At 43.3% G+C, this 144,179-nt stretch overlaps 1 protein-coding gene across 11 annotated transcripts; it reads right to left on the reverse strand.

The window, feature by feature from the left end:
- Positions 1–16,985: 16,985 nt before the first annotated feature.
- On the reverse strand, positions 16,986–97,937 carry FGFR2 (fibroblast growth factor receptor 2). 11 transcript variants are annotated; one of them, XM_038140350.1, is made up of 18 exons: positions 97,496–97,937; positions 93,051–93,304; positions 77,749–78,015; positions 76,957–77,031; positions 70,035–70,204; positions 63,891–64,014; positions 46,860–47,050; positions 45,875–46,022; positions 41,815–42,017; positions 33,942–34,093; positions 31,205–31,326; positions 30,445–30,555; positions 29,506–29,696; positions 26,463–26,585; positions 25,101–25,171; positions 23,209–23,346; positions 22,329–22,434; positions 16,986–18,758 (listed from the first exon to the last, which is right to left on the reverse strand). In XM_038140350.1, exons 2-18 carry the CDS (start codon positions 93,223–93,225, stop codon positions 18,594–18,596), a joined length of 2,532 nt encoding a protein of 843 aa, XP_037996278.1. In that variant the 5' UTR covers positions 93,226–93,304; positions 97,496–97,937; the 3' UTR covers positions 16,986–18,593. The 11 variants fall into 11 exon arrangements, with proteins under 11 accessions (XP_037996278.1, XP_037996280.1, XP_037996275.1 ...); XM_038140352.1 differs by lacking the exon at positions 45,875–46,022 and adding an exon at positions 44,175–44,319 and having other exon boundaries at positions 41,821–42,017; positions 93,051–93,307; positions 97,496–97,936; XM_038140347.1 differs by having other exon boundaries at positions 93,051–93,307; positions 97,496–97,936.
- Between the last annotated feature and the right edge of the window lie 46,242 nt (positions 97,938–144,179).

Consider the following 144,179-nt stretch of genomic DNA (forward strand, 5'->3'; position numbering starts at 1 on the left):
ATATCAGCCCTAACAGGAAGGGTAAGGGCTCCCCACATTGTTTTTTTCCCCAATATAAAATTTGGACAGTGCTAGGATTGCCACTCTGAAGGATCTGTCTGGTTTAGGCAAGAATACACCAGAATTAACCTCTGGAGAGATTCTATCAAAGCTGTCCCCAAGTCAGTGTTGGCACTGCACATGATGCAGCATTTTCCTAGAGACAACAGCAAATCCAGAAATGACAGATGTAGAGATTTCTAAAATTGCTACAGAAATACTTCTCCCTGGAGCATCATCAAGCCAGTAATACCTCCAGAGTTTTAGGATCCATGAGTTACACCAGGTACAAGAAATGACATAGAAGTCCCAAAAGTAATTTGTTGGCCATTGATTTTTTTAAATATTACATATATTAGCAGGCTCAAGATATGAAAAATTAACAGTCATGTGGTCCAGAGCAACTGTGCTGCCCTGAATTTAAATATAATGTGGAAAAGGGTGGAAGCCTTCAAATGGACTCTCATATTTACATCATGTGTTACCATAATCCAAACCAGTGTAGAAACATCAATCAATTTGGTTTTTTTCTATTTTTTAAGCAGTAGTTCACAAATGCAAACCACTAAAAGGAACAAAGTAAGGGAGAATACAAATGTGGTCAAATAATTTGGTTACATGACTCGTGATTGCACATATTACATTTGATATCTACCTAATTCAGTTAATTAAGCATCAGATAATCCACACAGCCTCTGCTTTGGCCCTTTTACAGGGATAATATTGTCACAAGAATGATTGAGAACAACTGGCATGGTGTAATATGTGGCTCTTTAGAGCCTGCCAATACCCAAAAGTGGGGAAAAGACCCAGAAATACATATTTAAAATTAATGGCATAGGAAATCTAAAATGACATGCATTTAACTGCATCAGAAGGAACAACATTTCTAATAACCTCTGTCTCAAAGGCCTGCTAGGCTGACACAAAACCTGACTTTGAGAAGCAAGGTACCACAGAGTATACAGGAAGGAAAGTACTGGGAGTGGAAGGAAACCACTTTTTCCCAACTACAAAACCTGGTTTGTGTCCAAACATTCATCATGGGCAATCTAGGAAGACTTTCTAGCCACCACGCTCCAGTTCTCCTAGAAAGCCAAAAATCACTGACGTGATAAAAAATGTTGGATCTATCATTCTTAACAGGAAATCCTAAAGAAAATGCACCTCTGTAAAACTCAGCATTTAAACATGGCTGGGTTTTGAGCTTTCTTTGACATAAAAAAACGAAGTTCTTTCTAATTTCATCCTTTTGGGTGACCTCCCATATTCTAAAAATTATTTGGTATTTTTTCCTAAATTATCAACGTTTAGAGGGATCATTTGAGGATTTATTAGAAAAAAAGGTCTTGTAAAGATGAGCTCTAAAGGTCCAAACCCCAGAATTTTATTAAAAAAATATCTCAGATTTTAGCTGTTCTAGCACCTAGCTAAATATTAGAGATGTGAACAACAGACAAGAGGTTTTATATATTCAGATTTAGCAATAGTGAGCTGCAGACTTGATTTTTATTGTCAGAGCAGATAATGATAGTTTTAAGTTCAACACTTCACAATTTAGATCCTCATGATGCCATAATGTAGTGACTCTGCAAATTAAATGGTATCCTTCCAATAAGTACTCCTATTGAAGATATATATCTGAATGAGAATTGAAGTTATTATAAAGCAGTTAAATATTTAAATCTCACGTTCTGGGATTGTTAAGGAGTTGGATTTGCATTAATAAGAATTTCTTTGAGTTGCTGAAAAATCTGGATTTGAAAGAGGATATGGAAGAAAATTCTGCTTGACAAACATAAGCCACACTTGAAACCAGCTCAGAAAAATGTCCAAAATTTATCTTGAAAGCCAATGGAGGGCTGACTGTCATAGAACAAGGCTGAAAACTGTTGGCTAGCTTGCTCAATGCAGCTCATTCCAACTCTTTGTATATTCATGCACCACAAACATCAGTCTTGACTCCTGAATCCCTGCTCTGAGCCTTCCCAGTTCCCCTGGAGGGACAGTCAGAGCCCCACGGACTGCAGGACACACGGACAAGATCCAGTCTGTTCCCTCGATGCCTTAAGGAGCTGGAACAGAGGCTAAAGGGAGTTCAGAGGAATAAAGTGGGTATTTAATGAAGTGCCTTCAAAGGCCACACCCTGGCAGTGCCTAGATGGCTCCAAGATGCAAGCAAAAGAGCTTGGTCACAAGATCTCACATTTTTATAAGTTTTAGTCCATTTGCATATATATATATGCCAAATTAATAGCTTCAAATGCTGAAGTTTCATCCTCCTTGCCTGCCTGCCCTTCTCTTTTCAGTCTTTTATGCTTTGAGCCTGAAGTTTGAAGAGATCGGCCTTGAGTCTCCAGCTAGAACAGGATTGTTTTGTCTTCACCACCCTGTGAAAAGATCCCAGTAACACTTCATATAAAGCTAAAGCTGCACACCAAAACAGAACAGAAAAACTTAAAACCTAAGGTATCACCCTGAGCAGCCTGGTCAGAGCTGGCAGAGGTTTTTGAAGGCACAGCCCATGTGCACATCTCCTGTGCAGAAAAGATTCTTTGTTCAAAGCTTGCTGCCTCTTCTTCCTCTCTCCAATTATCTGCACCCAGCTCTACCTTATGGTGTGTGTGCTCTTTGCACATTTCCTCTGCTTAGAGAAAAAAGAAACCAAACCCTTCCCCCCATCAAAAAAAAAAAAAAAAAACCAACCAACAACCTCCCACACCCAACAAAACCTCCATTTTATGGCCATAAGCCAGGTTTTACACTAAAAATGAGATTTGTAGTAAAACCAGCAGTCAGGTACCTTGATTCCTATTTTCTAGTGTCCTGTGATGTACAGAGCAGCCAAGAGCTGTGCTACATTTGGGGTACAGTATTGTCTATTTCACAGGACAAGGACTGAATGTACCCTCTGTGCCTCGGTACAGGGGGGTCATTTTGCTCGATATTTATTTCAAGTCCCAGTGTAGCACAGAAATGGGGAAAAGCAGAAGCAAGGATTAAACTCTCAGTGTGGAAGGGGAGGTTTGAAGCAGGATCAGCCCAGGAGAGACTTTCAGGAAGCATAAAGGAATGATCAAAGTATGGAACTTCCTCAGGACTTGGTTTGTTAATGTTACCACGGGTTGGTGAACGTGAGGTATGAAAAACAAACAAATCCTTTAGCCATGTGAACAGATTCCAGGAAAAATCACCCAGACTGAGCCTCTGCTCATGGCAGAGACTTCACAGCTCCACATTGCTGCTTCTCCCTCGTGGACAACTCCAGTTTGCATAAGAAAATATTCATCTCTATAACCCCCTCCTTTATCATCATTCCAAAAGTTTTATGGCTTTATGTGAGTATGGTGGCATCCCTTATCAGCAAGAATCAGACTTTTGGACATGGAAAACAGCAAATTTTTAGGCTTTAGAAGCTTAAAGGAAAGTGACTTCGGGGAAAAGCCTCTGGGAATGGGATGAAGGTGGACAGTGGTGGTGGGGTCTGTACCTAAACCTCAGCAGGTTCTCCTGTCTCTTTTCAGGTGCCCTTCCCTGTAAACCAGCAGGAGTCCTCATCTCCAGGCTCAGCTTTCCAAGGAGTGATGAGGACAGGATATTTTAGGCAAATATTTTAGGCAAATATTTACCAGAAACAAGCCAGAGAGCTTATTTCGCCTCAACCGTTTAGAAGATAGAAGGAGAAAGGTCCCAAACACTTCTGAGGTCTCAACAGTTCCTGAAATATCCAGAAAAAAAGAAAAAGAAAAAGAAAGCAAAAAAAAAAGGACCTGAAAATGCAGGTTTCAAAAATAGCTGACATACTTTTCTCTTTGGCTATAGTAAGCACAAACCACAGGAGCAAGTTGAAACCCTGCCTTTTCTTTGCCCAATTATTCAAGTGAGGCAAGAAATTTTCTCCCTCCAAGGTGAATAAACTTCAGCCATAAGTAAAGTCCTGCTTAAATATTGACACAGACCAGTATATTCTCCACTACCCAGTGTTTTGTTAGCAATTAAAGTATTAGATAACAAGGCACATGTACACAGCTGGATGGAGAAACCTCAAATTTCTGAACAGCGTCCCAGTTTCAAGAGTCGGCATGGAGTCCAAATGACCTTTATCTTGCCAGTGTTAACAAATTTAGATTAAGTACACAGATACCAAATTCCTTGCATGATTTATTGACTGTGTAATGCTAATTTTTGCACCCATACCATTTGTACAGGCTCATTTTACTCAGTACTGTATGAAGTACCACGTCAAGCACGTGGCAGTGCTGAAGATGAATAGGGAGGTTGGGTTTTTTTCTTGGGCTGTTTCGCCCTCTAAAATAACCTGTGAACACCCTGATAATTAGAAAAATCACCGAGCACACCTTGCAGGTCAGGTAGGCAGAGGGGTCACAAAGATGCTGCAGAGCACGGGCACTGCTCTGAGCGGGATGGAGCAAGGACCTGCTTGGATGGTGCCTGGAGGCTGGGAGGTCCTTCTGCATTCTCAGGAGAAAGAAAGAGAGATGACACATGGAAACAGCAACTTTCATTCTGTAAATCAGAAAGGAATAAGAAGGCTGACAGTGGAAACACAGATCTGTCCTGCTTTATTTAAAGCAATGCTAAGCACTAAATGACTGGCTTTGAGATGTATGTAAAAGTGAAACTCAGAATATTGCTCTACTTTCCAAGGTTTAAAGCTCTTGTTAGAAGCCTTGTCATGACATCAAATTCCAAAACCAAACATATCTATTTCCAGATGTTCACCAGTAGTACTTCAATTAAATCTGTGCTTGTCTATGTACATCTATGTCCTTCTATTCAATGTTCTGAAATAATTACACTTTCATTTGTAGGTCAAGTCTGGCCATCAGGATGTAGCAACATCAGCCTTCCTCCAAAAAAAAACCAAACCAATTTTAAAGGTTTCTGCTTTCACACCCTCCACACACGATCATCCCAACATCACTGCTCACTGTCACCACTTGCACCAGTACAGCATTTTGCAGTGGTCTGCTGGAAATTGTATTGGTGAAGTCCTCAAAGTTATAAAACTGAGAGCAAAAATGTGGGTGTAACCATTGTCCATACCTGTGACTGCAGAACAGGATTCTCAAAGAGTCTTCGCTGTGATTAGGTGATTTCACACCACTCATTGCAGAGGGAACTCCCTGCCAGGCGATCTGATTCCTCACTAGGGCATGAAATAGCACCTTGCATTTCAGAATAATTCATTCTTGACCCTCTCAGCCCTACAGCATTTGAGACTCCATATCACTGTATAAAAACCCACTCCCGCTCTGTTTCATGGGGTATTACCCTTAAAGAGCAGCAGAGCAGCACTGTAGTTAAAAGTGGAATATTTATCCATACTCACATTGATAAGGAGAGGCAGTGGTAAATAACACTTCTATCCTGGCAAAAATAGGGGTTTTAAGCATGGTGCTTCAGTAGCTGTGTCTTGTAGGCTGGAACATGCTGCACCTCCAACTCTCCTTTCTATGAAAACTCAGAATAATTATTTTTAAAATCAGCCAAACACAGGTCTGTATAAAAAGAAATCATTGAGGTATACAATTCCCTGAATACAGCTGTGAGGTCAGGAGGTCAGACACATGCTGTGTGCCAATAGCAAAAGGTTAGAGTGGATTTTTAAATCCATTATGCTCAAGAGCATGTTCAAAATCGTGAAGAAAAGGTTTGCTTCTTACTTGATATCCTCACAACACATGAAAATCCTGAACATTAAACATGGATTTACATTAGAAGACAGCTTCTTTCTTTATGACAGAATTATTTTGTAATCAAATGCCACAACCAGATACCACAGGAATAACTTAATGATGTAGGAACTCAGAGCTGGCACAAAATAAAGTACAGCTCACAACCTCAGGCTGTGTAAACTGATGCAACTTCCTTGGTTATCCATTTATACCCTTTTATTCATTTACTTTGGTAATTCAGAAACCCAATTTAAGATTTAATATGATCTCAGGAAAGAATCCATAACCCTCAAACATCTGCAGTGATAGTCAACTGATCAATACAATGATGGCATTCACATGAAATTCAGCAGAGCACAATCGAGGGCTTGTGCTGAGCTCACGGATATGTGTGATAAAATATTTTGGTTTAAATCACTCTCGTCTGAAAGCTAAACCTAATCTAGCAACTCAGGATTCTGGCTTCTCCAGAAGGATAAAGGAAAACAGATTTACCAGGCTGCAGTTGGGAATCTCAGCTTTCTGCCTCATGACAGTCAGTTACTCTAGAAACTCATGTTTATCTGTCAGTTTTTGTGCTTATTTAGGAGTTGAATGAACAACCTGATTTCTCATTGAACGTTAGAGACAATCAAGTGTTTGACAGGTTTCACTTCCTTGACTGCAGAGACTACATGAACAGATTACAACCTGGATTTGGATGCTCTCCTTAGGAAAACCACAGCAGGAATATTTTCTTCAGCTGTTCAGAGCTGCTGAACTGCCACTGCCACCAGGTCGTTGTGCCCCATTCCCTTACACCCACACCTACCCTGTGTGAGACAGCCTGGGGACAACCCCTGAGCACAGCCTGCACACAAACATCACCTAAAATGACAGAAACTTTCACCAGTGGCAGCAGAAATCCTGCTGTAGAGCCCCAAGCTCCCTTTTCCACTCCCATACCATCACCTGCGATCTGTTCCTCTTTTGGCATCACATGCTGATTTCAGGATTGCTGTGACCACTCAGTGGGTGAAATGCAACCTTCAGCAAAAGGCAGGAACAAATACATTTTCTATGCTTTTTCTTTTTCCTCCCAGAATTATTCTCCTGCTATGCTTACAAGGCAAAACTGGCAGCATTATTCCCGTCCTCATTGTCACTGTTGGGATCTGACAAGTGCTGCACTCACTTTTTTCTCCTTTCTTTTTGAAGTACCGGGCAAATATCTGCAATACAAAAGTGGCAAATACAAAATTCAATTTCCGCTGATGCAAATTATTTTAAAGGTTGCTTTTATACGTGGTCAGGGATGGCAAGACTGCAATGCTCCTGGTGTGTGAGGTCCAAAGTGGGAAGGAAAAGTGAATTCACTTCAAAACCCAAGCAAACACTCATGGAATATTTTGGCAACTATTCACCAGGTCTATTCTGCATGACATTTTTAATCTGTGTCCATTTCTCATTGCCAAGCCAGTGAGAAAATCCTGCTGTCTGCAGTGCTGTCCAGAAAGGACAACATCTTTGCAATGCAGAATTTGGAAGTGGATTAAACAAACAAAAACCCCTCCAGAATTCGTTGCCAATGTTTAGAAGTGATTTGTTTATATTTGTTTTCTCCTCCTTGGGACATTTTTGGCTTGAGCACTGTCTGCATCAGCATGAAGGTGGCCCCAGACAGGTAACCCAGACCCATCCTGCTGATGTAAAATAAGTTTTGTGTTAAATTCATGAAGCCTATGGCCACTGAAATAATAATGCTGAGAAAGAATAAGCAAAATATGTAAATGGAGCAGACTTTAGCTCTAGCGAGTAATTTACAGTATGATCAGGAGTAATTGAGAGTTAATAGGAGATAATAATTGCCCTTCTGCACTAAAGCAGGCTTGCTCCCTCTCCTCATCCTCATGGTTTTGATTACCTTAGGATAAACAGATTGTTCAGTAGGAGATAAACTAAGGACAACACCTTTGAGTTGGGAGTCTGGTTTATATCCTTAACCAGTGAGTCTGGCAACTTCATTTTGTTATTTATGTCCCCTGATCCCAGTTTGCATGCCAGGATATAAAAAAATCCCACCCAAAAAAACCACATATCAAAAAGCTTGTCAATACTGTGGTGATTGCAGACATGGCTAAATGACTTTGGATGCCTCTTTAAACCCCCAAAAGTCCTCACTGGAGTTCCTTTATTGCTGCTGGCAGAGGAGGGTGCTTCATCCACTGGATCCTTTTAGACTTCTGAGGTTGCTGACATTCTCACTGCATTCTGTGCCAAGTTTGTATTACTATATCTGCAACTCAAAAAGAAAAAAAAAAAAAGGTTTTAGGCATCCAGATATCCTGATGGTCATATGGGCAATTTGGAAGTAAACATACAATGAGAATAATTTCTCAGAAGGCAGCTCCAGTAAGTTTGCATTAATTTAGGGATATTTTGCATGTACCTCTTAGATCCTCAATGTCAAAACTTCATTTTTTATAAATCCATTTTCCATCTTTATCTAAAACAAAATACAAATTGAAGAGCCAAACGAGATTCTGCTGGGCTGAATCAATTCTGATAGAAACAAGAAGCTGCTGGGCTATGTATGGAGATTACTTCTACCCCAAGAAGGCAATTAGTCCAGGCACTTAATTCCACCCTTATCAATTGACTCCTTTGATGGAAGGAATTTTATCTAGTGGAAATTGGACAGAGATCTGGTCTGAAAACTTCCAGCATTTTGCCAATGAATTCCTTGCAGGGACACTACTGTGCATATCCAAGGTCTCCAGCTATTTAAACCTTTTAAGAACTCTTCCAACCAAGTATAAATAAAACACAGCAAACCCTGTCCAGCAAGTTCACAAATCACATGGAAGGACTAACCCCTCATCCATTGAACAACTCACCCAAAATCTTTCTTTACCACATATTCTGCTTTAAGTCTTATTAGTGGATCTGAGAAGAAATCAAATTTCTCTTCTAGAGCAAGTCCTTGCTCAGACATTGCCAGTAATGACAAGGATGTTGTGGTAGTACACGGAGCTCATCAGAACCCGTCATAAAAATGGAGAAAAAGAAAACCAGGAGGTTTTGGTGCTCTATCTGCAAAGCTCAGGGGCAGATGTGGCAGCAGCAGATGACATTGGTCAGAGAAGGCTGAACACGAGTGGGTTCTTTTCATTGCCTGCCAAAGCAGAGCAGCCTTGGAATGTTCCTGTAGGAAGGGGAGGAATTAGAAGTGTCTCTCTGAATCCTGCTGTTCCAGCTGCTTCTCAGACTTTTGACTTCAAACTACAATCCAGCTGCTGGTATTTTCATTCCAATTAAGTTCTGAGTGTTTTTTAAACAAAATATTTTCACAGACCGACTATGAAACGATTTCATCATGATCTGATTTCAAACAACAAATGCTTACTGAACTGCCGAGACCGAGTCTGAGAGATGAAGAAACGTGTTTTTGGAGATTATAAAAATGCTAAAAGGATTTAACTTGGCAAGTAGAGGCCTGAGAGCTCAATTTGACTCAAGGGATGCCAAAGTATTGAGGGCTGTGGTAAACAGTAACGCAGACCTCCTCCATAAGCTGTCCATTAATAAGGGACCCGAGGGACACATTATAAAATTAACAATTGGAAAATTTAAAACAAATCCAAGATCCAGCTGAGAGTGTGCAATGTCCAGGTTATATGGTCAATGCAGTAGCTGTCTTTAGAAGATCATCTCACAGAGAACTTAGAAGTGAGCATTTTTGTTCTAAAATAAAAGTGAGATGCATTTTTTAGGAGGTAAAGTTGGAACCAGTAACACCAGGATGAGAGCTGCTTTCTGCTGAAGCCCGTAGTGCTGATGTGGGTCTGGCACACCTGTCTTGGGGAGCTTTAACAAGAATGGGGTTCCCTTTTGGGGAAAAAAAAAAGCAAATGAGGGAGATTACATTTCCCCCCATCAGCTGCTTCTTTCCCTGGTGCTGCTGCTGCAGGCAGAGAAGCTCTGCGGGGTGGTTCTGTAAGAAGCAGAGAAAGTGTTTAGAGAGAGAAGAAAAACCTTACAGGCAACAATCCTGTCAAGGAGTTGGATTTGGGGTTGCAGGGCGTTTCTCCAAAGCCTGCAGCAGCCCTTGAGGAGAGAGCAAACTGCTCTGGGCATGGAGCACCAGGAGCAGCAGCTGTTGGACTCTGTGGTCCAGAATTGGATCTCAACCAGCAAACCTGGCACAAGGTGAACTCTTACCATCTCACAGGGTCACTGCAGGATTCCAGAGAATCCAACACTTCTCTATCAAATATGGGAAAACATCACTATATCCTATATTCTGCAGCCATTCCATCACCAGGAGAATGCTGCTGGTTTTTTTCAGTGTGCTTGAAGTCAAGCATTGCACCCTCCTCACCTCCCTAAGAACAGCATAAAGTGGGGATTTAGAGATGGAGAAAACTCCTCCACCACTTTACCCTGAAACCAGAAGAAGCTCAATCATGTGGCTCCCAGCAAAAAGCCTGCTTTTAATGGCAGCAAATGGCCTTGGACTTTGCTGAGAGAGATCCTTGTTTCTTTTTTAATGGTGAGTCTGGAGCACTGGCTCCACAGCAGAATCAGAAGAGAAGTAGTTCAGATAAAGATGAGTTCGTAAGGAAAAATAAATATACAAAAATGGGAACTGGCCTTTGTTGACTATCAAACACAGAACTAGGTGCCAGAAACACCAAAAGATTTATGAAGTGACCGAGCATATAGATCAAGTAGAAGGACAAAAACTTATTTAATAAAAAAAAAAAAAGTTTGCTCATTGCTGTGGAAGTCAATTCCCTTTTTTCCCCTATTGTCAGAAAACTGTCAGGATTTTCTCCACTGGGTAAAGAAGGCCATGGGACATTGCAGCTTCCCAAGTGTGTATAGGAATATATTATTTTCTTTTTTGTAAGAATCAACCCACTATGTGAACAGCATAGGAGCACAGGCACCAATACTTGAGTGTCTTTCTCTTTTCATATTGTATGAAAAGCATATAATAATTTACATGTTTCTAGTGGCAACAGATACAACAAAAATATTGACATTTGTCAATGTGTGCAAGCTCAAGGAATACCAAGCATTTCTCCTCAAAAGACATACAATAGATGGAAGAATAAAAATTTACCCTTTTTTCTTTCATTACCTGTATATCACAGCTGCTTTGAAGAAAAATGATTGCTACAAAGAACAAATTAATAAACGAATAAGTGAAATTAAGCTGCTTCTGGTTGATGGTAGTTTCCTGGAAGTCAGCTGGTGGATAAGGCACAGTGGAAATCAAGAACTCCAGAGCTGTTTAAGAAAGGGTTTACAAATCCAGCAGGCAGCTCTGTCATGTTTGCATTGTATCTTTGTTGTTAATTAATGAAGTGGGAATGTTCCCCCCAAAAAGGAGCATGCTGTTCATGTCTGCTGTGCCTCTCAGAGCAAAAGCAGACACTGAGACTGCAGAAACCACACAGATTTAGTGACTTACCACTCTGTCATCTGATGCTCCTTTTACCCCCCTTTAGGACTGAAAGTAAACCCCTGCAAGCTTCTCTTCCCCTTGGCTCTTTTTGTAAAAATCCACTTAGAACCTTTGAGGGTATATTTTGGGAGGCTGAAAACACCCTGGAAAAACCTGGAAGAACAAGCATCTTTCCTTTGTTTCCACTCCAGGCCTCTCGAAGCCCCAGCTCTGCTGACGTCTGAAAAGGATTCTGTGAGCAGGATCTGGAACCTTCAGCCCAGCTGATTGATTGTGTTTAATTGCCTTTTGGTTTCATCACCCCAGAGCCATAAATCTGCTGCGTGTCAAACAGAGGGAGTCGATTAATGGGGCAGTGGCTGTCTAGTCAAGTTACAAAGAAATCTCAATACAAATACTTTTTTTTCTTTTTTTACAAGAAATCTCAATGTCCAATACAAAATAGGGGTGTTTGAGGATGTGTGGTTTTTAAAGTACTGATTTGATGGTACCCTGATGAGGGCAGGGGGTGCTGGGGGCTCCAGCAACACAGACAACAAAGGTGGCACCAGGAAAAGAGAGGGGCTGCTCCCTCTTCCCTCCTCATCTGCCCGCAGTGAGTGAAACAAAGCCAAAGGAAAACCACAGCAGATTTCTCCTCCTTTTTTATTGCAACCCCCAGAACGAAGGGAGCCCAGCACTCACGCTGAGGAGCCAACTGACACAGGCAGAGAAACAGGGGTTACAGGATTCCAGTCTGCATCCAAGGGACATCCTTCATGTCTAGGGCTATGAAAAAGAGGCCAGGCGTGATTTTAAAGCTTGCTGGAACCATCCTGAACCTGTTGTTTCCCAAATATAAAGCCAGATGAGGATCCAGAGTAATTGTCAACAATTGAAGCAAAAAGTCAAATGAGGGGCAAGCAAAGCACTGCCAGACACCAAGGGAAAAAGAAACCCAGTACACCCCACTGCTTTTAACTCACAATAACATTTTTCCTTTTTTACCCTGTCATGATTATGTCTATTATGTGATTACTGATCATTTATATAACACTAGTCTCCTGATTTAAAAACCTGCAAACAGGTTTTTTAATTTCTTTACATTTCATGTACAGAGCTAGTATGCATACATAATTAGAAAGAAATACAATATTTTTAGTAAAAAAATATGACAAAAGGGCTACTTAACTCTAAAGAACAAATCAACAGATTATGTTTCATTGACCAGTTGATAAATAAATATTACAACTCCAGCGACATGACTGAAGTCTTGGATTACATCAGCTGAAGAAGCCCCACCATTTGTTATAACAGCTGTCAGGGAACAAGTCTTGGAAATTGTAAAGGAGAGAGAAAAATACCAATTTGAAAAAATATATAGGCAAAGTTTTACTACTTACAATCGCCAGCAGAAACCCAAATGTTTGGAAGTTTTTCTCAATTCTCTGACCTGAAAAATGCAAATACTTTTTATGAAGAAACTTACTGAAAAGAACTGAAATAGACTCAAGAAAATTGGTAAGAATGGAGTATTCATGAAAGAAAAAGCTTCAGCTTTGTCACTGCAGGCCAGCTTTCATGTTGGTGGAAAACTATTCTCAAAACTATTCTCTGGGTGCCTGCTTTTGGCCCCCAGGATTTGGCACATGACTCTTGAAACTCTGGGACTATGAGTAAGATGATGAAGCCAAATTTCCCCAGCAGTGTCACACCTGCTCTGTCCAGCCCTGGATGCAGCTGCTCCTCTGGACACTCAAAGCCCCATTCCCATGGCAGACCCCTCACTTTCTGAATTTGGTATTCAGCAGGCAATTTGTACATCTCTATGCCAACAAACTTTTGGAATAGAGAGTCCTGCATGCTGCTGAGAAACCCTAAAATAAATCACAGTTGTGCCAGGGAAACACATCTAGAGGAAATATTGCACCTTGGCTACCTTCTCTCAGATGTCTTTAAAGCAGTTTTTGGGAGTATTAATTCTTTTCCTCCCATGAATTGTATTTCCCATTGGTTCCAGTACAACGGGCCATGAATTCCCCCAGACAGCAGGGACACCAGGGCTTCTGCTTGCTGGCCTCTTTCTCCACCCTCTCAATTCAGAGACAATTCAGAGATGCCCCAACAGAAGAGATGAGCTGCTACCCTGCCACAGAGAATTACTAGTCCTCCCTGGAAATAAGGACTTGGAAAAAGCTTTCCCAGTAATTCTCTATTTCAAGGACAACAACCTGGTCCCAGAATCGGGTGCTGGGCAAGGGAAATGGGACCAGGTCCCTCACAAACCATCCCAAAAACCATCCTGGCCCCTGGCCTCACTCACAGCCTCTGGTTTCAAGGGACAAATGCTGGAGAATCAAGAAAAAAACACATCAAAATATTGGTTGATAGTCTGAGCAATATGGAAATCTTTGATCCTTTAAAGTGTATTCTTCAAGGAAACCTCATCGTCAGCCTGAACTGGAAATAAAACATTTGAAAAGCAAAATTATTTGTGGCAATTGGATGTCACTTAGAGCTAGTCTGTTCTGGTTTGACAAAATCTAAATACTCCATTTCCTACTTCGACGTTTTATGCCATTGTCTGCTATTAAATAGCTGCAACATAAAATGGCTTCATTTCCTTCTGACTCCTTATCATGCTGATAAAGTCAAAATACTCCATCTTCTGCAGGGCACTCACACTCTAGAAAGCTTCTGACAAAACACTGCTTTCTACTGCACAGGAATCTAATCTCAGATTTTTGGCTAGCTGTGATAATCACAAACAAGCCAGGGCCTGACATTTAACATCCTTAATAGAGGGGGATCTCTCTTGTTAAATGCATCACTAAATTGAATTTACTGAACAATACATCCCACTGACAGCCTCCCCATGTGCCAGCACAGCTTTCCAGGACTCTGCTGCAGATCTGGGTTACCTTTGGCCAACAGCACAGATTTGCAAAATCACGAAGTTTCAGCTGGAAAGGACCCTGGAGATCATCTTGGCCAACCTTGTGTTGAAAGCAGGGCCTTAGATGAGGTTATCCACGGCCCTGGCAAGCCAAGTTCCTGAATATCTACGGCCAGGAAGATTCCACTGCTTCTCCAGGCAGCTCATCCCAGTGTCCAAGTGGTCCCAAAGTGAAGAAATTGCTTCTAAAATTCAGATAGAAGTACCCTGAAGCAACTGGTACCTCTTCCCCTTGTTCTCCCAGCACTGTCTCCATCTTCTCTCTCCTCTAGGAGCCCTACAGAAAAGCTGCTTAACAGGTAAATCTAATAAAAATGGGATAAAAAAGACTTGCTCCACAGAATCTGTTGCATTTAAGCTGCTTGAAACATTCAGGACTCATGGCAACAAAAGCTCAGGAGTACATTTTCACAGGCAGTCTTTCCAAGAACAAACTGTTGGAGGCACCTTATGCTTCATCACAACAACCTTATTACATTTACTGTGGAAAAATCAATGTATTCTCTAATTATTAGATCCAATTATGCAACTACAGAACTTCCTGATTACGGAATGGACAGATGACCTTTCAAAAACAGGTGTTGGTTGGCTTTTTTTTCCCCTTTCCATTGCCAGGAGAGTTTTTTTAATGAACAGTGATTATTTACTTCTTTTTTTTTTCCTTTTTTTTTTTCTCAAGTATGTTTGGCCGCTTACAAAATGTAAATAAAAACTAAAACATAATAAAGTTCCTAGGACTTGTCTTCTAACAATATTTTGCTTTTCCTAAACAGACAGTCACATAAAATTTCCTGGACTTCAGAAAAATCTCTAAAACTCATCACTGGTATTAAACCTTCTCTTGGTTTAATTTCACTTGGAGATCATTGAACCTTTCACTAAAATGATGCTCTCTAAACCTCAGGGTTCTGTGGTGCTTTTTTCTCAAGGGCCAGACGTGAAAATTGCTACATTGTGCACACAGCCTTGCTCATCTTGCTTCCAGAAATGAAACAATTTATTTGTCTTTAGACAAATTTGAAACTCGTAACACAGCTGAACTCTCACTTTTGTAAAGGCAAAATGAACCAGATATTGGATGGTATAACATCAACAGAAAAAAGAACAAGATGTATTCTTATCTGATACACACAGCCTGTGCTACTTGATATATTATAGCTAAAAATTGCAGTCTTGTCTGATAGATACCACCCCTGCTACTTGCTAAATTACAGTAAAAAAGTGGAAACCCTCAATATCAATATGTTCATGGATTTAAGCTGTAACAAACCTCATTTCTACATTATTTTCCCATATATTGCCCAGAGTTGACTCAAATCAATACCTAAAGGAGGGACAGAAACCAAGGAGATGCTGAAGGGAACTGATTACACGCAGAACACTCCCCTCATTATCCACATAAATGTAAATCCACTTCCTGACAAAACGCACTCTCCATCACTGCTCCCATTAATGGCAACTTTACTTTCAGATGAGATAGCAATCCCAAAGCCTCAAGCCTTCTAATCATGAACCATCCAAGGGCAGGATTTCCCCTTTGAACAAATTTCAGTGCCAGATTTTATTTTCTGGTGTCTGCTTTCCTCTTGCAACTCCACACACAGAGGACATTCTGCTTCTCCCCCCAAAACTGAGGCTTCTGTGCCTTGCCCTAGAGCCAGGCTTTCCACAGAAGGAAATCAGTCAGCAGGCAGAGGAGAAGAAAGTCTTCAGATAGCAGGAAAGAATAAAAACTTAATCCAGGGATTACAGTAGAAAATTAGGAAAATGGCACAACAGACTTCAGATAACATTTGTGGGACTGTAGAATACCTCCAAGGTGCAAATCTAACTCTCTGAGAGCTAAAAAATGAACACAGAGGAGTCAAATCACCTGTTTGAAACAAAATCAGAGCAACAAATAAATTTACATTAACAGCACCTTTCCACATTTCTGCAGATTTTCATCCTGTTATGTTAAAAAGGTACCAAAGCAGAAGAGATGCACTTAAATGCATTTCAATAAAAGTAGAGCAAGATTCAAGATCCCCTGAGAGCTTTTAAAAAAAATCTTAAAACCAGACATGTGTCATTACAACCACTGTGGTTTCTGTCACAGTAGCCACCATTGCTGCTGACTGGAATAGAGGTTGTGGGGAAAGGGAATTTTGGTTTCCAGTGAAGTCAGTGGGAATCTCCCAATCAGATAATTCTTAATTGAAAACCACCAGTTTTTAACAGGAACCTTTTTAGGGAGTTTCTTAGGGCTGGCATGGGTTTTCAGTCAGAGTAGAAAGAGGCAGAAAGGAACCAAGGAACAGTTTGGTGTCTGGAGCACTTCCAGAGCACATGGTGAAGAGCACATCCAACGTCCCTCTCCAGGCTAACCTGCAGCAATGTGACCATAAAGTTCTGCCTCCAGCACAGGCTGTTTTGAGGTGTCTTCCTTCTGCTTCAAAGTTTAAAAAAAAAGGAAAAAAATACAACAGAAAACTTTTAAACTCTTGCCATGATGCGAAACTCTTCCCTTCTTTCCATCTGTTATGATTTTTTTTAAAATCTCCCATGCAAATGGTCCTCCAGCCTCCCCTGAATGAATCAGAAACCTCACTAATTAAAGGATACAGCCTAAATAAAAAGAGACCATACTTTGGGTTTACATTATGAACACTTCAAGCCATTTTCCACCAGAGACTGTACATATGTTTACTCAAACAACCCATGCTATTTATGATTAGACATTTTACAAGACAGAGGCTAAAGCAAAATTCCTGAAAGGATTGCTTTGTATTATAGGATCTATGATAAGGTCTAAAGGAAGCTTTTCTGGATGTGTTCCATCACTTGATGTTCAGGAAACCATTTTGTATGACACAAAGGATTAGGAAAAATAAGCTGCATGACATTTATTTTGTAATTTTAACATTAATATCTGTAGAAACATTTTATTGTCAGTACAAAAGTTAACAGATTTTAATACTTATTTTACCCAATTAAAAATTATTTTAAAAAAACCAAAAAAACCAAAAACAAAACAAACACACCACCACATTAAACAGTGAAATTTGCATTCGTATTCCATGGCCATATCAAAGTGAATGTTCAGAAAGTAAAAATACAAGATTCTGTAAAAAAGATGCAAACAACAGTGATATTCTAGCAGAGGCCAGTGCTACACCTACTGTTATGGAATGGTTCAGAAGGAAATACTGGAGTCAGCATGAATTAATCCCCTAAAAAGATGCTGATATTCCTATGGCAAGCTGTCATTATAAACAACTTCTCTCTTTTTAACTTAAGTTACAATAGAAGGATAAAGGCAAAAGATCCAGGCCAGAAGGTCTGGAACCTATTATCCAACTGAGGCAAGAGAATTGTAGATAATTTGATGCATGTGCAACTCAGGGTAGAAGCTCAGCTCCTTTTAGAGCAGTCTGTTCTGCTGTGGTAATAGACCAACTCATGTCTTTCCTTACTTTAAGAACCTTCTTCAAAATGTCCTTTATTTTCTTTCTTTTTTTTTCTTTTTTTTGGAGTGGAACGACTCTGCTTTTTGGACCTTATAAGAAAAAGACTTTCTTGTTAAAGGATTGGGTTTTGATAAGAATAATCATCTGACACTGCAGTTTTTAAACACAAATAAATCAAAATTTTAATTTCCCCAAATTAGTTATATACTGTAAATATTTCTTTTCTTAAAGATCTGAAAACTAGTAAAGTCTGAGCAATATACCTACTAGTCCTCTGTGCTGCCTGCATAGAAATGCCATTTAAATTACAAAAACACAACAACCCTATAAACGATTAACTGTTTTGTACATTACCAATTAGTTAATAAATTAATGATATACCATTTTCCCTGAAAGCAAAGTATTTTCCACCTTTGGATGGTGAAAATTAAGAAATTCTGTGTAAGAACAGCATTTAGCAAATAGCTGTTAAAAAAGAGACTAATTTGCTAGGTGGATTGGGACATCCATTTTTTAAATCAATACAAAAAATAATTCATTGTAAATATATATATAATATATATTTATACATATTTTTGAATATATTTACATACATCCAGCACCTATATACTGCATTTGTGCTCTGTAAGTGTGTGCCAACATATATTTTCTCCAAATATTACAAAATAAACAAGAAAGGCAGACCCAGAGTTTGCCTCAAGTCCAACTGGTCCATTGTACAAAGTCTGTTGCAGCTCACAGGAGGCCAGAAAATTGATAGCAATGGGTATCTAGACACAGCTCATAAACATTCTCCTTTCTTGGGAAGATCTGAAAGCTGCAAGTGATGAGAATCTTTATGTAGGTTCTGACTGCTTTCCTCCAAATTGTTCCTTTTTCCTTTTTTCTTCTCTCTCTCTCTTTTTTTTTTTTTTTTTCCGTATTTCCTATGTACAAGCAGAAACACGAAGGTCCTGGAGGAAAGCTTTTGCTTTGCATACGGTAGGTAGCTCGATGTTCTTGCCTCTTTGCTCCTCTTTTCATGTTTTCACACTCCCGTTCATGTGCTGGTACTTGGGGAGACAAGGTTCGTAAGGCATCGGGTCGGGAGAGAACACGGAGTCGTCCCCCGAGGAACAGGAGCTCCTCGTGTCAGGGTAGCTGGGTGAATACTGTTCCAGAGGTCCACTGAGGTCCAGATACTCCTGTGGGAAGAGCAATAAAACCCGTTTTTAGTCAGTGAAGAGAGCTGACAATAAAATGTCACCACCGCGCGGATTTTGGAAGGGAGCGGTTTGAAAATGACGCTCGCTTCTGTGGATCAGCTGCGTTCAAAACTGCCTTGTTGCCTAAATACCTCATAAAACAAGGAGCTCGACTAGGGAAAGAAAAAACAAGCCAATAACACGGTATTTTCTGAAGTCCAACATCACCAGCATTAGCTGTGTCAGTGGGAATAAACATGGCAACCACATCAAAAGAGGGCTTTTCACTCGCAATGATAAAAATGAAATTTCATCCTAAATAGAACCATTTTTCTTTAGCACATGGTAGTGATTTGGAAAGGGAAAGACACTTCCAACTTTGTATGCCTTTGGTCACTTTGAATCTCTGTTTTATATTCTGTGATATTAAATTTGTGTTTCAACATGCAGTGGCATACGTGCAAAAAAGATCTGAAGGAAAAACAAAATCAAATTCACACGATTTGGGTTTTTGACACTGCATATTTGTGTCTTGTGCGTCCCAGAGTAGCCATGACCAAAGCAGTCATTAAAAAAGGAAATATCATCTGCTGAATCCAAGTTTTGGGTTAAGGCTCTTTTGCTAGAAACAACAGTTTTGGCAAGAGAATAAAGTTATTTTTCCCCTTGAAATGTTCCTTCTCTTTCAACTTCTAAAGGCAGCTGCATTCATTTAAATGCAATCTCTTCATTTGCTAAACCACAAGTTATGATCGCACTGACGAGTCGAGTCTTCCACCTCAGTCAGTATTTTATGCTGCAGTGCTTAGGTTTGGGGTAATTTACTCCTTTGGCTAACATTCCTTTTTTAAGTCAGAGATTCAGTCATTACCATCTTGGAGTTTAAAACTGGTCACCATTTTAAAAGGAGGGTGTGGTATGTTTTAAAATGCTGGAAAATTTAATAGAGACCAAAAGGAGGGAGTTTGGATCTATTGATTAATGACTGTGTGGCTGCCCAGGCTCTTGAAAAATCCATGAAGGCAATCCTGGTTACATATTTGTGGATTAGTCCTACGTGAACAGAAATAATCAGACATTTTCTAAATAGATAGAAGAAGAAAGGATCCCAGTCTTTGAAGAAACAGGACTTTCCCAGGGGGTATCAGACATGGCTTATCATATCAGAAGCCTTGATGTAACTCAGATATGAATTCAGTATTGAAGATAGAATCCTTATCCAGTGTCAATAGCCAGAGTCACACCAAGGGGCACAAAAACCAACACCAGGCTGGCTTCTGGTGCTGACAAAGCACCGCAGCCATGAGGCTGACTCCTGGTGACTTCTGCTCGTGGGGGTCACAGAAATATGGGAATGAGAGTCTTTTGGGGAAAAAAAAACCCAGCAAGAAAACACATTAATACCCCAACAAACGATGATTCAACATGGAAAAGGGTGAGGCGTTACTATTTAAGCAGAAATCATTACTTGCACAAAAGCAAAAGAAATTATTGGCTGCCCCAGCAAAATGAGTTGTTGGGTAAACCAGACTGAGCCAGGGTTATTCTGGGGGGCAAGGGAGAGTGGGGAGAGGATAAGCAGAAGTGAGCCTGGAGGACCTGCTCTTCAGGAAGACCATGCAGATTGCACAGAATCAGAGATGTCCAAGGCTGTGGAGGGAAATGGGACACGCTGGAGTTCTCAGGAGACACCAAGATGACGACAAGCGCTCAGGAACATGAAACATGCTGCGAATACAAGTGGAATGATTTGCTTTCTATGTCCAGGGTAAATAGGACAAAAGCAATATCTGATGTTGAAAGATTAGAGATTAGGAAAACAAAGCAACAGGCTGTCAAGAGGCAATGCCGAAATACAGCAGTGGAGATGTGTAAGGACAAGTTACATAAACATCTGTCAGGAATGACAAACGTATAGTGGGCCCTGCCATAGGCACATCAGATGGACTGGATGTGTTCCTAAGCTTTTTCCAGACGTTTTTCCTATGATTCTAGTCTAAAGTAATTTACATAACCCTAAAGGCCTTTTCAGGTTAACTTTGAGATCATTCCAGGTCTATGAGCAGTACGGGGTTGGGAAGGTGCGACGGTTAAACACACGCAAGAAAGAAAGCAATATCCTTTCCCAGGCTTGGAATTGCAGCCCAGAACCTCCCTCTTGAATTTGCAAACGCGTATCCAGTCCAAGCCACCCAGCACTCTGCAGTGGCAGCCAGCCCACCTCCAACTGGTCTTGTGAAATCACACGTGAATTAGGCAGGAGAAGATGCAGCAGTACTGGATGAGGTGAAAATGGTAACAGGACACAGGGCTACATACATGGCTCCAGAGAAGGAGCATATTCCTTCCGTATCTCTCAGCCAGTCCTGAAGGTGCCACTTTTTAAAGAAAGCCTTAAAAACAGAACCCGGATAAATTTACAGCTGCCACTGAAGCCAAAGAATCTTTTTCAACCAGATCTACTGGGCAAATGATGATCATAAAAAAACGCCACCTCTTTACTCAGGTTCTCCTGTCATCTCCATTGTGAAAAGGCTCTCCCAAAGCTGCTCCACAATCCATTTTTTATGTCTCTGACAATTCTAAAAAATTAGAACATAATGTTGAGGAGCCACACAGAGTGATTCAAATCCCTTTTTTTTTTTCTACAAAGAAGCAATAACAAATACCAAAATCTTGTTTTGAAATGGTCAAATCCAGTTGTTGCAACTTTCCTCTGTAACTGCTTTGTTCTTTTTTTTGCTCCCATTAAACATTTCATTTCTCAGAAGTAATAGGAGTTTGTAGAATATTTCTGGGACACCAAGTATTGTCTCTCAGAAGAAATTTCCACCAAAAGAATCAACACTTCCATCACTTGTGATTTTCCTCAAAGGTGCGCATGGTTCAGTGATAAGAGGACTGATTCCTGTGTGAATACCCTAATCAGTGTGTTCCTTGCTAAAACTAATAATATCTCAGACCTCTGAAAGAACGCTCTTCAAATAAAGCCCTCCTGCATTCACATAGCCCAACCTGAAGCAGTGCTAGGCAGGACCTTTGGATAATTGGATGGCTGTTTGCACATCCCCCGTGGGTCCTCATTCCCTCCACAGAGAGCTATTGCAGTGAACCTAATTCACTCTCAGACACATCATCTGAAATCTGCCACTGACGATTTCTCCTCTCCTGACCTACATAGCAAGGCTGGGAATCAAACTGAGCCAGCAAATGAGAACCACCATGAACTCCACACCCCTCCCTCACGTGCAATTCCTGCTGAAACACAAACACTGCCCCTCAACCTGCCACGTGCATTCCCTCAACACTAAAAACATCCAGAGATGCAGTGAGAAATAAACAAAAACTCCTCAAAGATGTGTTTCCTTTTAGTTACATAATTCCAGGCATAATGGCAGGAGAGCCAGGATTTCATAGGATACATAGCTTAGCTGCGTGTAACCTCAGAGGACAATGACAAACAGAATAAGGAGTGAACTTGAGCAGGATTTCATAATTGAATAAATTCCATCTGTCCCCTGAACCATCTTTCCTGATCAGCAGCTTGTGGGGGGGAGACAATTTACCTACCTCATTAGTTGTGAGAGTGAGAATCCGATCCAAGTCCTCCACCAACTGTTTGAAAGTGGGTCTGTGAGAAGGCACAGCATGCCAGCAATCTCTCATCATCATATAGCTGGAAGAAACGCACATTTGCTTGGCTTAATTAAAATCACACATCCTCCTCACAAACCTTTCCGTGCACAGTCAGCGCTGCCCTTCACAACGAAAGCAGCGAGCACACACAGCTCTGCTCATGGGCCACTGAAAATCCCCAAACCTGGGCAACATTCCCTGCCCTCAGAGAGGCTCCCTACTCCTCTCTCTCCCTTGCTCAGTGTCTAAATTACCTTTCTGTGGGCCCAATTCTGTGGCCCAGCAACTTCAAAGGTATTAAATTACAATACTTTTTACGTGTCAGGTGTTGCAGTCTTTGCAAAGAAATTTAAATCTATATATTGGAATACCTGAACTCACACTCCCCGCGCCAGCAGGAGATGTTGCTGTGTTAACAGAGGAGTCCCCAGATGTATTTTGTTACATATAAAAGCAGCCTGATGTACCTCACGTTTGATTAGTGCTATGTGCAACATTTATGAATTTCCATGTTAGTAACATTAAAATCAAACAAATATGGGTATAAAAACACTGACAGAGACTGGCTTGTAGATGATTTCTTCTTTCTGCAATAGGATCACAGCAGGGTGTGCAAAAAAGCATCCTCTGCCAAACATTTCCTGAAATCCTTCCCATACCTTTTTTCCTTACAAATCTATACCCACACAAATATCCTGAATTTTAGAGCCAAGCACTTCTGGAAGTGTGTGATTTTTCTGGGGGTAGCACTAAACAGGTGAATTCAGTACAGCTGTGCCCTTCAGCCCTGGCACAGCAAAAGCAGGGTCCTTACAGCTCGTTGGTGCAGTTGGCAGGTTTATCCATCCGGTGCCCTTCTTTAAGCAGCTTAAAAAGTTCCTCCACTGGGATTCCTGGGTAGGGTGACCCTCCTAAGGTGAAGATCTCCCACATTAACACACCAAATGACCAGCTGCAAATCAAAGAGAAAACTGCATTAGTAGATCTGCCTGGCTGCTGGAAATAGGGAATCCCATCCCTCCTAGAGGTGTTTAAACCAGGCTCTGCCCAGGTCTGCCTGTCCAGAACAGGACAAGGATATGGGAAGGGCATCAGATGCATGGACAGCATTTAGGATGGGGACTGACCCCAGCATGTTCCCAAATACCCTCTTTTCCTCTGTCTGGTGTGCTCTGAGCACCCAGGGGCTACTGCCCAGCACTGCATCTTCACAGCCTAATGACTTGCAGAGCCCTCCCAGCTCAGCTGGGGTGCAATTATGTGGCAGGATATTTTGGAAAAAGCAGACTGTTCAAAACAAAAATATTTTGCATCACCCTGCCTTTCTTTTATATTTTTTTTCTCTTTTGTTGCTAACTTCTGCTAGGAAATGAAGGGGGATAATTTTTAAGCCAGTTTTCCTGCCTCATCCTGCCTGGCAGGCAAGCTGGGGCTCTGGGGCAGGCAGCTCTGCCAGGTGAACCCCAGCACAGAGCCTACACTGGCTCCCCAGCTCCTCTGCAGCTCCCCCAGCTCTGCAGCACCGTATTTTAGTAAACTGTTTGCACAAACTCACAATAATATTATCTTTAACCATCTTCAAAGCACCATGGGGCCCAGAGTCTCCAAGTCCCAGCACTGAAATCCTCGTGTTCCCTGGCTGCTGAGGAGCTCAGGCTGACTCTCAGTCCCAAGCCAGTGAAGTGGTTTACTTCACGTTCACTTAAATATTTTGCCAAGATGTTATTTTAAAACACAAGGTTTGATCCACCCTTAACCTGTGTATATAGTTTCCTTTGTAAATGATGTAGAGATTGCAGGAAACGCCTCAGCAAATGATTTTCTTAAGGGGAGAGCAGCTTGGAAACTGCACCCAGGTTAAAGGAGGAGGAGATACTTCTTATTTTCTCCATCCTGCCTTTTTCCTTTTTAACCCTGCACTGACTTGCATAACCTTTTGCTCCTCTGCTGGGAAGCATCCAGCCCTTTACAGTTAATAGCTTTTCTTGGAGAAATAAAAACCAGGATCTTCATCTGTATTGCATAAGAAATAAACGTCCACTTCAAGCGCATAGAACTGTAATAGGAAGCAGAATAAACCCTGAGCAGTTGCATCAGCCAGTGGCTCTGTGCACACATTAAAAGATTTTTGAAGTGTCAGAGTCCAGTGATTTCCTATTACATGTGAAGTACTGCTGGGAAGCAGCACCACTTCTGAAAATCAGAGAAAACTTTTCCAGCATACCCAGCCTACGTTTTATTGCACCGAATCTTAGCACGGATTTTTATAAGAAGTTTTCAGGAACTTTCTTTTTTTTGTGGTTCTTTTCTCTCTCTCTCTCCTTTTATTTTTTTAAACCTGAAGGAAGTCCAGAGCATGTCAAAAGGCAAGCAAATTAGATAGACTCTTTGTAGCTGCACATCCGTAAATAAGTTCAAGGGGGGAAACTTCCGCAGTGACAGAAGGAGGTTAGCATTTTCCACCTTTCATGTGCTTTGAAGCTGGGCAGATTAGTAACAGAGCACTGGTTAGCAGTCTACCATAAAATCCTCACTTTCTAAGGGCAAGTCCTGTTCCATCTATTAATATGTGAAACAGAATGAAAACTCTTAAAGGTAAAGGACAACAGCAAAACACATATGAAACACCCCAAATTTTAACAAACACGAAGCAAAACAAGCCCCCCCTTCCCATCCTCAAAACCCCATTGAAATCAGGCCACTTACACATCACTTTGATGTGTGTAAACTCTGTCGAACAGAGCTTCTGGAGCCATCCACTTTACTGGAAGCCGTCCCTGTAAGTTGGAGGGGAAGAGAAATTAAAATGGCAGCAATTTGCAGGATGATTTCTCTAAGAGCTGTCTGCTAAAGCAAAGCAGCACACAATTTACCTTGAACATTTTCAGTGAGAGAACAGCAAGATGGGCTAAAGTACAGAGACTGTTATAAAAATGGATACAAGCACTGAAGATAAAATTAAAAGCAATTAAGAGTTCCCAAAAATTTCCCAGACTGCTTGCTAGGAGGATGATAGGATAAGCAGATCAAAGTCCAAAAGTATCATTCTGCTATGGCTCTTTAAAGACAAAAAAACCTCACAATTAATAAACTTCTGAAAAACAAGCCTGCCTGCAAAAAAACATTGATTACTAAACCCAACAATTTTGTTTTCCTGTCCCTTTTGCAATGACCCAAAGCTCACAGTCAGAGCTGCCTGTTGCTTTGCACACACAGAGCTGGGAATTGCACTGAGTCTGAAATGAAGAAGGTTCAATCCCCTCCAACACTGCTGTACATGGTGGTTCTGGCTTTTGGAAGTAGGCAGATGTTACCATTAAAGTGCCACTAATCACTTAATGATTTTCATAAATAACCCACTTAACATGATTGTTAATAAGAAGCCATATTTATACAAATAAAATCTGTAGAACTCATTGAGGTCTGTAGAGTTCCCATCAAAACCCAAGTGCAGCTCAGCAGGACCTTAAGAGATCCTCTGAGGAGGTGTAAGGAGTTCAAACGAGATATTAATGCTACACCCCAAATGTTTTATCTTCCTGATTTGGTACAGGCTAAGCAGCAAAACAGTGACAGTGTGGGGAGCAGAAATAAATTTTCTCTAGCCCCACTTGGAAATCACCAGCACAACCTGTCCCTAACATGCTAAGTACAGGCACAGGCAGAAGGCTGAATGTGACATCCCCACAGGTAAACAGGATTTTTATTGTGGTTTTTGCTGGCATTGTTTGTATTTCAGGATCCTAGGCTGGGTGCTAAACCAGCTGGGATCAGCAGGAATATTTCCACTTATTACAACTGACTGGAGTCAGGGACACAATAAAAAAAAAAAAGTTCTTGTATTTTATCATTTCTAATCCTCCAAAATGCAGCCTCTTTGCTTATCTTTTTAACCAACTATCCCTGTAAGAGGAGACAGAAACGCTCATGTCCTTGATCCCTGCTTTTTTGTCTGGGATGAAAAGTGAGTCTGTTGTACAAGAAGCCCATTAACTTTACAACCATAGCTCTGAAATGAATCACTGAAAGAAACACTTGTTTCCAGAGATTAGAAAACCATCCACTTACATTAGTAGTCTTTTTATAATAATCTATATTGTTGATGTCTCTGGCTAAACCAAAGTCTGCTATTTTCATGACATTGTTTTCTGTTACCAAAACATTTCTTGCGGCCAAGTCTCGATGGATGCACTGGGAACAAAAAAGAAGAAAAAAGCTGAAATAAACTGGAATAACCTGCAGCAAAAGTGGAAGGGCTTCAACACCACAACTAAATCTCCTTTATAGATTTTAACCTAAATGACCACAGATGGGAAATCCACATTCACTACAAGCCTGTGAAATATGATTTTCTTAATTATTGCAATCCATCCCCTCAGCTGGTGTTTGCAAGCTCAACAATGGTCCTAAGAAGTGCCTTAGGAAGTCCTGGTCTGCTTAAATCTTACATTTTTCCTAAGGCTGAAAGCTGGGTGGTGACCCAGGTTGTGCCAAGCATTTTGTGATGCACTCTCCTTTACATGTGCCCAAGTACAAGTACAGCAGTTTCATCAGAAATACTGCTAATGTATTCTGTATAATGTATGTGTGTATAATATATATGTATATATATATGTATAATGTACTGTATAATGTGTAATGTGTGGCTTCTCTTAAATTATATTGTCTCACCAGAGATAAAACCTGACAGCCAGTCTGAATCAGTGCAACTGCTTTTAATAGTAAAGATATTAATATAATTGTGAGCAGGATGTATAGGGTGTGTATAATTATTTCAACCACAAGACTATAAAAATGCAATTATGAAAAGGAAAAAAACCCCAAAACAATCAAGGTTTGACTGTTTGTTTATAAGATAGTTTTGATACTGAAATTAAATCTATTACCTCCTGGGAGATGTTTCCTTCATGTCAGCATTATTCTGACACTGAGGGGACTCTGTGACTGCTCTGGGTGTTATTCCTGTGTTCAAGTAGTTTTATTGGGGTTGATACAAGGTGGCACTGAGGCCATGGTAAGAAACACTGCACTTTGAATCCCAGCAGGATATTTTACTCCTTTTCAACTTAAATATATTTTTTCTTTCCTCAGTATTGGATAACTTTTGACATTGTATGTTTTATTTCAGTATGGGCATAGACACACTACAAAAAGCTATATAACAACCAGCATTTTTTCGTGTTCATTTTTTCGTGTTCTTTCTTGCCTCAGCAAACTGCTGAGATCTCTTATCCCACATGGGCAAAATGAAGTTTCTGCTCCTCACTGGTTAGCCATGGGGAACTGCCAGGAAAAACCTGCTCCAGCAGTGCCTTCATGGGCACAGGACCAGCCAGCAGTGCACGATTTCAGCATCCCATCAGTCCTCTAACTCAGCATCAGCAATGCTGTGGTGGCAGGAACAACATGGGCCAAGCTTCCTACTTTTAAAATCATCCATCCAACCTTGGAAATGGGATACTGGGTCTAAGTACAACTGCTTGTAAGGCAAAAACTTCTTGTGAGGCAAAGGGTAGGTGAACAAACATCAGCTTCATCATTTTCTTCACTGAAGTCTCAGTGAGCCCCTTTATTGGACTGAAATAACAACAACAGTGCCCTTCTCACAGTTCATACATGATGGCAATACCATGAGAAGAGCAGCTCTCTTATTATTCCAGCTCAGTAAAGGGATCCCTAAGGGGAGAGGAACAGGTGAAATACAAACAGAAGTGGTGGGATATCTGGAGCACGGGAATGCACAGCTCTACTCTGTGCTGCTCCTGCTCTCCCTCTGCCTTGGGCAATGCCACTCAATCTGTCCAGCTCAGCACAGCACCAACCAAGTGCTTTTGCAAACAACAAAGGCATCAGTGGCTCTTGGGAGTGTCCTACAGCAGCACTTCAGAGCTCCTCAGGAGGACACTTGCTCTCAAGATGGCTGATGAAAAGATTTATGTTTTCCTTTCACATCAGGTCTGTTTTCTTGGGACCTGGCTCACTGCCAGGCAGGAGCTGCAATAATTTCAAAAAGAGATATCCTGAGGTGTGTCACCTAATCAATACCCCTGCTTTACTCCATTAGAAGAGTGGTGCCTTGCTGTCATGCACGTCACCCTGCTGTACTAAGATTTACAGTTTCAAAACAAAAAGAACAAAAGCAAAATTAAACCTGGATTCCCTCTCTTCCCCAACCTCTACAAGTGCAGAAAAAACAGTAACAAATTCATGACTCCACACAACAGGAATGGAAGGCTACACTCAGCCCTGGTCTTTGGTTAAAAACAGCTCCATACTTGGGAGTGGACATGACTGGAAATCTGTATAAATCCCACTAACCACTCCACACCCTGCAGGAAGTACTTATCATTGCTATCTCCTGCTCTGGTTTAGCCTTTGGGTCCAAACATCACCCAGGGTATCCAGGATGGCTCGTCCACTAAGCCACAGTGTGTTTACAGAGTCAGTTATACAGGGCAATTTAAGGTTTTATAACTATGATTTAATCAAAATCCTGGTTAAACAGAAATGTTTGAAGACAGCTTTTAGAAATAAGTGTTTGGGGACATGACAGGATAAATAAATTCTTTTAACCAGCTCACTTTCCTGAAACACCAGTTTACAGTAAAGTGCATAATTCGAGTGACTAATACACTCCGCTTCTATTTGCCTCTTCTGCCCACTATTTTTGCCCTGCTGTCTTGGGTCTTCTCAACTCTGCCTGTTGTTATTCTGTAAGTCCTTTCAGCCACTGAAATCATTTGTTTTACACCACGATGTGAAAGGATTTGGTTGGTTTGACTGGAAACAGAAGGCAAACAGAGCCTGCTGCCTCACGGGTGGGGTGATGTGAGTTGTGTAACCAAGTGACCACCTGTGCTCCTGGATTCAAACTGCAGATACGTGCACAGTATTTACTTTAAATTATCCACTCCAGGCCTCATTTCAGCAATACTGCTGAACCAAGATGAAGAACCTTCAAGTGCATGAATTTTCCCATTGATCTGCAGGGGTGTGGATTCCACAACCTCTTCGAGGCAGCTCCTTCTCCCAGCAAACTCCCGAACGCGAACGAGACGAGCGCAAAATCAAACTGAGAAAAAAAGCTCTGTATTTGCTGAGTTCCACCTACTTTTTGGGAAGCCAGGTACTCCATGCCTCGTGCCAGCTGGTAGGTGCAGGACACCAGGTCCTTGAACGTCATCTGCTCCTCAGGCACCCTGTTGATGTCGAAGGAGTACTCCATGCCGGGCGGGCGGCGCGCTCGCAGGTACTCCCGCAGGTTCCCCTTGGAAGCATATTCCACTATCACATACAAAGGACCTTGGGATGAAAAGAACCGTGGCAAAAGCAGGGTCAGGTACCAGGGTAAAAGGGTTTTGATGTAAAAAAGCTTTTAGTGTGCTATAATAAATTAAGTGAATCCATGAAATGGGAAAATGGTAAGCACCGCTTTAAAAAATAAAAAAAAAATGAAAGGTTTGGATATGGGGAAGTGATTGCCCAAAGCTCCACAGCAGGAGTGGCAGGGCCACAGTTAGTGCCTTTAAGCACCTAACCCTGCCCCAGTGCCTGTTCCTTTCAGACCATGCCATGTACTGAAAAACAAATATTTTCAATCAAAAAATAGCTTGAGATCTCCAACAAAGGGAAAGTGCTTCCTAAATTTTTTTTTTAATTTCCAGAGCATTATGCCATTCTGCATCACTTTATGTAGAGTAATTAGCTTTTCCAGGAGTGAAAGTACTCATTTCAAATTTGTGGGGTGCAAGTTTTCCTAAAGCAGGGCTGACAATTCAGAACAGCAGACTGGTTAAAGGCCCTGCAAAAGGTCATTTGTTCCTTACAGCAAGGGATTAGTGAGTTTTCATATGATACAGGACCCTTTCTCATATTAAGGCTGCAACTATAATGAGAAACAGAAGTTAAAATATTGCTGTTAAGCTAAAGAAATACCTAAAAATCCTATCACGGCATGACTGCTTCCTTAAAACCTCTTGAAAAATTATGATTAATGAGACTTTCACAGACCTGTTGGAAAGTCCTGGTTTACTTTCTTTTCTCTACTCACCATCCTGGGTACAGGCTCCAAGAAGATTGATGATATTTTTATGCTTCCCAATCATCTTCATCATCTCCATCTCTGACACCAGGTCAGACAGGTCTTTTTCTGTGGCATCATCTGTAGAAGACACAGGTTCAGTTCATATATTTTAGTGTGCCAGCCTCAGCTTCAGTAAGGCTCATCAGTTAGTGTAAAATATGTGTGGCTCAAAATGCAAAATATGGGACTTGTTTTCCAGTTTACGCTACACATACATTATGGCCTGCCAAAAAATAGTCTCAGCCTCTTTGGTGGACTGACTAACTCTTCAGTGTTCTTATATAAAGAGGCAGCACAGCAAGATCAGACATTAAAAAGCACAGTAAGACCAGACATAAAAAAAGCTGTCCTTAGCTATCAAACCTCCAATAACACTGCCTTTCCTGCAAACAAACCTTACAATTAAAATCAAAATAAATTGGTACCAACCACCTGGACTGAATGGGCTCAGATCTACACAAGGATAGCCTCTGACATGAAATAAACTGAAAGCAGAGAGACCCACACGATGCTAATACATCTCCTGGCTCCCAAATACTCAGTGCTCAAGATAAACAGGCTGTCAAGGGTGCAGATTTACACCCCAAACTGCTGAAGGCTGAGGTCAGCTATGTGCTCTTTGACCCACCCCGCAACGATGACAGAGTTCAGATGCCACAAAAGAAAATTCTCTGGCTGAGAGCTGCCACACTGCCCGTTCTGATCCCTAATCACCCAATTTTCTTACCTTTCAACATCTTCACTGCCACGGTCACTGCTTCTTTTGGCCTGTCTTTGTCAATCCCCACCGCTTCGGCCATGACCACTTGCCCAAAGCAACCTTCTCCCAAGGGTTTGCCCAGCGTCAGCCTGGAGGTGCAAACAGCAGATTAACACACAGCATCTGCTGGAGGGGTGCAGCCAGTGAAATTCCAGGGCTAAATATAAAAACCTTTCAACTAAAAACCTTTCAACGACTTGCTGCAGCGTGAGGAGTTTATCATATGGAACCAATAAGAGCCTGGGTGCGCGTCGGTTTCCGCGCGCGCCGGGGTGTGTTTTCCTAGGGGTGGTGGAGTGAGCATCTAAGGAAGACACATCAGTCACTAAACCCAGATTTTGAGCTCTTCTCAAGGCTGCACTTGATGGCAAGTGGGGAGATGCAGTGTGGAGGGGCAGAGCTTTGAAAGAGCATCAGAGCGTGGCTGGAATTGGGGAGCAGCCAGCAACAGGCCAGTGTCTCCTGTCACTGTGACACGGCTGGTCATCTTTGTGTCCACACTGACTGCAAGGAGGTGGGAGTCAAGTTTCAGCCACAGAGGGTCCAGCACAGTGGCTCTTTCTTGGCTGCAGGCTCTCTGCAGCCAAAGAGTCTTGGCTGAGGGGACCAGAAGGTGCCTCCTGCCTGCAGAGCCCAGGCTCTGCTCAGAGAGGGGAGGCAGAGACTGGGAAAAACAAACTCAGTTGTAATCACAGCACCAACATCAAACCCTCCTAAAAGGAGCAGTCAGTAAGTGGGCTCTGCAGAATGCGTTTTGTAGAGCATATTCCTGGTTGCAAAACCTGCTTAGATCCTGCAGACAGACATAGAGGCGTTGATCTCAGCTTCATGAGGAAAGAGAGATGAAATAAAAAAGAAACTTGCAAGCCTCTGGGCAAAATCTTTTTGATTCCAGCCTAAGTGCTTAAGGGCTACAAGCCAGGCTCCTTTAGTTGCAGAGAATACCTTGTGACATCCAGCAGCAGTGCTGTGACAGGAATCAGGGAGGATGCTCGGTGAGTGTGATACTGATAATGTTATCCAACATAGGGGCCAGATTCAAGTATTTTTGTAAACAAATTCTTAAGGACTTGACTTTCCATGATCAGCAAGAGGATTTCACAGATGTAGGGATTGATTCTTAAAAGCAGGGACACCTGTCTTCCACCATGAAGTACAGGGAGAGGCTGTCATGCCATCAGCAGCAATGTTAGATGAGGGCTAAGTGATTTGAAACCCTGCTTATCTGCTTGGGCACGGGACAGAAGTGAGGTGGCTCCTCCCGAGGGCAGCCAGCTCATTCTGCCACATGTGGGCTCTGGCTTGGTGAGAATTCCTCAAGCTGTTTTGGGCTGGTTTCTAAAGCAAATGCAAGTTTTAAAAAGGTGCAAAGACTGAAGGGCAGCATATGCTATGCTGAGGTCACCCTGCCTTTTCTCCAGGCCTAAAACTGAATTTAGGGTCTTGGCAGAGAACAAACATTTGCATTGGAAACTGGTTAATTTATGTGCCATTGCCCTGCTAGGACCAAAGTTACAAACCCCTCATTGTGTGCCTGCTGCCCCCCAGCCTAATAAACTGCCTCTAAATAGCCTCCTTTCATTGCAAATCTGCTCCACCTACATTTGTGCTGAGCACTGGGTTTAAATGTTTAGCAACTCTAAAATTTTCCGCATTTAGTGGATCCCCCCAGGGCACGGGCTGACAGGAGCACATATACAGGCCCCCACTGTGGACCAGAATGCTGCAGGTGGCAATTACAGCCTTTTACTCTTGTTTTCAGCTAAACCAATCAAATAATTTCCAGAACAGTTATCAGAAAGCTCAAAATTACAGTTTGTCTACTCAAAAGTTACAGCCCTGAACTTCCAAAGAGAACTGTCCATGATAAAAGGTGTTATTTTCTCAAAGTACCCTAAAGACTTCTTAAAGCTAGCACTAATTCTGATATATAATCCTGTTCATAAAGGTTCTGCCTTTGTTAACTTTATCTCTCTTTGGCATGTCTTTTTTTTTTTTAGCAATATGGTTACAGTTTTAATTACATTATCCAAAAGCTCATTTTGCATGTTAGTCAACAGACTTAAGAGTATGTAGCCATGTGAATCTGAATATATCAAAATTCAGCATGCTCTGCTTGAAACCAAACACTTTTAAGCCATAGAAATTGCACATCCATGCACCCAACATGCAAAATGTTCCCCTAAATTAAAAATAATCATCTCCCTTATACAAACTGAACACCAAATCCTACCAGAGATATAACAAAAAGAAAAGTTTGTCCAATAGTATAATTTAGACTTTCTCTATTCCTTCATATTATATTACCTGTTTTTTTAAATATTAGCCAATTAAGTAGTCAACTAAGAAACATGGGGAAATCACCATTGCCCTTCAACAGTGCTTGCATGTGGATATTTTTCCCAGTCTAGATCACATCAAATTTTCCTAACTTATTTCCTAACAGAGGAGCTACAATTCAGCAGAGCATCTCCAAACCTGCAAGAAATCTGAAAATATAATCGGGGCTGCAGGCAGAAGAAATTTCATTTCTAATTAACCAAACTGATTTCAGACAATTGAATTGAAGCTTGATCTTCAGAGCAGCTTCAGGTAACTCTGAGATTTTTCTTTAAGCCAGAGAAACCCTGGGAGATGTGAGGAGTAACCTGTTTAGGGTTACTCAGACACACAGAAGTGGTGTCAGAGGAAGCAAGCCACGTACTTATCTCTGGGGAACTCCCACTTTGGGTCTTCTGGCAGTTCGTACTCCGAGACCCCTGCCAGCATGGGGGCATCAGCAGTGGAGGAGAGGCGGGTGGTGATCCTCACCAGAGGCGTGTTGGAGTTCATGGAGGAGCTCGAGTCGGCCGACACCTGTGGTTGCGATGCAAGATGCAACAAGGAAAAAAAGAAAGATGGAGATGTAATCTTGGCCCAAAATCTGAAAACCACCAGCACCTGATATTAAGCCAGCTCAGAACCATGGTGTTAGGAAGTGGCTGAATCTACAGTCCTGATTCTAGTGCTCTGTTCTCACATTTAGCCTCTCCTTTAAGCACAATACTGACTCTAATGGCTGCCAATGCTGTCAGTCTGTCCCATAAATCAAAAATGACATAAGTTTCAAATTTATTCCCTCAGAAGGTATTTTTGTTTATCATACTAAGATTTTTTTAGTAAACTGGCAGTATTTACATCACTACCCTCAGCTATCCAAGTGAGCACCTTATACCATGAACAGGTGACCAATAAGTTGTTTTTTTACACTCCTAGTTGTCCATGTCACCACGTCTTTTCCCAAATCAGCACACCCAGGTGGGGCTCCATCTCTTCTCCCAAGGAAAAGCAATAGCACAAGAGTGAATTACCTCCAGGGCAGGTTTGGATTGGATGGTAAGAACAGCTGCTTCAATGGATGGCCTGTCAGGCTGCCCAGAGCAGTAGTGGAGTCACCAACCTCGGAGGGATTTAAAATATGTGTAGACGTGGCACGTGGGACATGGTTTAGTGGTGGTCTTGGCAGGGCTTACATTTGGATTCAACAATCTTAAAGGCCTTTTCCAGCCTATATGATTCTATTACTTTCTATTTTCAAAGTACTCAATACTGAAAGCATCAGAAAGCTATCACAACACTTCAGTTTTCAATTAAATACATTCTTAGCTAAGGACTCTACAGGAAATGTGGGGAAGAGGTCCTAAAAATAACTCAGTTTTGAAACTCTAGAGTGTGATTTCTCATCAGCTCCAATACCTTCCTTAGAGTACCAAAGAAATAACTTATTGATAAATATTTTGAAAAAAGAGGCTGCTGCTCCATCCACGTAATTTGTTTTGGTGTGAATCTTCTGTAAGGCTCTTTCCTCAAGCCTGCGAGCAGCACCCTGACATCTGCTGCCCTCAGAGCTTCAAGTGAATACTGACACAAAATAGAAATATTTGTATTGCCAGTCTTCCCCTTCCCAGTGTGAATCCTCCTCCTCTCTTCACGCCACGATCGCATCTTGGCCAAGCCCAAATCTGGCAGCCAGGCTGGGATGAAGATGTCACAAAGCCATCACTGGCACCCATCCTCACACCTGGCAGCAGGAGGTTCTTCTCTTGGACCCAGCTGGAAGCCTGGAGCACCAGAGTACCCACACCCTCATCACCTGGGTGAGGATCAACTTTGCCAGCAAGTTTACTTATGTAAAATGTCACCGGGCTACAGCTTCACTCCACAAAATTGGATTAAAAAAGGCATCGTTCTAAAACCAGAGGTTAGGAGTGGAAAGAGGTTTCATAAGGAAGAAAATGTTAAGGGTTGCTATCAAAAAATTAATCTTGGTAACCAGATTTGCAGCTGACAGACCTTTCCTGATATCAGAAACAGCTTCTGCACACAAGATGTGGCCGTGGAAAGAGAGAGTGAAATTGCACGACCACAAGGCCACCATTCAGAAAAGAAAGGTGGACTGCTTCTGCCTCATTCATCCACCATCATGAATGTTAATATTTACTTTCAAATATAAGTACCTGGCACATTCCTCTAGGAAAGTAAATCCAGTGACCACTTGGGACACAAACAGAAAAGCAGTATAAAGGCAGACTATGGAGCTGTAAATAAATCAGTGAGTGAATACTGAATGGAGTCCTGAGAGAGAGATGCTGCCATGCCCAGCCTGCAGAGGGGATCTCACCTGCTGGACCAGTCAGCAGGAGAACCAGGGCTGGAATCTGATCTGCTCCTCTGCCCCCAACCCTACTTTCCTGAATTCCATTTTTCTGCTATTCCTGGCCTCCATTTTTTCATCTCTCACCACAAAACCTATCAATACTGTATGACCACTTCCTTTATATTTCCAAAATCTACTTACAATTCTCCAGTTACTCTACCAGGATTTTTATTCAAGTCTTGATTCTTATATTCTTTGTTAATTAACATTCCCTTTTCTTCTGCACTGTCTTTGCCATGACAGCCATTGTTTTCAAGGGACAGAAGTGAAACTACAAAATTTAGATACCTCAGGTATCAGAAACAGTCCAGAATTCTGGGTTCTGGGGTCTTGTTTTTTGGTTTTGTTTTGTTTTGTTTTTTGTTTTTTTTTCCCCATGAATACTATCATTGTACTAGACACTGTCTGGATCTCTTCCAGAGTTTCATTTTTTCACTAGTTTTCACACTCACCATTCAGCAGCCTTAGCCTGGATAAAGCCTATAAATACAAACTTGCAATAAACTGAAATACTCCAGTGATGCATTTTTAGCACAGAGCTTAAATAGCAATAATGTATAGAGAAAAGCAGATGAAAGGCTCTGCCAGTTTCCCTTTTAACACTACCCCACGTGTTTACTTCACAGCAGAACTGCGTGATGGGCCCGAGATACTGGAGGTAACCAAAGTGCATTAACGTGGATAGGAATGATGAGAAATCCAGAGGAGCTACTCCGTGTCTGGGAGGAGACAAATGGACTGCACTCCTAGGGAATATCCTCCTGATTGATTAACTGGAGCAGTACAAGGAGTTACAGCAGCTCAAGGGCTATAAAAATCTGCTCCAGAAAAGATGAAGCCAACCCAGCCTGGCCTGTGGCTGGGGGAGATTTTCTGGTTTGAAATGGCCTCTCACCTTTCCTGCAATAAGAAAGAATTAACCTTTGATCTCCTCCCTTGAGCATTTTTTTCACTGCCTTAGAGCACACTATAAAAGACTGAGGAAAATCCTACCTATTCCAAGGTCAAGAGACATGGTCAGCTTTAATCTACATTTAAGTGGCAGCTTTCTATATGGTTTTTTTCTTTTTTCCAGCTTGCCATGTGCAGCTCTGCTCTCCAACCCCTCACCATGCAGGTTCACCTGATGCAGGTGAATTAAACATCATGGGAGCCCACTCAGGGCTGACACCCTGTTTTAAGTGATGACTCTGCTCTAGGGATGTATTTCATTCCTTAATTAAAGAAAGAAAGGTGAAAGTCAGCTTGAGTAGAGCAGAGCACTGAAAGAACCATTATGGTAGATGTTAACCTCAACAGGAAGGCAGAGCTCCTCCAGAAAATATTCCTTGTGTGCTTCCTTTGTGCTTTTAGCAGGCCAGAAGTGAGAACAGCACCAGCCTCAGACAGACCTTTAGCTCCAAATCTGCACTGGAGAAGGAGAAAAACCCACTGCACCCAAACCTCGCCCATCAATGCATGATTATATCCCTATTTTCACTACATCTTCTTCCCCTGACCAACACACTGTGGTTAATCAGCTCTCAGTCAATGCTCTACAAGCATTTTTAAGCAGCAGAGCATTTAAAACAAACAAATCTTCGCTGGAATCTTTAAATGCCATGTGGCAAAATCAGCTGCAGAGCAGTGTGTAATTGTCTGTAATTGATTCTGAAGGGTGTTTTCCTCCACTGATAATTCATACCATGTCCTGGAGCCTAGATCTGTCAGTTCTGGCACTCATGCTGGGACATTTTAGCAGGCATGCAGTGATTTCCTATAACTGTCAGCCTTTTTGAAGGCTCTGCAGTAAAAGTTAATTTGAAATCATATGCATAATTTGTATATTACAATTAGTAAATAATGCTGCTAGCTGCTGGTGGAAACAGCCCATATGAGTGACCAGATGCAGGAAAATACAAGGTTAAATGCACTACACAAAACTTGAGTAATCCTAATGTTAAGTACTGACATTTAAAACACATGCACCACCCCTCCATGAAAAGCACTCATTTGGAAACACTTATACACAAAATCATATCCAGTAAGTACCACTAGACAAGACAGTGGTTTCCATAAAACAAAATCCAAGCATAAAGGAAAAAAAATAAAATAAATATTTAAGGTAAATTCCATTCAACAGTATCTTACTGACAGCTGTGTAATAATCTTTGTACTTCTTAGTCTATTCCTCTAAAAATTTATGATTTTACTGCTCAATATTACATGAAATAATACATTACTTTCCTTTTTCCTGATCACTTTTCTTTTTTTTTTCTTTTTTTTTTTTTTACATTTAAGCTGCCATCATCATTCTGAATCATTGAACTACCATTTTGAACTATTCTGCTGGGTGAGCTCAAGCCTTGCTTTAAACTGATCAGTCTTTGTTCATCACAAATACACCCATTATATCTCTGTGAAGGATTAGCCTCCACAACAACAACAGGCATAAATTAATGGGAGTGTATTTTAAATACAAAGCATTAAAAAGATCACTGTTTCCTGTTTAAGACACATGCATGTTGAGGGGCTCCAAATCTGACAGATTGACTGTGACAGCCCTGACAAAAAACCTTTAGTGATGACAAACATTTGTACTTGACTTTGAGCAAGTCACAGGAGATGGGATTGTCTTTTTGCCAGCTTCAATTACAATTTACCTGTTAAAACAAAGGTTCTACAAAAATAGATGTACATCCTACTGCAGGCTACTCTTCACTCTTTTTGTTCAGTGGCCCTGTCACTTAAAGCCTGTCCTGCAGATCAGCTTGTGAGGCTCATCCTCACGAATTCTTCATCCCCTCCCTCTCAAACTGGTACCTCCACACAGACCACGGGTAACACTCGAACTGCTTTGATGAAAAGAAGAGCTGCCTGCTGGATTTCCCTGGAAAAACCTGAAAACAGAGTACCAGATCCTGGTGAGGATGAGGATTGTAGGCGATGGGAGCTGATAATTCCTGACTTCATCCTGACCCTTCCTATGAATGCAAAAAGAACTGCATTTTGGCAGGGAAAAAAATGCCTGCATGTGGGGAATGATAAAATCCTGTGGTAGCTCAGGCTAAACAGTGCAGAAGGATCCAAACCAAACCATATGTTACTCAGCAAGACTCTTCTCCTGCTTAGACAAGATGGCATCAGAGCTGTGCAAATGTCTCTCTGTGAACCAGGATTATTTTCCAGCCCAGATCCTCAGGGACCCTGACCCAGCAGCAGAAGAGCTTTGAAATATCAAGAATTTCCCAATCTGTGACAGCCTCATTTCTCTGGAATTCCAACAAATCCCATCACCCAGCCCTGGATCCAGCCCCATTCTCACAGCCTACCTGCCACGAGCATCTCGCTCCCTCCCATCCTCCCACACCCAGCACAAAGGGAAACCTTCTCTGATCCACAGATAAATAAAGGTTTAGTGACAAAACCCCACCAAGTTTAAATACAATCCTCTGAAATACAAATAAACTGGAACAAAGTGAGCTTGGTGGCACAATAAAATGGGGTTGAATGATCCAGAAACACACACCCTTTAAATAAAACATCTGGATTATTTTTCAAATCTTCACTTGTGACAACAGCCCTGAAATCCAAAACCAGATTTAAAAGATGCAGAAACTGAAGAGCTGCTGCAGCCTCAGCACCAAGGAGAAATGAAGGAATATTCACAAGCAAATCTTCAGGGACTGCTTGTCTCATCCTGCCTTTGCAAACTGACCAGTGAAATCATCAAACCAGAAATACAGATTGCAGACAATGCTTACAGTAGTTATATTTTCTTCCATACAGACACAAAGGCAGAGAGACCTTCAATGAGCAACTGCTGCTAACAAAACAGTACCAGGAACAATTGGGAGTAGTGGGATTTTTGCTTAGGGGTTCAAACAGCATTTGCACTTTCAAATATAACTTTAAAAAAAAAAAAAGTATTCCCAGTTTTAAAAGCAAAATGCCATTTCAGCTAAAAGAAAGTAAAAATACTGAAATAAGTTGATAAACCCCAACGTGACAAACATGTTGTAAGACAGTTTCTTTCCCCTGTGAAAACAATAGCTTTGGAGAAAGTCCATATTGCATCATTTAAGGATAAATAGCTAAACTGAGGGCAGTGGTTGGCACTGCTGTCACATGGAATGAAATAACACTCTGCTCCCCGAGGAACCATTTCCAGCTGACACAACTGAGCTCACACCAAACCCTAGGTATTTTTTATACCATCAACTTGTCTCTGAGTCATTAGGCTTTTATATTCAGGCAGAAATCTAATAAATGTCTCCTATCTAAGCAGTTGATATGTATCTCTCTCTCTGGCTAAGCACACAACATCTGAAAGGCCTCCTTTGTCCAGAAAGCTGCACAGATTTCTAGCCAGGGAGAAGTGTGAATATTGAGCTGAGGGCTTCTCATCATTCTTTCTGACACACTCAGAGTGAAAGGTCCCTCTTTGCCCCAGTGATGTTCAAGCAAATGAGTAAAATCAAACTTAAACAAACAAAAACAAAACCACAAAAAAATCCCCAAAAAACACCATAAAGTGGCAAAGAAAGTCAGAAAAAAATAATAATGAACATCTTTTGCTCATAAGACAGACCAAATATCTTTCAGATTGAAAAAAGTTCAGGTGCCCCACCTCAAGATTCGGTAAAATACTGAATTCAGAGGAAGGTGGCTAAAGCATTTCACTCCCTGGTATTTTTAACCAAGGAAATTCAGACACCATGAAACAAGGGTCCAGAAAAACGTAATGCTGTTCAGAATCTCCCACTCCGTGCGCCCATGCATCTCATTTCAAACACTTACCCAGGCCGAAATACCCTTTTTAAGGTACATATTACTCTGACAGTGACAATGTTCTGGACAGGCTGCAAAAACAAATCTGCAGAAATCCTGCACCACTTACTCATGGTGCAGATGGACACAAAGTGAACCCTCACATCCCAATTCCCTGGGCAGAGCCTGGATCCAAACCTCCCAGACAGTTTTTTTGTCTGCTGAGGTGACCCACAGCCTGAGATTCCAACATCCCCCATCCTGCAGGGCTGAAACCGGGGGGTGCAGAGGTCTGGCCTCAAGAAAATCAAAACCTATTAAATTCCAGCTTCTAAAAACCCCCCAAACCCTTCAGGAGAGGACAGTGTGTGGGAATGGAGGCTGTGTTGGCAAGCGGTGGCCTGTGATAAAGCCAAAGTCCTGTTACTTGTTCAACTGGTTTGTTTCTCGTGGCATCATCCTCTCCAGAATTGCTCATTGCCAGCCACAAACAATTGTAAAATGTATTTCATGTGATGCTGTTGTGTGCATTTTAAATCTGGCACTTGCTTTTGTTTCTTGCTCAAAAGCATCATTATCTTAATCAAGCTGTCCAAGATCTGATATAGTCTCTCCCCTATTTTTACTTTATTACAGTCTTTTTTCTATTTTGGGGTGTCTTCTGGATGGCTGGCTATGAAACTCCCTCCCTTCAGTCTTCAAAAGTCTTCCTGAAAAATACCTCTCTGTATCTGGTACCTAGTTACCACAATAATAATCACCTTAGAAACATCATAAATATACAATTAAATAGGATTCTGTTCCAAAGCCCATTAAGGCAGTAACATTTTTTCCATTGACTCCAACAAGCCGTGGGATCAGGCCCCAAAATACTTGAAATACATTTTTTTCCCCATCTCCAGACTGCTAATACAGAACATATTTCAGTTTTTACATCTCTCCCCTCCCTAACAGCCCTACCCTGATTTCCTTGAGACACCCATCACTTTGCTAAGACCTTCCCTCTATCCCACCCGCAACCCGCTACAATTTACTGATTCCCTTCTTCACTTCCCTTTCCTCAGCAGGAGGACGTGCTGGCTTAGTTGTTGGGGTAACAAAAAAAGTTTTTTGAAACTCTTTATCTACTTTCTGTTACCTGTCTGCGCAGGGGGATTCGCTTGGTGAGCTTGTGGACAGCGGGCTGGCTGCTGAAATCCGGCTTCTTGGTGGTGTTCTTCATGCGGCACATGATCACTGTCAGCACCATGCAGGCTATCAGGAACACCCCTATGCAGTAAATTGCTATTTCCAGGTAGTCTGGAGAGGTTGGGTATTCCTTTTCTTTCTCAGGAGCTGGATGGGAAGGTTTCAGGAGGGAACAATCAGGGTTAGCAAATAGGGCAGCATTCACTACAGCACTTGGAGCAAGTAATGGTAAAATATAAAATATAACCAATTCTTGTGTGATATTCAGAGCACTGGATGTTTAGGCCATCTTGTAATCTGAGAGTAATTATTATTTCCAGATTACTGATTTTTCAGTTTGCACTGAGTGTGAGCTTGTGCATCTATGTACACATATACAAACATACACACCTAGGTAGGTGTCTGCCTAGGTAGGTACATTGAAATATCGCATGATCATGGATAATTTTAGAGGGAAGAAAAAACTGTTCAAACTAGGCTCGGGTTCATTTTGTTACTCGAGTCAAAATGCAAAAGCACTGCAATTCTTGTGAACCACACAAAAGCACAGCCAAAGATAAAACTGCGAATTAGCCAGCCTGAACGAAAAGTGTCTAAATTTGAAAATAAATGTTTGGGCTTGAGCCTGCTTGAGTCCGCCTGTTAATTCAAAATTTGCGGTAGGATCTCAAAATACAGAGGGAAGCGGGGGATGAATCAGTTCCCTATCATGTCTATAAACTCAGCTTAGGGGTTTCAAAAGGGTTTCAAGGAGCTGGCTGTCCAGCTGCTCGACCAGCTGTGCCTCATGCTGGGTGCCCAACTCCCCTGAGGTCCTTTGAGGAGCCCAGTGCTGGATTAAAAAGCATAATTGAAGTGAAAAACGGATTGGCAGCAACACGTTAATTAACGAGCCCTCTTCTGCGAGGACTGCGGTCTTTCAAGTAACCTCATCAGTGGTTACTGGCCTATGAGATTAGATTTGGGAGGGAGTGGTTCTCCAGAGCTGTTACTCTGATTGAAACCATTTTGAAGCTATCTTCAAGACAGTTATATGTGCAAACAGTGTCCCTAATCCCTTATCTGGGATTCAACCCCCGGATAAACAGCATTCCACAGCCATCAGCGGTCACTCCGCAAGCAATGCACGTTTCAAGCTGAAATTTTCTCGTGCCTTTCCAGGCTTAGAAAAATACTTTGTTCAAGAAAATTGGTTAAAAAAAGAAAAATGCTGTTCAAGCACTTGCAAAATGCAAACACTGCCAGCAGAAGCAAGCTCTACACAAGCACTGCTCTGCCTGCTTGGTGACACCTCACAGGCTCTGGGCTCAGTTCAGAGTAGTTGGAATTAAGCTGCCTTGTTCAATCTATTTCAATAAAAGGTAAGGAATTATCTGCAGACAGTGGGAACCTTTAACTCCCACACTGAGAGCCTCAGCAATACGCACAGGCAGGTTTTGTACCTCTTACTTAGGATTAACAATTAATAAATGTTAAGCACAAGATGACCCAGCAAACCTCAGGTGGTTCACGTTTTTTTCCAAAGGAACTCCTGAGGCAGCTGCCAACAGTTATAAATGAGAAAATTTGACTAATGTCAAAACCAACTACGGTTACATCTTCTAACAGCTGATAATAATTTTCAGGCAATAAAGCACATTGATGTTTGTTTCTTCTAAGGACAGAAACATCATCAACCCCAGAACAGCAAGACATGCTTTGCAGTAAAAGCAAATGACTACTTGTTTCCTTAGAGCATGCAATGTTTAAAGATGCACGGAGCCGATTCCCAAGATATGGAAGGCACTGCTTCTGTACATGATCCTCTGGCATTGAAATTGGAATTTCCATGAGAGATTTGCATGATAGGTAAAAGTGAATTGAAGTATACTGAACAGCTCGGGTTATTTTAATGAGCCAGTACATAACTACGGCCAGATTAGTTCCAAACTTTGTAACGAACTGAATTTCATCCTCTTGACAAAGTTTACAATTATTTACGGCTGATTTTCAATTGTCTCATTGAAGTGCTAGGGAAATGCAGCTCCTTATCATTTCTGATAATGTCAAAACATTTCAATTAAGTGCAATAGCCACACACTCCACATCCTTTTTTGTTGTTGTTGCTGTTTGGTTTTTGGAGCTGCAAACACATGACAGAACAGTTCACTGGCTTGAGACAACTGTGCTTAAAAAACCAAAATCATTGTAAAAATCCTTTTTTTTTTTTTTTTGAGACAGAAGCCGTGCTAATTCTGCAGCAATCAACAAGGGGAGGGAGGGGAAAAAAAAGAGGAAAAACCACAGAAAGAGAGCAGTGTATACCTGGCAGAACTGTCAACCATGCAGTGTGAAAGGATATCCCAATAGAATTACCCGCCAAGCATGTATACTCCCCAGCATCCTCAAAAGTTACATTCCGTATATAGAGAACCTCAATTTCTTTGTCCGTGGTGTTAACACCGGCAGCCTAAAAAAAAACAAGAGGGAAGCAAGAGAAAAAGCTAGACACTGAGAGAATTTTTGTGGATAGGGAGATGGAGCCACAGGGCTTTGCACTTGGTAAAGGCAGAGGTGGAGAGATGCAAAGCTCCTTCCCCATCCACAATCCCTCATCCAAAAGGCGTTTACCAACAGGTCCCAGCTCACCTCAGAAAGTAATCAACACCCTTCACCAGACCTGAACTCACCACCTAAACATGCATGCAATCAAAAGACATGGAAAAATTCACCCACAAATCTTTTTTTTTTTCCTTCTTCTTTTATGACAAGAGAAAGTTGAAAGAAAAACAAAGAGAAAACGAAGTAGGACAGAATGCGGGATCCTTCACGTGTAGAGACCTGTTTCAGAGGAAAGAATTTGCCATAATAGCATATTCTAAAATGATAAAAAAGGGGTGAATTCTGCTCCAAAAGACAACTTAGTAGCTGTCTTAGATTGTATGATCCTTGCATCACCCACTGCACTGCACCTTTGAGTAGTAACTACTACTCTACATTGTTTAAATCTCAAATCTGGAAATATTTGATGGTTTGCCTAGAAGCACAGTGGAAAGTATCCCAACTCTTGCTCAAAAATCAGGGATCTTGTTCAATTGTGGCTCTCACAGGTGGGAGAGAAAAAGACTTAAAAGGTTTGAGAAGCAGGAGATAGAAATAAAATATATTTTTCTATATCTTAAAGATTGGGGGGGGGAAAAAACCTCTGCACGTTTTGTGGTTTTTACTGGTCATCTTCCAGACTTGTTGCTTGACATTGTGCACCAATCCAAATATCAGTGATTATCCAAATTCATACAAATGGAATAAATCTTAGGTCTGGAACTTCCCAGCCTCCCCAAAATGGGCACATCAGGGTATCACCATCAAAATCTCAGTGATGGAGGTTTAGAGAAATTAATGTTTGCTACTTTTGATCTCTGTTCCATTCAAAAACGTTACTCTGAAATACCCAATCAGGGAATAAATGCCTTTTTATTGGACAATTTGGAGGTAAATTAAGTTGTGGGCTGCAGTCACGGGGTTGCCTGTCTTTATTGTTACTGCTGAGTAAAACCCAGTTAGTAATGAGTGAGTAAGACCTGGAAAAACCCTCCTACCTGCACAGTCACAGTGACTAAACTGACCTGACTTGTGCTCCAGGGGGTTTTTATGTGAACAGGTCATATATATACACACCTATGTGTATATATAAATACACACTGCTAGGCAGTAATTACATTATTCAAGGAGTACCCTCTGTGTGAACTGCAGAGTGTGCAGAATTAGCAACAAAACTGTTCAACACACACACACAGACAGACACAAAGACACCAAAAAGAGAATAAAGATCAGCAAACAGAAACCAAAGAGTGCTTCTGGTGCAAAGAATATTGTGGGAATTTTTCCATGGCTGCTGGTGTAACACCAGCTGCATCACCAAAGGAGGATTACACATATACCACCAAGGCCAGAGAGTATCCTACAAGCTGCCTGCAGTCTCCCAAAGCACCATTTTTCCAGCTTGCTTTAAAAAACATTGTTACCTTGTATGCTTGGCAGAACAGAGAGCCAGGCAGACTGGTTGGCCTCCCCTATATAATTGGAGACCTTACAAATATATTCTCCAGCGTCCGCCTCTGTCACATTGTACAGTGTCAGCACTTCAGCATTGGAACTATTTATCCCCGAGTGCTAGAACAGACCAATAACACAGGAGAACAACGTCACTGCTGCCCAGAATGGACATCAATCTGTCTATGGTCCCACCACCAACACGTCACCAGAATACTCCACATCAGCCTCTAAACATTGAAGGGTTTGGGGTTTTGTTATTGTTGGCTTTTTTTTTTTCCTTTTGGTTGTTGTTGTTTGGTTTTCTCACATCCGCAGCGTCACACGAGGAGTTAGAAAACAGCAGCGTGGGGGAAAAAGGAATCCACCTGGGCAGGTACTGCATGGGACAAGCAGGTACAGAGCTGGCTGTCCTGCCTGACAGAGCTTTGGCAATGCCACTCAGCTTGGAAAGCTTCAGTTTCCCTGGTCAGGCTTGCTCCAAACTGGCAGGAATGACAGTACCAATACACTGCTCCAAACCAGACATCTCTGAAGGCTCAGCATCCTGACAGCTCAGTCCTCCAGCAAGCTTTTGGCAGCAGCTGCCATGTTTCTTTGAAATCAAGAGGCTGAAGAAACACGAAAGAAATGGAGTAGACTGTCCCAGGTATGTTTTGGATGCTTTCTGCCCATACAAAAATGTCAATGATGTTCTTTAGAAGGATTTTCATTTTTTTCTGAAGTCATGCCTGAAACATTCAGATATAAAGGACTTTTCATGGAAGTAAAAAGGAGCAAAACAGTGTCTATAAGCTGCACAGTTAGCATTCAGACAAGCAAACGTTTATCTAACTCATCATTTCACTTCTAACATAAACATCTCCACTTTCAAAAGAAGCTCAGAACTCAAAATCCTTGGATTTACACCACGCTCTAAAGAAGGCATCACCGCTGCCGGCATCTGCGAAGCCTCACCTTTAAAACCTGGAGATAAGGCAGCCCATCTGGCCCGTATTTACTGCCGTTCCTCTCCACGTGCTTGATCCACTGGATGTGGGGCTGGGCATCGCTGTAGACCTTGCAGACAAACTCCACGTCGCCCCCGACCACGGCGGAGGCGTTGGCGGGGAGCCCCGCCTGCAGGATGGGCCTGTGCGGGGAGCGCTCTGCTCCAGCAGGGAAGCACGGAGAGAGAGGGAGAGAGGGAGAGGGAGAGAGAAATAAAGATGCATAAATAAGCAGGGCTGCCAAGAAAACTGTAAGTGAACCCCAGCCAAAAAGCCCTGTAAGCCTGTTGGCTGACTCCTCCGAAATAACACCGCAGCCAAAGCGTGTAACAAAACCTGCAGTTCAAAGGAGATGGCTTGGGCGCTACACTTGTAATTTAAAGAATAGCCGCTTGTGGGGAGGGGGGAAAAAACTCTGCTTAAACACTTTGCTCATTTTCCATGGTTTAACTCAGCCCTAATTAGGTGAAATATCTCCTTTTGGGGTTTTTTAAGCTACCGTAATTAATCTACCTCTGAATTCTAAAATGTCTTGACTCGATTAGAACTCCACATATTAAGAAGAAATATTATTGATTAATTTTGATTAATTAATTGATTCTTTTTGATTCAGAAGAAATCTTATTGGCACACATTAAGAAGAAATATTATTGATTAATTTTGGATAATTATTGATTTAAAACGTATTAAAATAGACCAAAAGGAATTTCTCAAAAGTAGCAGCAGAAGCCTCAGTGTGCAGAATGCACAAATAGGCAGCTCAACTTCCTAAAATGCTCTAATCAGTGCCACCACCACCACTGCTCTCTGCTTCACCCAGACACAGCAGCAGAAACACTGCTTCATTCTTATTCTCACCAAGACACGGGCAAATACAGAGTTCTCTGGAAAACTGAAGTGTATTTAATGTGAGCCAATACAGCTTCTAATCTATGCCCATGCATAAGCATTTCTCACACATTTTCAGTCAACCTCTCATGGGGAGCATCTGAGGGAATTGGGATTCTTTAGCCTGGAGAAAAGAAGGCTCAGGAGGGACCTTCTTGCTCTCTACAACTCCCTGACAGGAGGTTTCAGCCAGGTGGGAGTCAGGCTCTTCTCACGGGTGACAGGTGACAGGCCGAGAGGAAATGGCCTCAGGTTGTGCCAGAGGAGGTTTGGATTGGATAGCAGGGAAAATTCCCTCACAAAAGGGTTGCCCAGCTTTGGAATAGGCTGCCCAGGGAGGGCATCTAAAAGCCATGTGTGTAGATGTGACACCTGGGGACGTGGTTTAGTGGTGGCCTTGGCAGTGCTGGGTTAATGGTTGGACTCAATGATTTCAGAGGGCTTTTCCAACCTAAACAATGCTACGAATCAGAAGTGAAATGCTCACTGGCCATCCCCAGCCTCAGCTCCCCGCTCTCCCCTGCTCCAGGAATTCTTTCAAAGATAAGTTAAAAAAAGCAGACCTAAATATTTATTTTTAGAGGCTATATACTGTAAAAGCTCTGGCATTACAAGCCAAATCAGCTGAATTTCAAACCAAGCGTTCCTTCTTAAACATACTTGTCTCCAATAAATTGTTTCACAAGCAAACATTGTGAGTATAATAGCAAATAATGATGCCATTGAACAATGGGATCTTTTATACAGTCCAATATATTTGGCATGCAGCAAACATCTACTGGGAATTTATTCACTGAGGCTATGCTGGCAGCACACTACAAAGCAGCAGTCTTATTTTACTTGTGGCAAAAGTGCATTTGCATTGCAGTTACTAAATTATTCCATGGCTATGTGTGTCCTTTTCAAAGATCTAGGAATGGTTTCATATTTTTTAATTTGTAAATTGCAGTAGAACATATAAATTATTATTTTACAGTTCTGGAGAGAACTTTTAGTTTCTCACCTTATACTAAATAAGCTCTAATTCCATCTCCCTCATTCCTTCATTTGGGTACAAAACCAGCAAGCAAAAATCTCTCTTTAATAGAAACCTTACACCATCTTCCAAAACTTATTACAGCTGCCTTCGGTATAAAATGAAACCTTAAAGAATGTTATTTAAAATGTTTTTTAGAAGTCAGTAGGCCTCATGTTTCATTTCTCCACATCAGGGATTGATTTCCTCTGTGACCTTATTCTCTGCCCTTTAACAAACCAGAGAATGAGGCCTGAAACATCTTGGAAAAGTTCCTTCTATGCCAGCATCCACACACGAGATGTGTTTAGTTTCTCCTGATAGCCATCAATGATTTTATCTTTTATTGACGACTGTCAAGCATTTCCTCTACCAAAAAAGAGGAGGCAAAGCAAAGGAGTAAAAGCGGAGTTCTCACACTCTTGGCCCCCAACTTCATTTAAAAAAATTAAAGTGTGTGCATATGGATGAGTATATATGTAGGGCCGTTTGTGAAATTTCTTCTCTAAAGGCAAATATGTTAAAAATAAACTTTTGTTGCCCTCCCCCACATGGGTCAGTGTTCACCAACTCCTCCACTTCAGCAGAGGGGAGTAGCTCTGTGCCCACACTGGCAAACAGCACAGGAGGACAAAACCATCACCAGCAGGGCTTCATGGCAAATCTGGGGTCCAAAGAGCCCACAAAATACACTCAGGATTGGGGAAAACAGCTACAAAGAAACTTCCACTAATTGCCAATAACCAAGCTTAATTTTGTCCAGCAACTTTTCCTAGAAATACTAATTTCAGGACAATGTCCAAAATCCTGAAGTTATCCTACTTCTCTGCAAACCCACACACATCTAAGGACCCTGTTAAGCACAGGTACTGTCAAAGCCATATTCATAAATCTCACATCACTATTCAGCAGTTAAAATACAAGCTGTACATTTGTAAGCAGATATCATCACTCAAACAACTAGCTGCACTAATATTAGATGGAAACAGCGTGTTCGTTTTTACTGAACACCAGCAAAGGAGTCAAAGTTGCCTTTAAAAAAGCTTTAAGGCTGCTGAAAGTGATATTATCATTACCTAATAACTACAATCAGTATCATCACTAAAGCATAGTGACCATATACATCTCTAGTTATTGAAACAATATTTTCATACAAAACAAGCTGGCAACAAATCTCATAGCTCTGGAGCCTGATTTCATTATTCCTCTTGCTCATTAATATTGAAGAAACACCTTGAGAAATAAATATATGCTGCCTGAATACTGACATTTCAGTGTTACAATCTCACTGATGACACAATTTGTTATAAAATCAAGTCAGAAACATATGCTATAATACAGAAAATCACCCCCAACATGCTTCATTCTGGTTCCCACCCTAAGAGACAGACATCAACTTGCAGTTTAGATACAAAACCAACATCATCTCCATCTGAGGAATTAGTTATCTACAAAACACAGAGTCAAAATGATGGCTCACATGAGATACATCAGATTCAAGGCCACAAGTACCTGAATTTTACACCACCATAAAAGTGCCCAGGGCTTGAGCATTTCTGCTCACTTATCTGTAGACAAACAGAGTTGCTATCTGAAGGGATGACTGACAACGAGACCTTGCCCAAAAGGCTTAGAGGAAGCTGTCATTTAGCCTGTTAATGTTAAAACTTCAAAATACCTCCCTCCAAGAGATAAAACTAGAAAGCATCCAGGAAAGCTGGATTCCAAGTTCCAAAAGAAAAGCTGGCACAATGGAAGGAGCTCCCCAGGAAGTTCCAAGCACTGCAGGACCCCGAGAGATGGTGGGAGCCTGTCCTGCTACTGGAAACGACTGTTGGAGCCCACACACTTCACAAGGAATCCTGAGAACTGGCTCCTTAAGGAATTTAAGCCCCTGAACAGAGGATTCCTACAAAAGGGACTCATCTCTTCACCATCTTGGCTTTATTTCTTTTTTTTTTTTGCTGGGCAGGGTAAATGAGAGAGAAGAGAAAGTGATGCAACTCTAGGAGGTGAAGATGCTGGGGTGTGGAGGTGGGTGACAGGGGCCAAAGCCCAACTCCCAGAGCCAAGGCAAACCAGCAGACACAAGCCCATCACTGCAGCCCTGGAGCAGGATGGAGCAGCCATGGGAAGGGAGGCTGCTCGCCAAGCACGAGGGATATGCAGGGCAGGAATTGCTGCTGTCAGAGGCCAGTGGAGAGGGATTGTGGCTGAGAGAGTGGCACTGCTGCCACCAGAGAGCCTTGGCAGGGACAGCAGACAATAACCCCGGAAGGGGGGAGCTCCAGGACCTTGGCCAGGCCAAGTCTCCTTAGCAACCTGGCTGTGCCAGGGGCTGAGAAGAGCTCTGGGAATTGTCTCTCCAAGCCTCCTTGTCACCCCAGCACAGATAGTTCAGGACCTTTCAGGGGAGCTAAAAGCCAGAACCAAAGCCCATTGAAGTCAGGGGGAAAACTCACAGGGAATTCAATGGGCTTTGCATAAGGCATCCGATTCATTGAAAAAAAGAAAATGAAAACTACTCTTATTTTCTGCTTTTGAATGTGCTTGTTTCCTCTCCTTGCAAATGTGTGATTCAAGTGTGGGCTAGAAAAATAAAAGCTTAATAGCAAATGCAAGACCAAGCATGAGTTCTGGGGACAATGGAGAGATCCTCAATTAAGCGGGGAAGTGAGGGAGAAAAAGATTACCTAATTTTTAGCTAGACACATTTATCAGAGCCTTCAATCACAGTTTTGAAATGTTACTGACTTCTAAGGACTCATCTTGATGGCTGCCACTGAGCAACTACAGAGGGATCCCTCAAATGATGCCTCTGAGCACCAGTTCTGGATCAATAGCCCTGGGAGAGGTTCTGTGCATTCAGTCATCACTAAATGAGAACTTAAGTACTTCCAGCTGTCACTGAAAACACAGACCTGCCATACCCTCTTCTTGCCCTGGTCAGCACAGCACCCTCAGCTCTAGTTGTTTATTTTGCCTGACTCCAAGCCTGGGAAACATTCAGCAGCAGCCTGAACCCTGTTTGGAGACAACACTATGCACTCCCAGACACCTTCCCTCAGAAGCTGCAACATCTGTTGCTTTGGAAGATGCTAATTATGCTGTAAATTATGGGTCTGAAAAGCATCCTCCAGCATTTCAGGCCAGACTGTAATCACAGCCTCTTGCATTGGCTTTGGCTTCACATTGCAAACTTGCAAGTTTGAGTTGCAGGCCTTAAAAAAATTAACCACAGCCTTTTTATTGCAGGCTTGGACTGAAACATTCCTCCCCTGAGTTTCATCTTCACCAACTAGCAGCACTTTCCCACCATTTCCACTGAAGTGCCACCCATCTCTGGGACATCCAGAGCCCTCTCCAGCAGTGCCACCCATCTCCAGGACACCCAAAGCCCTCTCCAGCAGTGCCACCCATCTCTGAGACACCCAGAGCCCTCTCCAGCAGTGCCACCCATCTCTGGGACACCCAGAGCCCTCTCCAGCAGTGCCACCCATCTCTGGGACACCCAGAGCCCTCTCCAGCAGTGCCACCCATCTCTGGGACACCCAGAGCCCTCTCCTCATGCCCTCATCCAACTATAGCCATGGGATTACCAAAACTGCTCCATCAGGAAGGGCAGTTCTATGGTAACTTTTCAGGTGACTTAACCACTGAAGGTAGGAAGGTGAAACCTCTCAGGTGTAGCTCCAGCTTCACTCAGTGCACCCCATAACACCTCAAAGCTGAAACATGATTTGCTCTCAGAAGTGGCCCTAGTGACCATTTCAGTCACACTCTGAGGGAACAACTCCCTCCATCTGTGCAAGCCTCTCTGTCTCTGTGCTCCTTTTTTGGCATCCCTGTTGAGACTGTACATGTAGGTACTGTTACTGTGGGCTCTGACGCTGGTTTTGGTGATGTGGGTACCTGCTACATGATTGGAGCATTTACTAAAGCCAAAGGGCCAGCCACAGGATACCAGTGCCTGATCAGCATCTATTGGGGCCAAATATCAACCATTAGAAGAAAGATGATAAGATTATTAAACCCTTGCTGTTCAGTGAACGATGAGTTTCAGGTTTCTATCCTGTACCAGCTGACTGCAAAGGAACCAGTTTGCAAGGAGAAACCCAAGGATCACCACCCTTCATGAAAGATCCCATCTACCCTAACTGCAAATCCATTCACAAACACTCAGGCTGGATTAATCACTGTTCTCTGAATCAGAGAGCCTTTCTGAGGGGAGTTCCAGGAGCAGCTCCAGCATGAGGAATTGCAACTTGGGTTTCTCCATAAATCCAGCATTATCCAAGTTCATACACTGAACCCCATTTGGACCCACGCCTGCACTCCACAACCTGAGGTGGAGAGGTGTAGGGGGGGGTCCAACCAAAGAGATGCCAGCCCCCACAGGAATTTCCTCCTCCAAGGTAGCTCTCTGCACATGGGCCAAGCCGAACCTTCGCTTCCTCTCCCCAGCACAAAGCCATTGCTTAGGGGAATCTGTTCTCTCTGAAATCCTGGAAGCAGAACACTCTTAACTCCACCATTTGCTCCATGGCGTGGAGGAGGAAGGCTGAGTGCTGGCTGCTCTTTCAGAAGATCAGAAGGAAGCAAGCAGGTGTGGGCAGAACCCCTCTGCTAATTAACGTCACGCGCCAGGCGTCCGTGGGCCAGGAGCTGAGCAGGCTCCACCAGCTGCACGTCACTTTGGGTTCCTCTCTGCACAAGATGAGGCACTGTGTGTTGTTTACAGCCAGATCAGGAGTGCTGCTCAACTGTCATGTTCCATTTAAACAGACGCACAGACAAACCCCTCCAATCATCACTTCCTGGGTAATTTACACACGCCAAGGTAGAGCCCACAGCAAGTCAGGGATCTCTTTCTAAGCTCTGCAAAATCGCAAGATGCTCGAAGGCTGGAAGGATTAACATCACTGTCATAAAACAGTAAGAGATAAAGACCATCCCTGGCAAGAACTCTTGATAAAGAACAGGAGCCTCTCAGGCAGACCTGCAGAACAGCTTATGGATCAAACCAGCGCTACAGTACTGATGATATCACACCTTACAAATTTTGGCATCTTTTAACCAGTAGGTATTAGCCAACAAATGGTTCATGCTACTCCATGTTCCAGTACAGCAGGAGTCTCCATGTGCAGCATTTCCTACTGGCCCAACGCTACTTGAAGAAATCATTTTGGTGGCCAAAGCTCAAAGGGGCATCGCTGCAGCTGGAGCTCCAGTGAACCTGGATCAGGGACCTGGGGCCAACCTCCATCACCATTATCTTTGTCCTTTAATTTAGGAGCCTCTTTCACAAATTTGAGGCACTTCTTGCTGCTGTTGTGTCTCTCACTCTGGGCCCCGCCACCCAGCTCTGCTCTGGTTTTTGGGCAGTACCAGCAGTCAGCACAGAGAGAGGCAGCAGGGAACCAGACTCCACATATCCCTGCTGTCACTGAATACTTTCACAAGAAGTTAAACATTTGAACATTATTAAAGAATTCCAGTGCTAAAGATTAAAGTTCTGTCACATATTTCAAAGCAGAACCCATAGCAAAGCCCCTGCCACTCCACCCAACCTCCTTGAGACACTCAAGCCCTTCTACTCACCAAAGCCAGCCAAGTAAAAGGCAGTGCCTTTTAAAAATCTTTACAGAAGTTAAACAGGTGTGTTCAAACTCTTCGTCCTTGGCTTCACCACCTTCACCTCTAATTTTAAGTAATGGCACTGTTTTCCAAGCAGGCAAAGCTCCCACTGATGTTACCCATCTGTCTCCTTGGATAGCTCTACAGCTGAGCTTCAGCTCTCTGTCCTATCTGCATTTTAGCTAAAAAAATCCATCTCTGCACACCTTTGCACCTCTTCCTCACAGGGCAGCAAGATGGGGAAGAGACAGCAAACAAGACTGACCTATTTGGTTTGATACAAAGCCCACTGATGTCAATGAAAACAGTACCAAAAAAAGTAAAAATCAGAATCAGAGCTAGTTAAAAGCTGTCCTTTCAAATCACACATATAGCTGAGGGTTAAAAGAGACAGGGACATCCAGCAAGCCTGAGGCTACGTCAGGAAACATGAATGCTCTTGTTTTAAAACATGAAATTATCAACAGGGTTTTAAGACCAGTTTGTCCTTAAAAGCAAAGCCCTATTGTCAGGCTGACAGCGTGGGCTTCATCAGCCCCAAGGAGCAGAAAAAGTCATAGCAGCAAGAGTTGTACAACACTGATCTTGGAGCTCCCTTGCAGTGTCCCTCACACAGTGCATGCATAAGCAAATGCTTCATACATGTCTGAACAAAGGGTGGAGAGGCCTTATTTTAGTGTGAAAAAACTATGGGAAACAGAACAATGAGAGGCTACAATTTTCATTGATATTCTTTTCAGAGTACCCTAAAAGAAAAAGGCTACAAGAGAATATGAAAAACAGCTTGTGACTTCTCACAGACAAGTGGTAAAAATTTATTGTTCTGGCTGTTCCCAGAGACTGCATTAATTTTTACACCCAGAGATATCATCCTTTGTACTGTGCACAGCTCCCAGCACTCAGCTGCTGTATAATAACCAGAGACAATGCTGGGTCCAGCATCACTGGAATGGGCTCTCCAGTAGGCTCTGCCAAAGGTTTACTGCATGCCTGGCAAACAGCATCCCTCCCACAGGGCTGATGTCCTCTCCCAGCTGCAGTGGCTTTAGCTCACCAGTGCACCCAGTGATGCCATAAAGCACACGGGGAGAGTTATTATTTCTGCTGGTATTGTGACCCAACTACAGATTTCTCATCTGCCAAATTTCCTTGTCTGAAAACAGCTCTGCCTTTAAAGTAAAATGGAAAAGATTATGTAAAGCTTTAAAAGCACCCCTTACGTTTCTACACTTCTCCCCCCTTTTCTTACACAGCACACTTGCTCTATTGAGCAATGCAGGTGTGAAATTATTGGAAGCACTGTGGAATTCACCCTTCCCCAGCTCCCTGCCAGACACAGCCAACCAGCAGCTGACTGACCATACCAACTGTGCAGGTCTCAGGGCAGAAAAGAAGCTCCAGCACCCAGAATTTCAGTGCTGGACAGTCCTGGCTCAGCCTCATGACATGTCTGTGTCAGCCCTCACTGAGCCCTTTGGGCTTCCCTTCCCTGGTGGTGAAGTTTGGAGACATCCCTCCATCAGCACCACATTCCCTTCTGCAACACACAATCCACTGTTCTGAAAGCTGGGCCAGATGCTGAAGAAGACTGCTCATGGGAAGACCCCGATTATACATATTTATCATTTTATTTTCAGAAATTTCCAAGTAAATTTCAAAGATGCAAAAGCATTCACAGGCTGGCCATGCTTGGACACAAACTTGGTGCTCCAGAACTACAAAGCTGATTTATTAACTTTCCACAGCTCTTGTCCTGGCTCTGGCTGGGGTAGGTAATTTTCTTCCTAGCACTGGTACAGTGCCCTGTCTGGATTAAGGGTGAGAGCCATGTTGAGAACACACTGATGGTTTGGTGGTTGCTGAGCAGCTCTCACACTCAGTCAAGGACCTGTCAGCTCCTCCCGCTGCCCTGCCAGGGGGGATAACTGGGGGGCACAAGGAGCTGGGGAGGGGACACAGCCAGCAGAGCTGACCCCAGCTGACCAAAGAGATATTCCAGACCAAATACTCAGTGCATAAACTGTGGGGAAAGCTGGCCAGGAGCCACTCAGGAACTGGCTGAGCACCAGTCAGTCAGTGCTGAGCAACTGTTCTTCATTTGCATCACTTGACTTTCTCGAGTTTTATTTCTCTCTTTTCCTTATTTTCTTTTTTATTATTACTATTACATTTAAATTATTAAACTGTTCTTATCTCGACCCACAAGTCCTCAGTTGTGCCCTTCTGATTCTCTCCCCCATCCCACAGCAAGGGTTGTGTGGGGCTTGGTTGCCTGTTGGGGATAATCCACACCATTCCTGCACCCCCATTTTCCTGCCTTTCAGCAAACATGGACAAGTTCCCAGGAAGCAGAGACAGGAGCACCATCAACAGCCTCTGGCTGACTAGCACGTGCCAGAGCTGCTTTCTGAAAAAATGTCTGAAGAGCAGTTGGGGCAGTAAAACCCATTAGCTGGAATATTCACTCAAATGAAGACATAGGTATGCTCACAAACACCCTGGATGCACAAATATCAAAGGAAAGCAACTGCTGCAATGAAATTATGTTGCTTGGTAATGCACATAATCCAGGTGAACAGCAGAAACACTGCTGCAGGTCTAAACACTAAGGAATGCATGAAGATTCACTTATAAGTGCAGAATACACAAAACAACTGATGCTTTGATCACCTTATTGGTGATTAAAACCCCCCTAAAAGTCTATGTAATTTTATACTTTTATAAGCATCTTGTAAAAATGATAAATTACTTTATTCCAACTTTCTGTCCGACCCATTGCCATGTTGGGTTCTTCCCTTTGCTAAAGTTCTGACAGCATCAGTGTTTTACTTTCATGAAAAGTAAAAAAATTCAACGTATTCATGCTACCTTTCAAAGAGCAATCTGAAAAAAAAAAAATAAAATCAGTATCTTACATTTACAGAGCAGTTCAATATTCAAACGTGTTTACCAAACTCTGATTTTTAATGTGCCTTTTTATGTTTAAACGGAACAACAGCTGTGGAAGCTGCACCACAGGAACAGTAGCAATCCAAAGATGACATAATGGCTTAAAACCCTCAAAAGCTGTAAATCACAGCCACCTCTGGATGTCAGGTCACACAGTGGTCTGCAGAGCAGAGAGAGGAGAGGAGACCAACACTAAGGTTCTAAGTGAGGCCTTTTTCTTTATTAGACACGGAACTTTACGTTTTACTGATTTGTCCGTGCTTTTCTACTGCCTGGTTCCTCACCCTCTCACCTTGGTAACAACCCTTTATTTGGTTTTTCTCCTAGATTGTAAACCTTGTGTTTGTCTTTAATATGTCATCATCCAACCTTTATCAGAGTTAATTTACTTGGAGTTTTTTCTGTATTTTTAAGACATAGCATTACCAATTTACTGCCAATTACACTTCCATTTTTTCACTAATAAAGCTGTGAGAAAAGCCTGGATCAGGTCAGAAAGCCCCTCCTATTAGGCACAGATATGGCTTTTGACATATGCCAACTGCACATTAACAAGGCAACGGTCCTGTGTTTGCATCTTCAGACAACTCCTGCAAATTCCTACTTGCACTTCCACAAGTAGGATACAACACAAATTAGAAGGCATGATTAAAAATTATAATAACAGAGCTGAAACAATATCCTGTTCATCACTCATCAAAAGAAGGAGAAATAACTGCCTTGGGGCTGTAATAAGACAGAAAGTGGGACAGGGAGACCAGTCCTCCCCAGCAGACTCTGCAGGAAGCATTCCAAACATGACAAATTCACTGTTCACCCAGCAGATGAAGTAATGACACCAGTATTTGTCCATAAAATGTAATTTAGCCAGACTACTCCAATGAAATCAGAAGCTTTAATGCTATAAAACTACAGGGTTGGAATATTTTTACCTTATTAAGGAAGTGGAGGGGGGAACCCGTAAGCTTTCACTTTGCCTGAGCTGAACCATCACAGTGTGGGCTTTGTTTTCAGGAGCAAACCACACAGCCCCCAGCGCTAAACAATTTGTGTAATTCCTCCTGAGATGCACACACCTTGCCAAAAGCCTGGTGCCAGGTGTAAAGTCCACACTCTGGGCTTATCAGCACATTAAACAAAAGCATCTTCCCTCTCAGCCTAACCAGATACCTGAGGGCAGGCATCAGCCTGGATTCCTTCGTGCTTGCTGTCCCTGCCTCGTCTTGTCCCACGCCGCGAGCGCCGGGGTGAAGACATCAAGCCAAAGCTTGTCCTTGTAAAGAGCCAGTCAACAACTACAAGAACATCTGCCAGAAATGCAAGTTTAGGCTTGGTTGTAATACCTGCCCTTAACTCCTGCCAGACATTAATGATGCAACACCCAAGGCATGTTATTGAGTTGGTGTCAGTTCCTTTTTTCGTATGTAACCTGAATCCTAAAAACAATTCTTTGGAAATTAAGGGGAGAACTGTACTTGAGTCAAAGTAATTCTGAACTTTATTTCAACAAGCCCCAGCAAAAGGCAAACAACAATCCATATGTTTCTATGAATTTGGGAATGACAAAATGGAAACATGTCTTTAAAAAAAAAAATACGTGCTCATGCCATGTTTGCAGCTAGAGACTGGGAGAGCACATGAAAGTCCAAAAATAAAACTTGACTAGAAGGAAAAGCAGAAGTTTTTCCTTCTGTCTAAACGAAGGGAAACATAAACAGTGAAGAACCAATAGCAGATTGTCGATTCCATTTTAGTAAGATTTTTAACGGCGTGCCATAAAAAAACAAGAACAAAATTTATCCTATAGCAAATGGGATATCTCATAATATCCTAAAATATATCCTCTAAAACCACCAAGAGTTCAGAATAAAAGTGTTTTTCTGCACAGCCACCAGTAAAATCACTCATACATGAGATTTCTGAGGCACAAGCTTTAAACTGAGAGTCATTTAAAATGCTTTCTGGGTGAGAAGTTACTCTCACACTGGTTTTATATGAAAATATGAATTACTGTTAAGGGACAGCTGCGTGGTGCTCTGCCACCCCTGGAGCTCACTCCTCAGCAAAGAGAGCCAAAGGCATGGCTATTAGGCAAATTAGGAACTGTTTAAAGTACTGCTAACCTGGCTGAAAAAGAGCTTCTTTTGGAAGAATCATATTTGCGAAAATATATTCATTTTTATAGCAAACAGCAGGGTCATCATATATTCTTTGTAGAGGTATTGTGCTATAGCAGCTGCTTATGAATCCCACTAAATGAGGTAACGTGGCAAACTTCACCTGAAACCAAACCATCTTTTGTCTCCCCGGATGACAACATTAAATAGGGCAGAAATGGCGACCTGGAGCAGGACTGCTCAAAGAGTAACCTTTTTTTTCTTTTGCCATTAAAACCCAAATTCAATTAGCTCCTCCACGCTCAAACAGAACTGCTGCTGCTGAAATTGTACTCCAGCAATAATTGCCATCCAAGAGTGATCTAATTATATACAAGTCTCAGTGGCTGCATTCCCACGTTGCTTCCTACAACCCGGATTCACTACAATACAGCTCATAAGTGAAAACCACATCGTTCTCATTCCTTCTCCCTCAAGATTGCACGACTTTATATACGTGCACTGAGAATGGAGTTAGTCTATTAGTAAGCTTGCCATAAAAACCCAAGTTTCTACCTACTGTTAAATACAAAGGAGGAGAAAAGGCACTTCAGCTGCATGTAAAAAACCAGCTAATGGGCTAAGCTATACAAGGGAAAGAAAGTTCTTTTAATTAAGGTACTGGATTAGGATTCAAAGACCAGCTTTGCTTCTTGGCTCTGTCACCAGCTTCCTGTGTGACCCAGGGCAAGAAATTTCATCACTCCACAGCTCGGGTTTTCATCTCTAAAATGGACAGTGACATTTCCCTCTCCTGGCCTTGCTGTATTTCTGTCGTAAGCAATTCCTGTGTGCTGGCATGTTGCCCTGGACAATAAGTATCCAATATTAATTGAAGCCTCTGTGTACTACTCTAATAAAAAGCTAAAATCTACTCCTCTCCCTTTCACAGCATCCTGGTGGAGTTTTGTATCACCACCATTTGCCACTACTGCAAACACATCCGAGTCCCTGAGCAAAGCCCTGCTTCAATCCCCACTTGGAAATGGAGAAGGAAAGAAAAGGCCATTGACTGGGGTATCCCAAACATTCAAAAATAACTTTGTCCAGCACAGAACATCCTGGCCAACTTGAATGGGCCATTCCCTGCTAACACAGTCACTGTGCACAAGTATCCTGTGCAGCAGAGAGGCTGCCAATGACTTGCTGGGGTTTTTTTCTTCTGTATTTTCTACTCTCACTGTAAAAAAAAAAAAAAAAAATCAGTGCAAGGGTTTTGCCAGGTCTGTAAATTTGAACAAGACCATCTGAGCTGACTCTTAAGAGTTCTTGCAAGTAATTACAAGGTAAAAATGAGACTACTTCACACCTACATTCTGACTGAAAACTTCTCAGCCCTGCTGGCTCCAGGCTTTTAATTGTCAAAAGAGTTCAAGGTTTGGAAAGTTATTGGCATATTCCTAACTAGCATTGTGTCACTATTTGGCACAATTTTTGCTGGGATACCTCCCAACTCTGTGACATAATCAGAGGGTTCTCTACATTACACCATATAGTCAGATGCTCATGTTAGTGTAATATGTTACCATGTTTAATACCATTTGCTATTACTTACACTTAATCAGCTCTGGAACCAGTTAAACCATATAGGAAAAGTAATTTCAGAGGCTTTCAACTGACAGTTTTCTACACAGAACTTGACTTAAAATTACGACCTGAAGTTCGTAAGATGCGATCTACGTAGGCGATTGCCTCTAAACAAACATTCATAACTCTCCACAACCCTGTGGGAACTGAAAATTCATATGAAAACAGAAAAAAGGGCATAAAGTTAACTCTGTAGAACTGTCTCAACTAGGAAAACTGTCAGAGTTTCCCCTTCTGGCCAGCCTTAATTTACTGCTTCAGCAATTTTATGCTCCACAATTACTGCAAGCCCCCAGCCACAGAGGAATGGCTGAGCACTCCAACATCAACCCCCCTTTAGGTTAAAATCCCAATCTCTGGAGAGATTCATACTAAACTCAACCCAAGGTGCACATTCCCGTGCACAGGTTTTCAAGCAGATTCCCAACTATATCCTTGAACTCATCAAACTAAATTTTTAAAAAAGAATGGTGAAATTACTAAGTATGCAGGACTCCAAAACTCAGGTTGTGACTTGAAAAAATAATTTCTGGACTTCTGGTTTCATTTCTTACAGGACACAAGCAGGGTCCTCTGGGTGCCATCAGCTGGATACCCAGCACCCCAAACCTCTCATCACTTTTGAAAACCTCATTATTTACTTTCCTGCTTCTCTATAGGAAAGGACTAGACATTTAAATAAATGACATAATCCTTACTACCATTCCATTCATTCACGCAGGTCACTATAATTTACTGCCAGGAAAAATAAACTTCTGCAAAATATTCCTCAATGCAAGACATTCAAAAGGCTCAAAGCAGGAGAGGAGGTGAGAGGGCTTCTAACAAATATTTGCTCAAGTGACTGCATCATCCATGAACACATTTGCTAGGAAAAAAGAAATGGGTGAAGAAATTTATGGTTAACATGAAACACGCCAGGCTGGGACAGGAAAACTAACAGGGGGTAGAGAAGGGGAATTTTTAACCAGTTTCATTTCAGCAAGGAAAGGTTTTTAGAGCCTGGCAAGTCCCTGCAAGCAGCCTGAGCCCTGGGTGAGGTGGCCAGCAGAGGACCACACCATGCAGAACACAGCTCCCTACAACAACTGACAGCCATCCCCGGCAGCCGTTGCTGCTGCACCCTCCATAAATTTTGTTTAAACAAGTGTTCAAACAAAAATGACTTTGCCAGCTCACCTCAACCATACCCAGAGCTCACCCTGTGACAAAATATTGCCAAGGCCATGAAAATCCTCACTGCTTTCAGTGTTGACTGCCCAAACTCAAGTACAGGTGAGCTGGGTAGTTCACGGGCTCTGAAGACTTAAAAGGACAAGAGCTGGTGGTGGGGCTTTGGTCTGATGGCATCCTCATCACAAAGTGATCTTGCTCCTCCTCTGCTCCACAAAGGCTAGCTCTCCTTGGCATTTTAACAGGGAATGTTTTCCTTTTGTGCCACCCAAGAAGCTGGCACTTTGTTTTCTCTTGGATTTGGGTGTTTCCGCAGATTTAGGTGGTCTCAGACAAAACAAGACACTACTTAAAAGACCATCCAAAACAATGCAAGGGATATATTTTTACTTATGTAAAACCAATCAAGAACTAGGGAAATTAATATTTTGTCACATTTAAGCCCTATAAGCCCTTACAGTGAGATATAACACTTACAGTAAGATATTCCACAAAGAATCTTAGGAGTTGGGCTGCCTGTTACCAGCCAAAAATAGCATACAGTATTCAAAATAATTTTTGCTTTCAGTACTGATTGATCAAAAGTTCTATTCACAGAGGTTGTAATGCTCAGATCACCTCACAAAGGTGGAGAGAGCAAAGCCCATTCAAGACACACTTCAGAAACCATGGCTCAGATCCCTAAAGGTCCTATAAGAAAAGCCACACTGGTTATTTTGGATAGCAATGCCTTCAGAGTCAATAGAATTGCTCACACCCATCCAGGCTAATCAGCAAGACTAGAGGTGAACAGAAATTATTCCTGAGATTTCAAGCTCTAATTTAGCTAACCACTTAAATAAATATCTGTAAGCCTTATTAAAGTCAACAGGATTTAGGTATTAATAAGGTAATATTATTAAGCCTGTGTTTAATAGTCCTGTGTAATCACAGCTTTGCTACTACTTAAAAATTCACACAGCTGTTTAGAATTTGTCCTCAGGTGAAACACTTCTTCTGAATTTTTATCATCTGTGTTTTGGGGACTGCTCAGAGCCCACCCAACAGGCTCCAGTCAGAACTCTGTAAGACTGCTGTGAATGCAAACTGCCTTTCCTGACGCTCCAGATCTGCTCTAGCTGCAAAGTCAATATCTAGCTTTTCATTAAAAAAAAAAAAAAAATCATTTCAGCTATAATAACAGGACTCTAAAGGATTGCTTGACAGTTTTCATAACTGCAGTTATTAAAGTCTGTGTTAGTACAATTGTACAAGTAATAATTAAATTGTAATACTAATGATTAAGGTTGCATCAGCATGTATTATTTGGTCGTCATGGCAAACTTGTGGGTGGATATTGCACATGGATATTACACTTTTTGCCAAGGCAGGGGTAGATTAATCCTACAGGCACGAGTGAGACAGATGAGTATAAAAAGTTATGAAGCAATTGGCTGTGCAGTGAAATCTTATCTTTAGAGTACTGTGAAATCATCTCCAAAATAAACGCGGAACATATCAGCTCAGTTCCAAATGCTTCAGTAGAGAAAGACATGTCTTTTTCACTAAAGACATTAGTGAAAAACAGTGTCCTGCCCGTGAGAGCTTCACTTACCAACCACGTCGAGGTGGTAGGTGTGGTTGATGGAGCCGTACTGGTTCTCCACTATGCACGTGTAGTTCCCCTTGTCCGACGGCACCACGCTCTCCATGATGAGGCTCCAGTGCTGGTTACGGACCTGGGGGATGGAACCAGATAGGTTGGGATCTTCTCAAGCAGGGTTTTACCCTCTCCCCTTCCAAAAGAACTGTTCCCTGAATAATTATCCTTGTGTAATCCACAGCTGGAAGCCTCTTCTGCGCTCGTTTGACAGTTCTGGACGCTGAAATGGTTTGTGCTTGATCCAGGACAGCACGGCTGCAGAGTGAAAGCTTTCACACCCTCTGCTGTAAATCTACCTGGCCCCTGCTCTAAGCACTGCAGATGTCAGTGCACACTCAGTCCTCCCAGGCTGAGCAGGATGGCACCAATTAGCAGCAGTTGTCTCACTGGGCTTTACCTTTCAATCCACTCTAAAGTGAATGCACACCCTCAGGGTATTCCCCATCTGTCTCCAAACAGCCACTGGTAAGAACTACCCATCAACAAGATGGGGATATGATCCCCTAATCATCCAAGTCTTCACCCTTCCTAAAAGCTCAATGACACAGCTCACATTTTAGAGAAACTGAAGGGTGATGTTTGGGATTCCTCCCCCAGACCTCCTGCTGCTCTGGGGTGCCCCAAGAAAGAAATGAATCCTAGAATCATGCTGCCTCGTGAAAAATGCCTGAAAAAAATCCTCATGGAAACAGAGCATAAGGATATACATTTATCTCACAGATCCCTCTCAGACAGAGTTTAGTAAAGGTACTGATTCTGTTCCCATTTGAACTCCAAAGGAGCACTGGCTTTGGTCTCACAGAAAATAGGATCCAGCCCAGAACTGGAAGGATACAGAGCCATCCTGTACACACATATATTTCCTGCATCAGAAGTTGGCTCCCAAAATGACCTTTTGCTGGCTATGGACTAATTCCTTGTTTTAGCATTACATTTTTGACAAAGTACTTAGAAAGCTTAACATTCTCTGTAGCTGCAATGTACAATTCTTCAACTGCAAAGTACATATTTCAGCAAATGGAATACAACACGATCTGCTACAGTCATTTTAATCATTTTAATCAGCCAAATGGAAAGCAGTAATTCAGTGCTGTACACCAGAAAAATTTATGGACCATTCAGTGATGCTTCCAGTAACCATACATTCTTAAAACACCATTACAACTATAGCTATGAAATCCTGCATTGTGCCTGACTATTTTGTAGGTCCTTATCCAGCAGAAAAAGCTGCACAGGGCCACATCCCAGTGCCAAGAGCACTTGCTGGAGGTAAAAATGCCTTCAGTTCAAAGCTTGGAAGAGAAGTTCTCTCTACAGGCAGCTTCTGGCTTTCCTAGTTCCCCCAGCTAGTAATTATCTCAACAGCTGGATATGTCTCTTATTGCTCAGTTGTGGACTAATAATACTAGCTAATGACTGGCCATGTGGGCTCTGAAAAGCAAAGGAAGTGTGGGCAATACTCCAGCAAGAGAATATGCTATGCTAATGTCAGTGAAATGTGTGACACAGCCTCAAAATCTCCAGCCCAAACTTAAGGCTTCTCTCCTCAGCCCCTCGTGTTGATGTCAAACAATTATACTGGGTCCATCAAAATGGTATATTGATTTTTCTCCACACTGTGAAGAGCTAAAGGATAAGTTTATAGATCTAGAAAGAGTTTATCAGTGTTATTTTAACATCTCGTTATTCTGCTAAGCAATTCAAAGTTTGGGTCAGCCCCGGGGGGCTGCTGTCATAAACTGTTGGTAAATAACAAATACAACAGCTACGTATTTTGAGTATTAAATACTTCTTTGTTATTTATTTTGAAGGACATTTGGTCAAAGTGACCTGAACTTTCTGCCATTACAAGCTAAAACACCCTTTTGGAATCAGAGCAAGAGTTTTTAATCAATGTGTCTGTAAAACAGGAAGACCAGATCATATTTCCACAAAAGTTAAAACAAATAAAAATTCTAAACAAGCTGCAGGTAATTAATTTGACAGGAAAACACAAGGAATTGTTTATGTTCAATAAGAAAACATAACTAACTTACAGCCACAAGTGGATATACTGGATGGGAATATTAAAAAGTATTTGTGCAATTTCCCTTCTTGTAACTCCACGGACAGAGATAATATCTTTATAACAAAACAACAGCTTAAGCCACTTTGGTTTAAGCTAAACAACTGCTGCAGAGGTCCAAAGCAGTTATGACAAATTGTCAGACAACTGGATTTATGTCAGGGATCTGGATCCAGCAAGACTGTTGGCTTACTGCTTTGTGGCTACAAGTGCAGCATTGCAAAGCCCAGGAAAACCCCCCTTTGCTGGGGATGAGCAGCCTCTTCTCTCACTGATGATTTCCAAATTCAACGTTTCATTCTCAGATATGCCACAGTCCAGCCACATCCCTTCACCCACACAGCCTGAAACACAGGCTTTGGTAATGTTGCCTTTTTATGTGAAATGCCACATCCCTTAGTCCAGGGTTTTCCTTACTAGTTATGGACACTTCTAGCTAATTACTGACAACTTTATTGGGGGGAAAATCTTCTCCATCAAGGTTTTAACCATTCCTCCAAACAATCTCTCCAAAAGAGTCAATTTTTAAAATGAATTATCAGCATCAAATGCATACAAACTGCATCCTTAAGTTATAGCTTGGAGGTTTGAAACAAACTGGAATCAAAATGCTGAGAAATATTGGTCAGAGAACTGGGAAAGGACAAGGAATTTTTCATATAAACTTTTTGCTTTTGGAGTATTCCATAAAGAACAGTGGACAGTTCTGTTCAGTCTTAAAATGTGTGTCTTCACTGGAGAGATAATATCATGAAAATGTCACTTAGCTAAAAATGGATCAATTTTATACTCATCTGAAAGGAAAGAAGGATTAGAAATGAAAACACAACTCTCCAAAAAAGCAGCACAGTTCAGACTGTGAGAGGTACTGCTCAGACTAAGAGAACAAGCACAGAACACCCCTGGCAAAGGCCATAGGCCTGTGCAGTTGTTCCTGTAATGATAAATTTTCTTACTCTGTATTTACCTGGCTGAATTTAAATGTGTTTAAGACAACTGCAGTGATGAAGCTTATCCAAATGCATAGGTGCAAACACACAAGTGTTAATGCTTAAACAGTTTCAGCTGATAGAAGTGAGTTTGCTTTCTGGGTGGTGTACAGGAAAGAAAAGGCTCCCGTGGTCCCATAGAGGATTTAGATTATCAACTCAAAGTAAACATAAAATGCCTCTAAAGGCACAAACAAGAGTTATCATCACTTCAAAAAATCACAGTAAAAAGGATTTAGATATTCAATAACTGATCCTGTTCTCTTTACTTTAAGGAGGTTGGGTATATCTTGAAAGATCATAAAAGGATCAATTTTGAAATTCACCACCCAGAATTAGTCACAGTACAGGAATTCCGCCCTGGAAGCTATCTTGGCCAGAACATACACCCTCCTGCTAGCCTGCCTGAGTGCAAATTGACTCAAGACATTCCCCAGTCCGAGGGACAAAGTGCTACAGGCCACTATCTGATTTTGATAAAAACAATACACCAAGGGATTTCTCAGCTCTTAGCAGGAAAGAGGGGGCTGAAGGATTACTGGGAAGCTTCATGTTTTCTTTCCCTTCCCTTTGTCCCTTTGGGCTTCAAGGGATGATTGTCTCTTCTGTCAGATATGGCCAGGTTTGGATCCAGCTATTCTATCCCAAATATTGTGAATATCTCCAGCAAAAATGCCTTGCAGAGAGCAACACCCAGATTCAAGTCAAGCTAATGTGCAAGATTTAGCATGAGCTGTTGTGATACCTGGTTTAACACAGACCAACACTGATGGACTCAGTCCTTCCTGAAGACTCCTTCATTAAAAGTTCATTGGCAAAGTGATGTCAATACACAATTCTCTATTTTCTAATATAATTTTTCATGAGCCCACAGTAACTTCATCCTGCCCCTCGAACAGGATGAGGACATAGCTAAAAAAAAAAAAAAAAGCTCTAGAGTCCTCACTCTTTAACATCCATTCACTAGGAACAAGCTTCAGTCTTCAAAGATGATTATTCAAAATGACAGAATGTAGAATATACATGGATTTGGTTGATTTGACAATGGTAAGTAAATCCTACAAGATAATTTAAATTTTAATGTCTTTATGAGCAACAAGAAAGCCTGAAACCCTCAGCTGTGTGCCCTCTTTTTTTCCTTTGGACTAAAGAGATACAAGAAGTTATGATTTAGAATTAGCGGTACAGACTTCACGTATCCAGCTGGCTTTAGGAACAGGCATCTGTGCTTCCTTCCCAGAGTACATACACACCTAGGAAATTACATAGATTTAATACACAGGACCAAAAGCCTAATTTGTGCCACTTAATGGGCACAACTGTAAATGATCTCACCCAGCTCCCTAACACAAGCAGTGCCAGCACAGAGCCCCACACAAGCTGATTTACCCCATCAAAGATCCCCCTCCCAAAGCAGACACCAGGTATCTCCATCCTGCCTCTCTAGACACACATTTTCCTTCATGGTCTTCAAGAGTGATATCTTCATTTCCCCTTCATCAGATGCAAAGTGTTCAAAATAACAGCCTGGTTACTACCAGAACAGTTACTATTATTTTCCAAGACAGGATTAGTTTGGTTGGGGATTTCTTTTTTCCTTAATTGGTACTTTTTTTTTTTGTTTGTTTTTAAAAAAAGCACTGAGAAGGGCAAAAATCACTGAATGGGAGCCAGTTCGTTAACACTCCGCAGCGTTATGAAAGGCAGAAGGTGTTGCCAGGTGTACACTCATAAGCAACAGAAATTTATGGTGTAAGTGAACATAGATGGAAAAGTCTACTTAGATAATTAGTGCTCATGCGGGGAGACTTTCTGGGCTCTGCTCTCTGCTAACACAAATGTTGGAAAAATTGACACTTTCTACAGTAAATCCAGCTAGAGAGGAAAGGAGACTGAGGCTTGTCCTCCTCTGCACTGGAAAACGTATTTTTGCACCGGGCAGGACCTGAATCAAGAGCTCACAAAGCAATGGCTCAACCAAGGCAGCTCCCCAAAAACACTGCAACCATGGGGCCAAGGCAGTGATGCAGAACTGGGGGGCAGTCTCAGGACTCAGAATTAAGCTCTGTCTACCAAAGACAGTTAATTTGTGTCTGCCAACCACTGCAAACTGCTGGGAGCAGCTCAGCACAAGCTCCAGAATTTGGGTTCCAACCCTGACACAAGGGGACTGCCTCAGAAACTTCTCCTCTTGGGGGAGCAGCTGCCAAGGTGTCGGGGACACGAGGAAACCGCTGAGAGAAGACCCAGACAGGAGGTGAAGGGAAGTCAGAAATGGCAATGCTTGAACAGCAAATTGCCACCAAAGTCACGCATTCCCAGTTCCTTGGAGGAGAGGGATCAGATGACCGAATCCTGACTTCTGACCTGACCTAGGCAGATACCAAGAGGTTAAAGGTCTGTGCACTAACACACAGAGCAAGCTGGCCTCCCTAAAACTCTCTCTTAATCAGTAACCACCAACTCAGAATAAGACATCTAATCTGAAGCTATTTAAAATTCAAACAAACCCTTCCAAGTAATTGCTGTTACTTTCCCCTCAAATTCTTCTTCCCATTTCAGTTTCACAGGCCATAAACTCTATAGAAAATAATAACTTTTGACTTCCGAGGCTTCCTTCATTACACTCACCAAAGCGGATGGCCATGTTTTTAACAATGCAGCCAAAAATGAATAGAGCAAAACAGTCTTAATCTGCTTTGCTAAGTCAGTCTTTAGTTTTCCAAATACGTCTCTATAAATAATCCTTAGCTGCACTGCTAGGCTAGAAGCTTGAATTTCAGAAAAAAAATAAATAATTAGTGCTCAGTAACCGCCAAAGAAACCACCCACCCTTCCCCAGAAGAAAACAACCACCTCTTTTTGCTTCCACGTTTGATCCAAAGCCATTAAAAGTTTTTCTGTTGACTTCAGCAAGTTTTTGGTAGGTTTTTGGGTTTTTTTGACGGGGGAGGAGGGCTGGTTTTGGGTTGTTTGGTTTTTGGGTTTTTTTACTGCTTTGGTCAAGAAGAGAAATTACAAAATGCCGTGGTGAGCCCTTACCTTGTACCCGCCAATGCGATGCTCCTGCTTGAACTCCTTCCCGTTCTTCAGCCAGCGCATGGTCGGCGTTGGGTTGCCCATGGCCGGGCAGCGGAACTTGACGGTGTTGGCGGCCGGCACGGCGTGGAGCCTCTTCTCCATTTTGTCCGTGTGTGTCCAGTAAGGCGCCCCTGTTCCAAAGGGACACATCCAGAAACATCAGCACTTGGAAACTGAGCTCCCCCTCCAGCCCCTTCCGCCGGCGCGAAGAGCCGCAGGAACCCGTTTTAAGCGCGGTTTAAAAAGAGCACACAACTGGAGATCAGCTGCTGCAAGTGTCAGCCAGGGTTTTGCAAAAGGCTCGGTCTGCTGCTCTGGGTATTTAATTTGTGACAAAATTCCAATAATTAACCACAGACAACTTTTGTTTTGCATATGTCAAGAAAGACACGGGGACCGGGTTTTCATCAGGCACTTTGGACCTCGAGCTGAGTTGCTGTGATGGTTCAAACTCAGAATTTTTGGCCTTCAGCTGTGAAGCCAAGACAGACCAAGACAGAAGATGCTTGGAACATATTTCTGAAATTTTAACCCAAGGGGAGGAAACCAAATGAGTAAATGTGCATCAGCAAAAAACATTCATCATTTTGGAGAGGTTTCCCACACTAAGGAGCCTCCTGAAGTCCAAAGGGCCAATGACATCCAAAAACACAGCATAAAATGAGAGTGCTTCTCTCTCAATACACGTTTTCTGAGGTGATCATTTTCCCAGACCCCGACATCGCTCTCCTGGCTCTCACTCACTCCTTGCCATGTCCTGGCCCAGCCTGTGCCCACATGAACATCATGAGAAACACATTTATCATGTACCAGTAGAGGAAACACAGCAGAACAAAATTTACAACTGCCCATATGTTTTTACCCTGACAGAAGTAAACTTGGGATACACAGACCCAAAGACAAAGTTATCCCATGCTCTGGATCCTTGCACAGCTTCATCTACATTTCTCAACAACTTCATGGCATTGCTTCAGTCATCTCACCATAACAGTTGGTTTTTTTTAAGTTAAAGATTCAAGATCTATTTAACAGTAGGAAACATTAATTTCTTTTACAATGGAGTTTTCCTGAAGCAAATCAGATTAGCGTGGAATTTTTAGGACTAAAGGGGTCCAGAAAAATAACTCCATTTCTCTCAGCCCTGTTTCATTTCCTTCATTAGCAGGCCAACACTCCACTATAAATAAATTCTTCCGTTCCTCAAATATTTATAGCATTTCTTACAATCAGTGCAAACTCAGAAATCCTGCTACCCCCCTCTCTAAATAAAAATACAGCTGGGCAGAAAATACAGAAATAAATCCTTTAACAAAGTCTCTCTCAGTATAAAGAAAACATTCTAAAAGCAAGTCCTATAATGATGCTATGAACGATAAGTGTTTGGGTTTTTTTTTTTTTGCCCGAAGTGGCAATTAGTGTTAAAATTAATGAAGTAGAAAAGCAAAGCAAATTTATGCATGTAATCAAAATAGAAAATCAAGTAACTATTGAAAATTTAACTGCAACACTAAGAAATTGTTATGCAGACTAAAGTGAATTAGGGATGCAAGGAAAATCACTGTTAACATTATTTGCTAAAAGCAGGATCACATTAAAGCAACAGAAGACTTTAAACAAAGCCAACCAGAGGAATTAACTGCTACACGCAAAGGCCAAATTACATTACAAGTACACCAGGCAAAGGCAGAATTACATGCTGGTACTGAGGGATTAAAAAGCTGTTTTCCCTGGACTGCTCAAAAGTCTTCCACAAGGCAACCACTGCTGGGCCCTACCTGCAGCTCCCACAAAGTCAAAGCAAACTGGGGCAGGTCAAAGACAATCAATCACCCAAACCAGTTGTATCAGCACCCCAGCCAGAGCAGAAGGCTTGCTTTAGCCCCAGGTGGGTACTGCCAACCCAGCAACTCTGCAGCCAGCACGGTCACTTCTCACCACATCCATCACACAACCTCTCTCACACGTACGGAGCACAAAGAGCTCGCAAGCAGCCACTGGCAAGCACAGCCTCTGAGCCACGAGCTCCACAGCTCACCCATGGCAGAGCTGCCCTGCAGCCCAAGGGCTGGAAGGTCCAAGCTCTGGGAAGCTCCCATCAGGCTGCAGACTGGGAGCAGGGCACTGGAGTCAGTCAGGATGCAGCCACCAGCAGCTCCCCAAACAAAGCTGCTTCACACGGCCAGGTTTGTACTGCTATGGTCCAGCCCATCCTCTGGTTTTCTTGAAAATAACTATCCTTTCCATCAACAACCTGCTCCTGGAAATGCTCCAACACAAGAAATGCACAGAGGGAAACCTCTGACAGAGATGGGTAAAGAGGCCAGGCAGATGCAGGCAGGATTGAAGAGAAGCAGCTCTGTTTTGCTCCACAGGAAGGGAAAAGGAACACCCCAGAATGGGAGAAAGGTCTGTTTGGAAAGCTTCTCCTCACACAACCCTCAGCATAACCTGCAATGCTGCTAAATTGCAGGTCAGCTTGGAGAAAAAACATACAGACATCACATATGGAAAGCACCATCTGAAAATGCTTCAAGACATCCTACATTTGGCAGCTCCTCAGCATGTTCAAGGAAAAGAGGAAAAGGCAGCAACATCCACAAACCATCACACTTGCCCTCAAATTGTGCTTTCATTCAGTGATTGACCTGATTAACACACAGCATCCTTCTTTACAGATTAAATCATCACAGCCTAAAACACCTTTTAGTGCTTCTATTTGTCTTGAGAGGAAAAACACCGAGCTTCACTAAAACTGATAATGAACATAGTTAATGAGTAGACACCACCAGGTGCTGACTGCTGTTATGGGCCACGTCCATCACGTCCCATCACTGCCACCAGGACAGGTGAAGTAGGTGGCACCCCTGCTAAAAGTTCACAGTAACCACAGGGCAGACTCCAGCATGAAGCAGCAACGAGCAGCAGGGGAACGGGTGGGAATTCCTGATGGCTGGTAAGAGTTCTCATTAGTGAAGAAAATATCCTGCTGACCCACACTGCACAGACATTACATCTAATCAGCCAAATCTCCTGCATGTGAAATTGAAATTAGGAAGCCCAGGGGACCACTTCACTTCAGGACTCTTCAGTTTTTATTTGGACTTATCTAATACAAAGAAACACAAAAGTAGTCAACTTCAAGCCTGCCTGACAAGCACCTCAAGCAGGCAATAGAGCACCGTAAGTGACCACATCAAACCCCTCCAAGGTTTTCAGTACTATTGTATTTGACCTTTAATTAAAAAACACTTCTAGGCAACATCCAATTTTTGCTTCTCCCCTGAGTGGGTTTCCACTCTACAGGATTTGATGAATTTGAACCTTGTTTCATCCTTTCTGAAACTCTTCAAGGCATGAAAGGAACAGCATGTGGATTACATTTAGATACTTTTTGTTCTTGGTGCCAATTTACCATTGCTTGGCCCAGAATAAATTGTTTAAAGGGCGATAAGGAAAAAAAAGTCATAAAGCCTCCAGTTGCCTGACCAGAATTCAAGGCAGAGCAGCAGCATCTTGAGGGCTACCCAGAGGTCTACAGAATAAATTAGTTGGTGGACTTGATTGCAACCACCACAACAGCTGCTGCCTTGCCAGCATCAGATCAGGATTATAGAAATCCCTCGAAATAGGGCTACCTCTCAAAATCACAATGAGGACAAGGCAGTAAGTGCCAGCAATGTCTTTTCCACTGCTGGCAGAATGATAATCAACACTTAAGCTTGTAAAAGCAAGTCCTTCAAGATGACCCTCCAAGAACCAAGCTAAGGCCCATCTTTAGGATAGCAAAGGGGAAAACTCAAGTTGCCAACAAAGCCATTTTGTGGAGAAAGGGGACTGTTCTGCAGTGGAACCAATCCTGCACCTTCCCCATGAGGACTAATCCCTTCAACAAAAGCTGGAAGTAATAAAAAGCTATTCAGGATGCAGTCTGGAACAAATCTACCACAGCGTTTTTTCAGACAGTTAAAGTATCTGTCAAGCTGAGGGACAGCAAATGCAGAGTGAAATCTGCTCTGCGCGCCTCTTACTGAAAAATACACACAGGGCCAGTGGTCAAATGCACATGGGTACACACCAGTGCCCTCCTCTCCCAAGGAGGAGCCGCCCCTCACATCTACAGTCACCTACAGCCTCCACTGACTTCAAGAGCAATTATCTTTTCTGGGCAGCCTTGAAAATTACACTAGATTTCCTCAACAGCCTCTCCACCTGCATTCGGAAACCTTGGCCTCTGAAATATGTATTTGCAACAGAGGCAAAGAAAATAAAACATCTTAAAAGAATACATAACAGTGTAAATAAAACAGCTCTAAAAGATTTGTTTTTGTTTTAAGTATGCAGGAATGAGAATGCCAAGGTTCAGCTTCCTGTTGAAGGCACTACAGCCATTTCCTGCCTCATCTCATCATAATTAACATGCCAAGACAGCTGGACTTTATCAGAATTGTTTCATCAAAAAGCAACAACCTTTGAAGACTATGGCCTTTTGTTTCCATCAGTAAAGGCATAACCAGGCCAATTTCCATTCCTTATCCTTAATGATCACAGCTATAATTCATATGTAAATTATCAGTTAAATCATTTGAGATCCGCAAAGCTCAAACCATGATTGAGGAAACGCTTAAAAGACTTCTGTAGAAGAGCAGCAGCCAGGGACTATTGTGAGGTCGTGGACTTTGCCAGGCTCAACATCCCACAGGCAGGCAAGGTAAAGGGATTTGGCCATTGTGTACCACTGCCTGCCCCACAGCACACACAGCAGCACCTGGTTCACTCCTCCATCTGCCTTGTAACACAGTGCCTTCAATTAGATGCGGCCTCTTGGATGTGATAGAAAATTTGGAAGAGGAGAAGAAGGCTTACAGGGCACACCACACCAAGTCCCACTCCTGACTTTCACACATAACTTGCTAAATCACAACCCTTTTTCAGCAGCCCTGTACTAATCCAAAGGAGTTACTATGATGCATCTTTTCACTGAACACAGAATGCTTGGAAGGACACGGCGCCGCGACCCTTCAGTCATCATCCTGCATCCAGCTCAGACCCTGGAGGCTATGTTGCTCTGTCAGCAGACAGTGGGCACCTTTTAAAGAGCAATCCAAAGAGTTGCTTGTGGAATGCTCTGCTCAGGCCCAAATCTGTCTTTTGCAGTTTCCTCACTTCCATCTCCACGGCTGCGCTTTCCCCGCCATCCGCGATGTTTGAACGTTCATGCCTGAGAGGCGTCTTTCACTCAGAGCAGGGAAAGTGTGCTGGCCCCTGCTGCAGCACACACCCCTGTCCCAGCAGATGGACACTGTCAAGGGCCTTTCACCAGCTCCCCAATCAAGATTGATTAACAGCAGCTTAAAATGATAGCTCGTTTTACAAGAACGTCATTAGCACCACTGCTGGGCACTGCTCCCTGTGGCTGGAAGAGCAGGAATCCTTCTGAGGCCATTACAGAGCACAGCTGCCTTGAGAGCAGGTCCCTCACTTCTTCCAAAAGCCATTTATGCCCACAATGGATCACCAAAGCCACCACTGCAGATCAGAAGCACAACTGTCACTGAAAATATCACAAGCCCTTTTCTGACCAATACCAGTAAAGCTTTAAGGAACAGCAAACATCAGAAATGTTTCCTAACAGGAATTTCTAACCACGGCTTTATTTCAGGGCAGAGCTAACACTGCCTGGATTGGTGGGTTTTGCCTAGACACCGCTTTTAAAAGCACTGTCCCTTTTCCAAGCTCTCCAATTCTCTTTGCCACTGCATTCCTCTGTCAGGGCAGCCTCCAGCTGCCTGATCTCAGCCCCTTCCCAAGGCACCTGTGCATCAGGCCAGGGTTAATCACACTAACAGATGGCAGAGGCCAAACAGGCAGCTAGGAACTTATATCACTTTAAATAGCATCTAATGTTTCACAGCTTCAGACCGGGGGCAGCCGCACACAAAAGGCACTAACAGGGGCAGCAGAAATCAGGCTCGTGCTTTCTCACCTGAACAAGTGCTCCAGGCTGCAGTGCAGCTGCCAGCTCCTGACCAGGCTGAGCAGCAAATACACTCCCTGCCCACTGTGGGTGCTGCTCACTGACATCTCCCCCAAAAGGATTTCTGTGTTCTCTCTGTTATTGACTTTACCAGGCACCAGCGACAGCAAACTACCAGTCACCGAGGGGGTTTTGCAACACTGCACAGTGCATAAGGAGCCAATACGAATTTTACATCCTTTTTTTTCCTCTTAGAGAGTGCTCTATTTAGAGCTTATTAATAGCTTTACGAATTCTCTAAAGGGGACGAAGTTTAACGCATTCAGATAGGTCTAAGACTCTTTTAGCCCATTTTCATCACACGTAAGTAACATAAAATGTGGGTTTAGCACTGAATCGCCTTCTTTGCAACAAACCTTAAGGTCCTTTGCCTCATTGTCTCCAAATTGATCCTCCCTGGCAAGATTTCTGCTGAGATTAGGGATTGAAGGATTTTCCTCATTACAACTTAATTTTTTTTAAAAAGTTTTCATACTGCCTCTTAACAAAATGAGCTGGATCTTTGTTTCTTCTGCTCAGGTTCAGGAAAAGTTAATCTGTCAGAGTCTAAACCAGACAAAGACCAAACTTTGATTCAGAAAGAAAGGAAACTGCAGAAATGCCAGGAAGAAGAGAAAAAAGAAAGTACAGACCAGAAAAGCATGTTCAAAAGAATATTAGTTTATTTTTATTTTTCTTTTCCAAGTTACGAGCAACATGAAACAGAAAACAGAGGGGGACAAAGATACCACTATTTGACAGTACATGCAGTTAACAATCAAGAAGCTTTGAAGACAGGAGTGCAAAAGATGGGACACAATTTTCCACGTGGATCTTGCTAGTGACTTCTGGCAGTTCGCTGTTACTTACTCATCTGGTTGCTGTCATTCACAAAGTCCTCGGACCCATCATTGTCATCTTCATCATCCCCAGAGGAAAGAGCATCTGCACATTAAAAACAACCAAGTCTTTAAACCAGCCTATTTTTTTTTACAGGAAAACAAATTGATAAGCGACATCTTAGACTGTATATTAAGAAGAACAAGTGCTTATGTTAGTTGTGCAGAAGCTAGAGAAAAAGAAAATCCAGCCACAAAATGTGCTATTTACACGTAAAATTGTAACAGAACTAGCTAATAGTCCTGAAGTGCTACAGAGTTTCCCAAGGGAGTTTGCTAATTGCAATAATCTCTTTCTGCTTAATATTTTAACTTCCGTTACAGCAATGCTGTTGAACAGAACTGAGCATCTCCAGAACGATTTATCTCTAAACTTGAAGGATGTAGAAGACACGTTTTCCTCTTCTGATGCATGGGGCAAAAACCTGTAATCATTCTACTGGCTTTATCATCATCACAGCAACTCTGTCTAATTTAATCCTGTCAGAGTGGCATAAAACAGAGAGCTCTACAGCAGCTGTTCATCTCTGTAGAGCCCGTGGAGCAAAAAGGAGCAGATACAAACTGAGCCCATTTCAGGGTCAGGACAAGGAGAAAAATCCCCAAAAATTTGGGGATACAATTTAAATTTTAGGGATAAAACTTACAGCTATAGAACTCAACTCACTGTGCCCTCATGGACTGTTTCATGTTAGGTCATTATTTGTCTTAACATCACATCTTACAGCTTCTGCATGCAAAAACCTGGGTTTGACTCACTCACCTGTAACATTTACAATGAAGTACAGAGTATCACTGTCTAGGGTCCTAACAGCAGTGCAAGCATAGAGGCCCGAATCTCTGGCTGTGGCATCCTTAATTTGTAAGTACTCCCCAATAATCACTGTCCTATTGTCAGGCCCCAAAGGGAGCCCATCCTTAGTCCAACTGATCATGACGGCGTCTCTCAATTGACAGCGCAACTCAAGCGTCTCTCCTGGAAGTGCTGAGTAAACATCTGGCTGAGAGATTTGGTATTTGGTTGGCGGCTCTGCGAAGGTGGAAGGAAAGGAGGAAAAAATAGAAGAAAGAGAAGGGAAAGGAGAGAATTTCCAACACAGGTCAGTGAAGGCGCTTTTCATCCACGCAAATCAAGTTACGTTAAATTTAAAAAAAAAGTTTCGTCCAGATTAGCCCAGTGTTCTGTGTTGTTAAACTGAACCACATGCAGGTTATTTTCAAGAAGCTCACCACGAGTAAAGTTCAGGCACTTTTGATCAGTGTCTTGGCATGTCCCTTGTCCCCAGTGCCACACCAACACATTACTCCTCTAATCGGTCACAGAGAGCAGGGGACAATGAGGGTTGCAGAACCTGGAGGCTTAAAGGACTTGTGGAAGGAGGAGTTCAAAAGGCAAATTCCATTTTCTATCTTGGCATTTGAGTCCACAATTCAAATGAAGAATTACTTTTCCCCACCTGATTTTATTATAAGTTGCATTTTAATTTTTAAAACCGGAGAAGTGCTGTTTTGAAAGAAAACATTCACTAAACTAATAAACATGAGCCCTTCATTCACTAAACTAATAAACATGAGCCCCTATACACAGTATATATGATGCCTTTTATTTTTCTCCCTGTGCCCATCACAAAGTCGCTACTTTTGCCTCCTATGCTACAAGCACTTCTCTCCATGGCAGTAACTTTTCCCTTTAAATCCTTTTTTGCTTCATTACTTATTTCACAACCTCTCCCAAGTGAATACAGCAGAAACCCAGGAGCACAAGCAAAGCTTTCAAAGTCGAAGTATGCGCAGAAGTTCCAAACGAAATGGCTCATCCCTCAGCTCCCTTTGGTAACTAGAAGAATGTCAAACCACAGTCTTTTTCCAAAAAAACATCCTTGGAAAACTACATCTGCCTATAGTTACTAGAGCTTCATCCCCTCCTTGCAGGGCCAGCTCTCAGCAGGGGGAAAGAACCAGCAGCCCCGGGCACTCCAGACTGTCTCCACAGTGCAGTGGGAAGGCTCAGCACACCTTCGATGAGCTCAGGCTGTCCCACAAAGAGCTTCTGGAACTGGTTTCTCCCTACCACCACACTATCCCTCTCCCAAGGGCCTCGCCAAGGGCTGCAGGAATGGTAAATAAAGGAAAGAAGCACAGAGGCATCTTCTGTTTGCTCATGGGGAGGGTCAGAAAGCACAGACAGCTGCTCCCCGCGCACCCCGGACACGTCCTGCCCTGCACAGGCACCAACTGTGTGCCTAGGAATAAATAAAACACCTCTCTGGCTGCTTGGGACTCTGAGGGAGCACTGAAAGGTGACTCTTTGATGTCCACACTTCCTTCTAAGAATGCCAAAACCCTGAAAGCAGTGTTCTTCCTCCTTGGGTTGTAATTTTTTGTATCCCACTTTCAACAGGGAAGCCTGCAACAAGCACCACGTCCTTGCAGGCCTGGAGATGGGAGTCTGGAAAGGCTGAAGTTCTGTCCGTAGTTGAGTTTTGTGCAGCCCTGCAAGGAGCAGGGAGTAGGACTTCATGGTCCCTATGAGTCTCTTCTAACTCAAAATATGATTCCATGAGCACCAGAAGGGTCCAGCACGGTGGGGAACTCATGCATTTAAGTATCAGGTTCTACTGATGGACTTGGAGGCCCAATTTCTCTCCCACTCCTCCTGTAACTCTGTCATTACAGGAATGTGCCCTATCAAAGCTTCTCCTGCCTTTTTCAAACATGTTTTATCAAAGAATATCACACACACCCCACACCAAGGTGGCACATGAAACCCATCCCAACACGACCAGTTACAGAGACTGTAAAGCTTCTTGGATTTAGATTTTTATAACAAGGTCTCTAAACTTTCTAGCGTGCAGAGTTCCATCTCAAGAGTCTAGGACAGGCTCCAATATAGATTTATACCTATTATAAACTAATTCAGTCTTGCTGATGCAGTCACGAACCCACAGGTCTGCAATGCAGGTGTTTCACTGAGTGCTACATTATGCTCTTAGAAATGGAATTTCCAGAAGGAGCATGGGCTCCTTCCTGCATATATTTCATCCCAGTAATGAGCATGTTTGACTCTGCTTGAGAATTTTTTTTTAATTTGATTTTACTGTCAAATAAAAAAGGTACCTGATGCCAGTTACCTAATTTACTTTGAAGTTAGTAAGACTTCTTTGTAATGCTCTACCTGCAGAAAAATTTCTTTTACAGAGTTTACACTGTGCCAGCAATGTACTGGAGTCTAAAAATGTCTGTTTAAACTTCTTTAAAAGCCACTTTGGGTGATCATACCTAAAACCTCTTATAAGTGCATTAGAGCCTTCTGCTGAACAGTGCCAGGCAACTCACAGGATGAGACCACACACAATTAAAAGGAAATTAAAATGAAAATAATTTTTAACATTACATCCCTGATTTCATCTCTTTTTAAACTACTAACTCCAAATTTGCACTGAGTCTTTCAACACAAATCCAAATCCAAACTTGAGAACAGTAATTTGTTTCAAAATTACGATTTTAAATAATTCTTTTTACAAAAAAAAATCACTCATACACTAAAGAAAAACAAGTTTCAAACAGGGATTAGCATTTGGTATATATTATCCTCCTCCCTTTCTTTCTCTTTAGAGTATCAGGGAAGATGCAGCAAAGTGTTGTCATGATATAATGAAGTCATGTTTGGAAATTGTGAGTTATTTCAGGTAAGCCTTTGTGTTGCCAAACTAGAATGTAGCAGCACTTAAGACTGTCACTTTTTATAATGTTTGCCTATAAACTTTTTTCCAGTGTGGGTTTGAAATGGTGCCCAAAAGCAAACAGAGAACAGGTGGGATTCTGAGGCATGAATCCACCCAACAGCTTCACTGCGAAAATCAACCAGTTCAAACTGTTCAGAAATTCCCAGCAGCACATAAACAACCTATGCTGCAAAGTTAACTCACCCTGGGACACTACACAAGGATTTTTGCACTGCTCTGAAATTTAGGGACAAATTTTGAGCTCATGTCCATGCTGTACCATCAAACCAGTGGCTCCCCTGTGGCTGACAGCAGGATTCTGTCCCTGCTCCACAGGCAAGGCTTGATGACCCTGCTATCACATCCAGCTCCTCCAGTCCTCTTGGAAGCTCTGCCTTGGGACTGGACCCTCAGCCATCACCAGAGGTCTGTGAACCAGCCCTTTGCTGGGTTTGTCAGGTTAGGTATAAAGAAGTTTCTACAATGAGGGCGGCACTGGCACAAGTTGCCCAGAGAGGCGGTGGATGCTCCATGCCTGGAAACACTGAAGGCCAGGCTGGACAGGGCTTTTAGCTCTGGTTGAAGATGTCCCAGCTCACTGCAGGGAGGTTGGACAAGACAGCCTTTAAAGGTCTATTCCAATCCAAACCATTCCTTGATTCTGAGGAGGCACAAGATTCCTTTTTAAGGAAATCCTGCAAATCCTGCAACTGTGGCATTGGTTCCTCCTGCAGAGGTGCACTACCTGACATGAATTACACCTGTCTGTCACCCCTTAGAACACCAAACGAGCAACAAAGGCACATGCAGAATGACTCTGGGTGTTCTTAAACACTGCAGGACAGGGAACACTGCTTCTGCTATTTTCTGCTCCCAGCTACATCCTTATTTGTAACAGCGGTGCACACAATGTATTTAAACTTTATAGGTGGAGCTGTTGAACAATACTGCCATGGAAAACCAAGCTGCTGTTAAATAAACAGCTGTGAACTTTTTCTCTGCCTGCTCATACAGCCTCACTTCACGGTTTATGCCATCCAGCCATCAAGTGGAGTAAAGACTGTTTGTATAAAAGCCATGGCCACAATAGAGGACTGGGGACACTCTGACTGCTCTATTTCAGATTATTAAGATATGCAATTATATTCTAAATCATGTTTCTGTTCCAAATTCGGTCACTGAGAGGTTTATACTTCCTTAGGTTTTAAATTATTATTATTATTATCATTATTATTAGTCTCCATTTAATAAAACGTTAACAAAGAGCTGCTTATCTTAAGTCTCAAGTCATTTAGTTACTTAGTTACAGAGCCAAATAATGAAACGATCAGCTAATAGCTAACCCCAGCAAAGATTCTCACACAACTCTCCAGAACACAAAACCTCAGACCCCATCAAGCCACTTTCACTTCAAAAGGCTTTAGTAAATAACTAAACACTCACCACAGTGTGCCCAGAAGGGTCAACAGACCCGACCTGTCAAGAATCCAAGAGGTTCATTGCAAAATTGAATGTCCCCACAGGGAACACCAGGCTGCCAACCACCACCACCACTGCTGCTTCTCCTACCCCTCCTCATGGCTCTCCTGCCATTGAGGGAAGTCCAGCAAGACCACGCTGGATGAACAACATGGAACGGGGATGTCAAATAGGCCTCGTGACTTTGCAAGTCAAGCCCAAGGCTTTAGGGTCTCAGCAGGAGGCAGCCCAGGCGTCACCAGTCAGGTGTGCAGCCTTCTCTCCCACCTCCCAGGGACAAGACATGGGACTCTCCCTTAATTTAAGCTGGCAGGCCAATATCAAGATGATCTCCATGCCCTCTTCCGACAATGGATGATAAAATCAGCCTGCAAAGGACACAGCCACCAGTTTAAGAATGCAGAGAGTTATTCCTGGCCATGGTGACCATCTCCCATTAGCCAACAGCAAAACAAAGGCTCCTTAGACAAAGGGACACAAAACAGTGTTTGCAATTCATCCATCAGCTGCTCCAAAGCCACTGGATTCCTGCTGTCCCATTTGCACTGTTACTATCAGCCAGCTGCCAGCTCTGCCCAGTTCTGCCTCCGCCAGGCACCATCAGGAAGTCTCTGTTCTGATAAAACACTTTGCTTTCCAAATTGCTACAGTTTCTCCTATAATTTTAAAACACTAACAGTTTATTATTTTTCAAATCCCTTGTCCCTGAACAAGACTCCAAAGAGCATGAATCATTTCCCCCCATCTAATGTATAAAAACATTAGTTGCTCAAATCTGAAGAAAAAGATCAGGGCCTTGTAGAAAAGCTTCAAACACAAAACTTGAAAGAGCTATCCATGATGGTTACAAACATAAATATGTAGCAGATTCTACATCTTGACTTGTTCCTTTAACAGAAACTCCTGGGCTGCTCTATTTGACAGACTTTCACAAAACAAAGGGCCAGATTCTCCAAAATAACTTTTTCCTGGCATGTTCATTAGTATTGTTATCCTTATAGAATAAGGACATAATCATCTGATGGGTAAAGAGATGAAACCAGACCAAAAAAAAATTACGTAAGGAACAGGAACAATCCTCTTGCCCTGGAAATGAACATTTGCAAAATAAAGTTGCCACATCATATGTGGCTGGTGCTCCAGCAAGTGTGGAGCTTCCAGCCACACTGACCAGCTGGAGCTTGGACCATGTCAACTCCTACTGAGTGCTACATATACTAAAACCATCTAAAAAAAAGTGAATCTCCTCCAATTGCAATTACTTGCCAATGTCATCACGGGTAAGGGAAAATATTACACTGCACTATATCTTGTTTTCCTAAGCTTTGAAGGCTTAGAAAAATAAAACATTCTGGTGAGCAACAAAGCGTTTTGCCACTTGCCGGACTCTTTGGACAAGAAAAAAACCTCTGCTAAAACCAAAAATCATCCCCATGTGATTACATCCCATTTGTCTTGGGTCATACTCCTTGGCAGCAGGTAAGAGTCCCCAAGCAGCATTTGGCCGTGGCGACAGCCACCCAGACCCCATCACACCCAGCAGAGGAGGGCAGTGGGACCAAACCTCATGAGGACGTTGGTTGACACAGGGTGAGGGACATGAATAGTTTCATCAGGGCTTTGACGGCTGCCAAGCAGTTGGGTGGATGTGTCTCACTCACCCCGTGGTTAAGGAAAGATTCATATCCAAAGAGAAAGAAATTATACTTGTCTAGGCTTCGTGCAGAGATTAAAAATTCCTACAACTCGTAGCCTGCTTGCTCCTACCTGTCTTTATAGACGTGATTGTTGAGTTATGGCTGCACAACCACGCAACCTGCGTCAAAAACGCCAAGTATCACATGCTCGTGGGCTTGGCCCTGTGCTCTGTGCTGCTGGAAGCCAGGCCAGGGAAGACTCAGAGCATGCCAAGTTCAAAGTAAACAGCAGAGAGACCAGCGAGGCCACCTCCTGCTGCTGGGAACTGCCCTGCCACTTCTTCCTGTTTGTCCCCATTCCGCACAGCCTGCTCCTTGCGGGATGAAGAGTTCTCTATACAGAAGCACCATGGGACTGTCTCCAGATAGGGCAGGAAACAGGAAAGCACCAGGATGGCTTCTGCACGAAGACTTGGCAACCATGGGGGGAAAGAGCACCCCCAAACTTGAGAAGCCACACCAAACCCCCTAAAATTACTGCGCTGCCTTCTGTAATTTCATTGGTTTGACAAGAAACTAAAGGCCATCTTCAGGATGTGAAAGCATGGTTCCAGGCACCAAATGTTGACCATTTCTGTTCAAGTCATAAACTCCACCATCTGCCTAAAGTAACAGAGTGGGAGTCTCTCTGCTAAGTGAACCGAGGAGTACAACAAACCTAACACACATGTAACACAATCTCAAAAATAATTAACTGCTCTTCAAACTCATTACAGAAGAGTCTTCTCATGTAATCTATTATACAATACAAAGGGGAAATGAATCACATTTTGCCAGAACCTCAAATGAAAAGCTGAAAAAAAAATTAATCTTCTCTTTCTAAAAAAGCAGAATTTGAAACTAGGAACATTTTCTTATTGTTTCTTCTTTCAGCAAGAGCAGAACTTCAAATCTCCCTGACTGAACTCTGCACGTAACCAAGTGGCAGAGCAATTAAACCAGCTCCTGTTGTTCAACCCAGCCTTAAAGTCTGCTTGGGAAAGGCTCCATAATAAGATATACAGCCTTGGGAAAGCGTGCGAGCACGTATATTTGGTTGCAAAAGGTTTTTCTTGGGCTTAGTATTTTCTTCCATCTATTCCAATCTGTAGCTCTTTTTCAAGTTCTTTATTTGTATTTCAAGAGCAACATAAAACCTGAACAGAACGTAGCATAGATCCAAACATAAAACCAGAACCTTTTTCTTCCAGGTTTGCCAAAGTCCATGCTCAAGACTATTACTGCTCAATGTGCAAAAGAAATAAATCACAACTGTGAGGTTAAAAATTGCACAATTCAACGTTGCAGTGTTAGTTCTGGATGCAGAGAACACCTATTCAGATTCCCTACAAGCAAGTCAGCAGTTGTTTCTTTTGTACACGGTCCCATTTTTACTTGACTATACAAATCCTCTTAATTTTAGCAGCTCATCTGGAAGTCTCATCTTGCCTGTTCCCCTGAAATTCATCTCTCCCAACTTCTTACAGCGGGATTTGAAAATAGGCACTGGAAACAATATCCCCAAAACATCCTCTCAGCATTTTTGAGAGTCCCATCCACAACATACACGGGTATAAACCACGGGATATTCTCCAAACACTTCAAAGCCTCAAGGCATACCAGGCTCCCTTTCAACCGAGAGCAATATTTAGGCAAGAGGCATCATAGCTTGTTTAATTCCATCCACACAGAGGACAGTCTCCAGTGGGGACAAAGAAAGAGCAGCACAAGCCCTGAAGTGAAAAGCCAGGCTGGCTACCTGCCCTTCCAGGTGGCACACAAGCACTCACACAATGCTTCACCTGAAATTCCAGACACCTCTGTCACTCCTGACGGTACCAGCGGCTCCTGGGCACTTTGCCATACTAATGGAAGAGTGTTCAAACCTTCTGAATTGCCAGAAGAGCTATTATTGAGCTGTGGTTCACTGCAGATTTATTAGAGAGTCTCCATGTTAATCCTGCACGGCTGAATTACCTGTGCTACCCTGCTGAGTAAATAATAGCAGGGAAATCTGGGTACTGTATATATAAATACTGTAGTATCTCAATAGCACTATTTTTCATAAATAAACAATATTTAACAGAACCATGCTCAAGAAGTACTCAAAATTTGAACTGGGTGTATAAAATTATTTTCAAGAACTGTCGGGTGGCATTGAGGATTAGAAGTCATATTACTTTCCTTGAAACAAATTAAATATTGCAACACTGAGCCACTGAGCAGGGCGCCTTCCAAACTTGCAAAGCCAGTCTCCCAGAGCAGGTTCTGCTCCTGCCCAGCAGCAGGTCCTGCCAGCAGCTCACCTCTCCACACAGCCCATGCTAGAGGAAGCGTAACATGAGTTTTTCTAGCCCACAATATATTATTACAGTTTGAAAACTAAGTTGTTGCATGGTGTTCTGATCACTTTCTGTCTGTCCAACTAGAAGGGAACCTCCTACAGCCTTGTCCTGGTGGGTGCAGCCCACCAAGGCATCCCCAGCCACAGCATCCCACTCCAACCCCACTCAGGATCAGCCACAAGTCCCCTGGGAGAAAGCCTGAGGTGTCACAAATCTCTTTTCCTACCTTTTCCTTCCATGTAACAAAACTCTATTCAAAATAGAACAGCTAAGAAAAAAAAAATCAAGTACAACCAAGCTATGATTTTCTTGTCCTCAACCAGCCTCTCATGCTCATTTTTCTCCCTTCCCGTTCTCCAACACATTTCCCTTTCCAGTAAACCCTCACAAATGCAAGCCATTTCCTTGGTACAAAGGAATTTTCCCCTCTTCCCAGTTCTTGTGGCTTTGCTTGACAGGGTCAATGTCCCAAACTGATGAGCCAGTTCTTTTGTGGGGGAGGAAAAGCAATAATTACACACAACCTGCAACGTGTGAGGAGGGGAATGAAAGTAGGTCAGATCTCAACTCCTCAGCTTCACTGGGGTTCACCAAATGCTTTCACTTACAGTCACTTTAAAATTAAAATAATTAAAATAATAATAGCACAGCAAGTGAACAAAGCAGCACTGTAGAATTCAGCTTTCTGTCCCTTTCTTTGATATGGATAATTGCATTTGTGTGGTGACAAGAGGCACAAAAACCTGAACCAGTAAAAATGAAGCCCACAAGACACATCCCAGTATCAGGTGCTCTGATATTCAGAAGTCCAGGAAAAACAAAATCATTAGAAAAGGGTTCTTTGGAAAAAAAACACCAAAGAAACCACCGGTGATAATTAAGAGACGGGAAAGGACAATCTGGAGACATACATAATTGGTTTATGAATTATAATATGGTTTTGAAAGTTTAAAAAAAAAAATCCTCATTAAAAAAAATCCCCTCCTCTTACAGAATCTCTTGTTTTGCAACTGTCCTGGTTGGGAAGCACAGTCCCCAAGGAGCAAATGCCAAGGCAATTCTGCTGACGCTCCCAGCTCCAACTGAAACCCGAAGGGCCAAACTTCCAGAACAGCTCTGGCACTCCAGCGCACGTTTCGTAATTATAACAGGAGCTGTTGGCTGCTGAACTCCTGCAAATCTGGTCCTTATTTAAGATCTGACTCTTACAAAGTCGCTCCAAAGTTGTTCAGTTGCTCCAACTTCTCTTTCAATCAGCTTAAAAGTCAGTTTAGTCCCTGGTACTGCAAGACGGCATCTGTGATTTGGGGAGCATGCTGTGCCAAATCTCCCCCCCAAAAAAACCCACTGCAAACACACCCTGCAATGTGCTGAACCTCAACTCAAAGGTCTCAGTTCCAAATCAGTCCCCAAATTGCTCAGAGGATGGTTTTACACTGGAAGGCTCCGTGCCAAACCAAATACTGCCCTGTTTCCCACTACCAACACAAATCAGTGTCCTCTGCAGAAGATGTTCCCACTTGTCCAGCTTGGATTCATGGTCCCTTCTCAGCCTGAATTTTGCACTTCTTTAACTACACTGAAATAAATTTTCTCCTCTAGTCAAGCCAGGTGTGCTATTACACACAGACAAGATGTAACTTGCTGAAGTGGGTGATGGTTCTTTTAAAAACACAAGATTTAAACTGCTCGGGAGTGCTGCTTCAAAGAAAGCATTTTTCACTCTAAAGCTTCAATTTTGAAGACTCTCAAAATGTTAAACACTTGAAAATCTGACACTTCCAATAAGGAATTTTTCTCTATAAATGACAGAAAAAGACATAGTTCAGTATTTTTCTAGCACTCCCATCTGATCATAAACTAAACACTCATTTTAAGAAAGCACTGATCTCTGAATGTTTTTGTTTAAAGCCATTTGAAGATCATTTCTAGTGAAGCTGGGAAGCTGGATATAGAAATAAGCTCATTAGGAGCTACGCTACGGTTATTATTAAAACACCACAATAGTCCATCGTCTCATGCTTACAGAACCTTGCATAACTGGAGATGTCAGCATTTTCATTGTAAATTCTGCTTTCAGAGGTTTCAAACTTGCCTGTAAAAAAGTTGCTATGGCCTGAAATTTGTTGCTATTTCCCTGCCAAGGAAGAACTATTTTAATATTAGGAAACTATGCATTCATTGGAGTCGGCTGCTGGTTTGGGGTTTATCTATGCAAGTGGTTTTAAAAAAAAGAATAAATAGATAAAAAAACCTCACAACTCAGCATCTTTGAAAATCTTCTGGCTCAAAAAAAACCAAAAGAAACAAACCCTTACTAAAGGAATCAAATTCCCAGAAGTTAATAATTCTTATACTCTTTCAAAAAGCTTCAACTGTATGGCAGATAAGCCTAAAACATGCAATTATTTCTGCTGCTTTGCAAAATAGTAGCCACACTGAGAGACTACCAACTCCCAGTGTCTCATCAACACTGACTGTAAATAACAACCCTACCCATGTCCAATTAGTTTGAAGCTCAAGACCATGCCCCTGCTAAAGGGCTGCAGATTTTAAACACAGAATGGACACATTAAGACTGATTTAATCTGGCTGCTTATACAATTCCCCAGAATCTCAGCTAGCAAATCCTGTACTGGGCCAAATAACTTACTGAACCAGATCCCTGAAAGGGCAGCCAGCCCTCACCCGAAGCTGTGGGGATGTCACATTCCTTCATAATGGGCTTTAATAATTGCCCTTCCATGAAATAAAATTAAAAGGAAAAGAAATTAAAAAGATAAAGCCGACTCTGATTTAACTAATCGGTTTGAATTCTTAATTTAACTCACAGATATCAAAGCCGCTGTTCTTGTTTAAAAAAGAAAAAGCCAAAATAAAACAGCCAAAAGGGAACCCTGGGTGAACCATTTGCTTTGGGTTTTTTTTTTTTCCTACCAAACTAGAAGCAGCATTCTGGTGCTTCTACACCACCTCTGTCCCAGGAAAATGATGGATGCGCAGGGTCCCTCCAGCCCTGTGACCTCTCAGCAGGATGGCACCGACTGGAGAGGACCCATGGGGACACCCCAGGATGGGGAGTGGGACTGGGAACATCCCACCACCACAGCATCCCTCCTCCACACACTGGAGCACCTCACAAAATCCCACATCCTGACCCAGGCAGGTCACAGCAGCTAAAGAAGGATCTCCAAGTGGACAGTGCTGACCACTGTGACCACAGGTGACATTAACCTTTAAGCACTGCCAACATTTCGACAAAAATGAAGGTACGTTGCTCAGATGACTCAACTTTTTTGCAGAAAGGAAGGTGCCGTGCTGAACATACTTATTTTGGGGTGTTGTTTAGTGTCAGCAAGTGGCTATGACTGATTAAATCCCATAGAAAAATTCATTACTCACTTCCACCATAAGCACACATCACCCCTTAAAGGGGATCTCTCCCCTTCCCTGCTGCTCCTGGGAACCTCCCAAATGTAGGACCATTCTGAACTACTGTTTTCCACAGGACACAGAAATAGGCTGTCCCTCGTGGAAAGCTTAAATTAATCCTTTGAAATTTGACCTAAATTAAAAGAATTGAAACGCGTTGTCACCGCACCGGGCGGGAGCTCCAAGTGGGTGCTCCAAGGACGGTGTCAAGGCATTGCATGTGGGTAAGAGACCAAATTAGCTCCCCAGCAGGATGATAACACACAGCCTGGGCAAGAGGAGGTCAAGGGAGAGCTCACTATTTATCAAATATATGTCTAAACTAATTATTCAGTTCACAAAGTAAGCCTTCAGCCCATGTGTGCGGTCAGAGCCCTTGTGAAACGCTGGCTATCATCAAAGGCCTGGGCACACACAGGCTGAGAGAATGGTGCCTTTGTGCACTCTGGGGGAGGCTTGTTTCTAAATATTTAACAGCAGAAAAAGTCTCTCTGCTCCCCTAGGACAAAAAACATGTACGTAAACACTTGATGTGAGATATAATTTGAGAGCTGAGAGGTCCCCACAGAAGTCCTACAGGTCCTGTTTCTGCTCACACAGGTCAACAGCCTCAGGTTTTGCCACCACTGCTTGGGAATAAAGCACCAGAGCTGAGATCCACCACACTCAGGATCCCACAATATCAGCACCAACATTACCACTCACAATGGATCAAGATGCCATTTTCAGTGTAAACACTTTCATACGGACCAGAGTAATGCCCAGTGGCCATGGAGGGATATTTAATACTCAAGACTGACTGAGAAGAGCCAAAAAGCACAGCACCCCCTTAATGCATGACATCTTGCACTTATCCATGCAGCTGATTACCCTGTTAGATAAATACTGCTTGAACTAAAGCACATACTTTCATATTTTTAATACATAGCCAGACACTCTGAAGAAAATTATTGCAAATGCCCCTGAAGTTAGGCAGAGCTGAGAGAAGGTATGTTCTCAGCTACACCCAAAGGAACAAATCTCAATTCCTGTTAATGTTGTGTACAGCTTTTCCAATAGTCTGAGTCACTAAGACAATAAACAATAACAATCCAAGCACCTTGTATTAAAAATAAATAAATAAATGCAGACAATTCAGGGCATGTCCGTGAAGGAAGACTCAGGAGCAGATCAGCAAATGTCACCAAAGGTCATGGCCCTGCCGACCTTCTCAGCTGGCATGAAATGTCATAGCTCTAATGACTGCAGTCAGCACCCCCACTGAAAATTTACATTATTGGAGCACCTGACCCCCAAATTAGCTGTGTCCAAAACATTTGGCATTTACTAAATTAAAAAAAGAAGTCTGCTTAGTCTTTGAAGACATCTTTTGAAGGGTTTTTTTGGTTTGGGCTTGGAGAACTTGTGGGTGGCAGTGATAGAACCCAGAGAGGGTGATTGTGTAAAAACTTGGTTGTGTAAAAACTTGGTTGTGTTTTGGTTTGTTTTTTCTTATCAAAGGGTTTAATGACCTACATAAAGGAGGTTTTATTTCCCAAATCTCGGGTATAAATCCCACACAATTCCCTGTATTCTGAAGCATGAAAGCTCTTATTATGCCATTAACTTAGAAGCGTTTTCTGATTTTTTTTTCTTGTTTCTGGTAATGATTTGGGTTCTCACATCTAAAATTGTTTCACATCAGTAACATTCCTGCCCAGGAATGAAGTTTTAAATCTTTTTTAACAATTTACTCTTTGATAAAACCCAGATTCCACCCCCAACATATTCAGTGTGTAAGAGACACATATTCTCAACCTGTGCTTTCCAAAATAATAAAAGCTATTCTTTCCCTGAAAATTTGCAAAATTATCAGTCACTGTTCAAAAAATATTACTTTTCTTCCTGTAAAACACTTCACCAATCTTCAATGACATTATTTCTGACTTAACCCTAAAACTAGGGGACCTCACTACAAAGCTAGGCTGAAACCAGAATTATTCATGATTTTGTCATTCTCCTGAAAAGCCAAAAAGGCACCAGATGTTCAATTAACAAATCATACAGTAAGTGGCAGCAAGAGTTGGGCTTTTTTTTTTTTTTTTTTAATCTCGGGTTACCTTTGAAAGAAAAAAAAACCCAAGCATTTTTGCTATCAACAGTCTCTGTGGCTGACAGATGACAATATTGCTATTCTTTGAGAACTTTTTTTCAGGAATGTTTGCTAGAGAAGAGGGCTCATCATCTCTAAATAGTTCATCCCCTGCCATCAATAAAAATGTACTTGGAGCGGATTCCAAAAATGCGTTAGCTGGTGACGTCTATTTTTAGAGGCAGTGGATAGAAACAAATAAGTTTTGCATGAAGAATTATTAAATAAAAACGAAGCTGCATCCATGGACATGAGTAGTAGAATGTGTAAAGGCCAAACTCTCTGCAGCAAGCTTGCCAGGTCAGAAATGCTCCGAGGACTATTAGATCAGCTTGACAGCTGAGTTATTGGAACTGTGATCACCCCTCCAAAAGACAGATACAACCTTATGAAAGAAGCTTCACTTCCTCCCCCAGGTGCTCAGAGAGCAGGAATGATCCAGCACAACACAGTAAAATCATTCCTCAACACAATCAGCTCACAACAATAAAAAAGCAGCCTCTCCTAAGCTCTCCAGAGAAGAAAACCACTTTGCAAAGCTTGAGGAACAGACAAACCTAGAAGAACATACCAACAAGTACAGGCTTAAAATAGGACATTTTATCAAAACACCTTTTTCAACATCAAGGTCCAGATTGGACCAAACAACACTTTGCTCTCACAGCAATAAACTCCAGCCCTTCTATTGAGATCTCAACATTCACACGTTCAGAACTTGCGAGCCAGACACTGCACCACCGATTGTGCCTGGACATTAACAGCAGCAGGGAAGTTCGTCCTGAGTACAAACACCAACAAAGCTGCAATACCCTTTTTGCAGAGTGCCAGCAAACCTAAACATTCACAAATGAAAACTACTTAGATTCATTCTTCTCTGGACTCCTCAGGTTAAGACAATCCCAAAGAGCAGCAGCCACTCATCCGCTTCGTTCCATGAGACAGCAACACACAACAGCACGAAAAAGTGCCACGGACTGGTTTCCTTAAAGACCCATTCCTGAAAACTTTCATCTGTGCACTTTGATTATACAACGTGATGACAGTCCCAAGTGAAATCACTGACACCACTGGCTTGCACAAGAATAAACAAACGCACGCTTGTACAAACACAGCCCAGGCGAGAGCAGGGAAAGTCAGAAACCGTAACTCTCCAGGGCTGCTCTGTTACTTGCCTAAGATTTACCAGAGCACATGGAAAGATCTTGACTTCTATTTCAGATGTCCAAGCATACCAAATTAACTTCTTTCAAGGAATTAAGTATTCGAGAGCGATTTACCTTCGGGTTCCACCGTGGTGTCTTCAACAACTAAATTAAATGAAGGTCGAGCCAAGGAAAGTCCAGCCATGGTGACCACCACCAGGCAGATAAGGCAACCAGAATCCCAGCTGACCATCTTTTTAGAGTAAATTCCTGGTCCATTTCCATATCTCCATGTGGACTTTAATCCCATCTGAGCACCTCTAGAGAAGCATGGAGAGAAAGCTGTGCCTTCGGCCAGGGTAATGCCTCCTCCCTTGGAACGACGGCTGCTGCTGCGGGGAGGAGAGAGATTTAACACTGTCAGCAAAAACATCTCCAAACATAAACTAAAAACCTTCATAAAGCCTCAAACAGAGCTGAGGTGAGAGGGAGGGGAGCAGGAGGATGGGAAAAATAGTTTTCCAGCTTCAAGAATATGTGAAAAGTGAGTGATTTTTCATCTTCTGTTAGCAGTTTCCATCATCACCTGAGGCGTAACCAAGTCCTCCTTGTTTTCACAAAATCACTTCTCAGCACATATTGAAAGCTATTTTACTGACAGAAAAACATACAGGTTTTCAAAAATGAGAGGCACACACATGTGCAGGCACATAACCTGTAATGCTACAAAATTACCACAATTATACAAATTATATTCTTGTTATTGTTTGAAGGTTTATGTAAGTTTGCCTTGTTTTTCATTCCTTCACCCAGGCAGTTCTGCAGCCGGACGAATTTGCAGAAATTCAGTAATTTTCCACAAGAAAAACAGTTGAAAAAATATACTGCTTAGACTTGGAAAAATCTGTAAGGCTATTTCAACTCGGGACTTCCAGCTCCCCCATGGAGGTACCTTCTTCTGACTCAGTTTAGTGCCCTTTGGAAGCCCCTGAGTCCTGGTCAGGTGAAAGGCTCAAGTTTTTGCAGTGATATTGGTTTGCTACACTGAATTACAGGCAATTAAAATCTGTATAAAATATGGTACAGATTGCAGTTTCACAGGAGACCTGCCCAGCACTGCTTTCCATCCATACATGCCAAGCTATGTGCACAAAACCTTCTTTGCTCAGCCTCTCAATGATGCCTATTGAGATATATTTTTCAGAGGTGAGGGGGAAAAAAAAGAAAGTCTATCTTATTCACAATAAAACGAATTTAAATTGATGGAGTTAAGTGGTAATCCAGCCATGGTGTGACAGAGAAGTGGCACCAAAGGAACTGGCACTCCCTTCAGGGGACCCTGTTGCCTCCACACTGAGATGATGCCAGGTGAGGGTCAGAAGAGCATCCTCCTCACAGGGTGATTTAACAGCTCAAGCAGAAAATTAGACCTGATTTTCCGCTTCAGAAATAAAAGTAAAACTTCAGTAAATGGATAAAACCAGTAACTGCAGCAATTGTTCTAATCTGGTCAATGATTCATCTTAGATGTGATGAAACTCAACTGAAATTTGGAGAGCACTTGTCTGGAAGGGGAAAAAATAACACAGAACCTCTTTTTCCCTCCTGCCCTCAACACTTGAAAATTAAAGATAAATTAAAAAAAAAAAAAAAAGAAAAGTAAGGGGGTGTGGAGATAAAGTAAACCTTCTCCAAACTCCTTCTCATTGGGATTTGGTGTGGTACCTCAGCATGCTGAAACAGGGACACAGATCCTCCTTTTATAAAGCCAACCATTTAAAAAGTTGATTCTGATTTTTATTAGCCTTGTGCTAGCTGCCACAAAGCTCACAAATGCTGTTGAGGCATCTATAATCTTGGGTACTATACACAGTAACTTCTGGAGTCAGTAGAAACAGGTTTTGGATTGACATAAATAAGTCACTTGAGGAAAACAATACAAGGTGAATCCCTGCTACTTCAGGGCAAGCTTTTCCCAGCTCCGTTGGTATCACCTCAAAGCCCTGTCCCTCCTGTAAAGATTTCAGCCTGGCTCCAGCACCCCAGACCACAAGCTAGCAACTACCATTAAATTTCCAGTGAAAACACCACCAGACCACTGCACAAACATTTGCCAAGAGCTTGCCCAGCCCTTCTCTAAATAAGCACAGAGCAGGTGTAGAGCTGAAGAGAGCTCTGTCTTTGGGACCAGTTTGTGTGTGGAGCAGGAGTGGAGCAAGCCCCCCTGGATGCCACCACCCAGGTCCACTGCCCACCTCGCTGTCTGGCAGCCACAGCCCCGCAGCTCAGTTTATCCAGCTGTAAAGTGGGTAGAAACCCCTAATTAACAGCCTGGGTGTAATGCTGATTTAATTTCCATAAATCATCCTGTAAACTCCGATTAAAGTCTCTGTTGATAAATGCAAAATCCCATCATGGTTTAGCAGAAAGAAAACATACCAGAACGCCAGCGTGTGTTTCAGACTCCAAGAGCGTTAATTCCACTGACATTCCTGCAGTTTCAGATTTTCAGACTACACTAAACCCCACTGAAAGCACATTTGTGGCCCCTATCCTCATCCAGGCTACTTGGCCACGCGTCTCCTCACCTGAAGACTTTTGTTGCCTCCTGCACCTCAACATCTGCCGGCAGAAAGAAGGGATTCTTTATCCACAGGGCAGCAGCAAACCCAAAATCCCGGCTTGCGAAGGTGCAACAGCGCAAAAATCAGAGCTCTGCACCCATCTACGGAGCCAAAGCACTCTACCACCAGGACAGCAAACAGGCTTCAAGGATTGCCCTCTCCCAGAAGAAGTGGAGTCCAGCGAAGATGAAACGAAACCAAATTCTTTTCATAGTTTAATTGCCACAGTTGCTGGGGGACGAGTCCCTGGAAAGACCTCCTGTGCTGGATAATTATGTACCTCTGTCTCAATGTTTGGAACACAGCCCCAGCATGCTTTTTGGCCTCCACAATTCTGGCTTCCTGACTACAATACCATAATCCCTCCTGGAGTCTCAGACTCAGTGAAAGCCACACGTAGTGTTTATTTTTCCCCTTGAAAGGGAACTCTGTCTCTCTTCTCAGCCTACACTTTGGGGAGGAGTTGTCAGCCCCCAATGATTGATGGCTCTCCTTGCCACTCGCTCATCAAGTCAATTTTCACCTCGTCACATACCTGCCCAAATTTTCTTTGCCAAACTGACAAGCATGGGAAAGCAGACTGGTTTGGGAGCCCAACCAAATTCCTCCAAGCTGTACTTCAGTTTAAACACACTCGCACACACAAACAAGTAGTACTTGTTCAGCAGTGGCATTAATTAAATTCAATGCTCAGTGTTCTTTTTAATCTACTTGCATTGTTTATAAGATGTTTATCACTCCCCAGGGACAGTACGATTTGTAGAGTATGTTAACCAAATCAATACATTGCTCACTGAATAACTTTTCAGCATCTTTCTCAATTAGGCGGGGAACAGCAAAATCTGAGCGAAATAAGGATCCTCCCTCCACAAAGAAACCTCAAGCGCTCTAAAAGCCCAGTAGCTTCTTCAGAAAAATCCAGGTAGATGAAGCTTTACAGCTAACAGCTTTATATACACAATTCCACTGACAGAGGAATTGTGAATGGAGAAATATACAGATAATGCAGAAATATACATCTGTCTATAAAAATATGTATACACATATATATCTAACAAGACTCTTCAGCAGAGTTCAATCTCCAAGCAAATCTGAGCATCAGCTATTAAACATTAATTCAGAAGGACTAATGGGAACCGGCTGGCAGCTTCAGTACTTTTTCATTGTTTGAACTTCTTTCATTTGCTTTCCAGGACTATCCTGGTTTTCTCAAGTCTTTTGCCACCAAGAGAACGGGGAGGGGGGGGAAAAAAAAATCTGCATTTTAATTGACATTCCAGAGAGCGGGAGAAGTCCAGAGGCTGCTGATTGCTGTCTATTCAGCCCAAACAGGCTTTTCAGATGAAAATGAGAAAAGGCTAGTGGAAGATTTACAGGGATTTGGTACAAAGGAGACAATAAAGTTTTAAATGTTGATAGCGTTTCACACCAAACGCATAATGGGTCCTAGTTTGAAGGGGTCGTTTTGCATTTAAATATATATTTCATTGAGGATTTCTCTCCCCCTTATCTCAGACGGGGCGGTTGTGCCCCGCGGCCCCGCTCCCGCAGCACGGCGGGGCAGCAGCGGGCTCCGACCCGGGGCCGGTACCGAGGCGGGGCTGCTCCTCCGGGGCCGAGCCCCCCTTCCACAGCCCGTGCTGCCCGTCCCGCTGTCACCATCCCCGAAGACACCCGCGGGGATGCGGGGAGGGCAGGGGAACAGCGCTGCTGCTCGGGCTTCCCCCCGCATCGCGACCGAGTGACCACAACCCGACCCGCAGCTGCACCAGGGAGCAGAACGGAGCCCCGCAGCGGCACATCCCGCCCGAGCGCCGCACCGGGGGCTCCCCGAGCCCCGCGGAGCGCTGGAGCGCGCACACGGCGCCGGGAGCGCGGCGGGACCCCCAGCCCAGCCCGGCCCGGCCCCGCCGCCCCCCGGGGCCGCCCCTTCCCCGGCCCGCCCGCTGCCTTTACCTGCGGCGAGAGCGCCGGGCGGGCTCCGCTCCGCGGCGGCTCCCGGGCTGGGGCTCGGTGCCGAGCGGCGGCTCCCGGGACGGGGCGAAACTCCCGTCACTGCGGCCGCGGTCACTGCGCGGGCGGCCCCGGCTGGCGAGCCCGCAGCGGCGCAGCGCCGCGCATCCCCCGCGGGACGCGCCCGGGGCAGGCAGGAGGGCGGCGAGGCGAGGCAGGAGCCGGCCCGGCGCCCCGTCCCGTGCCGTGCCCTGGCTCGGCCGCAGCGGCTACCGCCTCAGAGGGGCGAGCCCGCCGTGCCCGGCGCCAGCTGCCTCCTCCCCCGCGCGGGCATCGCCGAGCAGCGCGCCGCGGGTCCCGCTCCGCTCCATCCAGCCGCCCGCCCCGAGCCGCCGCAGCTTTGTCACGCCGACAGCCCCCTCGGGTGGGAGGTGGGTTTTCTCTCCCCCCTTTCCCCCTCTCGGCGCACTCCTCCGGCTCCTTCCTCCTCCCCCGGTCACTCCCCCCGCTGCAACCCGAGCCGTTTCCTGGACGGCGCTGCCGGGCTCTGCCAATCGCCGCCGAGCCCCTTCCCCCGCCCGGCCCTCGGGGGTGCGGAGCCGGGAGCCCCCACCCCGCCCCAGGGTCGCGGATGCCCCCGCGGCGCGGACCTGGCGCGCTCGGCAGCGCCGGAGAAGGGCAGGAGGGGAGCGGGGACCCCCCGGTCCGGCTGCTGCCCGCCCGGGGGAGCGGGACAGCTCATCCCGGTGAGACCGCAGGGCTGGAGGGGAGGAACCCCGCGCGGCTCCCGGACGGTTGCTCCGCTGAAAGTTTTCCAGCGGGTTGGGAAGGAAAGGTGGGGAGCGCGGAAAGCGCCACCGCGATGGGTGAGCCGGGGCTGCGGCACCGCCACCCCGGCACAGGGCAGCATCTGCATCCTCGCACAAAAATGGTACCAGCTCAGCAGCGGTCCCCGAAACCTCTCCTGAAGTGTTTCTGGCTCAGAAGCCATGGTTGGCCTGTGGCCAGTTCCATCTAGAGAGGGTGGTCGGATAACACCCGCTCCAAAAATCACCTTCATGAGCTTCTCAATCCAAAGCTTGATTCCAGCTGCCCCGTGAATTGGTCTGACAGTGCACTTTTAATACCTGTGTAGTGCCCAAATGGGAAAAGTTGTCGAAAAGTTATGCAAACATCATTTGCTTTGACACACAGATTTAAAACTGCATAATATGGGTATTCAGAATTCAATATAGCTTAGCCTGATCCTTGCTTAATAAAACATTTGCTTTAGGTACCATCAACTAAAAGGTTTTGAATATGGAGTCTGTGTAATGCTTGCTTGTGTAGAGTCAGCTTGACAACAAAATCAATAAGTGGTGGTTGCCTCAAATTTAATCAGTGTTGATCAATTTAATGTTACTTTATTTAAGCTCTACTGTACATTTTATATGTTGTGTGTGGTATTGATCAAGGGGATTTTCAAGGACCGAGGCCACACATCGTAGTGCAAGACTATTTACACACACCTAGACACCAAAAACTTGAAAACAAGTTTTCTGTAGAGCATGCACTTACCTCCCAGCATGTATTTTCCCACCACTACTGCAGTCTTTATGAGGGATGGCAGACAAATTTGTAATTGATTGGAAACACAGGTTTAGTTTTTTGGTTTTGTGGGGTTTTTTTTTGTTGTTCCTAAAGCAACAGACATCTGAATGTTCTAATTGAGAAGCTGAGATGTCACAGTCAAGATCCAATTTTCCCAGCACCGGGCATGTCCATCGCCCATTGAAAACATTGTTAACACATTCTCACATAAATTATTGTCTGGCACAGGAAGCTGCAATACCTTTCCCCATTCATCGATATCTTTGCATACTCTGAAAGAAAAGGAAGCATTCCCCTAAAAATGACAAATCAGAACACCTATTTCCAAGGTCTGGAAGCACTTGTCAGAATTTATTCTTTTGGAGGATGAAAAGATAGCAGTCTATCAATAGCAGCCTTTTCTCTTAAATGAGCCACATTCTCCTAAAGTGGCCCACAACAGCCCAGCTCCTCAATCTGAGAAAAGCAGAAGCATGTTTGGAATTAAAGGGGTGGGGGGGGGAGATCAATTCTGTCATCATATTTAGGCTTCAAGAGATCTCAGTGGGCCCAGGGAGCCTTTCATAGCAGTTAGGCTGCTGAATGAGAGCATAATCTCTTTACAGTTTTTTCCTCCTCCTCTCAAAGTGGCTGGGATCCTTTCTGTGAGCCCTCCTGCACGTGAATGGTGTGGCTAATAAGCCTATTAATGAGGTTCCACAGCAGAGTGTGAATAGGTAAATAAGCCCCAATCTGTTGAGGTTCAGGAGCAAGGGCAGTAAAGCCATCATGAACTAAAGGTGACAGTTTGAACTGAAATAGGAACAACAGCTCCAGGTTTCAAGCGAAAGAATAGACAGACAAGGCACACATTCAGGCTCCTTCTACCCCCTACCGAGTCCTATTTTCTCTCCCATTCTTCCTCCTTTATAAAATGTCTTGAGTAGTCACCCATTTTTTCAAAAGCTCTTGAGACGTCCTTTTTCATCCTGGCAATGATACATCAATAGGGAGGAAGGAAAATGAGGACACCAATGCTCCTTTGCCCCGCAAGTTTCAAAAGCAGGAACAGCGCTGTGTGCCCTCGCATATGGAAGCGGGGGAGGAGAAAGAAAGTTAAATTGAATCTTTCAGCCCTGCCGGCTCTTTGTCGCTGCTGTCAGCCGAGCTCCGGTCCTGCCTCTGCACGCAGGCAGGGATACAGTTAATGTTCAACAGGGGCAGGGGCCGAGCCCTGCTCCAGCTGCAGCGAGGGCACAGCTGGGCTCGGCCAAATCCCCAGCGAGGGGCACGCCGAGGTGATGGAGGAGATGGATTCGTTCCTGCCCGACATCTCTTCTACCTGGTGGGGTAAGGTGAGGATGTGCCTGACTTCAGGCTGCTCCTGGGCTGGACCCAGCAGAGCCCAGCTCATCCATAAAAGCCCAGCTGGAAGGGATGAAGGCAGAAGGTTCAGCAGGTGACAAACAGCCCGAGAGATGGGGTGAGATGGGCAACCAGCCCCTCCGAGTAATGTGGGAAAAGTCACTTCGGAAAAAAGCGCAGCACAGAGCTGCTGAGCGCTCTGTTCTACTCCTCACAGACTCTCTGACATTTCTTTTAAGCGCTGCAGATATCAGGGCAGCCAGCGCTCCACGGGACCCGGCTTCTCCGCGGAATTCCAGCGAGGAAGCAGCCCCAGCTCCTGGCACGGTGCAGACAGATGGCAGGGGAGGCCATGGGTACCCCGGGGAAGGAAGCTCTGCAGCACTGATCTATTCTCCAGGTGCAGGACCTGCTAACATGCCACAGTTCCATCTGATGAAAACAGGAATAAAATACAGGAAGTTAAATTAAGAAAAAAATGAAAGAAAATGAAAGCCCACACATTCAAGTCTTAGAGGTCTACGGGGAGAAACTCTCTAGATCCAAATTCAACCACACATATCACCGAGGGTTTTCTCCAGGAAAGACAATGGGAATCAACAATTCTTCCTTGCTATTCCAACTGTCCCATCCAAAAATCCAAAAATTTCTCCTCCCCATCCTAGACATGATTAAATGCTTGTCTAAGATGTCTTTTTATTTTTTAATTTTTTTTTCTTTGAAGTTCTTCCAAAGCTGAGTGTCTAAACCCAAACTTTGGCAGCTAAAATATTTACCTGGTTTCCAAAGTGTTTATGGTTCTCTTTCCAGGCAGCTTCAAACTTTTTTTAGGGTACCGAAGAGCAAATCATAGGAACCCACTTCTGAAAATATTTTTTTTACAAAGACAGGCAAAGTTGCTCTATAGATTTTTCAATGTCTTAGGGAAAAGCCATTCCATACAAAAGCAATCCCATTCTAAAATAAAAGCTACTACTAAAGGAGAGGCTTCCATGAGCAGTTCTCACCAGGTATTACTTCAAGAGGCTGCTAAACTGAAAAGTTGAGATAGCAATTAATTATTTTAGTGCAAATAGATCCAATAATTCTCCATGAAAGTGTGAAGCAGATGGGCTACCAAGTTCTTTTGCAGGAAAATGTGTATGGGAAGGGAGGACTGCAGTTCCTGGCCCATCAAAGGATAGTTTTACTGGGTGTTTATCAAACAAGGAAACCTCATTTTGGTTAAGCTAGAGAAGGGGGCAAATGAATTGCTTTTGTCTATCAATTTTTGATCTTCTTCCACATTATGAACAGCTGAATATTCTAGGAAATACCTCTTCAGGCAGTAAGGCTAAGTAGTTGATAAAAAAATCTTATTTTGACTGCTGCTGTGTCAATGTCTTGTAATGGCATTTGAGTATCAACACTCCCCTTGGATTGTTATGCCTTGTAGCCATGTAACCTTTCTGCTGCTCCTCTCATTTTGTGTGTCTTAAGGAAAATATTCCAAACAAATATTTGTTGTTTTCATTACAGTGTTGCAAGATATATTTAAACAGGAAATGTGGTGTGTTTTCAGCAGGGTATTACACTGGGATCCTGGACATTCGATGATTTCTGCCCTTCTCCATTGGTTTTCCTGGGAAAGGCACTTAATTTGTCTGTGTCCAAGCTCTCCAGCTATGAAATGAGAATAATAGATGCTTCCTGTCTCCCACCCTTTATCCAGTTCATCTATTTAGATGGTAAGCTCCTCATCTCTGACCATGTTTTTATGCATGGCTTAGAACAATAGGGCACTGATCTCAGCTGGAACCTCCAGGCGCTTCCATAATGCAAATATTGAATACTAAATAATCAAAATAAAAGAAAATCCTCAATTTATTATGTGTTCCCTCATAAAGAATTTGTCACACACTGTCCTGGTAGAGCACCCCTGGCTCTCGGGGAACAGTATCACTTCTAAAAGAGAGGAAAGCAGCATCCATTGGAGAAGATCTTTTAGCAGTGAGCTCCTTTAAAGCAGACTGCAGAGAAACCCTGTGAATAAACTTCTGAGTGCTGAGCAGGGCACAGCAAGACAGAGCCAGACTTGTAAAAATGAGAAGACAAAGGCTGCAAAGAAAATTTCTCCTTCTGTTACAGAACTTGGGTATATTTTGCTCGTTGGCCCAAGCACTTCTCATTTCTGTTCCCAGCTGATCAATACCCACTGGTTTGTTTTACTGGAGCCCTGTGTCTCACTGGACCAGCTGGTGGTTGTGGCAGCTTCCCCTGCAGTGTTACATCAGATCAGATTCCTCTCTGGTGACACCGCAGAGTTCAGCAGAGGTGCTCCAGCTTCCAGGCACAGCCTCGGAGCAGGAGGTGTGAAGTCAGCCTTACACCAGGGCTCGTGTTACAGTTTAAATCCTGGAAGGAGCAGGAACTGCAAGGCAGGAACCCACAGTGTGGGCACTCTATTCTTTCTGGGCAGGGTGCTGTGACCCAGCTGTCCCACAGCACCAAATCCCAAGAGATCCCTCCTGCTTCCCAAAGCCTCTGCTGCAGTGCCAAGCTCTGCATTCCCAGTTTACTCTCCCACAGGTCCAGGTGCAGACACGAGCAGGCACAGTCACTCTGTAGCAGTTAAAAATATAAAATAAAAGTAATTCTACTTCCCACCTTGGGTAATAAAGCACTAAATGCCTGCAACTATTTCCCTGCCTCATTCTTCTTAACCCTCAAATATCTTTCAAGTCAGCATTCTCCAGGCAGTTAATATTCTTTCTCCTCTCCCCATCCGTTGCACATAATTTCCCTTCCCTATCTCCTACCATAGTTTTCGCAGGAATTTGTTTCTTCCTTTCTGTGTGTCTCTCAGTGAAAGCCATGCCTTTTATCAGCTCCAGTCCCCACTGGATGGCCTCCTCCTCTGCTTTGCCAGGTGACTGTGGTACCCACAATTTCACTGGGTTGCCTTGGAGAGCAGCCAGTGATCTGCCCAAGAAAGTCTCCACACAAACAGAGATGCATCGAGGTCTAACAGCCCTCGTTTGTTAACTCTGTAACCACGTTAACAAGCTGCAGTCCCCAAAAATGGGATGGAAAGGTGATAGGCAGATAAATCCAAAGACAATTTGATTCAGCATGGGGAGTTTCTTAAAGCAAAGTCACAGAAAGGTTTCCCACACAAAGACCCAAAGTGTCCTTTTTCCCTGCTCCCACAGACTCAGAAACACCCTTTTCTCCTTCACTCTTTTCTTTTTTAAATAAAAGGTTGCAGGGAAGCTTGCTTTGCATGAAATCCAGACTTGCATTACTGAATATTTATATGCATATGAATGAATATTCATATATGTATAAACACACAGCCATATTTCAGGGCCCGAAGAGAAGGCCTGCTTTTGATTTAGATAGCCAAGCTGAGGTCAGATTCCATTTCTTAAAGGACAGCAAAGGTTGTGTTGGTGATTGCTGGATGAGAAAAACCCAGAACCCCTCGTGCTGCTCTCCTGATGCCAACTGAGCAGAGATCCTGCTGGAGACTCCCAGGGCTGCTGAACTCAATGGGTCAGGAAATGTTTTGCTCTGTGGGTACAAGTAAAGAGGCCAGAAACTTGATTACAGGGGAGACTTAGTTAAATATTCACTGGGATTCATTATGTGAAAACCACTAGAAAGGAACAAGTTTCTACAGGAAGGGTAGGGCTGTTTTATTCTTGCTTCTGCTGTGAAATGCTCCTGGTGGCTGCCGAGCCCAGCTGCTGTCCTCTAGTGGGAGGAATACAGCAGGTCCGTGAGGATGTGCAGCAAATGCTTTTCCTGGTTTTTAATCCTGGTGCTCCTTTAATTTCCCAAGAAGACCCTTTTAGACCCAGCCCTGTCCCACGGGTGTCCTCCACAGGGGTTTCATGATAAATAGCCTCTCCCTACCTTCCCAAGCTGCATGGGTCCCAAAATTTTGCAGGTCCTTTGAAAAGGGCCATAATGTTGATCAGCGACAAATGATAAATCCCAAAAATCTCTTTAAAAGGGTGATTTTAAACAGGGCTCCACATTTTTACTGGAATATTTAGCCTCCTTACCTGCAAATTAGAGCAGCAACACATCTGAAAACAATAAATTCAACTTTGGCCACAGAGGACAAGGAAAGAGTAGTAAGGAGTGAGGAACTAGAGAAATACTGATCCCAGATTTACAGAAAGCATTAGCTCTAAAAAGAGTTTTTCATGGCATGGAAAGGGTGAAATCCTGTGTTGGCCAGCGATGTAGCTCTGCCTTAAAAACATACAAGGCAATTTCTCTCCTGTAAATTTTATTCCCTGAAGCCTTACATTCAGCAATCTACTTTCTGAGGGAAAAAAAAAAAAAAGAAAAAAAAAAAAAAAGGCATCAGCAGTCCTGCCCTGCTCCACATGTAGCAACAAGCTCCTGGTTAATTCTAGAAAACAGAAACTGAAACATTTTAAACAGAAACTGCTGTGATCGCCAGAGTACAACCAAGGGGGGTTGGGGGGGGGGGGGGGAGCAAGCAGTGAAAAATTGAGCTAAAAGCAATGAGCTGCGTTTGTAATTGTGTTCAACAGGAAAAACATCATTTACAGATAAGAAATAATGCAGGTTTAACCCTGTGTCTGCAAACAAAACGCAGGAGCAACTGCAAGCAATGGGTCTCTTTCCATGCCACAGGGGTGCCCAGGGGTCAAGAGAAGGGACAAAGGGGAAAAGAAGCTGAAGGAGGAAAGGAGGGTGCTTGTATGGTTCTCTCACTAAAACTGTCATGGAGCCGGGACATGATGGGGAAATACAAAGTTTCTTTGCGGAATACAAGGTTTCTTTTCTTTCTTCATTGCTGCCTTGAATACCCAGGTTTCTGTTGGTTTAAGGGGTAAGGAACAGACCAGAAGTGTTTTCCAGAGACATGTCAAAAATGGGCTTAACTCCCACGTTCCTCAGGGAGCAACTTGCAAAAGATCCCAGAGGAAAATCATGCTATGATCCCATGTGCTTAGAGACAGCCAGCTGCTTTGTACTACAGGAAAATCTGTCTGGTCATTGGATATGTTAAATTCTGGGTTTAGTACTGAGACTTTCTTGTCTTGGATGCTGAAAAAAATCACCAAACTGGCCCAGCAGAAAAAAACCTCCTAATGCCATTGCATCCAAAACTCTGGCCAATTTGCCACCCATTTGGAGCTCTTCTGTTAATAGAGAGAATGGTGGGAGAAGGGAATTAACTTCACCAGAGGGAAAAACTCTTCCAAAATCCTCATATCCATGTTAGAATTATGGAATGGTTTGCATTGGAAGAACCTTTAAAGGTCAGCTTGCCCAACTTCCCTTGCCACGGGCACCTTCCACTGTCCCAGGTTGCTCCAAACCCTGTCCTGCCTGGCCTTAAACACTCCAGGGATGGGGCAGCCACAGCTTCTGCGGGTACCCTGTGAGTGCTGGGTTGTGTCCAGTTTTCCTCCCCCTTTCCAGCCTGCAGCACAGAGCTCCAGCTGCAGGAAGGGATAAGCCCACTGGCCTGATGCTGGAGGAGAGGCAGGAGCCTCCAGCACTGCAGACCCCACTCCTGGGGGGCTGTGCTCCTCTCCCTGTGGGATCTGTGGGCTGGGAGCTGAATCTCATCACCAGAGCAGTGAGGAGAAGCAGTGCACAGCTGTTTGCATGATACATATCTTGGGAATAAATAAACCTCATCTCCAGCGCTGCTGCTTTCTAAACATCTATAGAGACGTGCATTCACTCCAAACATTCAGAAAATAAACAGAAAGGGAGCTGCTCAGTAAAGCCTCCTCCAGCCAAAACCCAGCCCTGCAAAAGTGCCATCTCTCAACAGAATCCAAAATCTCTTCAGACACCAAAATTTGTCTTTTTAAGAAGTGCTGTCTCCATTTTCTGATGCAGAGACACCTCAGAGGCTATAGGCTTAGGTTTCCTAAGCCTGATGAATGTTTTTCCACAAATACTGGGAGGCAGAAGGAGGTAAAGAATAGTTAAATGCAGCACAATTGAAAATTAGCTCAAAATGCCTCAAGCTGCAATTCAGATGGATTACAAGATAACCTCAGTAGTTTCAAGAATGTAACAAGAACAGCCCTAAATCAACATAAATACTTGCTCAACCATTTTCATCTCAGGATTAATGTCAGATTTTTTGTTGTTGTTGTTCTTTTCTCTTGTGGCATTAAAACCATTTTTCCAGCTTTTATTTTTTGGCAAGCATTTGTGGTTACTGGGAAAGGGGGATGAGAATGGTGGTGAGGCAGGGGCAGTGGGATCCATACCTCCTCTGGAGAGTGGGAATGGAGCTGGGCAAGTGAAGGCGGGTGCTGGTGGGTGCACCTGGGGGATTTGCTGGGGTTTGGAGGGGAGACAGGCAGATGCCTCCTGCCAACCCCTCTTTGGTTTTGCCTGCTGAGTTTTGTCACGAGACAGCTGTGACCATTTGCACTGCTTTCTTGAAGGTTTTTGTTCAAGTCCTGGTGGGCCATGCCCACACTACATTCCCACTTACACTCAGCAGCACTGACAGCCTCAGAAGCCCTTTATTCTGGGGTAACTTCTGGAGATCTCTTTATAATCAGAGAAAAAAAAAATCCCCAGAGAGCCACCTGTGGCCTCTGGGATAAATTTCTGCTTTATGGTTGCCCACAAGCTGGCCTGGAGACACACCCTTGCTTGCTGGAGTACAGATAAGCTTCCAAGGACTTCAAAGGGATTGCTGAAGCAGACTGCTGTGGATTTCTGCAGAAATGTTATGCACAGCATGTGTCTGAGGGGATGGAGAAGAGCTGGGGTGGTTTAGATTAGATAGCACTTAGATAGCACTATTTGGCTTTCGAGGGACTTCAGGAAGTGAAAGACACATAATTGTCTTTTAGAGTGTAATATTTGACTTCAGTTCACCCAACATTGCAGAAGAACTTGCAGATAAGCAGGAGAAATTATTTCCTTGTGAGGACTGGGTACCACTTCCACATGACAAATCCCCCTTAGAGCAGTTTTCCATCCAGGGTGTCATTGTGCTGGGGTACAGCTCAGTTACACACCCGTCCAGTCCTAGAAATTTATAATTGAATTTATTATTGCTACAAAACACCCCAGGGCCACATCTTCTTTTATTCCTTATAGAATTACAGAGTCCTAAAATATTTGGGTTGGAAGGGACATTAAAGATAATTTCATTCCAACCTCCAGCCGTGGGCAGGGACAGTTTCAACTAGACTAGGCTGCTCCAACCCCAACCAACCTGGCCATGAACACTTCCAGGGATGGGGCAGCTTCTCTGAGCTCCCTGGGCCAGTGTTTTACACACTCATTGTAAAAAAAAAATTCTTTGTATCAAACTTCTTTTGGTTTGAAACCACCCCCTCTTGTCTGATCACAACCAGCCCTGCTAAAAAGCTCATCCCCACCCATTCTGGGCCATTGCACATTGCCTCATCTACTGCAAGTTTTCTGATGGTCTTTATTCATTGTTTGGTTCCAGCTCTGCTCTGTGAATACACATAGACAGGATTTTACATATTTGTCAGGAGATTGTGGTCTGCTCTCAATGTTTCTTCTTTCCATTTAAAGTCAATAATACCTTTCAAGAGTTAAACAGAAGCATGAGTTTCGTCCCCTGAAGGAAGGTACATCCAAATAACCAATAGCCAACCTTTACTCAGTTCCTCCTTAGGTGAATATTCCCTATTTGATATCAAGATTTATTTTCCTTAAAGAAATGTGCCAGACCAGGCCAACAACATGAAAAATCACTGTGAATTTGTCAGCAGGAATATTTGCTCTGGAGTTAGTACGAGCTTGAAGAGCAGAGCCAGAGTCAAGGCTGGGAGTGAAGATTAACTGTTTGTTCCATTAAATAATTTACTGGCCAAACACAAAGTATTGTAAAGTGTGTTTGTCTCAGGCCAATAAAGAAACATCTGCCCAGCAAAATTTACCTGCATGTACTCCTCAATTGCAGACTTTGAAATTCCTTGTATAAATCTCATCTCCTTGCCTATCCAGAGGGGACTATTCCCACTCTCCTGGTGAGCTACAATCTTCAAATGCCACCCTGAGCATCTCTGCTGATGAAAGCCACAAAGGCAGAAGAAAATAAGAACTTTCACAGCTGCCAGTTCCCAACCCACCAGAGCTTTTCAGGTCTGTGCCTCACAACCAGTAAAGAAAACCTCTGTAAGGAAGATTTTTCTGTCTATTTGCAGTAAACACAGGGAGATAAACATACGCAGCTTTCCCCAAAACACTCTTCAGCAAAGTACTGGTTTTGCTTCAAAAAGTAAAATTCTTGCTGGTGAATAAATTTGTTTCTCCCAAGTGAGCAGCTTTCTAAATGAAAGCTTGAATTTTTCTGTTCATTTGAGTAACTACTAGGCAGTAAGGTCGAAAAAGCAATAATTTGTGAAGCTGTGTTGTACACAATGAAGAATAATTTAGCACTGGCAAAAGGATGGATCCTGGCTTTAGCATGCTGACAAATGAAAGAATAATTTTCCAGTATTTTATCCCATGGATATTGCCTGCTTTTCACATGAAGTAAATTGGTATTTCAGTTCTCCTCTAACCCTGCTTTGCTCACAGGTTAAAAAAAAAAAATTATTAGAATGAGGTCCTAAAGCACAAGAGAAGGAGTCTGACTGATGTCATTGTGGGGACGTGGTCTGAGGGTTCATCAGATCCACTGACTGAATAAATCTAAGTGTAAAATCATGGCAAATACTGGAGCCACTGCATCTATGTCCCCAAAAAACACTTTCTTGTTTACCTACTAATTCCAGAGTATTAAGAGAAGACTCATTATTCACAGACAACATAATTAAGTTTGGCATTCCCTGTAGACATTCATTCACCACTATCATAGAGACAGAGAAAAGCCAAGTAGACTTCACATACAGGCCTTTATCTTCATTTTCCTTCAAGGTCCTTGTACAGAAACAGCTGAAACCAGTAAAAGGGCTCATCTAGATCACAAACATGGGATTAATTTAGTAAATTTACACTGTGCTGGATGAGTTTGTAGGGTACTCTTGGGTTGTAGGGGTGGTTTCTATGGGATTGTATCAAAGGTCCTCTTCTTACTTGCCTTTTTTTTCCCTTTTCATCACAAGCCTGTTGCTGACTGTTCAGCACTGCTGTGGTGACAGCCTGGGCAACACCTGCCAGCCCAGGTATTCCCAGGGATTAGAAACTTTTCCATGCCCATGCCCTCCCCAGCTCATCTGCAGGGGCTCAGGAGCCACTTGGGCAGGTAGCAGTGGTTTGGATGTCACTGCAGTTCAGCCACAGCTCCTCCACAAGAGGCCAGGAGGAGGAGGAGGAAGAGAAATTCTGCTCCAGCCAGGGAGGTCTGTGCCCTGCCCACCATAGAGGCTTTTGTAAAATTCCCCTCTATGCTAAGGAAAGAGAAGAAAAATATACTTAGTAACTCCAAAAGTCACTACCACCACTGTATTTTGCATTCCTTAAATATCTAAGCACACAAGGATTGTTTTTGCAGGAAAATGAGTAGAAAGAGGGCTGCTGTGCAGTTCATTGCTTGGCCTGGGGTATTTCCTGGTGAATTATCCCTTAGCACTGGTGTTCCATCAGGCAAGCGGTAACCCATTCCCCAGGACAGCAGAAGGATCAGGAGACTCTCTAAAGGTGAGACAATTCCCTTTAAGCCAAGTCATATTTAATGTCAGGGAGAAGTTATTGGAGGACTAGATACAAAAGTAAAAGCACATCACAGAAAAATTCAGAAAATGCCATTTGTTCTCACTTTTCCCCCACTTCTTCATGCAGGAAAGATTGAGTTAAGACTTAAAGCATGAAGGTAAGCAATGCTTTAGTACAGTATTTAAAACATTTTATTTCACCCAAGTGGAGACTTGCAGCGTCTCGTCTGAACTCCTGCATTGCCTGGGTCAGGCACTTGCTACCAGAACCTCCAGCACTAAGACCATAACTTCTGGTTGAACCAGATTGTTTAGAAAAAAAAATAACCCCATCTTAATTTAAGTTTTCAAAGAGAGAATTCGTCATATCCCTAGGCAAATTGTTTCAGATATTAAATTCTCCAGTGGCCAAGAATGCACACCTTATTACTGGTCTGAATTCTTCAGCTTCAGCTTTCAGCCACAAAACCTCATTATAATTTTGCTTCATTAAAGAGCTCTTTCCCCACACCAGAACCCTCTGGCACTAATGGTTTGTCACACAGAGAAGCATGGGGTGATGCACATACTGTCAGGGAGAGACTGCACGCAATAGCCAGTAAACTGTGCAAATTTGCTACATTTACAGGAATTTCCTGAGTAATCTAAATCAATACCAGTTATCCAGTCTTTTATTTAGGCCAATTAAACATTTGAAAAAAAAAATAAAACACGGTCAGTTGTGCTTTCAGCAAGCACTGACAGCAGGGACAGCACTGCATCAAACGTCATTAAAATTAGATATTTATGGAAAGGTTTGGGTTGGGTATCAATCAAAGGTTTTTCACCCAGAGGATGGTTGAGCACTGGAGCAGTGGTCGGAGCACCAAGCCTGACAGAGCTCAGGAAGTGTTTGGACAATACTCTTGGGCACAGGATGGGATAGCTGGGATGTCCTGCACAGGGCCAAGAGCTGGATTTGATGATCCTGATGGGTCCCTTCCAACTCAGCACAATCTGTGACTCCATGAAATGACAGTACCAACACAAACCTGAAGCTCCATGGCATGGCACAGCTGTGCTGTGCCCACAACCCCAAAGCACAAAAAGCCCTGAGCTGCAGAGTCACAAACCAGCAGCAGCACGCAGCGCCAGTGGGCCGCTCCTGTGCCTGCCTGCACCTCACAGCTCGGGGAATTTCTGTTGTATTTGGCATGAGAGATTTGAAGACAAACAGTGCAGCACCTGATTGTTATTTTCCACTGGCCTTTGGGAGGCTGCAGAAGGAGCAGCGGGGTGAGGCCAAGCCGCGCCGGGAGCGCCGCCATGGCTCCGGCGTGTTGCAGCTTGAGGGCACCGGCGCGTGGGCCCTGCTCCTCCTCAGAGGCTGGCTGGCAGCTCCAAGCCATGGCAGAGCACAAAGTTAACTCCCTGCCAGCCTCCTGGAGCACCATACAGGCTGGAAGGACGACCTGCGCCACAAGGGTGCTGCTGCCTCGCTCCTTCCTCTGGTGAGGCTCAAACGGGCCTCAGAGGGCTGCGGTGCAGTGATGGTTGCCTTGCTGGGTGAAGGAGGACACAGGTGAAAAATCAAAGCCCCTGGGAGCAGCAAGAGCTCTGGTTTTCCACATAGTGATTTTTCCACATGGTGTTCCACACGAGCGTGTTTGGAGGCAATGATTTCTGCTGTGGTCAGTGGTGGTGGCGTTGCGGCTGCCACCGGCGTTCCCAGAGGAAGCTCTGCTCCAAAGCAGGGTCTCCTTGGCACTGAGGCCACTTCTTCAAGGATTTAAACTGCACTGGCAAACGGCAGCTGTGTGACAACACACCCAATCCATACCTTCACGGACAGCATGAATGGTTCAGTCAATGAGCTACTGGGGGCTCTTGGTGATAAAACATCCCATTACCTATGATTCTTATAAACCCAGCGATTTTGCAGAAGGCACAATTCATTTTCTCACTCAGCTTTTTACTATTAAGATATGTTTTGGCTCACAGTCTGCCCCAGCTTCAAGAGTGCTGCTGGTTTCGGTTTTGTTTTTTTTTTTTTTCATTTTACAAAGGCAAGTAGTGACAAGACAAGAGGGAATGGCTTCAAATTGACAGAGGGCAGGTTTAGATGAGATAATTAGGAAGAAATTCTCTCCTGTGAGGGTGGTGAAGCCCTGGGACAGGGTGCCCAGAGAAGCTGTGGCTGCCCCATCCCTGTGAGTTCCAGACCAGGCTGGACATGGATTGGAGCAACCTGGGACAGAGGAAGGTATCCCTGCATAGGGGAGGGGGTGGAATGGGATGAGCTTTAAGGTCCCTTCCAACCCAAACCATTCTGTGATTCTATGACCAGTACATTTTAAAGAAATGTGCTTTTTTGGTCTTCACCCAACTTTTGAACAGAGGAATGGGCAGAGCCTAGAATTTCCAGCAACTCTTTCAGCAGAGAGCCAGAAAGGAAATCTTAGGGAAGCTGGAGGTGTCATCTCAAACTGACAGGACATCAACATGGAGAGAGTTGAACAGGAGGTTCCCAGACACTGAGTATTGGGTTACTGGATAATTAGCTTAATGGTAATATTAGGTATTAGAACAATATTAGATATTTTCCTTAATAGTCTTGGCAAAGGAGCATTTTGAATTTTGTTGATAGCATAAGACTGGGAAGGACTGTCAAACACAGGAAGATGGGAATATCTATTCAGGGAGAATGGGATCAGAGCAGACAAGAATAAAAAGAAAGACCGAATTCACTGGTACAATGAATAGAGTTGTGCTGCTCAGGATTAACAGCGACAGTTATGCCAAACTTTACCAGCTGGCAATGACAAGAAAATGTAGAACACATGGAAGTCAGAAAGTTTTGAGCTGTTGAGAGAGATTCTGGAGTAACTTTCTAGATAGTAGTGGGAACAAATTCCTGCCTAACCTTAAGCTGACATTGGATACACAGAGGACTACATAAGGTTATGATGAGCTGATGATGGGGTTCAGCAGCTCAGGTAGGAGCAGGAGCTTCAAACTGAAGCTGCTCATGTCTGCTCTACAAATCAGTGGGTGCTTTGCTAATTAAATCCTTTTTGTGATTACTATCTCCACTTCCATTTACATTTTTTAGGGTCACCACTATAATCAAGCTGAACACCATGTCTCCATATATACATTTCTTTGCAAAATATCCATTCAGAAATGTTCAAAGCAGACCTGGCTCCAGACTGAGGCCTTTTCTTACCTGACAGCAGAGATCTTCCTCACCCTCAGCAACTGACTGAGGAAACATTTGTCTACAAACAGGTAATTTGGGGTGATGATAGCCCTTGTGTATACAAAACACTGTTGCATTAAACACATCACACACTTCAGAGGGAAAAGGCAAAGTACATCAGGTCAGCAGCTTCTGAAGTTTCTGCAGCACAGCTGGATGAAAGTAAAAGCCACCCTTAACAAGGGCGGTGATACTGAGCCAACCAAAGAACACTAAGAGTAGAGCTGGGGTGTAGGTAAAGACAGGATTATGCTCAATTCTAAGCAATTTGCACTCAGTACATGAAGGCTCTATTTCTCCGCTGAGCAGTAAGATGTTTCCAGCAAAACCTGGGTTAGAAATAGAGATATTTGCAATGCTTTTATTACCATTATAGTTCATCCAAGATGATGTGTCTGGTTTGAAAGTCACAAAAAAACATATTCTTGTTAAAAATGCTGCCAAGAGGCTAAATGAAAACAGCCCACTGCTGAATCCCATGTTTGCAGCATTACCAGTGGGTTTTTTCAAGGGTGTTTATATAGACAAAGTTTCATTTAACAAGGCAAAAGCCGGAGCTCTCACATACTCCATTATTTCTCTGCAGGTCCTTCTCACCAGGGTTAAGTCTTTACACTACTTCCAAGCAAAGCAGCCAAGAAAAAGAAGAAACAAACGCTACTACTACTGAGCACAGAGGCCTCCTTTGCAAGAAATGTGATTTACGGAATGAAGTTCCTGGCATGTCTGCCGCCGGCTGTCACAACGTGTGCCTAAAATCCAGGGCTGAAATATGATCCCCGCTCCTTCCAAGATGCACTGTGGCTTCTAGCAAGTTCTTCTGGAAGCACAGGCAGCTCTTTGCTGAGGAGCTGGGCTCCTTCTGTGTGTTGTTTCTCCGAGAGCTCTTTGTCGGTGAGGACCCTCCTAATTCACTATGAAGCTGGTGTTGGTGAGCCCTGCTTTCCTGAAAGTTCTGGAAACTTTTCTATGTAGTTTGGAGGACTGATACACTTGGAGAGACACAGAGCAAAGCTCATCCTGGTACCCAGAAGAGGCTTTGTGTTTGTCCTGTCTTACTCTCCACATTTGTACATCAGAAACCCAATTTCTGTGAACTGAACCATGGTGGAGACCTCTTTCTTTAAGTTCACAAAATGGCAAGGAAGCAACAGCAGCTTAGGAGCTCTCTGGCCTTTGCTGGCCCTGTTGAGGTTGAAGGTATTTTCATTCTCTTGTTTTGGGTATTCCTTTTCCTCTACATGAAGGAAATGCCTCTTCACCATTAAGCCTTTCCTCAGCTGCGTTTCAAACCCAGAAAATACTTTACCTCTAGCAAATTTTACCCTCTCATCATTTTTCTGCTGTTTTCAAAGCCAGTGAGACAGCAGCATTTTTACCACCGTGATCTGCCTCAACTTGCAGCAACAGAACCCCCACCACTGTGAGACCCCTTTTTACCAGCCTTTTCCCAGCCCTTGCCCCACAGGTGATCCCATGGGAGACATCCCCCTCTGGGAGCGGAACTGCTCAGGGTGGAGGTCACCAGCTCCTGCTGGACTTCATTAGTGAAAACACACAGTGATTTTGGATAAAACCTGTGATTTTGGATAAAACCCAGAGTACCAGTTACACAGAGGAGTTGCTAATGTGCATTATCTGCTGATGAACCGGTATTTTCTAAGAGTGGGAACAAACAAACCCACAAAATTTTCTGCAAAACAAAAGAGCCAACAGAACGAGTCAAACCAAGCCTGCCTGACCGTTGACTCTGTGCTTGCTTCAGCAGGTTCTGGCTCTGGCCCCACTTGAGCCACAGAGTTTTGAAATCCATGCGTTTCTTCGTTCTCATCTTTCAGCTTTGCAGTAGACTTTTTTCCCCCCACAAACGTCTCGGAGGCCGTGTGGGATGTGGTCCAGCTCCCATTAAGGTCAGCGGGAGTGCTGCCACTGCTTCCCTGTGGGTCTCAGCCCTATCCCATTGTATTACATTTCTAACTGCAATTGGATACAGATTATTTCAATTTTTTTTCTCTCCTAGTGCCCACAATGGGCAAAGTATTTTCCAAACAGAAAAGGTCCCACTGCATGTCCCTAAATCTCTAGAGGTACTGGAAAAATTCTTCTAATTAAATACATTTGACATGCGAGATCATAACTGTTCTCTAATAATTTTTTTAAAGACTTCTCTCTCATGGAGCTTTTCTTAACTCTACAATAGCAGGGATTAAATCCTGATTCTGCTGAAGTTCATGGGAGTTTTTTCTATTAGCTTCATTGGAGCTATATTGCCTTGCTTCATCTCCATCTTTAATGCTACTGGGCCACTACTGAAAATGTTCTGACAGGAACCATCAGAGAAATGTCTGGTTTGGGTGATTGGGTTAATCTTCAAAAAAAAAAAAGAAAAAAAATCAAGTTTCCCCCAGAGAGCAAAACAGTAAAGAGTAGGATGTTAGTTACACTGTCTAGTGTGCAGTGTTAAGGGAAACAATGACTACCAGGTGCCAACCTTGATCTATATATGAAGATTTGGAGACAAAGTTTAAAGACATCATGGATATCCCAAAGCAGGGATTTCACGTAGGAAACACAAATTTACAGAATTTGTGAATGGAGAGTTCACTCTCTTCTCCATAACAAGCTGGCCAGGGGGCAGTTCGGAACTATTTGGGACTCAGTCTAGTTAGGAAGATTCAAGTGATACCTGCTAGCAACCAGGAAAAAAACTGACAGTGACTAATTTGGGGAAAGGTATGATTTGTTGTTACTGTGCACACATTACAGCACCACAGATGAATTGCCTCACACAGCAGTGCTGCTCTGTCACCAGTAAGCTCCTCCTCATCTGGAGTTGTCACTGACTAACAGAGCCAGCTCTGCTTGCAAGGGCTGAAACCCTAAAAGCAGGTTGTGATTGATGGCAGGTCCCTGCTGCCAGAGCAGCCTCTCCAAGTCACCAACGGCATGCTGCCCTCAAGTTTACACACAGGCTCACTCAGTATTTACTGAGGTCAAGCAGGCTGCATGCATGCTGTATTTACAAAAAAAAAATTCCACATTTGGGAGGCATGAACCCAAAGGAGGAACTCTGAAACCACTTGCTGCTGCTGCTGGAAAAGGGCAGAGCCTGGATGCCTCCTGCTCAGACACATTTTGTGGGAAGGAGCCCCAGCAGAATTCCAGCAGAGCCAGCATGAAGGCGTATGGGAGAGGCTGCTTCTGCACACTGATTTCTGGTCATACTCACTGCCACTTATATCAGCCTTTAGGTTAATTAATTGCTGTGGCAAAAGGAAAAAAAAATGTTTGGGCATACTTAGAGAGACATAAAGAATGCCATTAATTAAAAGAGATGCCTGGAACTTGCACAGCAATATCTAAAGTGATGAACATCAGTTTCATCTCCCAAGTAACAAACAACAGGACAAGAAGAAACAGCCTCAAGTTGTGCCAGAGGAGTTTAGATATCAGGAAAAGTTTCTTATCTATTGGTGGTCAAGCATTGGCACAGGCTGCCCAGGGCAGTGGTGGAGTCATCATCCCTGGAAGATTTAAACATGTGGATGTGGCACTTGGGGACATGGGTTAGTGGTGGCCTTGGCCATGCTCAGTTAATATCAGGCTCACTGGAGGCTTTTTCCAACCTCAATGATGTTTTCATTCTGGGATTATCTGATGATGATATTGATGGCAAGCCATCAGCCAAATCAGACATCTCCAGGGAATCTGAGAGGGAGAAACACACTATGTCTATTTCTTTAACATTTTTAAACCTGGAGAACACTACTTTGAACACCCACAGAGGTTTTATCTGTAGCTCCTAGGACAAATGCCATTGTTCTTGACCCGAAAAGCAAACCTGGATCCTGAATTCAGCAGAGCTTTTGTTGTGCATAGTTATTGAGCACACATGTAAGCCCCATTGAAACTAATAACCTCAAAGATATACTCACTTTATTTGTTCAACAGGGATCAGGTGAGGGATGTACTTGAAATATTTCAAGAGTTCAAGGAACTGAGCTACAATCACAGATCTGTCTTCTATTCTCATGACTAGCACACTCATTAAGAAAATTCTTCACTTTTTCTGTGTCATCTTTTATAATAAAGGCTCCCCACAACAGCTGTAGACAAAATTCCTCTCCTGTTTAAGGGCATATGATCCTCAGCACGGGCAATATAAACAGGTTCAGCCACATAAAACAAATATGGATTTTGCTGGTTATTTTTCCATATATAAGAAAACCTACACTAGTTTTTGTTGTTTTTTTTTTTTCTTTTAAAGATCAAAAACATTTGGCTGCATAAGCAGCCAAGAGTGGTTATATACTTTGTAAGTATATTAAAAGTCAGAATAGTTGCTCATGAACATACTGAATGGATTTTACTCGTTTCCCATGATGGAGCCCAGGCTGGCATTGCTTTAGACATTTTAGTGCAGAAGAAATGTCAAGCATGCACTCATCCCCTGACTGAAGTTCAAATCAAACAAACCAGGCTAGACAAGCTAATAACAAGCTTTGTTCACTCCAGAATGGCAGCTATGGAAATATGCCTCATTTTATATATTATTACATGCACGAGCTGAAGAGGCCACTGAAAAAGCAACCAGCATTGTTTTTCTTCTTTAAATGACCAGTTCCAAGCTACTTATTTAACCAAGAATAATAATAATAAAAAAAGTCATGTAGTACTTTCAGCATGGATATCTTCATAATTCAGTTTTCCCTCTCATAAATTATGATTCATGTAAGTAGACTTTTTTTACTACTAGAAACTGGGGACATATGTGGAAACCAATATTACCAAAACTTGAAAGTCAATTAGAGCCACTTTTGGGGATTTAATTTATAAAGGCAATATGGCATGCCTTGTTGTTTGCAGCTCTAGTGTCAAAATAAAGAGCAAGAACAATTTATAGTTTGCTTCTTATATAAAAATTAACGTTTAAACTTGAATTATTTTACAGCTCTATTTAAGAGGTGGTCTGGAGATGGGAGAACACAGAATGCTGCTGCTTAGTCTTCAGGGGTGGTTTACAATTTTCCTTTCCAGGAGGCAAAAGCCCCTTTTCAGCTGGTGTCTGACAGCTTTGCAGGGTTCCTGACTGAAGATAGGAGAAAGGCACATTCCCCTCCATGTGCATCCCTCTGCTCTACTGGAAATAAACTGGAGGCAGCCCTGGAAGGGCTGGAGATGCCTCCAGAACTGGTCTCTCAAAACCAGCAACCCAGTGCCTTGAAGAAGTATATACATTAACCTCTTTCCTTCTAAATTCCTACGCCTACATTCCAAATATTTACCCTAGCAAACATTGCCCAGCCTATGGATTCCAGCTGCAATCAGCATCCTGCCTCCCTCTGCCTGGATGGTTTGGAGGCCTTTCCAAAGGCCCCTGGATGCCCAGAGCATCAGACCTGCTTTCCTCCAAAACAGCTTCCTATCACAGCAACACAAAAGGTCACAGCAAGAAGTCTGCAGCCTCCCTCAGCAAAGGGAATAAATGTGCAAACAAAGCCATTAGCAGTTTCCAAAATAAACCCCTTTTCTGAGTCACCAGGAGCACAGAGTGCCACATATGCATGGCACAGAAATGCCTGCTCACGTGGCAGCTGAGCAGCTGTGGGGAGCTGGGAGCCAAAGCAAAGCTCTCCCTTTGACCACAGAAATGCCGCCCTAATTAATTATTTTGATTCTCTGTGCTTAAAAGCATTAAAGATAAGCACAGGGAGATCAAGAGGAGGGCTTTCACCTGCCAGCCCACTTTGTTGCCCTCTCCAGTTAATACCCACATAAAACAGGTGTCACTTTAAAAAGTGGAAAATTTAAATAGCTGTCCTGGAGGACATACAGAGAAATTACCAGGGAGCCATCTGTGCCACAAAACTTTCAGCAGAGACACAGCAGCCAGACAAAAAGAGAATCAACAGCAATAAAAGCAAACACTCCGAGGTAAGAAATAGCAAAACTGTTTGGGTCAGCAGTAATAAGGATTTTTCCTGGTTATTATTTTCCTTATCCCCCTGGCAGGGACAATTCATCCCTCTTACACTCCCCCAGTGCTCCAGAGCAGGGGACCCTCTCTCCCCTTTGGCATCCCTGTGGAGCTCACTCCTGCTGCCCAGGAATGCCTCATTTATCTGTCCTCTGTCCCAAAGTTTGTTTTCCTGCTGCTATGGTTCTCCCGTTGCTGGAATAAACACGAGCTGAAGTCTCCTGCATGACTCAGGCTCCATTTGCTTTGGTGGGAACTCCTTGGCACATCTGGGAGACTCAAACCAGGTCCTCCAAACCTCAATCTTCTCAAACCTGGGCTTGCTCTCTGCCTAGAAATTTCCCACGCCTTTTTCAGCATGAAACCAAAGCTCACCATCCTCATTGAATCCCACTTAATATCTTACCTGCAGATTACAGGGCTCGTGAAGCAGAAAACACATCTTCTGGTTAAAATAACTGCTATCTTCTGGTCAGAAACAAACAAAGAAATCCATGTGAGGCTCAGTTTGAAACAAGCATTCAAATAGCTGAGGAGGAATTAAATAATTGATAGTGGCAGGTATTAATGGGGCAAACAAATTTAGAGAGGCTGCAATTATACCCAGGTTGTACTTGTTTGAAATGTTAACTGTTTGATGAGACTTAACACCCAGCTAATGAGCTTTTAAAAGTAATTCCCACACGCAGCCACCTTCCTTTGCTCACAGAAGGGAAGCAGAGTGTCTGGCAATTGCCGCGGCCATCAATCCAGGGCTAGCAGCTAATCCTGTTTTATTACCATCATTAGCCGAATACACGGAGCATCCACAGAGCAGCTGCCTGCTCTTCCTCTTTCTCCCTCTCCCTGCTCTCCAGCCTCTGCATCCTCACACATAAGATAATGCTGCCAGTCCACCCAGGTTGCTTTCTCCAGGTGCTGCTTTTCTCCCTGTTATCCATCCCACAGGAAAGGTGTTCAGGTTACACAGCTGGCCTGGGTGCCTGCCTCCTGCTCCTGCACAAACACCTCCTCCACCTGGAGCTCCAGGAGAGGTTTGCTCACAGCTGTATTTAGTTCTGAAAACTTAACTCCCTTTCTTAAGGCTGGATGTGGCCACTCTTCCCCAAAAACTGTTGCTCTGTATCCAGCGGCTCTGACCTGGGTTCACTCAGCCATCCTCACTACTGCCCTTACACTTTGCCCTCCCCCAGATTCTCTGTGATTCCATTAAACTTGCAATAAAAGGGTCTAAAATCAAAAAGTGCTTATGAAAAAAAAAATCCTTATGAAGTTTAAAATACAAAAGACTAACAGAACCAAGATGAGAGCGTGTGCAAAGTCTGCACTCAGGGGGAGTCTGTGGGGATTTGCAACACCTGAGAGGTGAAAATGTGCAAAGATCTAGGCCAGGAAACAAAACTGGGGAGAGTAATCCATGAACATTTAGTTTAGGTTATTTCAGGGGGAGGTGAGGTGAATAAATGAAAACCATCCTTAGAGTCTTGCATGAAACAGTTTGCAGGTTTTATTTATTCAACTTTAGCTGGTCCTTGGACTTCTTTTTTTTCCAAAAGGCATGTGTGCCTTCATTAAAAAGGTGGCTAAAGAATATTCTTTGGTACTAGAGTTCTGCTACCTGCATGGCAAGGAGCAGGCAGGCTCCCTTGCAGCCTGCAGCAAGAAACAAAGACAGAGCTCACACCTGTGTCTCATGCCAAAGAAAGTAAACAAATGCCCTGTGAGTTATGGGACCTTCATTCTCTCAGCTGCCTTTGCTTGTTTGCTTGCCCAGCTCCATTTCTTCATGGCAATGGGCCATTAAAAAAAAAATCTTTATCTGCTATTTACACTCAGATTTTGGTTTTACAAAGTATGTCACAGAGAGCACAGACCAACATCTTCAAGCCCAGGTGCCTACTGCTGTGTTTCTCATTATGAGCTGTGCAGAGCTATCCAATTCTTCACAGTACAAATCCTCATCAGGATATATTTTTTATACAGGTGTGAGTTACCTTTCCTCCATTCTGCATGCTTTAAGCCAAGCATTCAGTTTTTGACACTTTCAAAGCCTGCCCAAGATGAGTCACCCTGAAAATTTCTGGGTGTATTGATCCCTGGGCAGCTGCCAGTTAACTGGGCCTGGAATTCCTGCTGGTGTGGCAGGAATTCCACCATCCTGGGGCTGCCTGACAACCAGGAATATCAGCAGATGAAAGGAGTCGAGAGATCTTCCACTAAACTGCAGGGGACAGTAAAAGGGAGCAGAAAATGCCGTAAAATAACCTTACCAACATCATACGCTGACTTGGCTGGCTAAAAGCACTTTTTTCCTGCATTCTTCAGCCAGCATCAAATGACAGAACCAATAATGTTATCATGTGCCAGCCTGCACAAGCCAAGCCTTGCTAATCTCTCCTCACTGATTCTCTCTGCGCCGTGCCGCCATCCCAAAGGGCTGAATTGTCCCTTTGTCACCTCAGATACAGTCACCAGCCCTGGTACAAACCCACTCCCCCTCCCCATTGTCTCTGGTTGTTTACTGTGGGTGCATTCTCTGTGGGACAGCTGGTGACTTGTGGCACTGGGCATTGTCCTGCTGCCCAGCAGGGCACCAAACAAAGCTCAGCAGTGTCTGTGTGCACCAGCAGCTCGGATGGGGAGGGACAAGAGAAAGGAGGTTGCTGAAGCCCTGGCTTATCTTGCATTTCCTTCATGATATCATAACCTCAGAGAGGAAGGAGCTGTGTCGGTGTAAGAAATTCAGCTGCCTGCATCCTGCAATCTCCTAGCCCAGCCACAAGAGATAAAGTGATGCTCAGCCAGCCAGCACTGCTGGGCTCTGTTTGCAATATATATTATATATATTCTCACATCACACCACGTAATGCAGTGATCCCAGGCCAAAACCCTAATTCAAAACAACCAGAGAGTGGGGGGCTCAAATTAAAACTGAGTGGTGGGAAGAGTTTTCAGACACTCAGCAGTGGCCTCAATGCTGGTTGAACCCCAGTTTCACCACAAGGGTCTGTGATAAGGAGCCAAGCACTTTGAAAAAGTCCTACCAAGCTTTCCTGCTTGATGGAAAGGTTTTCTGCAGTGTTTATTCTCCACTGTGTAGAGAGGAGGAGACCAAGGGGCAAGGGAGAGCCAGAGTATTTGGGGTTGTCAGGAATGGGAGAAAGCAAAAGCAAATGAATAAACTGCTTTGCTTTTAGTTACATGAGACAACTTTACAGACAGAAAGCCACAGGCACAGCCCTGAGGAGCAGCAAAACAAAACTTCCCATTATCACAGCAGGAGAAAGATAGTATTAGGCAGAAAGGAAGAAACTGAGAGATGAAAAGGCTGAAGAACTGGGTCATCTCATCAGTAAGGCAAAGCCATACCTTGAATTGACTGCATTTATACAGTCTGTAGCAGTTTGTAATTACGTTTTGTGATTGTTTTATTCCTGACAGGTGGCATGATTGAAAAGCACGTAAGAGTGGCTGAGTCAGATCCATCCCACATCCCACAGGACCAGCAGTGGATTCCTGGTCCTCCCAGCTCCAACCAACTGCCTGGGAGCTTTCTCAGCATCTTGTTTCACCTGAGTCATTTCATTTCATAACAAGTGATGAATCCAGCCTTCATACATTTTCTTAGTTAATTTTAAAAAATCATTTCTATTTCTGTCCTTCACAATATCCTGTGGAAGTGAGTCCCACCATTAATTTTGCGGTAGGCAAAAAAATATTTTTTCCTTTACTTGCCTTAGGTGCTACTTGATCTTTGTACTACTTGTGTTTGTTTTTATTGTAACAGTCAATAACTGTGCTCTAATTGCATTTGCCTCATGGACCCGATCAGGTTTTCCTCTCTCCTCCAGATCAGTAGGAGGACTGTTCAGCAAACAGCCTTGGAAAGAGGATATTTCCTCAAGGAGTAGGCAGCAAGGAGGAAGGCAGAAAAAAGAGACATTAAGAGCAACGTAACGGAAAGAGCAAGACTGGGAATTGAAAAGGTGTGAGGCACGGCTTGGGGTTGAGTGATTGATGTGAGGTCTTAAAGCAAAGCCCAGAATGTGATGAGTTCCATTTTCATAAAAAACACTGCAGTCATTATGTGTGGCCAGAGGGCTGCACGGCACTAAATATTGCTGATGTTTAAGAGCTTCTTTTTGAGAGCTCAGGCCTTAAAATATCACGTGTGGGCAGCAGCAAGCAGTTATTTGTGGTGAGTGGTTACCGAAGGACAGAGAGCCCAGCTCATTGCAACTTTATTTTCTCTCTTTGTACTGCTCTGCCCCAAAATGTGCCAAATAAAACACGTCCTCCCAAACAGACCCGCTATTATTTTATGGTCTCACCATGCTGGGTTAGAAATTGCAGAGTCATGAAAACATCCTTTAAATAAATAATAAAACAGGATATTCCTAAGACAGGGTCTTGCATCTTGAAGGAGCCTGCACAGCCTCACGAAACCCCCACCACATCCACTGCTGGGAGAGGTAACAGCCCTCAGCAACGTTGCTTAGTGGTTCAAGCCAGCAAATGTGGAATAAATATTACATGGTGTTTAACGAGGCATTTTCCAACCTAAATGATTCTGTGAAATAAATATTCCACTCCATTTCCATGCTCTGCATTCATCTGCAATAAAGAGCTTTTTCCCTGTGAACACCCCAGCAGCCCATGAGAACACACAATGTGCCTTCTGCACCATGGTTTGCTTATCACCCTGCGTGTGTTTTTGTAGAAGGAAAATTTCTGCCCCACAGGTTTTACAATCTAAATTGCAACAAGGCAAGGTAATGAAAGCAAAAGGATGGAAAGAAGAAAATGAATCTCAAGACATAAAATACAAATGTGATCATATCAAATGTACACATGGTGAAGGTTCCAGACTGAGGGGGAAGATGGAGAGAAGAACCAGAAGCATGCCAAGGTGGAATCATGATAGGAGATTTACAGAGCTTTTCCAGGGGAGGAAAAAGAAAGAGGCAAGCTCAATGCCCAGTTATATATAAAAAAATCTAAATTTTTAGACTGGACACAGCATTAATCATGATCTGGACTGAGAACTGCTGCTGAGAGCACTGCCCCAGAGCAGAATGCATGTCCCCTCTCGTGCCTGACTGTGATGCTTTCCTGGCATGGGTTGTCTTCTCTGGGGAAGTCTCCTGCCCCCAGCCATGGTTGTGTGTTTGGGCATTGGGATCACCCCCAGCCAACATTCACTTCCAGCTGGGAATCAGTCAGATCACCAGGATCACAGTCCCACAGAACACGGGAGAGCACATCCAAAGCCTGATGAAGCATCAGTTGCTTCTGTGCAGAGACTTAATTTTTTCAGCACCTGTGAGAGTCATGTACTTCAAAGTCCAACCATTTTCCTCCATTGCACTTTGTCCTGTGAGTTAAATCCATCATTCTGTGAATGAAGTAGATCTGATATATGGGATCCAGCAGTAAACACAAATATCAGTGATTTCTTCAAGGAGTATCCCAGCAAAAATATGCCTTCTCCTTCCATACTTATTACATACATTTAGGAAAGAAATGAAAAAAAAAATTCTTTTTTCATTTTACTTCCCTGACTTTTTCTTCGAGCTGTGCAGTGACATTTCAGGTAAGGCAGCAGACCAGAGCACCATTTCCCCCATCATTATGCAGAGAACAGGGACTGCAGTTTTAAGATTTATCTGGTTTTTTTTACCAATGACAACAAGAGCAAGCAGACCATGCCATAAAGCTCCTCCATGTCTTATTCCAAATTCTGCTGCAGCACAAATGCCAGTAAAAATAACAGTTTTCTGTTGGGCTGTGTGGAGCAATGTTCCCCTGGAAGCAGTGTTGAGGTTCTGGCTGCCCACAGGCACAGCCCTGAGCCCTGGATGCTGCATACAAAATTTTCCTGAAGTTTGGATTTGGAAAATAAAATAAATATATTTTAAAGAATCCTTACTAAATGAAGTCTCATGTGTGTGGGTTTTGGGGTTTTGTGTAGTGATAATAACAACAATAAGAGTAATAATAATTTCTTTTGGAGCAGCATATCAGAGCAGTTAATTTAGGACAGCAGCTTGTGATAAATGAGAAAGCTACAGGGAGCACTTATAGATCCCAAACGAATGACCAGGGGACAAGGAACACAGGAATCTGCTCACCCAGGATGTGTGCAGAGGACCCAAAGCCTTTTAATGCTCTGCCCATATTCAGCGGTGGGAAAAGCTAAACACATCCAGACCTTTAATTACCTAACTGTTCTCTTGGATTAGGCAGGCAGAGAGCAAGAGGTGGTGTTGGGGCTGCAGCAGATGGGATCTGCAGATCCCAGCTCACATCTGATTACAGCCTCAAATCTGTGGGTGCAAAATTAAAGGCTGAATTCCAACCAACTTTTAAAAGTTGCCTTTCAAGTGGTGAAACGAGAGCCTCCACCCATTCCCCAGCTGCCTGTGATTTATCTGGGCTGAAAGCTTGCCCAGCATCATTGGCAGGTAAAGAGGCCCTCAAGCCTGGTATTCGGGGCTAGAGAGAGTTAAGGGTACTTTTCCATGTAAAGTGGGTTTGGGAAAGGAATGCCTTGAATTTTGATGATATTGGCCTGGTTCTCAGCTCCAGGGCGGTAATGCAAAGCAGCACTACTGCATTCCACTTGCTGTGCTGAGGAGCAAGGATTAACCACAAGTGAGCAGTGAAGGCAAGTGATTAAACAGCAGGGCTGCCCTCCCTGTCCCTCCCCAGCAAGGATGAACAATGATGCAGCAAATAACAGGAAGGTTGCAACAGCCAGGCAGAAGCTGAAACATTGAAAAAAAAAATAAAATTATGAAGTCACTTTTTCTTCCTGGCTTGGGAGACTCAGACAAAAACTGTTTCCTTCACATTGGATGAGCTCTGCAGGGTCATGTCCGTAGCAGGTATTTTCAGTGCTGACCAGCCTTTCCAAAACTGGGCCAGGACAACAGCCACCTATCCTAATCCTGACCTCCTTGCAGTGAGGAGCAGAAATCAGGATGGCTTTGGACAACATTCTGGGAAGGCTGGGCACAGCTGAAGGCTGGCAGAGGAGAGACAGCTTCTGGGCAGAAAGCTGTGAGGAGCTTTGCTCAGTGCTGTGCAGAGCTCAGTCTTTCCATTCAGAGGGCCAGGCCTGAGTGCAGTGCCCAAATCCTCTCTCACCCTGCAGAGAGCCACATGCTTGTTTTCTTGGGAGGGGATAACACCAGAGGCTCTGGAATGGCAGTGGTTCCTTAGCTCAGCTGCTCAGATATTGTCTCATGGGCAGGGCTGGAGGTGGAGGAAGGTAGAAGCTCTCTCTAACCAACTCCAAGGCTATATCCAGGTTTTAAAACATAAGTAAGGCCTAGAGGGAAGCCTGCCCCAGTCCCACATAATATTTTTGTGACTTCCGGCAGCTCTGCTGCTCCTCTCCCCTTGTATCAACACTCCTTCAGTTTTCCAGGTAGACTCTTGTCAGCAGGCTGGGAATGCATCATCAGAGCTGGAGAGGAGAAGGTGATGACAGAGGCTGTGGGGAGAGAACCACATCAGGACAGGAATCAGGAGGAGGAGTGGTCCCTCTGAGTCGCTGCTTCCCCTGGCAGAATGGATTTATCCCAAACCAGGCTTCAAAGACAATACTGCAGCCCAGCACAGCCTCTCCTCCTTCTGTGCCCCAGCCCTGTGCCACATCCCACACTGGGCCTGTGCCATGCCCGTGTGGTCACATCACCTTTGCTTGTAGCCCAAAGGGAAGGAGGTGTCCTGGTGGCCACATTGGGGTGGCACTGAGCTGGCCCATGGCTGATGATTTCACTGGCCATTTGCTCGATAGCCATTATGATTTGGATGACAATTCTCATTTCAAATCCCTAATTTTAATTATATTTAATGACAAGTTTCTTCTTTCTCTCTGCTTTCTCCCTGGTTACTCATGGTGAACTGAAGAGCCAAATTTCAAAATTAACTCCGGCTTCCAAATTGCCTTTCACACTTGCTGTTAATACCATTAGTACTTCACCTTATTCCCATAGATACATGACCAGGCAAACATACACAGTCCCTGCCCTGCAGAAATTTTGGTAGAGACTGAGATGTGACAGGGAACAAGCCCTGACAGCGCGGGGGCTGGAGTGAATGAGGTAATGAGTCTGCAGGCACGTGCACAGCACCCTGAATTTCTGCTGGGAGATTAAACAATTTCTTTTTGTTGTTGTTGTGGTTGTTGTTATTTATTTATTTAATTATTAAACTCAGAAGAATTTCTAGCAATCCTCACGGGGTCTGGAACCACGGTTTTGATTCAGGTCTATTGCTTGTGTCGAAACTAAAAATGGAAAGCAGATGGTGGGTTATTAGATGGCTGCAGCAGAAGCTGACAATCTGTTCTGTCCCTGCGTCGGCAGGGGAGTGAGTGCTGCAATATGTGGAATCCATCCCTAGCTGCGTGTCACAGGTGTTGATCCAGTGTCTCTGCACAGAAAGGAAGCAGCCAGACTTACGTCCTCCAGCCAGACTGGCTCTGAAGGTTACTTACAAAGGAAAAGAAGATAAAAGGGTTCAGTTCGTGTCCATCCCAAATCTTCACCAAACCTAAAACCGCTCAGTGCAGCCAGGATCAAAACCTGCTCTGTCTGCAGGAAATGAAAGCTGAGGTATTTAGCATTTAAAAACTCAATAAATTAAAACATTATAACATCCTCTGTTTTGCTGTAACTGTGTTATCGACAGAGCCAAGGAGAAGGCTGGTGATAAAAGACATAGGCTGAATGAAGAAACCAGTCTTTCAAGGAGCAACAAATAAATCAGGTTAACACCCAGGGAAGGGCAGTATTGGACAATGCTTGTGAGAGGAGGTGGATACAGCTCAGGTGTGCTTCTGCAGTGAAGGACAAGGAGAGGCTGAGCTATGAGGTTTTTTTACATGGATATGCAGTATGTCCTTAAACAGCTTTGGGAACAAAATATAGTGCCAAAATGATTTGTGAAATCATCCAGGCCACAGAAAATCAATGTTTTACACTTCTGTTAAATACACGTTGTACACACAACTCACCTTGGCAGCATTCTTGCCTTGGGCTCCCTTTCAGACCAATCACTCCTTTTGAAATCTCCATATCCCAAGTTCTCAGGGTGAGCATTTGACAAGGCTTTGGATGTGACATAAATCCCTACCCAGCACTGCATGGGCAGTGCTGAGAAACCATCCCCAGCCAGGCAGGAGCATTTCCTGGGCCAAGCAGAAGCAGCTGCCCACTCTTAGGGTGATGCTGCCCATTTGGGCTTTCTTATCTGAAACCTTTGGAACAAGGAAAAGGAATTGTGATGTTGGTGAGGGTCTGGTAAGACCAAAGTTCAGAATTCATCTCTGCCCCACTGAGACACTGCACAAGGCATTTAATTCTGCTTTTCAGATCTTCTCCGTAAAGGAAGAGCAGTGGGATTCTTCCTCCCAAATGGAGGGAGATGCAACAGCCAGGTTATCACCACGTGGCAGATGCTGCACTAATGGGGACAATGATTGCTACAGAGAAGTGCTTTAAGTTGAAGTCCTTTAAAGCTTTCTTAGCAAATAACGGCTGAGATACACTTAAGACTTGAGGAAATTTAATGTGATATTTTCTAGAACTCTCTGTAGAGAGGGGTAGGACAGTTTCTCACCCATTGACCTCATCAGGGTAGAGCCTGCACTATGGATGCTGCAGAGCAGCAAAAGCTGCACATCCCTGTTCTCTGCAGAGTGGAATTAAAAGACATTTCTTGCACTTCAGGAATCGTGAACTTCAGCAGGCACTCCCTGCACTCTCAGCCTGCTGAATACCTGCCAAAAAAAGAAGCCTATCATTTCTGTAACAGCATGCATCTTTTGTTTGCCATGGTATTTTTCAGGGGGAACATTGAATCTGCTTTAGTAAAAAATTAACATCTGGAGATTCTCAGTTTTGAAAGAGCAGGTGATGTGTTTGGCAAAGGACAAATCCATGACAAAGAATTTAATAAAAGAGGGAGACAGGATAGCTCATGGGACCATTACTTTAAACTTCCAACTGCAGTGTGAAATGGTGCTTACCAATAGCAAATGGTGGAGTACTGCTCAATGTTAATATCCTCTGCATCACACCACTGCCCCCCTATTTACATATATATTAAAATGACCACGACTTCCCTGTTTGTGCTTTCTTGCTGGAAACATTCTGGAGAAACAAGATTATTAATGGAAAATTCATAAAACCAAGGAATCACATGGAAATATCGGAGGGCATTTTTAAAACGTGAACTCCTGACTCACAAGCATTCCCATTTTCTCAGGAAATCTGCTCCCAAGAGTTGCCTTTGTGACCAGTGCTGGGTGTTCACACAAATACACGATATATCCACAGTGATCCATTGCCTGGCAGCACACAGGAGCCTGCAGGGAAGGGGAGTTTGAAAGTGTAAGATTGATGTAATAAATAAACAGCCAGCCAATCTAGGGATTTATCTTCCTTTACATATTCTTGCAAAACTTATGATATATTTAATTTGCCTGTGGATAACATACCTAGGAACTGAAAAATTCAGTTTTGAATTTCTGGTCTGAACTTGCTCTGGACAACTAAGTACCTTGGCCTTTGTAGCCACAGATTGTCTGGGACAACCCAAGAATCAGATCAGCCCCTTCCATCCCAAGTACAGACAACTCCTTGTGCACTACAATAAAAAAAAAAAAAAAAAAAAAAAGACATTTTACCCCTCCTTTTGCAGCTTCTTTCTGCTTTCAAAGGTTAGACTGGAGCAAACCTTGTGTATTTAGGAGCCTTGAAAGCACCCAGGAGCTTAGGACGTGCAATAAAGATTGTTTATACACCAAATTCATCAGGCAGCTCCTGCCACAAGTCAGGAGATTTCCTTGGTGGATCCACTTGGCTCCAGGTGCCTGCAGCCACTGCCATGTGCTGAAATGTGCCAAATCCACTCTCACTCACCCATTTCCCATGTGCTGTCCCAACAGGACACTGGTCCAGTGGCCACCCTCCAAAGAAGCTGCTCATTGTCGGGGTCCACCACAGCAGAATCACACTCTTGCTGTCTGAAGGACAGGTGAAAGCAAAGAAGTCAAGGTCAAGACTTTCCTTGTCAAAGGAAAAGGTGACAATGACATTTTCTCTCTCCCCTTCAGCTGGTTTAAGGGTGGAACAAATAAACTTGGGCTACAAAATTGCTCCTAAGCCTTGGAGACCATAGAGAAAGAGAAGGAACATGTTCTGTCATCTGAAAAACCAAATGAAGTGAAATGCTGAAACCACAAGATTTGTTTACTACAGGAAGCACTTACATTTCCAGACCTGAGAGCAGTTTCTTCACAGCCCTGATTAAAATTACTCATCAAATCACTACACAGATTCAACTCCATTTCATACGGTGAGCAATTATGCAGCTTGGGTGGAGTGGAAAATATCCAGCGTGTTATTAGTTGTGTTTAGCAGAGGCATGAGGTAAAATGTCTCCATATTCCTGTCTAAGAGCTGAGTGCCAATGCAGACTTTTACCAAGAAAAGCAAAGGTGAGTGGGGATGAATAAGAGCTGGAAAAGCTCAGATTTTGAAACAGCAACACAGGAATGAACAGCGCTGAAACAAAGAGTTTTTCAAGGACAACTTTTGCTCCTTGTTCCTCCTATAAACCCATTTCAGAACGAAACCAGGTAGAGAAAATAGGTTGTGTGGTGCATGATATGAACAGTTTCTTACAGAACAAACAGCTTTCTTCACAAATGCTCTTGGATGTTAGAGAGCTGGGACAGGGTTTAGACGAACCCTCCTGTCCTCAGCTCCTGCCCCTGCCATGATATGACAACCCCATTTGAAAGAAAAATCATGCATTATGACTTTGATCAAGCTATTTACGTGTCCTCCTCTGGCAAAGTCCCAAGATGAGGTTCCTTACAATGCCTTTTAGGGGTGCTAAAGAAAGCTTGACAGGCAGCTCATTTAGGAAAGAGAAACACAGAAAACAGATCCAGTGCAAACTCAGGCATGGCTGGGACCTGACTGTTCTGGTGCTGCTTGTTTTAGTAGCACAGCTTGGACTAGGGCACTGTTTTTCAAGCAACTATTGAAATAAGGCACTATTTTTCTAATCCAGAATGGATTAACATTTCACCTAAGGCATAGAGGCTTATTGTCATAAATCCATCACAAAATTACAGCAATTATAAATGAGAAATGCACTTCGAGAAAATGAACTTATTTTAGGCGGGAGGGGGAATATTTACTAGGGCACCACAGCTGAAAAAACCTCATGCTGACAAAGCATGTTAAAGATTTCATGTAGAACTCTTATGATAGCAGGCTCGTGTTTGCACAGCCTTTCAGTCAAATGGGTTTTACTAAAGGATATTTGAACAAGAAAAGAACCCTTGAATCAGGCAGACACCACAGATGAAAGACTCACAATTTTGACAAAGCTCACACACACAAGCTTAAAACAAAAGCATGAAACTCCTCCAGCTTTATAGCCAACTTTATTCCTTTCATAGCACTGGCTTTCAAATACTTTGTGAAAAAAATGTTGTCATAACAATAAAGCGTGAATAGGCAAATCCATGTATTCCCAGTTGTTGTCCCAAGCAAACAAGAAAAACATTTCACACTTCACGATTAATACAATGTCCCTTTGTCCCAACACATGAAAGAGCTATTTAAAACAAATAAATAAAGAGATAGCTGCTTTTTCATGGAAGTCTGGATTTTTTTTTTTTTTATATTCAATGTATTTTCACATTTTGTTTTGCAATTGAATCCTTTCCACCAGCTCCAACCACACAATACCACCAAAAAATGCCAGAGGAGCTATAGAAGAGCAATATGTTGTGTGCTGCAGTTGCCTGTCATCAACTGAGAATATATTAAGGTAATTAAAATCCCTGCTAGGAAACCCTGGGGCCTCTGCCCTCGAGTGGTGAAGACTGGTGCCAATGCATTGACAGAATAAAACCCAGAATTTGCCCCAGGATGTCAATCTGTAAATAGTTATTGATATATGGCTTTATTGACAAACTGGTTCAGACAGGAACAGCTTCAGTCTCTTCCAGCTGAGCATTCCTGGTGTCTCCACCACCACAGCACCACCCTAAGCAGCACTTGAAAAGCTAACTTATGGCTTCAGCTGGGGTTTTGGAAGACCAAGGCCCACAGGGTGATTGACACCCCTGAAATCCTTCCAGAATTTCATGCGGTGACCACCTGAAATGCCACTTTCTGTACATGGAGTCACGGTGGTGGTGGTGAATTCCCTGGAAAAACTCAGCTCCTCTGCCCCAGGAAGAGCTGAAAACCCATCAGGCAGCAGTTTGGAAAGGTCCCAGTGCCAACGAGGACAGACAGAGCTTGGCAGGTTGCACAGGTGTTAGGCTTTTCTTCTTTCCACAGACATTTAAATACAAGTTTTAGAGTTCAGTTAATAAATGCACACTGTTCTTTTGTTATTACTCTGTAGCTAAGCCAGACATTGGAAGGTGGATTAAAATAAAGGGATTCTACATTTTTCTCCTACCTCTCCCTTTCTTTTGTGTCTTTGCAAAGCAAATAGCATTTTATGGAGTCACAGTGCAGCTCACCTGGGTCACAACCAGTGCAGCCAGCTCTATGCACAGAACACAGCTCAGTGCAGGATGTCTGCATTTCTCTGAATGCTGTCTTGTTTCCTGATTTTTAGCATTTTAAGTATTGCAATTTTCTTCCTAGGCTCACTCAGAATTTTGCAATAAAGATGATCCATGAGTACTGAGGAAAAAAAAAACAAAACAAAACTGCTTGATTTACTACTCATTGTTCTCATTACCTGCCCTCATGATCCTTACTTTTATGCTCTACTTTCATGCTTTATGCTGCCCAAAGTAGCCAAAAATTACTATTGTGAAACTACACAAGCAGGCAAAGATCAATATTGGTGAAAGCTTAGCCTGTACCAATTCTTCATTTCTCATCTATTATTTTCTTGCTCAATACAACCATTTTCAGGCTAGAATTAAGGAGGAAGTTTTTCCACAGAAAGAGTGGTCAAATACTGGAATCATCTGCCCAGGGAGGTGGTGGAGTCACCATCCCTGGATGCGTTTAAAAACAGACTGGATGTGGCACTTGGTGCCATGATCTAGTTGAGGTGTTAGAACATGGGTTGGACTCGATGATCATAAAGGTCTCTTCCAACCTAGAAATTCTGTGATTCTGTGATTTTCTTCCTGGCATATTACTCTTTCTTTATTGTGTGGTTAATGGCACATTAAGTCTTACAAGAATCCAAACTTTTTTCCTTGCTCCAACATAACATATAACATAATTACATAACATTTAAGATAACTTAAGATTGCCCAGAGCAGCTGCCCCATCCCTGGAGGTGTCCAAGGCCAGGCTGGACAGGGCTTGGAGCACTCTGGGATAGTTGAAGGTGTCCCTGCCCATGGCAGAGGTGGAACAAGGTGAACTTTAAAAGGTTCTTTCCAGCCCAAACCATTCTGTGAGTCCATGATAGCATAACAAACTCCATGAAGCAGTAGAGCTACAGCTTTTGGGGCCATAAGACTTAATTAACATTCAACACAGATTTCCCCCCCCCAATTTTGAGCACTGCTCCACGTTCCCACAGCATTCAGCTTTCCAGAGCTGCCTTAGGAGAATGACAAATTCATGGGGAGAGAGCAGAAACTGAATTTTGAGTCTAGAACTTGGGGTCTGAGCCAGGGGCCTCTGCAGGAGGCAAAGCAAGGATGAAATGGCTGTGGAAGCACAGGAGGATCCAGGTGGAGGAGTTGGGGAGCTGGAATGAGCTGGCACTTTTTGCCCTGAGTCACATCTCGGGGCTCTTTTGTCCCTCCTGTTTGAGACAGAAAGAGCAGGAATTCCCAGTTCTCTCCTCCTACCTCTCAAGGAGCTGTTTATAGGGTTACAGGCAATTCCTCCAGACCCACTGCCATGCCCTCCTGCCCAGGCTGAAGCCTCTATGTGTTAATTAAGCCTCAGCCCGGGGGATGTGGAGCAGAGCCCCAGCACCCCAGAGCCCAGCCCCCATATGGGCAGCAGGGAAAGCCCAGCGCTCAATGAAGACACGGGGAGTTCTTAAGACATCTTTTGAAAGAGATTAAACAGAGCCACATTGGATTAGAAAGATGATGCCTGACACATTTAGTTTCCGTTACCTTTTGTGTGCCCGCTCAGCGAGCAGACCTGCACCAAACACTGCATTATAATGCAGATTTCCCCGAATCCCTCTGGGATTTCACAGAATCCCTAAGACCTTCCCAGCAGGAAACCCCATTCTTGCTCTCCCCTGCACACATCCTGCGTAAGCTGTGCCTAAGGGCCATCTAGAGGATGCTGAGCTACCAGAAAGCGAAGGGGTCAGGGGTTTGTGGTGAGAAAAAGAACTTTAATCTCGGGTGCCAGAAAGTGGGAGCAAGCAAAGGCGCCTCAGCATTCCTCAGTTTTCCCTATTCCTCCATCTGCTGAGGTATATTGTGGAGTAAATCAGGAAAATTCCCAGGCTGGGTTGTGTGATTAGGAGAAATTATTAGTTGCCAGAGGAATCACTTCATCTAAAAGTGACAAAGAATAGATAAGACTGAGCAAAATAACCCAAGAAAATACTACGATGAAGTTCCCCTCAGCAAAAACATTTTAATATACTTCTTTTCTGCAGTGCGAGGAAAAGAAGGCTCTGGTGATATTTCCAAGAGAAATATGTATTTAATAGCTCTCATCCACTTCCTTGAAGGAAACCACTCAAAAATCTGAACCCTGTCTTTTGAAAACGGGGAAAGGGAAAAGAAGTAATCACGCAAACCATTTATCTCACATGTGCTGCGGAGAAGGAACAATTTCTGCCCTCAGCCCACGACCACAGAGTTATTTTGAGGGAGGTCTGCTATTCAAGCCATGCTGTTCTCTTATTTTTACTGGCACCGGGGAGACAGGAGGTTGTGTGTGGAAGGGAAAGGTTTTTGTGCCTCTGCTGGAAGTGCCAGCGCTGCGGCTCGGCCGGGAGAGGAGACACGGCCGCCACGCAGGCTCCAGCCCCCCTCCCACCAGCCAGGCTGACATCCAGCCCTGGCCCATCAGCTGATCAAACTCCATTTTCTTCAACCAATACTTGAAAATATAATAAATTAAAAGCTGGCTAAATCCAAGCTGAACCCTCGGCATCTCCACATTTTCTCCCCCAAGCGTTCCACCCAGAGGGAGCCCAAGCCTGGTGGGAGATGCTCCACAACTTTCCTGCTGAATGAGCCAAAGCAAACAGGGAAGGGGGAGCTTTCACAGCCCTCCCCACAGCCTTGCGTAAGGCAAACAGAAACAGGTCTTTCTACACACCTAAAAATCTTGCTTTTCAGACTTTCTGCTATTCTTTCTTGCCCTTGATTCATTTCACGCTCCAAGAGACGCTGGCAGGCAGAAATGTTAGTTTAGCTGTCATACCCTGCAGGAAAAAATAAAAAAAAATAAGCAGAGTGGTTCGTTTTCTCTACTCAAGACAGAGAAAGCTCTCCACAGACAAAGCTTTGAAAGTAAAGGAGTGGACAAAGCTTTATTCATGGATTCATATTTATTCACTGCCATTAACTGAATTCAATGAGAAGTAGAGAAGTTCATTTTCTAGAGCAAACCCTTCAAAGCCTAGGCAAAATCTGACAGGACAAAACAATCACAGATTTCAGTAGCTTTGTAAGGGACACCATTGCATCTTCATTTGTTGATCCCACTCCTTTTGTACACCTTCACACACACATTCTGTGCTCCTCCTTGGCCACTTGGCTTTAGAGGCTCTCGAGATACTGAAACCTCAAATAAAACAAACAGAATTTAGGTGTAGTCCACAAGATAAACATAAATCTCTCAGATAAGGTGGGGTTTGCGCGCTGAGAAAAAAAACATGCTGTGTCTCATACTTCTTGGCTCCCTTTAATAGAATGCTAATAGAATAAAAAGAGATGGGAGGTAGAGAATTGAAAGTATTTCTGGTGAGCCAAGGGGAGAGCAGAGGTCAGAAGACATCTCTTACTGTATCTCTAACCCCATGATCACTACCATTCCTGGAAGAAGATTTGGCACTGCAGTTGCTTGTACTGCCTTCCCATGCCCTCATAAGGTTCATGAAGCTTCCTTGATAAAAAAGCATCACGAATTCACTTTATAATTGATACTAATATGGGTTCTGTGTAAAGATTTTCCTTTGATGTGTTTTTTTCTGGGTGACTGGTCTTTGTGAATAACTCTTGAGCAATGTTGCCCTCCAAATGTGGATTTTGGTTTTTAAGCTACAGTACATTGCAAATTAATCCAGTGGAATTCACAAGGGGCTTACAGGAGGTGTCAGAAGCAGAGCTATTGTATCTGGGCTGATTTATGACCATCTTTAAGGCTCCACCTTGGCTGCACTTAGCTCAGGGAAACCTGCTGTAGCAGGGAATCAGACAAGGATGTGAGTAGAAACAAACAAAAAAAAAGAGTTGAGATCTAACCTTGTTTGATACATTTTACTCCCCACAAAATCAAATAACAAAATGTGCATATGTGGAGGCTCCTTTTACTTGTAATTGCTTTGCAGGTACAGCAGCACCATCTGGGACTGATAGTGAGTCGAGAGCTTTTGAGGATAACAAATTTTGCACGAAGCAGATACTGCCAAAAGATGCAAGAATTGGTATTTCAACCCCTCAAAGTGCTCAGTGGGATGGACAAATTATCCATATGAAAATAGCACCTGAACCATAAGTCACCTTTTCCATCAATATCCACAAGACCTTTCCAAGAGAAATCAAAACAAGCATCCACCTGTGACCTGCATGAAGGACCACTTGGCAAACCAGAGGGTGGAGGACTCAGTAGGGGATCCTAATTCCCTGTGAAAGCCAAAACTACATCTCCCTTCCTATATTTAATTGAATCAGTTTTGTTTTCCATAAGAGGTCTCACACTGACTCCTTATGGAAGGCTCCGTGTTCCTGAGCCCGCACTCCAGGGCATGGTGGAGCTGTGCCAGGAGAGAGCAGAAGAGAGAGGGGGAAAGGAATAATGCCTTCCTGGGACAAAGGCCAAGATTGATTCCTTACCCTGGCCAAAAGGCAGGAAGAAAACTCACTGTTACCCAAGTGGGTATGGGTACCCCTGGGGACATGGCACTTCTGCCTCTGGAGGGGACCAAACCAGGATGCCACAGTGTGCAACACAAATTCCAGCTTACTTGCTCAGTGATGCATGTACATTCTGGTCAATCCACAGAGCTTACTATTTTCTCTTAAAAAAAAAAAAATACAGCAACATCCACCTGAATCCTGATTTAATTTTTAAATCCAAGCAATGTAGTGGGAGAACAAAGGGCACCTTCATGGTCCAACTACTGGGCAAACTCTCCCAGATCAATGGTTCAAGGAAGAATTTAATTCCCCTTCTCTATCTATAGCCCCACAGAAGACACCTATAGGAGCTCAAATTGGAGGGAAACGTTGCATTATCTGTGAATTTTCAAGGGACATTTGTTTACTGCCATGCTGTTCCTTTAAGGCACCATGGATGAAAGAAATACAAAGAAAGCTTTGGTCCAAATGGACTCTCGAGTTCACAGAATATGTCATATGTACATTACTATTTTAAGGCTTATTTTTTTCCTTAAATAAATTGCCCTGTGGGAAAAGCTGGCTGCAAGTCAACACCACAGAAACCTAATTTTAACTCCAATGAATACAACTATTTACAAGGCCCCCTTTCTGCAAAGGAAAAGCCCTGCCATTGCTGGCAGTTTTGATGTGATATGAACACATATTTCTAAGACATTCAAATGGACTGGCTTAACAAAATACAGTGGTTTTACTCATGCATCTTTAATGTTCAAACTGTTCTTGGCAGCTCCCAGTCAGAAGCACTGTCATTCAAAAGAAGAGAATGACAGACATTAATATGGAAACATTCAGGCTCTTAACTGAGCCGGAACTGTAATTATGCCATCCAATTTTATTTTGAAGAGTATTGACCTTGGTCTCCATGAGCAGAAAAAGATCCAAAAGACGAAGATATAAAGAGGTGTTTAGGGAAAGAGAAATATAAGTTTTCTGAGCCTTGCAGAGCATCAGAACCCTTGTTTGAAACTAAAAATATCATTTCAAGGGCTACCAGGGGATTCATGGCATGACACAACAGTGAATCAAGTCTTTACTACAGGAAACACCAAAGCTCTGCAAACACTGTGCTGACACATCAAGGAAACAGCCATCGAGAGGGGAATTCAGCTCTGCACAACCTACACCAGGCTTTCCCTAAATATAAATAAATTATAGCAACATGTGCTCCCTACGCTGCTCCCAGCTGCTGGAAGTGCAAAGACCAAGAATGAGGAGCGAGGCTAGCAGGGAAAATCTGTCCTGAAATTCCACATTCAGGGAGCGTGGGGGGGGGAACAGCTTTTAGTGAAACAGCTCACAACACTTTGAGAGATGGGGAACAGCAACAGGGAAGGCTGCTGGAGCTGAAAATCCAAATTTTCTCAGCCACAGGTAGAAGGAAGGGCCATAACCCCTTGCAGACAATGAAACTGTGCTTTATTACAGCTATAAAAGAGTGCAAGTCTTTTTTCTGAGACAATAAACAGATGGTTGTCTTATGCTCAGAGGAAAATGGGATCAGGTTCTTTAGTGCAGGCATTGGATGCTGATGATATGATAAATCATCACGTATTTGCAGGAGGGTTTGGCCAGCCAGGGTTATATCCCAGTGAAGTAGAACCTTCTGCAGCATCAGACTGTCCATCACACTCTCCTTTACCAGAGGAGGGGGGACAAGGGGCAGGGGCACCCATCATGCACAAGTAGCAAGGAAAAAAATATCAAAAACCACCAGAAAGATTATTGAAATTTGACTTTGATCACCTTTATGATCTCTGCTACACTTGCCTGCTCACACAGTCCAGTGAACTGTCTCAGCTCACCCCTGCAATCCAGCTCTGAATGACAGCTAGTGGGTTTTTTAGCTAGTGCCAAGGGGGGGAAAAAGGCCTGAATTGGGCATTTTCAAACATTCTGCTATGTTTGTGGCCCTAGTGACTGACAGTCACCTTATGAACCGTGAGGATAAACCCACAAGGTAAAACAAATGGAATTTCCCTCTGTGAGTGCATGTGCTACTGCATATGTGTGTGTACTCACAGTGATGCAGCAGAAATCTCTGTCAGGATCTGAATTATGTTTCCAAGTTGCAGCACACATTAATTTGTCAGGATTTGGAAGCAGGCACTCGTCTTGTCTAGACTAGACTATCATAACTCCCTGACAAATGGCATTTTTTCCAGCTGCTTAAACAGCCTTCACAAAAGTCCTGTCTCCTTGTGCTTTCCTCCATCTGAGAGAAACTTAAAAACACTTCTGTCTCTCCCCATTTTCTTCACTTTTAATCTTCACTTAAACTTTATGGACAGCCACTTGAAATTGCATATGTGTACAAGAAAATCACCAGGAGCCCTAATACTGGCTGAACCTGCAGCACAGAAACAGCAGCATTTCCCTGAAGGACACCATTCATGCATTTAACGTGATTAAGGATTTCCAGGATTGCATCCTGAAGATGAAGCTTGTGCACAGGCTGTTATTTTTAACCCACACACCCAAAATAAATTCAGGAACTGTTGCTCAGAGAGGCTGTTGTGGCACAGCAAGGCAGGGTGAGAATAATAAAATCAAAGGGACAGAGTCAAAACTGAGACTTACTTGGGCTGACCTAAAATTCTGGGAACCCCAGCCACACCATGGTGCAAGTTATCACTTTTTGGATCTGCTCAGCTACTCCTGCTCTCTGCCAGCTCCCTGGAGAGTCGGTGGCATCCTCCAGGCAAAGCATTTCCAAGGCATCCTGGGCAGGGTTTGGATGCAGGATGTGAGCAGAAGTCAATTTTCATGTCTGAAAGTCTCTCTGGAAAGGTTTCAAGTCACTGCCATTTTTTCCCCCAGACTGTCCTATCTAGGCAACCTCCAGGGAGTTTGAATAATTTCCTCATCATTTACTAATTCAAATGCATTCTTCACCTTGATGTGCAGCCCCAGTGAAGTCTTCTCTGAATTCCTAATTTCCTTTGAAGACATATCTCTATAATCAGCCTAAAAAGTTTCCTGACTCCTCCATGAGATGACAAACTTTATAAATCAGCATTTCTGTCTGAGATCTCCATTGCAGCAAAGCTGGAAGGGAAAAGTCTTCACAAACACCCCGGGAGCTTCCCATGCTATAGGAATGCAGTCACCCTTTTTTATTTATTTTTTTCAGTAGAAAACCCTTACCAGAAACAAACAAAACAGAGCTTCATCTTCTAGTAGGTGTGTAAAGCAGTACAAAAGAAATCCAGCCAGAAAAGGGGGTGAAGAGGAAGAAACAACAGAGAATTTTAAGAGTTTGAATTTTCGGGGTGACGAGTGTTACTGCCTTTTGATGGAAAAAACCAAGTTTATTTGTCTGTGAGATTGTACTCAATGCTACAGCAGTTCTTCACATAAGTTTTTTTTCCCCAAAATCCCAGTTCTTAACATGGTTTGGATTTGACCTGCTTTGTTCATCAATTCTCTATTACTGGCAAAGAGCAGAAGCTGCAGGAGGTGGAGAGAAGCAGTATTTTTAGGCAATGGGCATCTAGCACCTTGCATAAAACCCTGCCAGAGCACCTAAAGTTGCAGTGCTGTGCAGAGCATCATAAAATGGTTTGTTTGGAAAGGACTTTAAAGATCACCCATTTTTCTGGGCATGGAAGGGCACAAACCCCATGGCAGAGGCAGTTGGGTATCTGCCTTTTCCTGCTCCTGAAAAACACGGTGCTCCAGGACAGGAAACATTCTGCAGACAGTCACAAAGGAGAGGAAAAAGGAATGGGGGGGGAAAAAGGAAAGGAAAGGGGGGGGGAAAGGAAAGGAAAGGGGGGGGGAAAGGAAAGGAAAGGGGGGGGGAAAGGAAAGGAAAGGGGGGGGGAAAGGAAAGGAAAGGGGGGGGGAAAGGAAAGGAAAGGGGGGGGAAAAGGAAAGGAAAGGGGGGGGAAAAGGAAAGGAAAGGGGGGGGAAAAGGAAAGGAAAGGGGGGGGGAAGGAAAGGAAAGGGGGGGAAAAGGAAAGGAAAGGGGGGGAAGGAAAGGAAAGATTTTAAGAAAGGAGCTTTAACATCTGCTTTCTGTGCCAGTTTCCTTTTTTCCCCTGTCTCCCCTGGCCTGCCCTTGGACACTTCCATTCTCCTCCCTTGGATCCCTTGGCACGCATCCCGACGCTGGAGGGGGACGGTAATTGGGGACTATCCCTCTTTTGATGTGCGGGGCAATTAAATCCTCCATGAATAGAGGAGAAAACGAGGCATTCGGTGTCACTTGAAAGCGGGGATGTGTGGTGCCATTCCTAGGCACCGGTGTGAAATCCAGAGGGGCACAAGCGCAGCCCCAGCCCTTTGTGCCGCTCGCAGATGCCGCGGCGCAAGAGCCCGTCCGGGGGGAGGCTGCACAAGAGGTCATGAGAAAAACCTGGGGCTGCTGCTGCAGTTTGCAAATACTGTATCTGCAGGGATTCGGGGACGTGGCTGCAGCAGAGGAGAAGTCCCAGCCGGAATGTGGGGCAGCGGCAGCTCTGCGTTGCCATCAGGTCTGATTAAACTATTATTTCCATCCAGCAGCTCTCTTACTCCTTTGCACTCGTTATTCAATTACCATTCCGACAGGTCTTGGCTTACTTTTAAAGCAGCAGTTAAGAACATACCCTGAGACAATGTGTTCAATTAACTGAAAGAACACTTTCCCTCTAAAATTCACTTCTTTTTTTTTTTTTTTTTTCATCCAGTCTTATTAACGTATCCAAGGAGAAAACAAACTACCTGTGATTCTTCCCACCTTCAAAAGCTGTAATACAAAGGATTAGAGGAGTGTTAGCAAATCCTGATGCTTTCTTAAAAACCACAGAGGTTTACAGAATTAAGGAAGATGGAGTGCCAACTTCCACATTAAAGTCAAGGAATGGGGGGGGAAATAGGGGGGAATGGAGCAAGGAATATGGGGAGGGAAATGCAGAGGATTGTTAGCCAGCTTCTACAACGTGGTCTCATAAGTTATTTCTCAAGCCCATGTGTGGTGTGGCATCAGAGGGCAGATGAGGCCTTACATTGGAAGTTATAATATGAAAATCAGGATTATGCTACCTACAAAGAGGCCAAATTCAGACTTAGGGTAAGCACAGTCTTTGGGAGGAAGAATAGGACAGTGAGGAGACCTGATTTTGGACTTTGTGATTTGAGTCTGATTAAAAAAAAATAAGAAGAAGCAAAACAAAAGATATTTTATGTGTCTGACTGATTTAGGAGTGCAAATCCCATTCATTTCCAACCACTGCCTTCCCAAATCCTGCTCTGAACCTGAGGATGAGTGTGAATGTGTCTCAGTGTAAGATTTCCACTCAGACTCACATGGTTCCAGCTGCCCAGGTACACAAAGCTGAGTGAATTTTCACTGCACGCCATGAAACACACAATGTTGTAGCTCTCCTTTCTGAAACATTTCTCTAACAAATCCAGCCCTCACTGCACAACTCATGAAGTATCCTGTTAACTTCATTTTTTTTTTTTTTTAAAGCTGCCTCCACCTGCTTTGTTTGCTTTAAAAAAGCACCTGAATCTGTTTACAAGTCACACAGAAAACCAGGCTGTGGCAATCCCCTCCCTGCAGGGAAAGCATCCTCATGGGGCAGGAGCAGAGGAAAAAGTTACAAAAAACACCTCTGGGAATCAGCTAACTGCTCAGAACTCAAGAGGGCCATTTTAAACTGGTGACTGTGGGACAGGACAGCTGGGAGGGATGAGGAAAATGGAGCTGCGAGGTGGCAGAGGACACAAGTCCAGCCCACCCTGCCCTCCCGGAGCAGAGCTGCTCTTTGAGTGTCCATCGAAACCAGGGCAGCTCCAAGGGGAGAGTCACAGCAGCCAAACCCCTGAGGTGGCTTTGAGACAGCACCAAGCAAAGCTGCTTATATAGAAAGAGCCAATTCACTTAGCAGGGTAAAGGGAAAAAAAAGTATTTGCTCAATTCTATAAGGATTGCAGCATTTGGGCTTTTAAAGGTACATTTACACTCTTATAGGGACAAGTGTTTACTTCTGCTGTCCACCTCATTTTCTCCATTATCGAAGATCCCCAGAGTCTTATCTAGATCCCAGTGGGTTTATACATTAACTCTCAACATTCCATTTTAAAGCAGAATTTTAAGAAGCCTCTCCACTCCTTATACACCAAACCCAGGGCCATGAAGAAATGCAAATGTGCAACAGTGTGAAAAAAACTTTGCTTCACAAAGACAAGTTATTCCTGCCTCCTGACCTAAGAATTTGAATAAAATCCCATGTTGCATTTTGCTACAATAAATTCTTTATAACCTGTTGGGAAAAGGACCACTTTCTTTGAAGCATTGCTTTTCCAATGCAACCCAGGGTTTTTTAAGTCAAAAGCAACCAAATACTACTTTCCAAAGCAGTTGCAATGCAAAATTTATGTTGGGACTGTCATTCAGGAGCAGCACAACCTAAATTAAAATCAATGCAATCAGACTACTTGACTCATATGCTATTGCACGCCAGAAATGTAACATTCAATAATTTCATGTATGTGCCACGACATTCAAATAAAGCACATCGTCCATGAGAACAGTGTCTAGAAAAATCACTGCAAATCCAGTATTTGGTAGCATATTATTCCCATTTCATATTTCCTTCCTTCCCTTAAATGATTTACAAGTAGTTCAATAGTCGATAAACAGGAAATACAGATTACAAAACCAACTTGCTATTCTGCATAACATTTTATCCATAAATCTGTTTAAAAACAGTAGAAAAATGATTCCTTATGACCTCATTTTCTACATCCAAAGTGACAGGCTTGTTGGCCTATGCCCTACAACCTACCTA

This window comes from Motacilla alba, chromosome 6 (genome assembly GCF_015832195.1).
Source record: "Motacilla alba alba isolate MOTALB_02 chromosome 6, Motacilla_alba_V1.0_pri, whole genome shotgun sequence".
Classification (NCBI taxonomy): Eukaryota; Metazoa; Chordata; class Aves; order Passeriformes; family Motacillidae; genus Motacilla; species Motacilla alba.

What these genes read in the sequence shown, in the direction of transcription:
- FGFR2 (XM_038140350.1), bottom strand. Translation starts at nt 93,225, where the DNA reads ATGGGATTAAAGTCCACATGGAGATATGGAAATGGACCAGGAATTTAC. An exon ending in CCCTGCGCAGACAGGTAACA is followed by an intron (nt 34,094 to 41,814) that starts GAAAGTAGATAA and finishes TCGCAACCACAG; the next exon opens with GTGTCGGCCGACTCGAGCTC. An exon ending in GCCAACTGCACCAACGAGCT is followed by an intron (nt 22,435 to 23,208) that starts GTAAGGACCCTG and finishes CGTTTCTTCCAG; the next exon opens with CTATATGATGATGAGAGATT.